Here is a 138,516-nt window from a genome sequence, read left to right as displayed (position 1 = left end):
TCCATCCATCCATCCATCCATCCACTTACAACACACTCAGTATCTCGTATGCACATATTTTTTGAGTGTTGTCTCTCCCATTAGAATGTGAGCTTCTTGAGGGCAGGGACTGTATTTGTCCCTTTTTTGTATCTTTAGTGTTTTGCACAGTGTCTAGTGCACTGTAGAAGATGAATAAATTCATTGATTGTTGATTCAATACTAAAATATTTTCAAAATATATCTGTAATCTCATTGACAGTGGTATGTCAGGGGATGTCAGGGATGTTGTTTATGAACAATCTATGCCTGCCTGTTCTGTCCCAGTCTTGTCTATGGTGTCCCATAAATTCGACCAATCCAATGTGTTGGAGTCTTCCTCACTTTCTCTTGACATTACAAGTATTCCATTGGGCATGTGAGCTGTCTGATGATGTCGCGTGTTCAGCTCACCTCTTTTCTGCTTCAACAGCTCTCTAACAACCTCCTTTATTCAGCTTGTTGTTCATAATTTCTTATTCACAACATTTTACAGCCTGTTCAAACTTACCATTTGTCTCTCCATTGCATAAAATTCAAATTCCTTTTCCTGGTTTGCAAAGCTCTATATAACCTTTCTGCCTTTATCTCATATGACTCCTCTCCACTCATTCTTTGCTCCACACAAACGGCATCATTTTTCATCCCCCGTACACATCTTGTATTTTCATACCTCTGTCTTTAGAAGCAAATAGATGGTGGTATATCGGATAGACCTTGGACATGAAGTCAGGAAGATTCAAATTCAAGCCTCAGATGCTTACTAGAATCATGACCTCAGGAACTCACTAAATCCTCATAAGCTCCAGGTTTTTCATGTGTAAGATGGGATAATAATAGCATAGGAGGATCCAATGAGATAAAATATGTTCGGCACTTTTCGAAACCTAAGGGGTTAAATACATGCTAGTTATTTGTTCAAGATGTTAATAAAATGATTGAATGATTGTATCTAGGGGTACAAAAATTAAAGTAAGGATGGCCCTGGCATCAAAGGACATGCCTGAATTTGTTCTCTCCTCCATCCCAGCCCCAAGTCTAATCAATGCTATGTCATATTGTTTTAATGAAAGCAGCTAAAATATATATAGTGTTTTAAGGTTTATAAAGCACTTTGCATGTATTAGAGCATTTGATCCTCACAACAACCCTGTGAGGTAGGCACTATTATCATTACCCCCATTTTACAGCTGGGGAAACTGAGGCTGAGACAGGTTAAGTGATTTTTCCAAGGTCATACATCTAGTAAATATGTGAGGCAGAATTCCAACTCAGGTCTTCCTGACTCCAAGTCCAATGCTCTATCCATTGCACCACCTGGCTCGTATCTCCACCCACCACATCTCTTTCCCTCCCCACCACCAGAGTTCAGACAATGCTATCCACTTCTTGCTAATACTATTACAACAGTATCAGCTGGGTCCCTAGCTACTTATCTTTTCTGTTTCCAATATGTCTCAAAGCACAGGGAAAAATCAATCTATCTATGTCACTGTCCTGCTACAGAACACCCAATGTCTCTGGGTTGCTTCAAGGAAAAAGAAATACAACTTTCTTAGTCTGGATTCTGCTTCTCACTCCAGGCTTAATGAACATTGCTTCCCTTTGTGCACCCTGTTGTCCAACCACACTGAGCTTGCTGGTCCCTGAACTGAGCACTTTGTCCTGGTCCCAATGGGGACTCATGGACTGATTGTATGTCCCGCTGTGTCCAGTCTTGACTTGGCACAGATATTTAGGGTCCTTCAATACCTAGTTCAGGTTCTGCATCTTCAAAAGTTGTTTTCATCATGTTTGACGCCCATCAATTAGCAGTGTTTTCTCCCTCCTGAAATGACCTAGCATTTACATATACGTTTGATCTTGAAATATCTTCTCCAGCCTTCGCAGACAATCTCTGAGGTATTGGGTTGTATTGAGTGTTACACTTTAGGAAAGACCTTGAAGAGCAACACGGCTAGGACGGTGAAGGATCTGGAGCCCCAACTATGTGAGTATTGTTTGAAAGATGTGAGGAAAAGACTTCCTAACTATGAGTGACATCCAACACTGTCTAAAGAGAATGTTCTTTTGTCCCCCTGGCTAATATGGTAATATCACAGATCATCAGTGTAGAGCTTGAAGGGATATGAGAGCTCACTGAGGCCAATTTCACTGATTTTACACCTGGTATCTTACTTGATCCCCATAACAAGCCTAGGAGCATGCGTCATTATTATTCGCATTTCACAGATGAAGAAACTGAGGCTGAGAAATGTTAAATGATTTGCTCAGGGTCACACAGCTAGTAAGTTTGTGAGGCAGGATTTGAACACTGGTCCTCAGACTCTCCAGCTCTCTATCTGCTTCTCCACACTGCCTCTCTCTCTCTCTCTCTCTCTCTCTCTCTCTCTCTCTCTCTCTCTCTCTCTCTCTCCCTCTCTCTCTGTCTCTCTCTCTCTCTCCCCCCTCTCTCTCCGGGATTCTGCCTGCTGACAATGAAGCACACAGAGGGCTAAGACGGCAGGTCCCTGTTGGGGCTCAACCCAAGGGTGCTGGCTTATTACTCTAAAGAACAGAAATCTATCCCTAATGCCATTAAAGGTCACGACTTCTAGTTTCTTATTCTAGGATGTCAAAATGGGCCATGTCAGCCCCCTTTCTCCCTGCCCCAACTACCACCAATGTGGAAGCAATGACTTGTCTGTTACCTGCCCTAAATGTTGTATTCAGGGTCTACCGCAAACAAAAAAGCCTGATGTATAATTCTCTTAGTCGTGATATCCAGTTGATTTTTCCTCTGTCCTAAGTAAGGAACATACTCACCTCCAGTTTGGACAGGTATCCTATATGGGCTTTACAGCTGATTTAATCAGCTCTGTAAAGGAAACACACAGACACAGACACAAACAATGCTGGATTACAAATGGAGGAAAATGAAGCAAAAGAGAGTTCACCGGTGCAAACCCAGGTTAAGTATTCTCTAGGATTTCAAATGTCATTGGCACTACCCTATGGAATGAAGCTACAGTGGTAATAAGGGGGAGGTCAATGGCTGGAGTCAAAATCAGCAGAGCTTTGCCTGTGCCATGGGGGGAGAGAACAGAAGAGGTATTAGCATCACTGATTGCTTCATAGGCAAAGTGGAAACATGAACAAAACTAGTGACTATCGAATAGGACACACCAGGATTGCTGAGATCAGAAACACTCTGCCAGAAATTATGAATGAGGTAGGAAGAAACCAAATCTGATAAGGGTGACTGCTCTTGTCATATAGGAATTTTTGTCAGACACTTCCAATGTAGGACCAATCGTGCTAAGTTCCAGTAAATAAATATATGTAGGAGAGAGAGACAGAGACAGAGAGAAACAGAAAGAGACTGAGAGAAACAGAAGGAGAAAGAGACAAGAGAGAGAGAGAGAGAGAGAGAGAGAGAGAGAGAGAGAGAGAGAGAGAGGGAGGGAGAGAGAAAGAGAGAGAGAGAGAGAGAGAGAGAGAGAGAGAGAGAGAGAGAGAGAGAGAGAGATTTAATGAATACACAGAATACACACAGTCTTAGGGAATTTGTAGTTCAGAACAAACATAAAAATCTTCCAGAAATGATATCTTTAGCAAATATTATCTTTAACAATTACCATAAAAATGTTCAACAATTGTTTTTTTAAAAGGATCAAAGTTAGAAGAGTCTTTGGAGAACATTCAGGCCAATCCCTTCATTTTTAAAGATAAGGAAACTGAGACCAAGGTAAGAAAGTGGCTTGCCCATGGCCACAGAGAGGTCATAAATGGCCAAGTGAAGACTTGAAGTCTGGTCTCAGCTCTGAAGTCATTACTTCTGCCCTCTATAACACTCTGAAATATGTCAGTGGATGCCTCTCCTGGGCCTCAGTGGTCCTAACTTGATACAAAGTCCCTTGGATTTCCCACATTCTAGCAGAGAGAGGGATAAAGGACAAAATAAAACAGCTGGTCACTTTTCTTCCCTCCCAAAAAGCCACTATATTCCCAGAGAGGGTAAGGAGCTACAATATTCCTTACTGCTCCATCCTCTGGAATAGAAGAAAAACATGAGAGAGAGAGAGAGAGAGAGAGAGAGAGAGAGAGAGAGAGAGAGAGAGTGGGATCTGACCACATGTCCCTCCAGAGGAGAAAAGAAAGGACAGGTGAATGGGGACAAGCCTCTGCTGTACCAATTACCTGTAAGGCAAGGAACCAAGACAATAGAAGACAGTAGAGAACTGGGTCTGAAACCCAGCTATTACTTCCTTTCTAGTCAGATACATGTGTGTCTGTTCATATTCCTTCTTGCTAGGTTCCAGAGCTGTTTATATCTGTCCGTTTGAGGATTAGAGGAGGAGCTTCTATCTTTGAAGGGCTTCTAGAAATGAAACTCAGAGGAGGTTGCCTTCATTCCCTCAGAAAGAAGGAAGTTTTTAACTAAGGCATTCATCAGAAAAGTCTCCTCTTCCAGGCAGTCATTGGAACCTAGTTATTGTTCTAGCTGGAGCCCAGGTGGGAAAAGATGGCATCATGCCCACCCATTCCAAGTAGCCAGGCAGTAACTGAGTGGGGGCAGGTATAACCGCTGCCAGAGATGGCTGAGCAGGCAAGGAACCAAATAGTCTACTCCCCTCGGGTGGGGTCTTCATATAGAGGCTAGCTAACCACTTGTCAGACAAGCCCTAGGGGGAATTCTTTGTTCCCCAGATACAGGTTGGTGCAGTTGACCTTGGAGGCCCCTTCCAGCTCTGAGATTCAGAGTCTAGAAAAGGGCACCTGTTGTCCTCATCCCGTGCTTTTGTCCTGCTTACTTCCTCCCTTTCTTTCAGAGCCATAGGGAAGGAACCTCTGATTCAAGTTCAATGTCACTTAGATCCTGATCAAAATAATTTCTCTTTCCCCAGCTGTCTGTCTAGTGCCAGGATGCTGTTCTGGAGTTAGCTGTCACAAGCCCATGCCGGGGCACATATGCCCTCCTGGCAAAGACATGACACATTCCCCTGCCATTATTAGACTACTAATGAATGGTAGAGCAAGAGAGGGGAAGAAAAAGGGGTCATCAAGTGGCAGCAGCATTTTTTAAAATACCCTGTGACATGGGCGGCAGAAGGAAAGACGTGGGGAGATGCAGCTGTGCTAGCCCCAAGGGGGGGCTAAAATGCAATCATTCTGCACAGATTTTCCTCCCTCCCTCCCCTTTTTTTTTCTCTCTCTCTCTGACACCGTGATTATTACCAGTGCTGGTAGCGATGACGTCTGGGAGTGTGATGGTTACCATGACATGTTTAATAGTGAGAGCAGATGTTTGGCATATTAACACCATGAATTCTAAATATGCAAGATGCAAGTTGTTGGGGAATGTAATTGATTTGCACAATGTGATGGGAAGCTGTCCCATGCACACTCCGAAAGGGAGTGCACAGAGATGACGAGGGGGCTTGCCAAAGCACCCTCAGATAGATGGTGGGGAGTTTTCCCGTTTGTCTGTGGGGTCTGGGTGGTGAATGAACTGCCAACTTGGAGCTGAGGGAGGTAAGACTTTTAGTGCTCTATGTGTGACCATGAGAGCCTAAGTTTTAGCCTCAAAGTCAAAGCCAGAAAGGGAAAGTGAGGCAGTGGAATGAATGTGAGCCCGGAGGCAGGAGCCTTCCGCTTGAACCTCAGTCCGGCTCTTTGCTAGCTGTGTGATGCTAGTCCTCACTTCCTCTCTCTGACGCTCTATAAAATGGGAAGGAAAAGAGCCTACGTATGTCAAGGGATGGATGTAAATCAGTATACAGATGTCAAGTTTTGTTTCTTTTCAAAGATTCTCACTAGTAAGTCAGAAGGAAGGAGGTGGAGGAGGAGAGAATGATAGAGGAGGGGATGGGAAAGGAAAGGAAGAGGAGAAATGGAAGGAGTAGAAAGGAAGGAATAGGAGGAGGAAGAGGGGGAGGAAAGTGATGAAGGAGACACCTGGATTCGAGTTCCAGCTTCGACCCATTCTATGGGGCTCGGTGACCAGGCACATCACTTCCCTTTCGAGCCCCACGTTCTCATATGTAAAATAGGGAGGATACTAGTGGCAGCAAAACACACTTCGAAGGTTTATTTTATAAGGTTAGTTAACTGGATTTCTTTTTTCCTTTCTACACTGCCTGCGCCTCCCATCTTGGGCTAGTTTTCAATAATAACTTACAATTCTAGACCATTTAAAGGTTCACAAAAAACTTTCCTCCAGAAAACTGGGAGTGGGTGGTGGATAAAGGGAACAAGCAGTTATTAAGTACCTACTATGTGCTAGGCACTTTTACAAATCTTTTCTCAAGGAGAGAGTGTGACTACGATTGTCTCCATTTTACAGATGAGATAATGAGGGCTCTAAGAGGCCGAACGGAAAGTCTGAAGCTAAACAGGCAGCAGGGCCAGATTTTGAAGCTATGCCTCCTTTTCCTCCCTTCCTCAGGCAAAGCACTATGCTTCTTGCGAGACCTGCCTGGGGAAGCAGTGGAGGAGCAAGGCCTATCTTTGGACTTTCCAAACCTACCAGGGAATGTCACACCAGCCCAGAGGTTCTCCCTACAGGAGGAGGTCCAATCCGTCTCCACCTGGCTTCATCTTTTTATACCCACATCAATCTGTAATGTAGAACTTTCTTCCCCAAACATCTGTGTCTTTCCTCCAAAAATAAGGGCCTGCTGCCTGTGGCTCAGGACTAGGCTGGAGGGTCGGGTCCCCATCAGGGCCTCTGGAGCCTGCATTGTGCATTTCTGGCAGGAATTAGGCAAAGAAAGCAACAACTTTGTCTCTGTCTCTGTCTATCTCTGTCTTTCTCTCTGTATATATATGTGTGTATATATGTATGTATATGACATTATGTATATATGTACACACACACACATATATGTTTGGGGTTTTTTGTTCTATTTTGTTTTGCTTTGTTTTTGCCGTCTGCTCTACAAGACAAATGAGTTTACCTTGAGAAGAGACACATTACAAAGAGACTGGCTGATGGGGACGATTTGTTATAATGCTACAATTTGGTCGCTTTGCTAGGGAAAGAAGCACACTCCTCAGTTCCTATAGAGTGCTGATGGCTTCTCCTAATGGGTCTTGCAGAAGATTTAGCCATTCAAATGCTAACGATCTAGAAGGATGGTTCATTTTGGCAAAAATAAAAAAAATAAAAATCATGAGTCAGCCACAGAGGAAATGCGTCACTGATGGTATTAGAACACTGCAGCAATTTCATCAGGCTGGGGAAGCTAAATTTTAAGGATGAAGGATGGTATACAAAAAAGCATTATGGATTAAAGGTGCCTGCAGGATAGGGAGCCTGGTCTGTTGTTTTCAGCACTGAGCAGCAGAGGGCGCTGTTGCCCTATCATAAGCATGGCACCATAAAGCTGGAAAGGAGAAACCATGGTTTGGAGAATGATGGTTTCATGGGTTACTGCTGCCATGGAAAGCCTCCTACACACAAAAGTCACGCCAAGTCAACCTCTTTTGGCCCTTGCCATGTGCTAAGGGGGCAAAGGAGAATCAGCAATAAAATATTAGGGGGATAAAATAGAAAGAAACCCATACTTGGAAAGGGAAGCCTGGGTTCTAGCCTCACTCAATCTCTTGCCAGCTGTGTGACCCCAAGCAATATCTTTACCCTCCCTGAGCCTCCACTTCCCCCCATGTAAAATATAATGCCTTTCAGATGGTACAGTGCATGAGAACCCTGGGTTCTGAGCCAGGGAGCTCTTGTTGTATCATTTAGCCATGTCCTACTCTCTCTGATCCCATTTGGTGGTTTCTTGGCAAAGATACTAGGATGGTTTGGTATTTCCTCCTCCAGATCATTTCATGATGAGGAAACCGAGGCAAACAGAATGAAGTGACTCACCCAGAGTCACCCAATTAGGAAGTATCTGAAGCTGGATTTAAACTCCGATTCTCCTGGCTCCAGGACCAGTCACCTAGCTACTACAGCCAGAGAGACTTGGACCTAAGTCCTAGCTCTTCTACTAAATACTTGTGTGATCTCAAATAAAATATGGGGGTAGAGCTCTGTTCCCGGAGCCAAAGGTCCTGGATTCAAATCGTGCCTCTGATCTTTCTTAGCTGAATGGCAAAATCTCCCTAGATCTGTTTCCTTCCCTGTAAAATGAGAGGCAAGAGATTCAGTGAAGTCTCTCCAACATCAGATCTAGAAAACAAAACCCATGTTCTGGGGCCCCTCCCAGCTCTGATATTCTCTGTTTTAACAGGCCTTCCAGCTCTGGAGTTAGAGGCCCTGGGTTCTTAACTCCCCTGTGACACATACTAACTGCGTGACCTTGAGAAGGCCACTTCAATTCTCTTGGCTAAGTGTCCCTTGGGGTCCCTGTGTATATGAACTATGATCCTAGGAACTTTCCTGGATTCTTTTCTCATCCATAAAAAAGGCACAGGGGTGGGGTTGGACTAGGTTTCCTCTGAGGTCCCTTCTAGCATTAAAACGAGACATAATAATAACTTGTAGCTATACTGATTCGTTGGTCCAAACTGAGAGTTCCAGTTCAGCATGTCCACTACAGACTGGACCCCCATCAATGGCCTGGGCCTTTGTCACACAGGCCCCAGCATGGTGTTTACTGAATATCTGTGAATGGATTGATTAGCTTCACCCCAGGACCAGCCCTCTCTGCACCTCAACGCCAAGCTTTCTGTGATTTATTCCAGTTTTCCTTATGGCTGCTCTGACCCCAAAAAATACATTTCTTGCACTCCTTCAGGATGCTATAGGGATGCTATGGGTGGTATCAAGATGCTTGAGACTTTGCCCCTGCCCTTTAGGAACTAAGCAAGAATACCCCAGCTGTGTTTCTGACCTTCTGGATTTCAAAATCATGCTACTGTCTCATCCTGGATCTTCCCGCAGAGCCTAGGTACTCCTCCTACCCCTGCAGACTGCTCATCAAGGAATGTCTGCCTGCAAGGTCCCTCCCACTCCCCACTGGTGAGTCCTTCCAGGAGGCTCTATTGTGTGAAGGGGCCCAGGCCAGCCTGCCATCATTCCTTTCCTAGTCATCACTTTTACTCTTTGAAATCATGCCCCTTACCTCAGGCTTCTCCCCTTCTGTCTTCCTTGCTATGCCCCCTTTCAGGCCCTTTTGTGTATCCTCTTCCTCCATTAGAATGTCAGTTTCTTGAAGATGGGGAATACCTTTCTTTTTTTGCTTATATTTGTATCCTCACAGTTCCTGGTACATAGTAAGTGCTTAATAAATGCTTGTTCCCTTTTTTCCTTTCTCCCTTCCTAGTAGAGAGACCACTGGGTTTAAAGTCAGAAGGCTAACTCTCCACTTTCCATCTGCAGCTCTGTTTGGTTTGGACCCTAAGGAACATGATGCTCCAGTCAGGATAAAGTTGTCACCCAAAAGCTCATCATGGAAAGAGCACTGGGCCTGGTATTAGGAAGATCTGAGGTCAAATCTGACCTCAGACACTAGCTGTGTAACTCTGGGAAAGTCACCTAATCTCTGGCTGCCTCAGTTTACTCAACTGCAAAATGGGGATAATAACAGGATCTACCTCTTGCAGGAAATAGCTGAGGTATCTATTGAGGCCTTAGCACAGCATCTGGCACACAGTAGGTGCTATATAAATGCTCATTCTCTCCCCTTCTCTCTTCCCTTTTCCTTTATAACCTGCAGGCTTCCTTGGTGCTGGAAGTTACCATTTAGGCCTGCGATTCTCCAGTTGAAAGAAAAATGTCACAAACCACTCTCAGCCTTGGTTTCCTTATTCGTGAAATGAATTTAATGACTCCATTACCTACCTTAGGGATGTTTGTGGTGGACTAGCAGCTCTGGCGTGAGGGCGTGCTGAGCCATTTTCAAGGCTGCTTATCTACATTTACTGTCCACCTGTTACCCACCTCTCAGCTGTGGCTCAAAGAAGCTGTTTCCTGTGCAGTGGCCACACGCTGGTAAACCATCTCAGTAGAACAGGCTAAACCACGTTGAGGGTAACTGACAGGTGTCAGACCCATCGATGAGTTAGAGGTTGTCTATCCCAAGTGTGTGAAGACTTCCCCTAGCAGAATGGGTGGATGAGAACAATTCGCTCCAAAGGCCATGAAGGTGGCTGAAGCAAGAACTATGGAGTGCTTAGAGCTGAGTCAGACATTGAAGATGCCAAGGTCATCCACTGCATCCTGAGCCATCACCAGGCATCTCGACTTCTGTCTTGACCCTGGACTTCAACGTCTCTGAAAGAGTGAGGCTCACAACTCTGTGACACTCAGCCTCACTTCAATCCGATTCATGCGTGAGTCCAGACGTCACCAGTGATGTCTCTTTGAAAATAAAAGACACAACAAATGTATGACTGTGAGCTAAGATGACGGTGATGATCTACGGAATCTCGTGTCCAACCACACCCACTTTTCCTCAGTGGGCAGCTTTTTCGTTCTGCTGACAGAGGACCCTGGTGAAAGCAGGGGGACGCCAAATGGTTTCCAGGCCAGATTTCTGACTCTGTTCTAACCATCTTACAAATGGACATTGAAGGTATTTTCCAACAAACCATTCATTCAGTCAGTGAGTATTTAGTGATGGTTTACTATATGCCAGGCACCGTGATGACAACAACAACCATACTTCTACTAATTAGCACTTATATACTTCTTTAAAGTTTGTAAAAATACTTCCCAATGATTATCCCCTTTGATCCTTGCCACAAATCTCTGTAAGGTACAGATGATATTTTTATCCCCATTTTACAGATGAGGAAACAGAGACAAACAGAGGGTAAAGGGACACAGCTGAGGATGAATCTGAATTCAGGTCTTCCTGACTCTGAGTCCCAAGCTCTATTTATTATGATACCTAGGTGCTGGGAATACAAAGAAAGGCAAAAACCAAGGTTCCTGATCTCAAGGAACTCACAATCTAGTGAGAGAAGACAACGTACAAAGAACTATTTACATAGAAGATCTCTACAGGGTAAATGGGCAAATCTCAGAGGAGAAGGACTAGGGAGGTCCCTTGGGGGACCAAGATCAGCTTCCCATAGAAGCCAGTAACTTCTCTTTCCTTTCTTTTTTCTGGAGGAAGGGAAGAGATGAGTTTGGGGGTCAGGAGAGAGGGCCTGCTGCATGGCCTGGAGGGGACAAAGTATGACCATAAGGAAAACGAATCCTGCCATGTGAACAGCTGCTGTGGCGGGAGTGGGCGCAGGATGATGCCATGGACCAGAACAGCTGTAGGGGAGCTGGGCTGTTGAAGGGACATGTAAATAATTTATACATTTGAGCCATTTGCAAAAGCCCCCTTCTTTTCCTCCTGACTCCCTGGGTCCCAGTGACGTGGATATTTGCAGTGCATTAGTTAATTTTATGGCCTTGTTGTGAATCTTGCAATATTTCATCTTCCTAATGCAAAATATTCACTCTGACTGGTTCCAACTTTACAAATAATTTCTGCTAGAAGACAGAATTTTTCCATCTGCTTGGCCCATTCTCCATCTGTTCCCCAGAGCTCAGGGCGGGGCTGAAGCTACATCACCAGGCTCCATTGATTAGGTCTGATTTAATGAAAAAAGTTCTTTCCTTCTCCCTGTTGATTATACAGAGTTCAGTTGTTCATTCATTCAACAAACACTTATCTAGGGCTTCCTCTGAGCAGGGCACTGTGTTAGGTCCCATACAATATGTATATAAGAAACACAAGGGAAAGGGCATACAAACTAGTAATTACAGAAAAGTGTAAAAGATAGTACTACAGCTTGAATGTATTAAAAGAAGGCAAAACTAATATTAACAACATAGTATGGCTATGTTCTGATAAAGACAAAGCCCAGAGGCACTAGAAATCAAGCAAGGAACTGACCAGCAACCAGACATTGGTGAAGGACTGTGCTGGGCACTGTGCTGAACACGGAAAATACAAACAAGACAAAACAGTTACTGCCCTCAAGGAACTTACATTCTAATTTGGGGGGGTGGGAACATCATGTAAATAATTAAGTATATGCAAAATTTACACAAAGCAAATGGAAAAAGGACCATGAATAGATTTCAGAGAGAATTTGGATAGGAAAATGATAGGCCTTAATTTTCATTAATCTTTGGTTTCCTTTGCAATCCTGTGTTTTATTTCATGCTTTGAAAACATTATTCTGATAGAAAAGGATCTATAGGTTCACCAGATTGCCAAAAGGTTCCATGGGGAAAAAAAACAGGTTAAGACTCCTACTCCCCATCCTCTTCCTCCACCTAGTATCATCTAGGGGGAGGATATTGCACTTGAAGGAAGTCTTGAACCCAGGGAAAGTAGGAGGTGGAGGTGAGGGGTCAAAATATTCCAGGCATGGATGGGACAGCAAATGCAAAAACACAGAGACTGAGATGGACTGTCCTTTTGAGGACCAGTAAGTAGGTCCATGTAGCTAGATTGTACGGTGAGAGAAATGGAGTAAAATACAAGAGTAGTGGAAGGTAAATTGGAATCGAAAATGAGACAAGGAGATCAACCAGTGGCTATCACAATTGCCCAGGCCAGAGGTGACGAACAGGAGAAAGTCAATACTTTTTTTTTATATTCCCAGAAACTATCCTTTTAAAAAAATGGAGACTAACCTTGCATTTATTCCCTTGGTCATATCTCATCATTGATTCAAATTGAGCTTGTCCTACAGATTTGTGCCTCAGATTATTCCCAGGTGTGACTGAGGGCTAATCACTCTCCCAGTCTCAGTTTCCTCTTCTATAAAATGGGAACAATCATATTTGCACTTCCTACCTTAGCTCAGGAAATCGAAAAACTGGAAGAGACCTTAGAGATCATCAGGCTAATTCTCTCATTTTACAGATGAGCCAATCGAGAACTTGAGAACAGAAGCTACTTTCCTAAGGTCACATAGGAAAAAAAAAGAACAGAATGAAGATTTGGACCCAGCTCTGTTCCTGTAGGCAGCTAGATGGGATAGTGGAGAGATGGATAACTGGGCTTGGAGTCAGGAAGACTTGAGTTCAAATCTAGCCTCAAACAGTCACTAGCTGTGTGACCCTGGGAAGGTCACCTAACATCCTGAAGCCTCAGTTTCCTCATCTATATAATAAGGATAGTAATAGTGTTTACCACATAGGATTGTTGTGAGAATCAACTGAGATAACACAATTATGCAAACCTTAAAGTGATACATTTTCAGTCATTGTTCAGGTGTTTTTCAGTCATGTTCAGCTCTTTCTGACCTTATTTGCAGTTTTCTTGCCAAAGATACTGGAGCGGTTTGCCTTTTCCTTCTCTACCTCACTTTCAGATGAGGAAACTGAAGCAAACAGGGTTAGGTGACTTGCCCTGGATCATACAGCTAGTAAGTGTTGGAGACCAAATTTAAACTCAGGTCTTCCTGACTCCAAGCTCAGTGCTCAATCTGCTATGCCACCTAGCTGCCTTGTAAGTGATACATAAATGCCAGCTATTATCATTATTATCATTAATTCAATGATCTTTCTGTTGCTTCACAAAATTATGATTTGGATATAGCTTTGAACATTACAAAACAGGACAAACTTACATTATTGTTATCACAAGCCATCTTGAGATTCTTTGGGCTTTGAACAAGTGAGTCAGTCCTGAGGTAGGCCTGAAAGGGTGAATCAGTTGTTGGGTTTGAGAGAAAAAAAGGAAGACTTAAGTCTAGATGAGAGCTGTGCTGTTCTTCCCACATGTGGAACGGGTGGCTGCTTTTGTCTTGGACTCCAAACCCTCAAGAATCCTTGTCCCCAAAGCTGTGCTTGACCAACCTTTCACATTCCCAATGGTTGGTCCTTCTTGAGGTTATCATCAACATACTCATCTCACCATGGCATTTACTACCAGTAAAATATTTTGCCATTAGAGAATTATATATTTACAGTTGGAAAAGACCTTAGATGTAATTTAGTCCATCGCCTCATTTTATTGACAGGAAACTGGAAATGGGATGTGTTCTGTTTGGTTCTGGAGGGTAGAACAAGGATCAGTGGGAAGAAGTTTCAAAGAGACTGATTTTGACTTGATGTTGGGAAGGCCCTTCCTCACAGTGAGAGCTGTCCAAAGTGGAAGGTGCTGCCTTAGCAGGGAGGGACCTCCTTTCCCAGCTTTGAAGTTTTCAGATGGAGGCTGGAGGAGCCCTCATTGTACATGTTTCAGAGGGGATCCTTTTGTGTGTGAGTTGGACTAAATGGCTACTGGCATCCCTTCAAGCCCTCAGATTCAATGATTCTGTGAAAATGGAGCCCAAAGAAGTTATCATTTGTCCAAGGTCACCTAGGCTGTAAATGAAAGATAGGAATTTGAAACCAGGACTTTTGACCCTAACCCAGAACTCCTTCTAGTAGACCAAACTGACTTCATGATAAAATGTTGTCATTAATAATGAAAACAATGAGTCCCAAAACACTTTCCTCGTAAGAATCTTGTGATATTAATAGTATAAAACATTATCTCCATTTTCTACTTGAGAACTGAGGTTTAGCTAGATTCATTTGCCCAAGGTTTCTTGTAATGGGGATGGCAACCCAATAAAAGGGGAAGTGAGGAAGGGGAAGAAATAAGCATTTGTATATAGTAATGCCTACTATGAGATGGAGAAGGAAATGGCCAAGCACTCCAGTATCTTGGCCAAGTAAACCCCAATGAACAACAATAATGCCTATTGTGTGTCAGGTACTGGGCTAAGCACTTTAGAAATATCATCTCATTTGGTTATTAAGCATCTACTAGATGCCAGGCACTATGCTAAGTGCTGGGGATACAAGTACCAAGAAGGCAACTATCCCTTTCTCTAGAACCTTACATTCTAAGAGCAACAACAAAAACATAGTATATACAGTATTAATATAAAGTTAATAAATACAAATCTGGGTACCAAAGAGTGAAGGGAGTTTGGGAGAGAGGCCACGAGAAATGTGGAGGATCAGGAAAGGTTTAATGTCAAAGATGCTTCAAAAAGAAGAGAGAGTCTAAGAGGCAGAGGTGAGGATGGAGTGCGTTTTAGAAAACATCTGAGATGGCCAGTGCAATGGACAGACACTGCAGAGAGACTGTTTGCTTTGTGTGAGGAACATAGAGAAGACCAGTTTGGCTGGATTTCAGGGAGAAGCAAGGAAAGAAGGAAGGAAGGAAAGAAGGAAGGAAGGAAGGAAGGAAGGAAGGAAGGAAGGAAGGAAGGAAGGGAAGAAGGGAGAAAGGGAGAAAAGAAGGCAGGCAAGAAGGCAAAATTTATTTATTTAGCACCCACTATATACCAGGAACTGTGCTAAATACTTATATTTAAAATATTATATATATATATATGTATATATATACATATATATATGTAAATACACATATGTGGATGTGTATACACATGTATGCAATTTTATTTGATCCTTGCAACAACCCTGGGAAGCAGATGCTATTATTATCCCAATTTTACAGATGGGGAAATTGAGACAGCAGCAGTTAAGAGATTTGCCAAGGGTCACACAGCTAGGAAGTGTTTAAAATTGCATTTGAACCCAAATTTTCTTGACTACAGGCTCAACACTCTTTACTATGCCAAAGGAGGGGAAAAATAAATTGGGGCCTGGCTGAGGAGGACTAATAGAGCTAAATAAACAGGGAAGTTCATCTTTGAGACAACAGAGAATCCCTGGAGTTGGCTGAAGAGGTTGACATGATTAGATCTGTGTTTAAAGGAAAATGGCTTCTGAGTGTCTTTTGTAGCATTACCACCATATCATGCCTGCTAACTATGGGCATCCCCCAAGGCTCTGCCCTGGGCTCACTTCTAAGCTACCTTTATTTTTTCTCTTTCGGCTGTTCCAGCAGCTCCCATGGGTTAGACCACCTTTCCATGAAGCTAACTCCCAGATCTGTGGATCTAGCCTTAGTCCCTCTCCTGAGCTCCAGTAAAACACCATTAACTACCTATTAGACATTTCCAACTGAATAGAATGGAGACCCATCAAACTTCAGATGTCCCAAACAGAACTAATTAACTCCTTTTCACCACCAAAAAAACAGACCCCAAACGCCTTATGCAACTTTCCTGTGTTTGTTGATGGCCCCATCACCTCTCCACACACCCAGGCTCTCAGCCCCCTAGACATCAACCCATTCTTCTCTCTTCCTAGCCCCTTTATCCCCACAGGTGCAAAGTTTTATCCTCATTTTCCAAGTCTGTCCTCTCCTCTCCACTCACACAGCCTCCCTACCCCTCATCGGGTATCTTCTGGACCATTTCAATGGCCTCCTGTTTAATTTCCTTGCCTCAAATATCTCTCCACTGCAGGACATCCTTTGGCGTTGGTTCCAAGTGATTTTCCTTAGTTTTGGATCTAACCAATAAACTTTAGGGGCTCCCTATTGCCTCCATGATCAATGCAAACTCCCTTGTTGGGCATTGAATGCCCTCCACAAGCTGCTTTTTCAGCTTATTACATACAACTTTCCTTCACAACACCATTGACCAACCTACCAGGTTTTCTTAATATTATGCGTATGTGGCACGCCATCTCCCCAACTTCATGCCGGGAATGTTCATCTTCCTCATGTCCACCTTTCAGAGTCCGTAAGATACAGGTCTGGGCCCACCTTCTACATGAAGCCTTTCCTGATGTCTCCATCAATTTGTGTCTCCCCCCTGAAAAATTACCCTTGTTTATTTTGAAATTGCAGGTAGGTAGGTGGTTCAGGGGATAGAGTGCCAGGCACAAAGTCAGAAAGACTCTTCTTCCTGAGTTTAAATCTGACCTCAGAGACTTACTAGCTGTGTCACCCTAAGCAAGTCACTTAACCCTGTTTGCCTCAGTGTCCTCATACAACGAGCTAGAGAAGGAAATGGCAAACCACTCCAGTATCTTTGCCAAGAAACAGCCAAATGGTACCAACAACAGCAACAAATTTCAAACACACACAGATAAATAAAAGTTGTTTCCCCCAGAGAGAGCATAAGCTCCTTGAGGGCAAGGACTGTTCATTTTTGGTCTCTGCAACCTTAGCAATAGGTACGGCACCTAGTACATAGCAGGGGCTTAATAAATGCTTTATGACTGAATAAATGAAGTGGGACCAATCAAGGCCTTGAGTAGAGGGACTACAAAGGATGCCAAACTATTAGTTCGAAGTTTTACTCAGCTACTAATTCTGTTCTGATCTTGTACCCTAATTTGTTCCAGTTCTACATTTATTAACCACCTACTGTATACTTCTAATAATTAGGCTCTTGCTATGGCATAACACAATGGACATCAGACTTGGACTCCAGAGATCCTTTTATTTCCAAGTAGTTAAAAAGCTGAATTAAAAAGTAGAATTAAATTATTTTTTTTCCTAATTAAAAAGTAGAAAGATTAGATTTGTTGAGGTTAGCCCCAGAGGGCAGAACTAGCCATATCGGGCGAAAGTGGCAGAGAGAAAGATCTTAGCTTGTTGTCAAGGGAAAAAAAAACACAAAACTTATTCATAATTAGAGTTACCCACAAATAGAATGGGTCAATTTGAGATAGAGTGGTTTCTCTTTCATTTAAGTTCTTAGGGCAAAGGCACGATGACAATAGGTTGGACTAGATGGTGTGAGGTTCTTTGTAATCTAAGTCCAGTTTCTGGTTCTGATCTTTTCTGGCTGGGTTACCTAGGGGCAGCTGGGTGGTGCAGTAGCTCAAGTGCTGGCCTTGGAGTCAGAAAGAGCTGAGTTCAAATCCAGCCTCACTTACTAGCTGTGTGACTCTGAGCAAGTCACAACCTCCCTAAACCTCAGTTTCTTTATCTGCAAAATGGACATCATAATGGCACCTACTTCCCAGGGTTGTTGTGAGGGTCAAATGAGATAATAATTGAAAGCTCTTAGCACAGTGCCTGGCACATAGTAAGTGCTAGATCAATATTTATTATTGTGGTAGTTGTTGCTACCTTTAACAACTTCTTGGCCCCCTTGGAGGCTCTATTGTTATCCCCATTTTATATAAGGGGATCAGAAATTGAAGCTCAGAAAAAGTAAGTGACTTGCTCGGGGTGACACAGCTAGGAATTGTGAGGCAGGACTGGAACTCCGCTCTTCATCCATGATGTAACCTATCTGATCTAGTGAATAAAGCCCAGGATTCTGTGGCAGAGAATCTAGGTTGGAATATTGGCTACTCACGACTTGAATGACCTCAGACAGGGCATGTGCCTCAGTTTCCTCACCTGCAAAATGACAGATTGGACTAAATTCTCTCCAAAGTCCTGGAGTTCTGGTGTTATGCCCTTGTAGGTAGCATACCAGGCAGCATTGATTTGCCTGCCATGGTGAGCTCAGTATCCCAGCAAATTCTTAGAGAGGGCAGGAGGTGATGGGGTGGAGGGTTGCCCACTGCTGTCCTCCAGATAAGTCCCAAGAGCCCTTTTTAGTCAGAGCTCAGTCTGTCTGTGAATGCATTCAGAATCCATTTCCAGCCTCACCATCTGCTAGGGACTGTGTTACCATCTGACCATTCACCTTGCCCCTCAAACCCAGGAGCTGCTGTGGGGTCTACCCATTGCCCAGCCGGATATATGGAGTCAGGGAAGACCTTTGACTTGGGGTAATGAGTAAGGAGCTAGGAGGAGGGGGTGGGGGAGACACAAACACCTTCCACTAAATGGAAGGGATTTGCCTTATAGTGTGAGTGAAACAAAACCCAGAAGAGGAACCGGGAGAGTGAGCAGTTGGTCCAACTGAAGCCATATTGTGCCCCAGGCATCCCGATCACTCCTCCAATAATATTGATGCTTTGTGTTTGGAAACTCTTCCTCCAAGGCTTTCTGCTCCCTGATGAGCTCCAGCTAACTGCTGCCATGCATCCCAATGCTTCTTTCCCACATTCGAACTTCCCCAGCCAAGTGCAGGAGCCGCTGAGCAGCTCCTGGGTGCTAACGAACCATCCACCATCCTTAGACCCCTCTGCCTGCATTGCTGCTACAGGAATGGGGAACCACAGCTGAAAGATGTCTGGAAGAAGAAAGGGAGAGGTGATGGTCTGTTTGTCCAGTATCCCCGGTCTTTATTCAATGACAGCTCTATTCAGTTTTTGATCCCAAGTACAACATCGGCCTCCAGGATGCTTCTCCTTTCAAGGTTCTTGGAAAATTCCTTTCTTGAGACAGTGAGCATGGGGTAAATCTGTCCACTGGCTAGGGTTACCTCTGCTCCTTAACCAGGTACTAAGTTAATTAATCACCAGGCATTAATTAGGCACATACCATGTTTTAGATACTATGCTAGACACTGGGGATACAAGACAAATAATTAAACAATCCCTGTTCACAAGGAATTAACATTCAATGTTCCTGGGAATGCTGAAGTCCCAAGTAGGAGCAAGCAGGGTCATGGAACACTCCTTGTCCTAACCTCCATAAAGAGCCGGGAAGGGCCAGTAGGGTTGATGGGGAGAAATTTCCCCAAGGGAAAAACTAAGCAGGGAATAATCTGCTATAATCCAGACATGGAATTCCAGGGAAGTTGAAGGTACTGGTAAGAAGAGAAAAGGAAAAGCAGAGAGGCAAACACCAAGAATAATTGGAGTAAATTGACCCCTGGCTTTTGAAGACAAACTAGCTTAGTGGGAAGAGCATGGCACCTGGGTCTAAACACTATTGACAGCTTACACTGTGAGTCATATAATGCTAACAGCTCATTTCTAGAATGCTTTAATAAAAGTGTCTGACATGAGAACATCATTGATCCTCGCAAAAAAAAAAAACCTGCCAGGTATACCCTACAGTGACTATCATGCCCATTTTACAGATGGGTAAATGGAGGCTCAGAGAATTTAGGTGACTTGCTCATGGTCACATTGCATTGTCTGTTTCCCCATGTTACTGATGAGGGGATCAAGGCTAGGAGAAACTTAATGACTTACCCATGGCTGCATAGCTGGTGTTATATTGATCAATTAATCAACAAACATTTTTAGGTAACTCAGTATGTGTTAGGTACTGAGCTAGGAGTCAGGCTATAAATTTTAAAAAAATGAAATGGTCCCAACCCTCAAAGTTTCCATACTGCTGGGCTGATAGGACATATTCATAGATAAGCAGACACAGGATATGTGCAAAATAGTACAAATAGAAAGTGATCTGGAGGGGTGGAGAGAACAACTGGGGAATGAGGGAGGGCTTCCTGTAGTAGATGGAGCCAGAGTTAAACCCTGACAAGAGCCAAGGAGGTGAGGAGGATGAGCCTTCCAGGCATTAGGTCCAGGCTAGACAAAGGCAGGAGATGAAGTGGTGTGTACCAGGAAAAGCAAAGAAGACAGTAATTAATTTAAACTCTCTTCTTAGACTGATTTCCTGAGTCTCCATCCAGGTCTAAATGTATATCCTGGGGTGCTACATCCTAGATTCAAATCTCACCTTAAGACACTTAGTAGGGTTCCAACCCCAGACAAGTCACTTAATCTCTCAATATCTCTAAGTCAATGAGCAGGTGACAATCTGCATCAGTGGAGAGATTTTCCTACCTGGGAGTTCCCTATTCCTTTTAAACCGCTCCCTCCTTCCCATGAGGGGAAAAAAAGAAAAGATAACAATGTTTTTGTGTAATGCTAGATTTGGGTGATGTGTTGGTCAGTTTATTGAAGTGCAACACCGCCCTGTGCCATTTTGAAATCTTCATTATAAAGGAGAGCTATCTGGGATGGGGGAGCAGGAGAAAAGTTCTGGGAAGTGTGAGTGATGTGAGAAAAAACAGGATTTGATTAATAATTTTAAGATGAAGACAACAATCATAATAGACTTTTTTTTCCTGGTTTTATGGCCACAATTTGAGCCTGGGTGGAGGGAGTCCTAGGAACCAACCCACATTTTCAAAGTTCCTAGAGCTTTCCAAAGCACTGTCCTCACACTCCTATGAGGTACACGGCATAAATATTCTTATCTCCATTTAGCAGATAATGAAACTTGAGGCCCAGAGAGGTTAAGTGTCTCAGAGGGACACACAGTTAGCAAGCATCTGAGCTTGCATTCAAACTCTTGTTCAAAGTTTCATAGACAGAGCTGGAAAGATCTCAAAAACCACCTATTCCAACTCCTTCTACAGATAATGTCACTGGGTCCAGAGAGAGAAAGCAATTTGACCAAGGTCATACAGGCAATGAGTGGGATTTGAATCCAGATCCTCTTACCCCAAATCCTGAGTTTTTTCCATTATGACACATTGACTCTTAGTGGTCCTTTCCCACAGCTATTTCCTAAAGGATGCCTGGCTTGTATTGTCCTAAAATTGTAATAACATCACTTCTACCACCCACCATTTATAGAATGTTTCCAGGTCACGAAATACTTCTACATTCACAACTCCTTTGATCTGAGAACAACACTGAGAGCTAGGCAGGGTTAGTGTTCTTGTGTCCTGTTTTTACAGATTAGGAAACTGAGCCTTGGAGTGGGTAAGAGACTTTCCCATGGTCACACAGTTGGTAAATAAATGGGCTGGGACTCCAATGGAGCCATCCAGATGCCAAGACTATGGCTATTTCTGGATGACCACAAGACAACACACCAAGCTGTCAGCTGTCATGAGCCATCCATTCAGAAGTTGATTGTGGTCTCTTCTACATCAAAAGAATGGTACCTTCTGTAAATGGGGCTCCAGGATAATTCATTCCACTCTGAAGAGTCTTTGAAGGCAAGCAGTCCTGAGATGAGAGAAATGAATTTATAAATGGCTCTTGAATGAAATCACACCACACACTAGGGATGATGATTTAGCAAGTGTTTATTCAAGTTTCATAGCAACTATAAAGCAGCATGAGATACTGGACATGCCCAGCGAGAGTCAGAAAGGAAACCTCAACACTGACAAAGAAAAAGGGGAGGATTTTTAGAGAAAGGCCCTTAATTAATTACTAGCTTGAGACTCTTATCACATTGACACCACAGATGTCACTGATTGTTGGATACCTTCCACAATATGGCCAAAGATTTGGATAAAGGCAGACCATGTCTTCTGAGTATTGAAGTAGAATTTCCAATTTTTTTTCCTAAAAGTTAAACTAATATTAGGATGTTCACTACACTGTATTCAGAATAGAACCAATTAATATTTAAAGATATTCTGGGCAACTCATAAAATTCATCAGAAACATAACTGCAGCTGGAAGACCCTCAGAGGCTAGCTAGTCCAAACATTTTAAAAGGTTAGAGCATTGAAACCCAGGGAGATTAAGTGACTTGTCCAAGGTCATCCAGTAAGCATCAAATTTGAAGCCAGCTGTCTGAATTCAGACTCATCTAGCCCAGTTAATTATAGTGTCTCATACAAGAATGTATTTAAAAGTGTTTGCTGAATGAATGAGCAAGTGAATGAATGATAGAATGAACGGCAAGATGGAAGGGGAAGTGGGAAGATGGCCAACATCTGCATATCACCTCCTTACTTTATAGTAACACAGAGTAAGATTTCATTGTTTACAGGAACTTTTTGGCCTTAAATGTCTTGCTCCTGGAAGCTTTGCCCAATGGAATTGGCAACTTAGGAGTTGGTGAGGACACATCACTAACTTGTTTTTTTCTTCTAGCTGGGTGGTGTGGTAAAAAGGAAGATGACTTCCATTCTTGCAAGCTCAGAAAATCATATCTCCTTGGGCATCCTCATCTGTAAAATGAGGGGGTTCTATTGGATGGTCTTCAAGGCCCCTTCCAGGTCTAAAGTCTATGATCATTCAAATCCCTTTAAGCACACTCAGAATTCGAGGTGCCTGAGGCAGTGGATAGCAAGCACTAACTCAATTTGGGGTTGTGGGAGATGGTGCAGTGTGGGCCGAATGTGCTTCATATGTTGGCATGAGATTAGAACTGTCCATCCTTGGGTGAACTCCTTCCATCTCTCTTGCTTCAGCTACTCTAAGGTGGCAAATAATAGGTAAGCCTCCCCTTATTGGGAGGGATTCTACATCCCATTTGCTTTAATAGTCATAAAATATTGCTCTTGTATTATCTTGTATTATCTCATTAAAACTTTGCCACAACTCAGTGAGGAGGTATAGGGTACTGTTATTCCCATTTTACAGAGAAGGAAACAAAGGTTTGGGGATGGCCAGGGCCACCAACTAGGAAATGTCTGTGGCAGGATTAGAAGGTGGCTCTATGTACACTCAACCACCCTAATTCTCCAGTAAAAGTAGACCTATTCCATCTAAGGAACACTTATCTTTCCACAAGCTTGATGGAGCTAGAATCTTGGGCTGGGGACTTGGGTTGGACTAGATGGCTTCTCAAGAACTGCCTGGCTCAGAGATTATAATTTTCTGATGGAAGTGATGCCTCTCCTATAGGCTGAGCTCTCTAATGCAACTCTCCTGTCTCTGTCTCTGTATCTCTCTGTCTCTCTCTCCCCCTCCCTCCCTCCTTTTCTCTCTCTCTGGAGATACTATGATTCCTGTAATACATTTCTGTCCATGCTATTGAGAAATGAATGTTGCAGGTAATCAGATGTGTTGTATGAATGGGACCTCATCTAAGCCCTAGACATTCCTCAAGTGGGCAAAGTGCCCTTCTAACCCTCCCTAAATCACAGAGTTTGAGAACTTAAGTGAATCTTAGAACATAGAGTGTGAGATTTCCTTCATCCCCACCCTCACCCTCATCTTGATCACGATAGGCAGAGCTCTAGGGCTTTCAAGCTTACCAAGCACTTTCTAGCCATTATCCCATTGGTGTCTCCCAACAACCCTGGGAGGTAGATTACTACAGATGTTATACCGGTCATTTTACAAATGAAGAAATTGATCCTTAAGGAGGTTTAATAACTTGCCCATAGTCCCACAGCTAGAAAGGCCAATGGCAGAATAGATCACAGAAAAAAAGAGAACATGGGACTTTAGAGCAGAAATGTACCCTAGAATGCCAAATGTTAGAATACAGGTCAGTGCATGTTAGAGCTGGAGGGAAACTTAGGATGAATCAATCAGCCAACAAAAGCACCTATTGTGTGCCAGGTACTTTGCACAGTTCTGTAAAATTGCATCCAATCTCTTACAGAATCACAAGCTGTTAGAACTGGAAGGAATCTTAGAATGTTAGGACATAGAATACACAATCTTAGAACACAGCATGTTAGAGCAGCAAGGATCTCTTAACTTTGAACATTAGGACACCGAACGCTGAATGTTAGAGGGGAAAGAGACCTTTCCAACACAAAGTGTTACAGATGGGCTGTTCCTGAGAATATGGACTTTCAGAACACAGAACACAGAATGTTAGAGCTGGAAGGGATCTTAAAACATAGAAATGTTAGAACTAGAAGGGACCTTAGAACAAAAGATGTCAGAGATGGGAGGAACCTTAGAACAGAGAATATTAGAGCCTTAGAACAGGGAATGTTAGATCCTAGAATATCAAAACTTAGAATTTACTTGAATAATAGCTGAAAGGCATCTTAAGAGATTATCTAGTCTACATCCCCTCCCCCACCCCACCCACCTCCACTACTCCCACCACCTTTTATAGAAAAGGAAATTGAGACCCAGAGGTTAAAGGTCACACAGTGAGAAAATGGCTGGACTGGTTGATGACAGTCCTCATTAGATTCTCACCGGAACCAAATAAAGCTTCCCCGCCTTCAAGTCATTCGGTAAAAGGGGGTCGGTGTGAGACACGGAGGCCATAAGAGGCACGCCCAGGATGCCTACGCCGGCCACACCTCCCTGGGAACGCATCATCTCTCCCTTCCTCAGACTGAGAAAACCGTGTCCCTGGGTACAAGAGGGGAGACACAGCAAACACCGGTTAGCATGATCTAGGCACGTCTCACAGCTCCTTCAGGTACCGCAGCGCCGGCTCCAACAGAAGGTTCTCTCCCCGTCGGAACCTCCGGGCCGCCTGATCAATTTTCAGAGGGCTGAGGGCGAGGTTATAAATGAGATTGTAGTTATGCATGAGGCGCTTGGCTCGTTCCTTCTCCAGTACACCTGTATTTGGGGGGCAGGGAGGGAGGGAAGAGAGAAGGGGAGAGGGAGGGAGAGAGAGGGGGGAGAGAAAAGAGGGGGAGGGAGAGGGAGAGAGAGAGACAGGAAAAATGAGGGAGAGGGAAGACAGACACAGAGGCAGAGACAGAGAAGTAGGGAAGGGGGAGGGCAGAGAGACAGAGTCAGAGACAGAAACAGAAAAAGAGAAAGGGAGAGAGGAAGAGACAAAGACACAGAGACAGAGACAGATGGAGAAATACACAAAGGGAGAGAATGAAAGAGATACAGAAAACAGGACAAAGAGAAGACAAAAAAAGAAAGAGAAGGAGAGTCAAAGACAGAGACAGAAGAGGAGAGAAACATAAACAGAAAATAAAGATAGAGGGAAAGAGAAAGAAACACAGAATGAGACAGAGATGGAGAAATAGAGAAAGAAAGAAAAGATGTTTATTTTCAAGGCTAAACTCTTCATAATGTCTACACATAATAAGGGTTTAATAAAAGTTTGTTGAATTGAATGGGTATCCAGAAGAGGATTCCCAAAGAGGCTTCTGAAGAGCCTGTGGCCCTGACAAAAGGCAGCACTGAGATATGGGCACTTTGCCTCATGAGGGCTCTCCTACAAGGTCCTCTACGATGATGCCATTGGCCGAGTGCAGCCAACAGCTGAATTCTAGGCCAAGTTCAAGGCAACGCTTTGTGTAGTCATGAAAACTTTCTGAGGACAGTTCTAGAGAAGGGTGGGGTGTGTACGGAAAGGCTGGCTGGTTCCAACTCTCCTTGCCAAAAGTCACAGACTCATAGAATGCTAGAGCAGAATGAGACTCTTGAGATCTCTCAGTCCAAAGCTTTTCTTTCTACTTATGAGAAAACTGAGGCCCATTTCCTCAATGTCACGTATAAGTGATTGAATCCTTGTCTTGCAGCACCCTGGGCACCATGTTCAACTAGTCCTACATTGCTAAGCTTCTTTTATTCCTCTTTTCTTTGACCTCCCATAACACTCCACTCCATATCGTATTTTGCATTCTGTGTTGGCATCTTATCTCCCCTCCTTGATGGTAAGCTCCCTGAGGATCCACCTACTCGATGGATAAATGGTAGATTGGACATTTGTTAAATTGAAGGCTGGACTCACTGCTTCCTAAAGGCCCTTCTGGTCATGAGATGCTGGGATTATGGGCAAATGAGGTCTAGCTCTTATTACTCTTTCTCCCTTCTCCATCACCCCGTAGACCACTCAGGACATAAGAAAGTGCTTAACATAGATTCCATAAATAAATCCATTTGTATTTTGTCTTTTCCTCCTCACGTGTGCCTAAAAGATTACATTTGTATTCCCTAGTCTCTGCTCCCATCAAACTCTAGAATGATATAAACATGTTTAATTAACACTTTAAGGTTTGCAAAGTACTTAACACATATCTTATTTGAGCCTCCCACCAACCCTTTAAGACAGGTGTTGTTATTATCTTTATAGATGAGGAAACAGGACCCAAGACTTTCTCAATGTAGTAAATGGCAAGATTTGAACCCAGGTTATGGGATCATAGATTTTGGGGTGGAAGGAAGCTCTAGAGGTCTCCTAGAAACTGAGGCTGTGAGAGCAACTTGCCCAGGGTAATGCAGTAAGTATCTGAGGCAGAATTCAAACTTCTGTCTTTCTGATAGTCAAGCCAGAGCTCTAGCCAGTGCACCATCCAGCTGTAAGTGTTTTGCCATTATCCCCAGACCTGGCCCTGCTACAGGCTCATCCCATCTCTTAGTCTCGGGGTTCCTCTAATGCTCTATGTTTGATTTTCCAAGATTCTATCTTTCTGTTTGAACTTTCAGTGTTCCAAGGGCCTCGCCAGTTCTGATGTTCTACATTCTAAAGTCTCTTTCTATATTCTAGGATTCTATAATCTGATTTCCTTCCAGGTTTCTGTTCTATCACTTTGCTTAGCTGTAACATTCTATGTTCCACAGGTTCTGACACCTCTGACATTCTCTGCTCCAACATTCTATATACTAATTTTGCTTCTTGCTCTGTTCTAAGGCATCTCCCCATTCTGACATTCCATGTTCTAAGCCCCCTCCCCAGCTCTGACATTCCATGTTCTAAAGTCTTTTCTACTAACATTCTATGCTCCAAGGTCCCTTCCAACTCTGACAATTTTTCTTCCCAGGTCTCTTCAAGGTCTGACATTCTATATCCATAGGACCTTTCCAATACTCGAATTCTTTGTTCTGGGGTTCCTTCCAGTGCCGATATTCTACATTCTAATGTTCCATCTCTTAACGTCCCTTCAGCTTCAACATTTTACCTTCTAATGCACACACCACCTTGGACATTTTATGTCTGTTGATTCCTTCCAGCTCTGACAGTCTGTGCTCCAATAGTCTATATTCTGAGTTCTCTTACAGCTGCAGCATTCTGTGTTCTATGATTTAAAGAGCTTCCAAACTTTATTGCTAGGAAATTCATCCTGATGTCAACTAAAAAATGCCATCAGCTGAAGTGTGTGCCCACTCCAATCTATCATGTCATGAGTGGACTCCCCGAACAGCTGCTCACCATAATCTTTCAATCTCTCATCATGTGGTAAAGTCCATCTTCTTCTGCTCCTGTCCTTCCCCCACTCTCTCAATGAAAACACACACAAACACCAGCAAGAAGCTTGGAGAACTTGCCATGTATCCTTCAGAGAGCCAGATATGGCAACAAACCCACCACCCCCTCAAAGGAAAGAACAATCTGTTTACCCAACATCATTTACTTTCCTCAGTTTATCGAGGTAATCATTTACATCAGTCCAAAGGGCCCTACTGTGCACTGTGTGTGTTCATGCCTGGGACTGCTGTACACAGGAGGTGCCAAATAAACATTTATGCAGTAAGCAGCCTTCATCTCAGCTCAAGCATGTCCTGAACATTTTTCTTGAACCTCACAAAGCATAGTTGTTTGCAAGAGGGAGAAATACAAGATTCTGCTGTAGTGGCAGGAGCCTTGGAGGTATAGATAGGAGGCTCAGGTCCAAATCATCACCGCCACATTCACCAGCTGCATGACCTTTGGCATATGACTCATTTATAAAAATGAGGTCATTGGACCCAGTGAGCGCTAGGATCTCTTCTAGCTTCAACAGCATTAAGTGCTAAGATCCTTGCAAGCTCTAACATTCTAGGTTTTAAGGACCCTTCAAACTCAAATACCATGAAGGCTTCTCCAACTCAGTACTCTAAGAATACCTATGGTCTAGGGTGCCTTCCAGCACCAACATGTTATGCCCTAAGGTCTTTCCCAGCTCTAATACTCCATGCTCTAAGGTTCCTTCTACCTCTGAAATTCTCTGTTCTAAGGTCCCTTCCAGCTCTGATATTCTAAACATAAATTCTTATTCTAACATTGTATGTTTAATGCTCCTTCTAGCTCTAGGTTCTAAGATTTTTACGTTCCAAGGTCCTTGTCTGCTCCACTTTAAGTCCCAATGTCTTTCCATAGCTCTAATACTCTATGCTCTAAGATTCTTCCTGGTTCTGACATTATATATGTCTTCGGGCCCCTTACACCTGTGATATTTTATGTCCCAAGGTCCCTTCCAGCTTTAATACTTTGTGTTCTAATGACCCTTCTAGATCAACCATTCTAAGGCCCTTCTGAGCTTTGATGATATCAGTTCTAGGGTTCTTTCCATCCCTAGAACTCTAATCCCTGCTTCCATGTTCTGTGTTCTAAGGTCTGCAGTCACTCTGTGCTTCTGTAACATAGGTCCTCCTTCTGCTATGAGACCATGGTTGCTTCCTACGAGTTTGTGGCCAATGAGTCAGCCAACGTGCTGACCTCGGTCAAGCCTCATTTTTCATTAAAAGTTGCCTCAGATGTTTCCATCTCTTGCTGACCTATTCTTTGGCTATAGTGACTCTCCACATTTCATGGAAACGGGAAAAAACAGACATAAATAATGAAGAGGTCATGGGGAAAGCATTTCCAATCTGCCCTTTTAATTTATTTACATCCATCATCTACGAAGGTCAATAAAACTCCACAGAGAACTTATTTCTTTAGAAACTCCACAAGAATGAGGCCCAAGACTGGGGAAAAATAGATCGCAGAGGATGTGGCCATCATCAATAATTGAATTTAGAGGGTATTTTTTTGTTAATATGTCTCTCTATATACACGTGTATTATTAGATTAAATATAGATATATTTCTTGCATACATTTATATATTGAAATAAATGTACATATAATTTCTATATACATAGATGCATTTATATATGTACATATAAATCTATACATGTGTGTACACATGCGTACAATATGTGTGCATACAGATTATATAGATTTATGTGTATACATACACAAATATATGTATTCATACATTTAATATGTATGTATGTATATATGTGGGAGTCACAAAGGTAGATAGGGACAAAATTAGGATTAGAAAGCATCCCAGGGTGATCCATAAAGTTATGTTGAGATGCTGGGTAAAATGCCTTGCTGAAATCCTGATATACCATATCCATAGCATTTCCCTGATCTAAATCACCTCAGAAACCTATCAAAATGGACAGCGAAACTTGGAAATGAATGTGAGCCTATCCTATTTTTATGTATGGCCAGAGTCTTTAAAAATGTTTATTTGGGGCAGGAATTAAAGGGAGACACATTCTCGAAGCCTCAACCATCTCCCCACCCACACTCTCCTCCAGCCCTAGCAATCTGGCTTCTGACCTCACCACTTAACTGAAACCGCTCTCTCAAAGGTCAGCCATGGCAGTGGAATGGCTGAATCCAATGGCCCCTTCTCAGGCCTCATCCTCCTCGACCTTTCTGGAGCATTCAATGCTTCTGCTGCACTCATGTTCTGTACACTAGCTCTGCCCTTGGCTTCTCTCTGTGTTCTCCTTGGCTTCTCTCCGTTTTCTCCTCTGACCACTTTAGGCCACTCCGTCTTGGTCTCCTGAACTGGTTCATTTGTTCATTCTCTTCATCTTCCACTTCACCTCTCCCCAAGCATGTGCACTGGTGAGTCAGTGAGGTAAAGTACAGAGTGCTAGCCTCTGAGTCATGAAGACTTAGGTCTAAATCTTGACTCAAATATTTATCAGTTGGGTGACCTTGGTAGGTCACAGACCCTCTCAAAGTCTCAGTTTGCTCATGAATTGGGAAGAATTTTTCCCAATGACAATGCCAACTTCATCCTACATGTGAGGTCCAACATATAAAAAGCATTTTATGCATAAATGTGCACCATTACTGTTATTCTCAAACACTCCCTTAGCCCCCATAACAGTCTCTTCTGTGGGAGGCAATATGGCACAGCAGAAAAATACAGGATGTGGAGGCTGAGCACCCAGGCTCATATCCCCTTTCTGTCTCTTGCTGTCTGTGTGACCTTGGACAAGCCATTTTATTTGTGTGGTGCTCAGTTTCTTCATCTGTTAAATGAAGGTATTGGACTCGATGGCCTCAGAGGTCTCTTTCTAGATTTAAATCTAGGATCCTGCACTGACCTGGGTTGGAATCCTGGAAAAGATGGTCTCTCAAGTTGCTTCTAGCTCTTTGACTCTCAATATCTTGTCTACTCTGATGAATTCCATTATCACCTCCAGGCAGATGATTCCTAGGGTCATTATATTTTCTAGTCTCTTCCCTGAGCTTTAGTTCACATCTGGAACTGCCCTTTGGGAATTTCCCCTGAGATGTCCCACCAGGGCCTCCAACCTGGTATGTCCAAAACTCCACTCAATATCTCCCTCGACTCAACCTACCCATCCTTCTTATCAGGGTGATGTAGTTAATAGAGCATTGGATTTGGAGACAGGAAGATCAGGGTTTAAATCCTACACCAGATATTTACAACAACCATGACACTGTCCCAGGCAGCATCCAAAATGTCCAGAACCCTATGTAGAGTGCAAACTGCTTGAGGGCAGGAATCACTTTGTTTATTTATCCCCATAGCTTAACACAGTACAGTGCCTTTCACAATGCTGATGCTTAATAATTATGTCTTATATTCTTCACAAATTCCTTCACCTCAGAGGCAGCTAGGTGGTGCAGTAGATAGAGTATCAGCCCTGGTATCAGGAGGACCTGAGTTCAAATCTGGATTCAGACACTTGACACTAGCTGTGCAACCTGGAGCAAGTCACTTAACCCCAATTGCCTTGCCAAAAAAGAAAAAAAAAACTTTACCTCTCTGGCCTCTGTTATCTTATGTGTAAAACAAGTGGTTTTGCTCTCTACCACCTCTAAGGTCCTTTCTAGCTCTACTATTCTATGTTCTAAAGTCTAGATCCCTTCAACCATGAATATAGAATTATTTCTATGCTCTGAATTCTAAAATTTTATATTCTACAGTCCCCTCCAGCTCTAATATTTTATATTCTAATGCCCCAGCTACCTCTAACATTCTATGTCAGAAGGTCTTTTCCAGCTCTAACATTCTATGTTCTACGTGCTAACATTCTATATTCGAAGGTCCCTTTTATCTCTAACATTATATGTCCTATGTCCTAAGGGTACCTCTAGTTCAAAAAATGTATGTTCTAACATTCTATGTGCTAAGGTCCCTTCCAGCTTGAATATTCCATGTTCTATGTTCTAACATTCTATTGTAAGATCCCTTCCAGCTCTAGCATTCTATGGTCTAACATTTTGTTCCTAAGGTTGCTTCCAGCTTGAGCCTTCCATGCTCTACGTTCTAACACTGTATTGTAAAGTATATCCGAGACCTAACACTCTCCAAGACTGTTCTGGAGCCTCTGAAAGGCTGTACCATTGTAGTTTCCAAGGGTCCCCTCCAGTTTTGATATCCATTCCATATTCTAATGGTCCCTTCCAGCTGTAAGTTTCTGTTTTCTACCATGTGGCTGGTTGTATGAAATATGGCCTTCAATGCTGGAGCTTCAACTAGAGCTTGGGAATCTTGTAATGACTCCACTTCAGTATAGTTTGCTACTGTAGTGGCATTTATTTTAATGGAATTTTATTTACAGGAATCCTCCCTTGCATTTGAATAAAAAGATTTGTTTGTTTTTTTAAACCCTCCTACATTTGAATAAACGGAAGCATCCTGGTGGCATTTGGGTCCAGTGCTAGACTTGGAGTCAGAAAGACCTGAGTTGAGTGCAAATCCTGCCTTCTTAGCTGTGTGACCCTGTGCAAGTCACTTAATCTCACTCAGTTTCCTCATCTCTAAAATGGGTAGAAAAATAGTACCTCCCTCCCAGGGCTATTGTGAGGATCAATGGGAATAACATGTGCAAAGCTCTGCAAACATAAAAGTCCTATATAAATGATAAATAATAAATATTATAAACAAATTATAAATAATAAAGTAATAATGAATTGTATAGTGAACAAATAATAAGCAAATAGCATGATGAATAATAATAAGTCTTTCTCCCATCCCTGAGCCTGCCAGATATCAAGTGGACCAATTGGCCAGCAAGAGAGGGGCTTGTTTCCAGCATGGTCTTTCACCTGTGTTGTTCACATCACACAAGTAGAGGGCATTTTCTAGCTTTCGGAACCGGTCCATCCATGTCTCCCGCTGGGCCTCCTCGTTCCTGAGTTGGCTCAGATATGGCTGGGAGGCTGGTCGGATCTTCCTCCCAGCCTCGCCTTCTTTGGAGGCCCTTGTCTCAGGAGCAGGGTTTGCAGGGGGCGGCTCCCCATCTTCTGTGTGTTTCTACCAACAAAAACCAAACAGTTTTATGACAATAAGATAGCAACCCAGACAATCCCAAGGTTCCTTGGCAGAAGAATGGGCCACCCAGCCAGCAGGAACTGGGAAAAGTTTATGTTTCTCAAAGCCAGGGAGGCCACGTTTCAAATCCTCAGCTCTGCACAGTGCTGTCTGCCAACTCCTGCTGGATATGAATGGCTCTGGGGAAGGATTTTGAAATTAAATTCAAAAGAGAAGGGCACTATTCTGTCTTTAGCTCAGTCTCAGTGGGGTTTTTCTTGGGGAGTCACAAAAAGTGGTTCTTGAAATGGGGAAGTCTGCAGTCTGGTCTCCGGACATCAATTTATCGAGACCAACCTGGTGTTAGACTAATGTGGTCCAAAAAGGGAGAGAACCAGAGGAGTGCTTAGAGCAAGTCCTAATCAGTAAACAGTGGACGGTTGGCCTTGGGCCCCAGGTGCCCACTTTGAGTGGCACCCTTACAGCTCCCTCCTGGTGTATGCTTCCTCCCAACTTCCAGATCCCTCCCCCTACCTCAACCCTCAGGTAACTTCAGGCACAGCCCACACTGTGTCTCCTGGCCTGCCCTTGGCAGTAGAAGCCTTGTCCTGGACATCCTCTTCCAAGGACATGTTTCCCAGTCATACCCTTGTGCATGGCCGCTACAAGCATCCAGTCGTAGGATCAGAGATTTGAAGCTGGAAATGACTTGATAGCCTCCTAGTCTAACTCTCTTATTTACATATATGGAAACTGAGGTCCAGAAATAGGAAGTCACTTGCCTAAAATCCCTTCTTCTATAGGAAGCCTTCCCCAACTGCTTTTAATTCAAGTACCTCCCCTTTCTTATTTGCTATTTATCCTGGACATAGCTTCTTTCTACATATCGTTTGCTTGTTGTCTCCCCCATTGGATTGTACACTTCCTGAGTTCAGGGAATGTCTTTTGCCTCCTTGTGTATCTTTGACATTTAGCACAGTTCTTGGCTAGTCCAATCTGTCATTTTGCAGGTGAGGAAACTGAGGCACATGCCCTGTCTGAGGTCATTCAAGTCGTGAGTAGCCAATATTCCAACCTAGATTCTCTGCCACAGAATCCTGGGCTTTATTCACTAGATCAGATAGGTTACATCATGTATAGATTGACATAAGTAGAGACAGAGCTAGGGTTCAAATTTAGGTCCTTTGTTCTCTCCGCTGTAATCGTCCTCAAGCCCTTCAGGGGCTGCCCCCTAGTTGTCCCATTGATGGAATCCTAATAAAGCTGCCCCAGCCCCAATATTCTAACTTCCTTATAGGCCCCACTGAACAACAGGCCTACTGTCCCTACTTAGCCACTCACCCCCCCACCCCCACACACACTCAATATCCTAACTTCCTCATATATGCCTCACTGCTCACTAGAACAACAACTTTGTCCATGAACTCATATTTCTCACAGAACAGCAGGAGTGTCCATGTGATGGGAGCCCAGCCAGTGCCTCTAGCTAGCCACTGCCCCCAGACCCATTTCTCATATTTCCCACAGAAACAGGTGTGTCCATGCACTCAACCTCAACCACATCCATCTAGTCTCAGACAGGACCACAATAATCAGTCAATCGGAAAACGGCACTACCAGGATGCCCAAGCAGCATGTGGACCCCAAAACAATAGAAGGGACTTTCCCTGAGTAGGCACCTGTGTAGTAATAGCAAAAATCTGCCTAGAGTGATGTAGAGAAGCTTATTATGATGTAGAGAAGCTTATTATAATAGCATTATCATACATACAAACTCCCCCCAACTGGGTTTTTCTGTATGCATTGTGGGTAATCGCATATGCAGTTCCACTGTGGCTGGGACCTCTCCCCTATTACCTAATTCTTTAACAAGCCCCTCCTGCCTTTTTAATATTCATAATTTCTGTCATATAATTGCATCTTTACCCTATAAAAATCCATCTTGCTTTCTCTGAAGTTGCTGATTCCTCTTGGAACTTAGCCTGCTTCATGAGAGGCGTCAATCTCAATAAATGCCCATACTTGGATTAGAAGTGGTCTAACTGAATTCTTTAAGATGGTTCCACCACAACACATCATGAAACCAAAACAGCTTTTTATGTCCCTGGGTGGGCAGAGACCAACTCCCAATGATGTCCATCACCCATTTCTCCTCTGTTTTGACTTTAGAATATGAACTCCTTGAGAGGATGGTCAGTGTCTTGGTTTTTCTTTGTGTGTTCAGAACATGCTTATTGACTGAATGACATATTCCTAAATTGGAAAGATAGTTCTGCAGAGAATTCAGCCCTTGAAATGAGCTGCTGAGCATAGGAACCAAGTCTTCCATCAGAGCCCATATAGTATTGAGGACTAGCCTGCTCAACCAGACCTTCTTAACCTTTGGGCCTGCCTTTTAAAAAAAATGAGAATTATTTCACTATAACTTTGTAATGCTATGTATTTTATTTAATGTACTTAAAAGTATTATTCCAAGATAGAAGGATACCTGGTTTAACCAGAGGGGTCTGAGATACACAAAAAAGGTCAAGAATTCTTGCTTTAAGGAGAGACATCACTATATAATGGAGAAAGTCAGATTTGGAATAAGTGGTTCTGGGTTAAAATCTGCACTGTACTACTTACTACCTTTGTGACACTGGCAAAGTCATTTCCCTTCTCTCTGCTTCAGTTTTCTCTACTATAAAAATGAGGGGCCCTCGGATAGATGGAATACAAGATCCCTTCCAGTTCTAAATCCCATGACTATATTAAGGCATGTCCTTTGAGACGAACTGAAGGAACTTGGAAGGGCTAGCCCGGAGAAGCGAATACTGCAGGGAACGTGGTAATTGTCTTCAAATATTTGAAAAGCTGATCCATGGAAGGAGGCTTGGACTTGTTCTTCCTGGCCCCGGGGGCAGAAGCACTGGAGGATGTTACAGAGAGGCAGATTTTGGCTGGAAAAAAGGGGCGGGGGGAACTTCCCAACTTTATAATGTGATGAGCTCCTTGTTAAGGAGGATGTGCGATACTCAACTGCAAACCAATATTTCACAAAAGGCTAAGTGGGAAAAAAGTTAAAAATTAATGTTGCCAGTGGCAAAAATGGAGGTGTGAACTGTCAGTTGTGAATGCTTATCTTGTATGATGGCGTTCCTTTGCTGAGGCTGACAGGCTCCAGCCGACATTTGGGGAAGCCCCAGGGCACTGCTAGGGCCCCACATGCCCGTCAGGGGCCACTCCTCTGCTCAGGACTGTCTACTCTGGCAAGCAGGCAGGCAACATGCATTTAAGGGCTTACTAAATGCTAAGCACTGAGGGTACAAGAAGAAAAGGAAAACAGTCTGTCCTCCAGGAGCTTCCAATTCCTCACCTGGAAAACGGAGGCCTTTGCTTCGAACCACAGAAAGTATCTCTAGGAAATCTGGCAACAAGCATTTCAAAAGTTGTGGTTCAGTGGTTTTCTATCATATCCAATTCTTCATGACCCCGTTTGGGCTTTTCTCAGTGAAGGTACTAGAGGGGTTTGCCATTTCCTTTTCCAGCTCATTTTATAGATGTGGAACATGAAGTGACTTGCCCAGGGTCACACAGCTAGTGAATGTCTGAGGTCAGATCTGAACTCAGCAAGTCTTCCTGACCAAACCTGACACTCTGTATGCTGTGCTATCCCCCTGCCCTATAAGTACCTACCATCTATTCCAAGCATTCTGCTAGGTGTTAAGGATAGAAGGAAGGGGATAAACAGTCCCTGTCCTCACAGAGCTCAAATTCTAATAGGGAAGATAACAGGTAAATAACTCATTCTTTACAAACATCTACATCTAGATATACACACACTCAAATGCATACACATATAAATATTCACTTATACTTACACATATATGTAAGATACATGTGTATGGATATGTGTTTATATGCATATACACATGTATATATGCATTGTGTCAATATTTGTATATATGTATGTGCATATATATAAAATATATTTATATATGGGTGCATATAAACACATACATATATAGATATATTGTACATATCACCATGTGTGTATATATATACGTGCATATATATTGTGTATCTATATTTATATTTACATGGAAGGTAACCTCAGAGAAGAGGCCTCTGGTGGAAGCTTAATCTAGATCAAATCCCACCTTCTGCCAGAGGTCATCCTTAGAGGTCATTTGGTGCAAACCCTATCTGAGAAGGAATTTTCAGGATCCTCGAGAAGTGGCTTTTGAGTTTCTGATTGAAAATCTCTAATGGGGGAGCATTTGACTTGGTCGGTTGGCTGGTGTGTGTATTGGGTATGTTATGGTGGGAATCCATGTCTGGTATATGTTGGCCTGTGTGGCTGCTGGGGTCCTGTGGGCAACCTCTAAGCACCCCAGGCTGCCCCATTTCTTTCTAGCAAAGCTCTGATGATAGGAAGGCTTTTTCTTTACCTTAACACTTGGTAAAAAAAAAAAAAAAACAGTCCCTGCCCTCAAGGAGTTCCTATTCTAATGGAGGAGACAATGTGTATATAAATTGCTACATCAGAGTATATGGAAGGTGGCCTTACAGAGGAGGGGATTTATAATAATCCATAATTTCCCTGTCCCCCTTAATTCTAGTGCCTTCCTTCTGCTGATTTTCTCCAGTTTATTGTCTCCCCTTTTAGATGTGAGGTCAGGGACTGACTTTTGCTTTTCTCTGCTAACCCTAACCACCCCCAGAACTTAGCCCAGTGTTTGGTACATAGTAGGGGCTTAACAAATTCTAGTTGACAAACCAATAAATTGATTTTATATAGCTTTCTATGGTTTATAAAGCACTTTATATTCATTATTTCATCTGATCCTCACAGTAACCCAATGACATAGGGAAAATTATAATCTCCATTTTGTAGATGTGAAAACTGAGGCCTTGAGAGGTTCAGAGAGTTGTTCAGCATCATGGTGTATCCCTCATTAGACTGTAAGTTCCTTGAGGGCAGGACTGTCTGGTTCAACACTATGGGGAAACTGAGGCCCAGAGAAGTTCCCTTACTTGCTTAAGGTCCCACAGGTAGTATAAAGTAATTGTTACCTCTAAAGGGAAGAATGAGGGACAATGGGCAGAAATTGCAATGAATCAAAATTAGACTTGATTTCAGGGAAAACAAACAACCCCCTCCTCCAAACTTTGAAAAGTTGGAGATATTCATAAGTGAGATGAGTTTTGTTGGGAGGCAATGGCTCTGAGCCTCAATCTGATCATCTCTAACATGAGGGCATAGGGTTAGTTTTACAGCAAAGTCAGGGAAAACTCCTAACACTTGTATCTAGGTACAATAGGTTCTAGCAGAATGTGGTGGGAACAGGACTCCGTTTCCTCATCTGCAGATAGAGGAGATTAGGACTTCAGAAAATGTTTTTAAGGGGAAACTGGAATTTCTCATGAGGAATGTGATCAAGGGAATTCATGTTCAAGTAGAGGTTGGACTAGATGGAATCTGCCAACTCTAAAATTCTGTGATTCTGTAAATTCTGTAAAAGTTCTGTAAAGTTCCTTTGAAGCTTGATATCCTAGGACAGTGGAACAAATGTAGTCAGAAGACCTGTGTGACCTGGGATCTCTGGGCCTCAGTTTCCTTTCAAGTAGGCATTGTTTCATTGTTTTTTGTCCATATGGCCAGTACCCAGCACATTGCCTGGCACTGAGACACATACTTCTTGATGGTTGATCTGTAAAATGATGGGGCTGATGTAACCCGAAGGGCCATTAACCCACGCTTTAACCCACGAATGATAAAGAGCCAAGGATCTGCATGCTCAGCTGAAGTTTTCTTGTTAGACAGAGGGGAAGCCACCTGCCCCCACCCCCTGCCTCACCTCTTTCTCTAAAAAAGGGAGATGAGGGTCTGCCCACAATCCTCTGTTGTCAGAGACTGGAGAGAAGAGAGGCAAGCATTTTTCACAAACAGACAACACTCCCTCGCAAAAGCATTTGCTGTTGTTTCTAGGGGGTAGGGAAGAGAGAGAGGAGGAGGGAGTGAGGAAGAAAGAGAGAGAGCGAGAGAGAGCGAGTGGGGGAGAGAGAGAGAGAGAGAGAGAGAGAGAGACAGAGAGAGAGAGAGAGACAGAGAGACAGAGAGACAGAGAGAGAGACAGAGAGAATCCTGCCAAAATGGGTACTATTTTCTAAAATATTTTAATGTGTGAAGTGTGTGAAGAGGCCTCCCTTCACTTTAAGATGAATGATGTTCTAATCTGGGTGTATTAACCATGCCAGCCACACTCAGTCTGTTCTTTGCCTCTGTTTGCATTCCTCTCCCCAGGACAAAGTAGCTCCAGATATTAGAGGGGCTTTTAACTGCTGGCCCAAAACTTTGGTCCTTTATCAAAGGGCCCATTACATTCTTAAGGGTGACGTGTGGGTGAAAAAGGTCTCCTTGCTCCTTAAGAAGATGGACTTCCGATGTTAAAAGAGACCTCATAACCACTCTTTATTTTGACAGGAGTCTGTGTATTATTCATGCACTTCCACAGAAAGCAGACAAACTCCAAAGCTGGAGAATAGGTCCAGGTCCCTTGCGCAGGGGGGAGTTGTAGGGGGATATGATGAGGGGGGCTAGAACAGTTTGAGATTCCTCAGGGCAATGAAGCAAGCCAGTGACAAGCCTTTACCTACAAGTTACACCCAGAGGAATTTAGACCCAGAAGCTCTGTCCCTTGTCTCCTATCATGGCCTTGAAAACTCCTGGTGCAAGAGGATCTTGGTGGCAGAAAAGGAGAGCTTTGGGTGGTCCCAAAATGCACCAGGCAACATGGTTTCATATAAAGAACAGCCATTTTGTAGTATGACGTTCCAGGCTCAAAACCTGACTTTCTTACTTCAGCTGCGTGGCCTTGGACTCTTTAGTTAAACTCTTCAGGCTTCAGCATCCTCATTTATAATGTATATTCCTTTCTAAGTTTTAAGTATTACTTCTGTTTAATATTGGAAGAGAAAAAGAACAGAACCAGGAGATGAAAGATCTGGATTCTATTTGATTTGAACAAATCTCTTGTAGTAGTAATGATGGTGGTGGTACTAGTGATGATGATAATGTAGTAGGAGTAGGAGTAGTAGTAACTGCCTTTTTCCTCTTTTTGTAATCCTAGCACTTAGCACAGTGCCTGGCAGGTAATAGGCACTTAATGTTTATTGGTTAATGCTAGTGGTTGTAGTGGTAGTTGTGGTGGTGAAGGTGGTGGTAATCATAACGGTGATGATGGTGATGATGATGATGATGATGATGATGATATAATTTATAAAGTGCTTTGAGGTCTGCAAAATGCTTTGGACATAGATTACCTCATTTGACCCACACAACAACCCTGTGAGGTAGATGTTTCTTGGTTTGGATTTTAGAGCCCTTCCCAACCTACCTTTCCAGCCTCGTCACACCTATTTCCTTTTGTGCCCTCTACAATCCGGTCAGAATGATCTTTTCCTCACACATGATGATCAATTTCCCACCTCCATGCCTTTCTACCAGCGGTCCTCTATACCTTGAAGTCACACCCTCCTCACCTTCACCATTTTGAATTCCTCTGCTTCCTTCCAAGCTTAGCTCAAGGGCCTCCTTCTACAGGGGGCCTCATCTCTCCAGTGGTTAATACCCTCCCTCAGATTCAGTTTCCTCTCTTGTAAAGTGGGGATAATAATTCTAAGCCTCTCTATTCCCATAGGAATAGTAAACAATTTCAATTCAACTTAAAAAATTATTAAGCACTTTCTAGGTTCAAGCCACTATGCTAGGCCCTGAGGACCAGATAAAAAACAAAAACAGTCCCTGCCCTCATTGTGCTTCCATCTTATTGGGGGATGGTATGAAGATCAAATGAAATAATGGATGTAAAAGTATCTAGGCAATGTAAACTGGCATTACTGTTATGATTATTTCTGAATGACTGGCTCACAAACCCCTGGCCCTGGTCCTGACCCCCATAGACACTTACGAGATTCTCAGTTGGGCTTTGAGCCTCCTCTGAACCTTTAGTGGCTGCAACAGTAGATGAAACTTCTTCCTTTGTCCCTAATAATAAAATTTGAAAAAAAAAACAATAACTCACATTTCAGGAGCACTTAAAGATGCAAACATGTTTCCCGGACTTGTGATTTCACTGGTATAGGGACCTCCTATGGAAGGAACCACAGAGGGTTAGGGAGCTGCTGAAGGCACTGAATGGTTAGGCCAGTAGCTCAGAGTCAAACAGTCAATATGTATTAGAGATGGAATGTGAAGCTCAAAGAACACCAGGATGATTTAATTTACCTGTTTGGGGTCACAAGGCAATATGTATCCTTATTATACGGAAAAGAGCCTTGAGTTGGGGTGACAGACCTGGATCTGCCACTGACTTATGATGAGGTCTGAGGCAAACCATGATAATGACCTTCCTGAGCCTCCATTGTCTCTTCTGTAAAATGGTCATGGAGGTAAGGGTTGGGGGATAGATGAGTACAGAGTTGTTGCTGTTGGAAGCCTCTTCACAAGAGATAAAAGTGATAAAGGAGTTTGAAATGACCCTGATGACAGTATTGCAGGTCCCAAACAGGAAGGGAGCTCAGAGGCCATCTAGCCCACCCACTGCACTTTACAGAGGAGGGTGCGGAGGCACACAGCTAATGAGTATCAGAGAGGTGACATTTGGACCCAGGTCCTCTGACTTCAGAGCCCATACTTTTTTCTACTGCATGATAAGAAGTTCAGCGGAGAGGGAGATAAGAAGGATCTGGAAAAATTAGGAATGACTTCCCTGGACAAGGTAAGATGTAGCCGGTTCCTGAAAGCCCCCTACCCACTCTACCATGTTCTCTATCTGTTGTTATACTGAACAAACAAAAACCGTGGACCGAACACTTCCCATGTGGCAGGTTCTGAGCTGAATATTGGTGATAGAGATGGAGAAGGAGCTCCCAGTCACCCCAGGGACTGTGACACATAGACACATAATGATAACATAAGAGATAAAACCTAAGGTTTTCAGAGTTGAGTTTTGATTTTGTTTTAGAAGTTTCTCTAGAAAATACTTACATAAAGTTCATAGATTCAGAGCTGGAAGGGATCTTACAGACTATAATTCCCTTTACTCCCCCTCACTCCCCCACCCTTCACTTTACAAATGAAGAAACTGAGGCCTGAGAGGTAAAGCGAGTTGCCCAAAGTTAGGTAATAACAGAGGTGGGATTCAAAGCCAGTCCCCTAGCCACTGTCCCCATCCAACAATTAAACAATTATTAAATGCCTACTATGTGCTAACCACTACACTAAGCACTGAGAATGCAAAGAAAGGCAAAAACAGTTCCTCCCTTCAAGGAGCTTAGAATCTAATGTAAGTTGACTACTGGAAATAATTTAAGAACACAATTTACTCCCCAGAAGACTGGTGTTTAAGGTACAGGTCTATCCTCCACCTGTGTTACCTGTCACAGGTCAATACCCCAGGCATCCTGCCCCCCATGCACCTTCGCTCAGCAGGCATATTCTTATTCATGCTATCCTAATGGCCTTCGATTTGTTATTTGTCTGTCAGGAAGGTCATCCTGTAATTTATGCCAGCAAGACAGATTGCAGGCTACATTTTCAATGGAAGAGAAATGAATAATCATCATGAATGAAGGATGTTTATAGTTCAGCACACAGCTGGTTTGTCTCCAACCAGATGGTGAGAGGTTCAAGTCCAGACTTGGAATCCCAAACATGCCTGGATGTTAGACCTTGGTCATGGCCAACTCCTACTTTCCCAACTGTGTGAATATCAAACTCTCCCTCCCCCACCCCCCTTAGCCTTGCTATGGATCACTGTGTAAAGCTGGTTTGATGGCACCTTGGTTCAAAACTCTCATACCACCTCTTGTTACTGCTTGTGTGGTCAGGAGAAAAATTGTAACCCCAAACAGCTGCTCCCAATAAGCCATTATGCAAATAGATACATCAGTTCTTTTTTTCTCCTTTTTTGGATTGCTGAGGGGATCAAGTATGAGACCATCATTTAGAACTCTCAGGTCAGGTATCATATGTAAAGAAATGCTGAAAAGTTACCACACTTTTCAGAAAGCATGGAAGACCCAGTTATGGAGGGAAATACCTTGCAGTAATAAAGGTGTCATATCTAAAACATATAAGGAGCTGCTTCAAATGGCCAAGAATAGGAATCATTCCCCAATAGACAAATGATCTGAGGTCAAAGGATATGAACAGGCAGTTCTCAAAGGAAGAAATTGAAGCTATCAATAACCGTATGAAAAATGCTTGAAAGAACTAGTAATTAAAGGAATATAAATTTAAAACAATTCTGAGGTTCTACCTCACACTCATCTGATTGGTAAAGATGACAAAAAAGGAAAGAAAGATGAAAAATGTTGGAGAGGCTGCTGAAAAACAGATATATTAATGTAGTGGAGCTGGGCACCAGCCCAGCCATTATGGAAAGCAATTTGTAACTATGCCCCCAAAGTCAAAAAACTAGGCATACCCTTTGACCCAATGATACCACTACAAGGCAGATATCCCAAAGAAATCAAAGAAAGAGGCCAAATACCTATATATACAAAACAAGCTAGCATTTATATTAGGTCTTTAAGGCTTGCAAAATACTTGCATTTATATAGCACCTACAATGTTCCAGGCATGGAACTAAGTGCCTTTATAATTATCTGATCATCATGAAAGGAAAGGGCTCTTATTATACTCATTTTACAGCTGAGGAAACTGAGGCAGAAAGATGTTAAGTGACTTGCCTAGGGTCACACAGTCAGGAAGTGTCTGAAATAGGATTTGAACTCAGGTCTTCCTGACTCCAGGTCCGGTGCCCTACCTCCTGTGGACCATAGAGCAGCAGGATGGTTCCTTGTACTAGGATTATTTCTATCTGAAACCCACTGGATTCCTGATGAGGATAACAACAACCAAAAATAACAATCTTCTGCATGAAGCCTTCCCTGATTCCTCCCCCATGTTGCTAGTGCCTTCCCTCCCATACTACATTGTATTTAACTACTTTACAGACATATATATATATATATATATATATATATATATATATATATATACACATATATACATATATATATATATATACTTACATGCATACATGTGCGTACATGTATGATTGATTGACTTTATATTGATGCCACATAGTTTTAGTATATCCTCTTCTCCCTCATTATAATATATGGTCCTTGTTTCAGTTTTTGAATTTGTATCTTCAGTGACAAGCACCAAGTGGGTGCTTAACAAACACCTACTGAATGAGTGAATCATAACAGTAACTGGAGTTTGATAGAACTTTAATGTTCACTTAGAGAAATGATTATTAATAACCATTAATTAGGGGAGATCCAGAGTTTTCCCCTTTTAAAGTCCTGATTTTAAAAGGTAAAAAGTTTAGTCTCTTGAAGGGCATTACTGATCATAATATTGAATTAACTTCTTCTCTATCTGAGCCAACCCAATGCTAGGAGGAATCTCTAGGCTCAGGTGAATCCCATTCAATCAGGCTTGGGTGGAGATAGATCCTTTTATCTAGATAGCTCAAGGCTGGAGCCATCTGAGTATGGAAATCTGTCCAGGGGTGACCCAATGTCACTCTCAGCCATTCATTTTAAAGTAGCTCACCTTTCATTGTGCTAGCAATCAGAATCGGTCACCATTCCTCTTCCAAAGAAATATAGAAATTCTGGGCCACCACCATGATTGTCTTTGGTCTCAGAGAGAAGGCCAAATGGCCATCTTTTTTTTTTAAATAATGTGCTGGTCTTATTAATAAAATTATTAAATTACTCAGAAACTACTTCTCTCCAATCCTTTTAATTCCCACATCACAAATAAACTTTGCATACAGTGTCTCATTTGAAGAAATCCCTTATTCTCACCTCCACCCCCAAGGCCAACTTTTCTCTTCCCTACATTAAATGCCCACTTCCTTCAGTTGATTCTCCTAGGACACGGTCTCCCATCTTCTTGCTGTGCTGATTACCCTAATTCCTGGACACACTGCAATATGCAGGAAGCCAGACCCAAGGCTTTTTTCTTTCTTTCTTTCTTTCTTTCTTTCTTTCTTTCTTTCTTTCTTTCTTTCTTTCTTTCTTTCTTTTTTCCTTTTCTTTTTTTTCTTTTTTTCTTTATTTTATCTCTTACCCCATCCTAAATACATAGGTTATCCCAAAGGTGACTGGGCCAATGCCATAGGGTTCCAGGGGGGTGGCCAACCCAACCCAGATGTCAGAAATAGTCTTGAAAAACAAGTAGACTCATGCAGAATTTATCAGCTTAAAAAGGAGGATTAGTCACACACACACACACACACACACATGCACGCACGCACATACGCACGCATGCATACGCCCGCCGTGCGCACACACGAGATTTGGAGAGATCAGAGTTGAATCACCAGCAGCTAGGGGGCACCACAGTACAAAGAGTGCTGGACCTGGAGTCGTGAAGAAATGAGTTCAAATCTAGCCTCAGACACTTAATAGTTATAACAGATAATATATGCAAAGTACATTACAAACCTAAAAGTTCTGTATGATTAGTAATTATCATCATTGTCATTAACAAATGTGACACTGAGTGAATCATGGGACCTAAAGGAACAATAATAGATGTGGTACAGAGGAGACAGCAATGGGTTTGGAGTCAGGGCAGGGAGGCTGAGGTTCAAGTCTTGCCTTAGATACCTATGAGTTGCAAGGCAGCCCACTACTCTGAACCTCTGTCTCCTCCTGTGTAAAGTGGGGATAACAATACGTGTGTACTTTGTCACAGGATGGTTCAACAAAGGAAATGAGCTAAAGCCTGTAAAGCCCTGTTCCACTTTAGAGTACACCCGACAACAATACCCACAACGAAATGACAACCACCACAATGACTATTATCACAACTGTTACTCATTATATTATCATTTCTAAGGAAGCAGCAGAGGCAGGATTCCAAATCAAGGTCAGCTGACTGAATTCAGTCTTCCTTCCACTAGATGTCAGTGGCTCCCTCTGTAAAATGAGGGGGTGGGCTAACTCAGGGGTTCTTACCCTGGGGAGGGGGGTCATCTCTATTAAGGAGATATTTCACTATTATTTTCTTTGTAATTCTCTGTGCTTTATTCTAGGCATTTGAAAGCATTATTCTGAGGAGTCTCTAGACTTCACCAGACTGCCAGAGGGAACCAGGACATAAACAGGGCTTAGAATCCCTGGCCTAAATGCTTTTAAAAGCCCCTTCTAACCTATGCTGGCTAAGATTTGGACCCTCCACATGGCCTGTATTGAACATCACAGGCTTTTGGGGAGCACCCCAAATGACAAAGTCCACATCTATGACTGTAACTGCTTGAAACACAGGAAGTAAGGGGGGGTGGGGTTCTGAAGATGCAGACCCAGCTCCCATGAAGACCCTTTCTTTGTCTCCTCCTGCACTTGGGGCTGCTGGTTGGCACCCTTTCAATTCACGGTGAGAAGCAGCCTGGCTCAACTGACTTTCTTATACGCTGTGATGAAGTGATCACTGCGGCAGTGTGCAATCATCAGACAGGAGACTTTCTGGGAAATGAGCTCTGGATCATTTCTGGGCAGAGCCAAATTGTCTCACGTTGCCTGATTAGCTCCCCAAAGTATAATGCATGGAATATTGAGAGCCTCAGAGACTGGTCCTAAGAGTCGATCAGTCAGTCAACAAGCATTTAGTAAGTACTTACAACATGCCACATACTCTGCTAAATGTTGGGAATATCAAAAAAGGTTTAAAAACTACTATTTTCACTCTCAAGGAGATCACATTCTAAATGGGGAGACAAAATATAACAACTTAGGAACCTACAATATGTAAAAAGAGCAGATAGAAGGAAACCTCAGAGGGAAGACACTAGCAACAAGCGGTGGTAGGGAAGACCAGGAAAGGTCTCCTGTAAAAGGTGGTCTTTGAGCTGGGTCTTGAAGGAAGCTAGGAGGTAGAGACAAGGATGGAGGCCATTCTGGGCATGGAGGCAGTCCATGAAAAGACATAGCATTGTGAGTTATTTGAGAAAAAAAACAAGGAAGCCAGAGTCATTAGATTATAGAGTACATGGGGTCAGTAAGGTAGAAGAAGGCTGAAAAGGTAACAAGGGGCCAGGTTCTGAAGGGCTAAACAGAAGAGTTTTATATATGATCCTAGAGGTAAAAGGAGGCCTCTGGGGCTCCTTGAGCAGGGAGGTCAGATCTGCTAGGGAAGACCACTTTGGCAGCTGAGTGGATGATGGACTGGAACTAGGGGAGACTTGGGACTGAAACCAACCTGCAGGCTATTATTGCAATAGTCCAGGTGTGAGGTGATGGTCACATCTGACTCTTCCTGATCCCATCGGAATTTTCTTGGCAAAGGTACTGGAGGTATTTGCCTTTTCGTTGTCCAGCTTATCTTACAGATAGGGAAACTGAGGCAAACAGGGTTAAGTGACTTGCCCAGAGTCACACAGTTAGTAAGCACCTGAGGCCAGATATGATCTCAGGAAGATGAGTCTTCCTGACTCCAGGCCTGGCATTCTGTGGATTATGTGGTGACGAACTTAGAAGAATATAATATGATACCATGCAGCAGTGGCTCTAGAATGCATCATATCGTGGAAAGAGTAATGGATTTGGAGTAAGAGGACATGGGCTCAAATCCCACCTTTTGTTCCTTTTTACTTGGGTGATCTTGGGCAAGTCACTTAACTTTCTGGGGCCTCGGTTTCTTTTTTCTGTAAAATGTATGGGGGAGTGTGAAGACAGATGGCCTCTGAGATAACTCTAGATCTAGAATCTGATCTAGATGCAAGTGCTGCATCCTCTTCCCTTCCCTCTCTCCCTCCACCCTTTCTCTCTCTTTCTCTGTGACTTCATCAGTTCTCATAGATTTAATTGGCTTCTCTCTGTAGCTGAATCACAGACCAATACATCCAGCCTGTCTCAACCTTGAGCATTAGTTCCACATCACAAACAGCTCATTGGACATTTCAGACTGTGTGCCCCAGAGAAATCTTAGGCTATGTCCTTCTAAAGAAGAATTCATTGTCTCTCCTCCTTCCCCTCCCATCTCCCCAGGAGACAATGCCTGCACATAGTAGGTGATTAATAAATGCTTTTGACTTGACACATTGTAGGCGCTTAATAAATCCATGTTGTGAGAATGATTGATTGCCATCTCCTTACTTACCTTGGATTTCAGCTAGCATGCATCATTTTATCCAATCTGAGCAGCATACGTCTTTCATTTTGGATCTTCCTTTCCCCCAAAATAGCTAATGTTGCTGTTAACATTTCCTGCTAGGCTCAGCTCATTCTGTTTTTCAGAGTTCCTGACGTTATTCCTCCAGAACTATGTCACACTTGTGCATTTATCCCCAGATACTTGTCCTTGCTTCTGTTTCTGCAGGGGTCTTTTAAAAACCAAAGCTGGTTGGTAAATTCCCTGAGCATGCATCTCTTTAGACTACTCTTCCTTTTTCTCTTCAATGGAATTATTTCTCTGAGTCTTCAGAATTCCATTTCTAAGTGCTTTCCATGGTTCATGAGCTGATCTTCCTGAAGAATTTTTGTCTATAGAATGATGCCTATTCCCTCCCTTAACCCTTTGAAATCCACTCCTTTTAAATTGTGGATATATGGCATGGCATGGTCAGCTTTTCTTTCCTCTGTCATAAATTTCAGGATCCCAGAGCTATAGATTTCAATCTGGATGCCATTTTAGTGGTCATTCATCCAACTCCTCATTTTACAGAGGAGAGTATTTAGACCCAGGGAGAAGGAAAGGACTTACCCAAGGTCACAGTAGTAGAACTGGAAGAAATAGGAATGGAACCCAGGCCCTCCTCTTCAAAATTTCCCAAATTTCCCATCATTTCTCCTTTAACAGCCAAGTCCTCCTGGCTGGTCAGAATCAGATCCAGATTATCATAGGCTTTCCTATCACTTCATTTACCTTTTGAGGCATGATTAAACTAGGAGCTTTGGAGGGGCTGGCTTATCGTGTCTTCCAGGTATGATCTGGGCAATAAAACCAGGGCACTGACCTGCAGGTTTGGGTGAAGGAGAAGACTTGTCTGAGGAAGCTTTGACCAAGAACTCCATCAATTTTTGCCATCTGTGTGAGAACAAAAAGAGTGATTGTAAAATTGAAAGGAAGGTTCTGTATGTCCTGAAATCATGACCAATAAAAACTACCAGAGGGAAGGATTTATAACTAGGGAAAACAATCCAAATCTAAGAAATTTCTAGACAAAAAAATCATTCATTTATTCATTAAAATACTTATAAAGCACTATTTTGTGGTATTTCTGGGACATTCTAAGGTCTCTTTAAACTCCGTGATTATTTACAAAGGACAATTCTCCTTATCTACAAATCTCCTTATCTAGCAACTCTAAGTGGAAAAGGGTTAGTCTGATAAGACTCCTCAAAGCCCTGTTAGTTCTTTGTGATCATTGCTTCTGTGTCTTAATGTTCCCAAACAAACCTTTTAATCACTATCCAGGTTTTGTCCTATACCCTTCCACCTAATACATTCCCACCTTTGCCAACTTGAAAACCAAAACACTTTCTGTTTCCTTTAAAGACTTGCTAATCTAAGCACCTAATGTTTCGTCTGTCTTCAAAAATCATCCCACTTGCTCTTGGCATTAGAATAACAGGCATTTTCTACCCATCACATTCAGAATAAGAGGCCAGATGTGCCTGCAAAATCCTACTTGTGGCTGCCAGGCAACTGCACTCATTGCTCTGAAATGTTAAAGATGTCAGCACATCAGTTTCATTCTCCAAACTCTTCCTCTCTGCCTCTAACTCTCTTGCCTCATTTCAGTATACTGACTTTTAAGTTGTAGCATTTATCTATAACCTTTATTTACTACAAAGAAATTATTAAATTATACCATTGCTTCTTCATTCCCTTCTTCCCTAAACTCGTATTTACCGTAAAAACATCCTTCCTCCCTCCCAAACACTAGGGTTCCATTGGTGTGTGACATGGGTCACTACCTCTCTTTACCTTAGTAGACAGTTTCTTGGGTTTCTGTGGCCCTGAAGACCATCTAGTACAACACCCTCATATTGAAGACAAGGAAACAGAACCCTAAAGAAGTGAAGTCATACACTGAATTGCAGAGCTGAGTTTCAATCTCAGGTCTTATGACTCTAAGTTCAGCTTTTCTTCCCCTGTACTTCATTCATAACATGGTGATCATCTTCCTGGATATTAGGCCCCCTGAGATAAGCTAGATTGGTCTTCTGATAACAGCCACTCAGCCTTATATAGATCTGTATTTAAAGTATTTCCAGCTTGGAAAGAAATAGGAGAAATGTCCTCAATAGGCATTATCTTTTAACAAGAGAGGGTCCTCTCAACCAAGAGACTGGCCAAAAAACATGTGGGGGGGGGGGAGATAAATATGGAAACAGTCAATGTTGGAGGTGCTAAGGAAAAACAGGCATAGGCATACTGATATGCTATTGGTGGATCTATGAACTGGTCCAAGCATTCTGAAAACCAGTCTGAAATTAGGCAAAGAATGTAACTCAGACGTCTATACTGTTTGACCCAGAGATGTCAGTGTTAGGCATATACTCCCAAGCAGGTGAAAGACAAAAAGACATGCCATAAAGACACTAAAATATTCATAGTAGCACTTATTTTTTGGTGGTAAAGAAATGGAAATAAAGAAAGTGACTATTGTTTGAGAAATGGATAAATCATGGGGTCTGGAGTCAGAAAGACTCATCATCTTGAGTTCGAATCTGGCCTCAGACACTTATTAGCTGTGTGATCCAGGCCAAATCACTTCTGTCCATTTGCCTCAGTTTCCTCATCTATAGAATAAGCTGGAGAAGGAAATGGCAAACTACTTGAGTATCTCTGCCAAGAAAATCCCCAGTGGGCTTATGAAGACTCAGGCATGTGTGAAACAACTCAACTACAATAAAGCATCATGGTCCATTAATATAGCGAAATATTATTATGCTACAAGAAAATAGGAATAATAATAGGTAACATTTACATAGCACTTAAAGGTTTGCAAGGTGCTTTAAAATGTTATCTTGTTCTACCCAACAAATATGGGACATAAGTATTATTAACAATTATCAATAAATTATTAATAATAATACCACCTAATATGATGAATATAAAGAAGGATGGGAAGACTAATGTGAGCTGATACAAAGCAAAATAAGTAAAACCAGGAAGAAAAATATATGCCTAATGATTGAAACAATATAAGTGGAAAGAAAAAATAAATACTGCCAAATTAAAAAAAAAAAACTAAGCCAAGTATAATTATAATGATCTAGCTTGGTCACAAGGAAGAGAAGAGAAAATACATATTCTTCCTCTTTTTGCAGAGATGGGAACTATGATGTGATGGTGCAAATGTTGTAAGTCTTAGGTGATATGTTGCTCAGTTTTGCTGAACTACTGTGTCTTTTCTCTCTTTTTATTTTTGTCACAAGGGAGAAGGATATATTTGAAAATTAAGGTGATGGATCAACAAAAGATAATAAAAATGATTACTGACTCTTTTATTTTATCATTTATATTATTTATCTATTACTTTCAAGAACAGCTCAGGATCACATTTTCATAATGAGGCACCAAAGTATGATTTTAGTGGAAATTTCACAACAGACAAATAGAAATCTAATTTTGCCTCCAATCCACCCAACCGGAGCTCATCTTACAGAAGGACAGTTCTGAGGGGGAGATCTGATGAGTCCAACCACTCTGCCTCTTGTGAAATCTCCCACTGTGGCAGCCACTCACTCAATTCTCTCCTCATTTGTGAGTAAGGGAATAACAAAAGAGCTCGTTGTTAAAAATCCTGCAGTAACGGGGACAGAGAATACAGCTTCCTTCGCCAGCTCTCCCAGGGCAACAGTTTCAGAGGGGGTGGGTAGGACCTTCTCTTTGGTGAGATGGGGGCTAATCCCGCATCACCCTAATCCTTCCTGATGTCTTATTGATTTTAAGGATATTTAATCAGGAAGTGGCTCCAAGCTGGAATCCTGCTAATTACCCGGCAGCCGCTTTCCAAACAGGCGCTCGATTGGACAGAGGATTAATGGAAAATATGCCCTAAAATAGGGATTCATGCATCTCACTCCTGACATGTGTGTCTATATTGTATTTTTAATCTCTTAAAGACATAAGTCTGAATATAAAGCCCTTGACAAAATGGGTTTATGTCAATAGATGAGGCTTTAGCTAGTGGCTGGATATGGGTGGAAGAGATTTATCTCATGGGGGAGTAATTCCCTCCTGCAGGTCACTGTCATGATGTCCTTGGCTATCCTAGAGGGTAAGGACAGAGAAATCTAGAGTTCCACCCCCACCCCAGCTCTTTAGATTAAAAAAAAAGAGGGGAGAAGGAAACAGCCACGGAAATGTTACAGTGGAAGCCTATCTCCCTTATTACTTTCTGATTTTCTCCCTTTCATCAGAGGACTAACTCTCCCTTCCACACTCTCTTCCATCAAAGGCTTATTTTGAATGACCAACCCACCCTATTTTTCAGGGGTGGGGGAAGAGGTATCCTAACCTATTCCATCACCTAGCTCTCTCTCCCTCCACCTGCAAAATTGATGTAGACACATCAAAAGAAGGGAGGGGAGGCAGATGAAAGAGAGGAGCCCAAACCACCTCAATTTCAAAGGGATATTAGATTCAGGTGTGAGCCTAATGTCTGCCTGATTCTCAGGACTGCTCTGCCCTCCTAAGGAACAGAGGAAGGGTGAAAACAACTCATATAAAACAGATCTCACTCTTGGCAACTTTAAAGTGAGGATAGGGTAAATAATAAGGAAAGACATGGTGGTCTCAGCCCCTTGTTCTCTGTTAGGTCGTGGTCCTTAGAGGTGGTTTGTAAATTCTCTTTTTCACCTTCTACAAACTTCCTCACTCTCATCTCTTTGTTTCTAAGGTCATGGAATCACCCCAGATACCCAGGGACAAAACTAGATTCTTTTGATTTAAGCCACACTTGGGCTTAATGTTAATCAGATGCAATTTAATAGGGATGAATGTAAAGTCACATACTTGGGTTAAAAAAAATCAGCACCACAAATACAAGAAGAGAGAAGCATGGCTCAGTTGCAGAGTCTGATTTTCTTTCTTTTTTTAAATAAAGAGGGAATGAATGAATGAGCACTTACTATGTGCCAAGCACAGTGCTTCACAGTAATGCAAATATAAAGCCACACAATCATTGCAAAGAGCTCACGGTCCAGTAGGGGCAGACAAGCACAAAGAGGATCTGGACATCCCAGTGGACACCAAGCTCAATGAGAATAAACAGTGTGATAGGGCATGTGGCATTATTAAGCACATACTATGTATCAAGCAGTGTGATCAATACTGCATATACAAAGAAATGTTGAGAACTAGGGAGACGGTAGCACCACTCTCCTTTCTCTTAGTCATGCCACACCTGGCCTACTGTGTGCTCCTAAGGGGAGGGATTATTTCCTTTTAGTGTTTGTTTCTCTAGACTACATTTTAGGAAGGATATTGATAATATGTAGACAGAGGAAGATGCCCTTTATCATGAAGGGTCTCAAGTTTATGCCACCTCAGGATCAGTTGTAAGAGAGGGGGTACTCAGCCTAGAAAGAATTGTGTCCAAGGATCTAAAGATCTCTGGTATGAAAGAGAGATTGCCTAACTTGGCTTGGCCCAGAAAGCTGAATAAGAAACTATGGAGTATGGGTGCAAAAGGGAAAACTTACAGCATGAATAGAGAGTGGGGCCTGGAGTTAGAAAAACCTGAGTTCATATCTGGCCTCAGATGCTACCTGTGTGGCCCTGGGCAAGTCACTTAACCTCTGTCTGTCTCAGTTTCCTCGTCAGTAAAAATGGGATAATAACAGCACCTACCTCCCAGGGTGATCCAATGAGATGGTAATTGTAATGTGTTTCACAAACCCTAAAGCTCCATGTCAATGTTACTTATAAGCGTTTCCTGTTAGGTGAGGTCTTTCCTTGTTCTTCAGCACTACCACCTCAGTTTTTAATAGCCTCCGCACTCAGTATTACTATGAATTTTATATTTTATTTGTCACACATTGCTTCTCCTCCATAGAATGTAAACTCCTCGAGGGCAGAGGAATTTCAATTTTCTTTGTTTCTGTATCCCTAGGAGCTGCCATAGTGCCTCAACTATAGAATGCACTCAGTAAACGCTTATTCAATGAATTAATACATGGGCTGTAGCTACAGTGTGTTTGGATTGAAAATCAACTTACTTGATTTCATCCTGTATGTTCAAATCCTGGTGGCTACACAAAGCCCCCATCAGTGATGGGGACAGAGTGAGTCCATGTTGCTCACAAATAGCCTTGATCTGAAAATCAAAAAGTACTTTAAGTTTGGACAGGAGGAACACAATATCTTCTATTCTCCCAAGCCCTCCACCACTAGCCCAAACCTTCCAAGGTGAGGAGATGTTCCAGGGCAGACATCCACCCTAAGCAACACTTCCTGCACCTTCTCCCCCAACCATCAGGGCACCATTTGCCATGGAGGTCCCTTGAAGGAATGGATAATAAGAGCTCAAAGTCTTTCATTAAGGTGTTTGCATTTATATAGTCACCATCACGTCACCACACTAACTGAGGTGAGTGGAAAATCATAACCTTGAGGTCCTTGGACATAGAGAAAGAGAACTATGGAAATATACTTGAGTAAATTTCAAAGATTTTGTAACACATGGTGGCCCTATAGAGATAAACCCAACCTACTGTGCTAATTAATTCACTCATATATTCATTCATTCAGTAACCACTTATTGGATGCCTACTCTATGCAAGGCATTTTGCTAGATGCTGGTTCTTCAAAGAGAAATATGAAATAGTCCTTGCTCTAAAAAACTTCCAATGTAATAGAGGAGATATAAAATACACATGAATTGTTAAATGATAGTTGTATGGAGGTGGAAAAGAGAGGAGCCCTGTATCTTCCATTTGTGGCAAGAGTGACTCCATATTTAAACTGGCTTCCTTTTCCATCAAAACTGAGCAGCCACATTCATACCACTTCATCTCCATATTTGTTTTTGCTCTTCTCTGAGGCCTGTGTGATGCTAGCCCTGGAGCAAAACAAAGTTACCTCACTGGTCCCTTTGATAGGATTAGTGAGCTTCTGACTTTCCCCAGCATCAACTCAGACTGCTCCCCATCTCTCTCTCTCTCTCTCTCTCTCTCTCTCTCTCTCTCTCTCTCTCTCTCTCTCTCTCTCTCTCAGAAGTTGCAGGATTTTCCTTGACTCTTTACTGAGAGAAGAAAGGTATCAATCAACTGATTTCTCCATGCCTCAGCTCATAATAGAAATAAAGCTTGTCTGTCTTATTTGTCTCTCAAATTATACACCATGCTCATTTTTTCATGGCAAGGAAGATCATAGTAGGTACAGAGGAGGGGTCTGGGCAAAATGGCAGAAGACATCTAAGGAAGAGATTCATTTTTGGATCCTCATACAAAACCATATATAAGGCACAGAGGGCATACTGTATATGTTGGGAGGTGGTATTTCCCTTAAAATAAAATTGTACAATATTTAAGAGGCAGCATGTTTTAGTGGGATTAATTCTGGACCTAGAATCCAGGTCCTGGGACAAGTTTACATCATAGCTTTGACACAATTTTTATGACCAGAGGCACTTAACTTATTAGAGCTTCAGTTGTTTCTCTGTCTATAAAATGGGTATTTTAATATCTGTTTCACTGGGTGATTGTGAGAAAAAGGCTCCATAAGCATTAATGCTTTATGTACTTGTAAGATTTTTTTTTGAGAGGGTGAAATAGTGATTCCAACTGGAGATTTCTTTAGTGTAGGGAATTCCCTGTATGGAAACTTATCTGTAACTTAGATTATTAAAGAGTTGCTTAGGGAGAGTGAGTAGCTTGTCTGTGGTTACACAGCCAGGATGTGCCAGAGATGGGATTTGGAGCTGGGTCTTCCTGCCTTGAAGTCTGGCCCTCTGTCCACTATGGGACACTATAGTTCTTTAATGCTTATTATTTTATTCTAAAGTATTAAAGCAATGGGTTGATTCACTGGTGGAAGGAGTATTAACATCAATGATATTGAAAATCCCAAATTGTTTACATGTATTTAAGTGATGAGGACTCTGAGTCACCTAGAAAAAGTAAAATTATGTTCAGTTTTTTTTTTTTTTTGAATGGCCTTGAGAATAAAATATGGATGCCCACATTTGGCTTTTAAAGCCCTTCCCAATCTATTTGCTAAGATAGAAGGGATGTGGGAAAGATTTTAGTCAAGAAGAGCTAAAATAACACTGTGGCACTTGCAGAGATAAACTTTAGATATCTGAAATTTAAATCTGTTAGATATGTAACTTCCTGATGGTGTCTGATGGTGCTGATGAGGATGAGGAGGATGAGGAAGAGGAGGAGGATGATAACCAAATCCCTTGCTTCCCTCCAGCACTTCAGAATCTACATATAAATGAGCTCTAGCTCACTCTTTGATTTCTCCTGATAACTCCTCAATGTCCAAACCTCTGTGAGTCTATTGAGGGGACCAAAAGTTGGGACTGCACAGAATGCATCTGTCTATTCAGCTTAAGCATCCGAGAATAAGGAAAGTCCTGGGTACTCAGAACAATGTCTCAGGACACAGATTTATTATAACTCTTAGGGAACCAAATTCCTATCATTTTCGTCCCCTCAGGTAATAGCCATAGCTTGAATGAATTCCAAGACACTTAAGAGATTCCAGACAGCTCACCAATGGCAGGCCAGCTTCAAAGAAAGCCTGGCTGGTTACCCCATAGTACCAGAACCCAGAGCTGGGACTTCTATCCTCCACACAGAAGCCAAATTGACAGGCCAAAAGCACTGGTTTGTCCATGTCACTCCCCTGCCCAAGAACTTTCAAGGGTTTCCTGTTACTGTTAGGATAAACTACAAACTCCTAGCACATAGTAGACACTTAATAAATATTTAATTGATTGATTCACTCCAACCTGTCTTTCGAGGCTGGTTTCATGTTACTCTTCATCATGGAGATCAGAATTCATTTAAATTGAACAAAATTGAATTTAATCTTGTTTAAAAGGGCAAACTGCTAGACCAACCTGAAGAAGGCATTGGCAGGTGAAAGACATCAGGCAGCTCAGTGGTACAGTGGATAAAGCATTGGAGTTGGCATCAGGAAGCCTTGGGTTCAAATCCACCTTCAGACACTTACTATATGGACTAACAGCATCATTTAACCTCTGTTACCTTCAATTTCCTCATCTCTGTAATATGGATAATCATCACACCTACCTCTAGGGGTTGTTGTGAGGATCAAATGATGTAACATATGAAAAGTGCTATGCAAATGTTGTTGTTGTTGTTGTTGGATACCCCGTCGAGACTTCATAGCACCTTACTACCACTTATCAATTTGGCTGCTGCCTATTCTATTTATCTGTCTATCTATTTATCTATCTATCTATCTATCTTTCTACCTATTATCTATCTATTATCTCTATCAGTCTATCTATCTATATTTCTATCTATATTTCTATCTATCTATCTATCTATCTATCTATCTATCTATCTATCTATCTATCTATCTATCTATCATCTATTTATTTGTGGGAGTGGGTGGTTCTCTCAGACCCTGCAGGGAGCTGAAGAGGGAGTGAACCTGGATCTTTCATGAGCTTTTTCCATTTCAAAGTCTATTCATGGGTGCCACAGATGGGTACTAGAAACTTTGCCAAATTGCGGGATTCAGTTTGTGAACAAGACTAATTAATTATTCCTAGCCCCATGCAGACCCTTATATGCAAGTGAGGAAGCTCAGGATTTCTTTGATATCTCCTTCACAATCCCAGGTCATTCACCACTGCCTGTAAGCCACATGGGTCGTTGTGGCAAGTGCCCACAAACAATTTCCCTGGGCTCTGGACATAATTTCTGCAACTGGAGACATGCCCAGGGACAGCCTGGGGAAAAACTGTGATGTTTGTTGTTATTATTCTCCATCTATACCCTTCTCTGGGGATACCCAGCTTCCTTCTCTGACCTTAATCAGAAACTGGGTACACCTTTGGACATCCATCTCCAGCTGGAAAGGCAGCCCAGCTTTGCATACAGAATCCCTCCTCCACCTTCACTTCCCATACACATACACATATGATACACTAGCAAATAACCTTTAACCAGTGGTTGGGAATCACCTTTGTTTCTCCTGGCAATCAACACACATTTCGTAGCTAGTATTTATATAGACTTGAAGTTTGCAAAGCATTTTACATGTAATATCCAATGTCATCCTTACAACATACTTTCACTACTGTTGTCTCTGTTTTACTGATAGGAAACTCAGGCAGGCAGACATTGTGACTTACCCAGGATCACACACCTACTAAATGTATGAAGTGATATTTGAACTCTGATCTTTGTGATGCCAAGCCCAGCATTCTATCTGCAGGTCCCCTAGCTGCTATATGCCAGGCATTTTGCCATGCTCAGAAAATGCAAACAAGGCCAATGGTTATCAGAGAGTTTTACATGTGTGCTCCCATTGGATCCTCGCCAGAGCCCATTAAAGAAGGTGTTATAATCACCCCCATTTTTACCAATGAGGAAACTCAGGCTCAGAGGGGCTAAGTCACTAATCCAGGGGCTTACAACTAGTAAGTGTATAAGGGAGAGGTTGAACCCGGGACTTCCTGACTCCATGTCTGGCCCTTTTTTACTAAGCAGCCTGGTGAATAGTTCCTGCTGTGAAGGAAAACACATTTTAATGGAGGAGATGATGTGTGAATACCTGAGTACATAGAAAGTACATAGAAAAAGTCACCTGAAAGGGGAAAGATTCTACTCATGGCTACAGAGGATCATAGACCTACACCTAGAAGAGACCTCAGAGGGTCTAGTCTACCATTGTCATCAATCAATCAACACACATTTATTAAGCACGTTGCTCAAACGCAAAACATAGATTTGCCAAAAAGACTGTTTTATGGAGAACTCACACAAGGCAAGTGTTCACATGGTGGTCAGAAGAAGTAATACAAGGACACCCCCAAGGTCTCTCTCTTAAGAACTTTGGAATTGATTGTGTGACATGAGAGACATTGGCACAGGAATACTCAGCATGGTGTGCCCAAATCAGAGAAGGGGTTGGGCTCTATGAGCAAAGCAGAATTGAAATAGCTCAAAGGAAATGCAGGAAGCACAATTTAGAGAATCCACTCCAAATGTTCACATGGACTATTTGTGCCCAACCTGTAGTAGAGCTCTGATCTGCTCTGATCAGCCACAGTCGGACACATTGAAAGTTGACTCTAGCATAGTGATGTAATTTTGGCCCTCTACAAGAATGAAGGACAACAACCACTAAGCATTTACCATGTACATTCACTATGCCAAGCACGAAGACAAAAATGAAGCTGTTCCTGCCCTCATGGAGCTTACATTCTAATGGAAGAGAAAACATGCAAATGAATAGGAATATTTGAGATATATACAGAGTGGATACAAGGTAACTTCAGCAGAGAAGGCACTAACAGCAGAGAGAAATTTAGGTCTAGAGGTATTAAGGAATTCACTCAAAGTCACAAAGGTAATAATTGAACATGAACCCATGTCATCTAACTCCAGACCAAGCATTCTTTCCACTGCCCCACTCTGCTTCCCATGAACACTGACCTGACCTCCTGGATGTTAGATCCTGCCTACCTAGACCCTCCTTACCTTAGTGGTCTTGCCTGGACTTGGTTGAATGATTTATGAACCTACTTGCTTGGCACAGTCTATTTTCTTTCCTCTGAAACTCAACCTCCACCTTCATGGTAGGGTCTGAACCACTCTCCATGATGACCAGAATGACCATGTGCCTGGCATAGTGGAGTCATCACTTAATAAAGGATTGTGGACTTGACATTCAAGCTCAGTCCCTTCAGTCAGAATCAAAGAACCATAGAATCTCTGAGTTAGAAGGGACACCAGTGTCCACTAAGTGCAATCTTTGGCTGACTGAGAATCAACTCTATAACATACTCCACAAGTGGCCATCCAGCTTCTGATTAACAGATCCTAGAGAAGGGGATCCCTTTGCCCTTGGGGCCAGCCAGCCTGCCCAGCCTACCTTGGGACAGCTCAAATGTTAGGTGGTTCTTCCCAATCTCCAAATTAAATCTTCCTACTTGTAACTCCAACCCACAGTTCCTAGCTCTGCTCTTTGGGGCCAAAGAGAATACCTGATAGCCCATCAGATATTTGAACGCAGATCTGAGGATTCCTCCCCCTCAAGTCTTTTCTCCTACAAGCTAAAAAAATACACATTTCTCCATCAATTGCTCCCCCTGTGAAATGAGATCCTTCCAGCTGACCTTACCATTGTGGTCATCTTTTTCTTCTAGACCATTCCTTTCACACTGGAACTGGATTTTTCCATATCCCCCTCCACTTTCCCTCTTGGCTTTCATTACAAATAATCCCAGGAGTTTTGTCAGCATGGATAGAACACTGAACGGGCAGTTGAGAAGACCCACCTCAAACCCTTACTAGCTGTGGGACCCTTAGTAAGTTACTGAAACACTCTGATTCTCTGTGTCCTCATCTGTAAAATGGGGATAATTAAAGACCTATCGAACATGGTCTTTATGACAAGAGATGAAAAAATGTGTGCAAAGTGATTGGCAGACTCTGAAGTGCTCTATGAAAATGAGTTATTGTCATCAACATCATAATTGTTGGTATTATTCTTGTTGCCATTATCTCTGCGGTATGTATAATGGAATGGGCATTGGCCTTGGATTCAGAATGCCTGGGTTGAAAGCCATACTCTTCCATCTGCTTACTGTGTGGCTTTAGAAGACTCATTAAAATTTCTTGAATCTCACTTTCCTCATTTGTAGCACAAAGGGGTCAAATTAGTTGATCCTAACAATTCTATGAAGTTACGTTCTAACATTCTGTGTTCTAAGGTTCCAGTTGGCTCTTATATTCCATGTTCTGAGTTCTCCAGTTCTTATGTTATGAGGTTCCTCACAGTTCTAAGGTCCAGAGCTAAAATCCTTTATTCTAAGATCTTCTACAATGATTATATTCAATATTCTAAAGTCTCTTTCTTTCTGCTTTGAAATTATGTTCTAAGTTCCTTTGAACCTTGATGTTCTTTCTGTATCCCATGTTCTAACATTCTATATCCTGAGATACCTTTTAGTTCTGTCTATGTTCTATGGTTCCTTCCAGCTCTAACATTTTATACTTTACATTCGAAGGTCCATCTCAGCTCTGACAGCCTCACTCTATTCCAGCTCAGATATTCTGTTTTCTGTGGTTCTTTCTAGCTCTAACATTCTATCCTTTACGTTCTAAGGTCCATCTCAGCTCTGACAGCCACGTTCTCTTCCAGCTCAGACATATTCTTTCCTGTGGTTCCTCCCAGCTTTAACATCCCATGTTCTGTGATCCCCTTTAGCTCTAAAACCTGTGCTTTTGTTTCATTTTTTAACATCTAGTCTGAGTGAATGCAATGGGATGGTCGCACATGATTCTAATGGTGGCTAGTTAAGAGTTTTGGACACTGGGGTTTGGCCGCTTGACAGAAGGCTTTGTTTTCTACTGTGAAATTGTTGTTTTGATAACATTAAACTTTCCACTGTTACATAGATCACAGACTCCTACCTGAGGCATTTCTGATCCAATTCGAAGAGCTTAATGATCCTTTCTATTTTGCCTCTCCCCAAATTCTGAGTTAATAATAATCCCTAATGACAGCTAACACTTTCATAGTGCTTCCTATGTTCCAGGCACTGTGCTAAGCACTTTACAATTATTACATCAACAATCCTGGGAGGTAGGTGCTATTATTATCCCCATTTAATAGATTGGGAAATTGAGGCAAATAGCATTTAAATGTCTTGTCCAGGGTCACACAACTAGGAAACATCTGAGACTGGATTCAAACTCAGGTCTTCCTGACTCCAGGCCCAGCATTCTGTCCACTATACTACCTAACTGCCTTCAGACAACAAAGAATTTTATTTGTAGCATACAATCCCCAAAAGTGACCCAAAAGAGTAAATTACTGCCTGGATCGATCTCTCTACCACCTGTCTGTTCATAAAGACATACTGAAGTAAATCTATAAACCTAAATGTGACATGGTTTACCTTGGAGGGTGGCAGGTGGCCAGAGAAGGGTTGGTCTTCTTTATGAAAACTCAAGTGAAGGTTTTCAATGTTGAGTTTGTCCTTGGATAGCTTCAGGGCACTCCTGAGAAGCCCAGTTAGGTTATCACTGGCTTCAGAAGATGAGCTGTGGAATTGAGAGACAATAGAAGGGGCATGAGTAAAATGCAGAGAGATGTGATGGAGTTCTGAACATGGCATCAGGACGCCTGGGTTTGGGTCCCATCTCTGTCACTCAATGGGAAGCCACTGGCCTCTCTGAGCCCATTTCCTCCCCTGTGAAATGAGGATAGTACTGTGTATGTGACTTTTGTCGAAGGATCCTGCCTTGTGAACCAACACTAAGCCACCCGATGTGGTATAGTAATATCTGAAATTTGTCAAGTGCTGGAAGATTAAGGATTTTTGAATGGAAGTGGCCTTGGATTCAGGAAAACCTAGGCTCATTCGTCAGGTAAGGGGATGATGGGGGCTAAACCAGGATAGTGGCTACATGACTAGAGAGAAGGGACTGGATGGGAGAAATGTTGTGGAGATAAGATTAACAAAATCTGGAAGCTGATTGGATATTAGGCTGAGAAGGAAAAGTCAAAACAGGAGATCCAAGGTGATGAACTTGGGTATCCTCAACAGAAACAGGAATGTTAGGAGGAAGTGCATGAGCTCAGTTTCCAGTTTGGGACTTGCTGAGTTTGAGAGGTTTATAAGATGTCCAGCACGCAGTTGATGTACGAATGGTGTGTTCTAGAGATATGATAGAGTGGGACATAGAGATTTAGTGGTAATATGCATAGGCATTATGCCTGAACCAAGGGGAGTAAATGAAATTACCAAGCAAGAGAAGGTAGAGATACATAGATAGATAGATAGATAGATAGATAGATAGATAGATAGATAGATAGATAATAGATAGATAGATAGTGGATGGATGGGTAGATGGATGATAGGAATAGATAGATAGATAGATGGATAGATGAATGGATGGATAGATGAGTAGATGGATAGATAGATAGATAGATAGATAGATAGATGGATGGATAGATAGATAAAAGAGGACATGAGGCACAGCCCTAGGGAGCATTCACTGTAAGGGGGACAGGAAGCTGACAAAGTTATTAGACAGGCAACATAAACAACAACAATGATAATAATATCTAGCATTTACAGAATACTTCATAGTTGTCATTTGGTTCTTATGACAACACCTCCCATCATTCTCCCCATTTTACAGATGAGATAACTGAGGCTAAGTGACTTGTCCAAAGTCATGGAGTTAATAACTTATTATTACTTTTCCTTTCCTCCTTTTAGCTTCTTTCATTCTGTCAAACATACTACTATTCTTTTAGTCTCCCCGGTTTTCCATCAAGATGTTATCTTCACCTCTTTATGCTCACCCTCCCCACCACCTCATCTGATCCACTGCCAATTCTTATCAATTCTAGACATCTCTCAAATCTGTCCTTTTCTTTCACTTTCTACTCCTAACATAACCAGTGTCAGAGGCATAGAATCTCCCTGAGTCTAAGTCTGATGCTGCAGCCCACCTATGAAGTAGGTCTATGCCTACTTCTCTATGAATGCTCAGCAACTCTGAGAGCACCACCACCACCATCAAGGGAATGAAAGGCAGATGCATGAAGGAATTCCACTTCCTATAGCCTGTGGGATTTTCTGAGAAGGCTCAGGTCCAGATGCTTCCTACATCTGGTCTAACTTAGATGGGGGGGAGCTACTGCCACCCCAGCTATCACTGGCAATGCTTCGAGCTTCAAGAACATCTGGGTCTTTTTGACTGGAGGCTCCCCACAACTGAACACCCAGAGAAAGCTGTCTTCTGGAATTAATACATTAATGAAAAAAGCCTTGGATGAGCTGTAAGCTGGGTCCCTGGACCATTCCTCCTGTTTGTTTGTTTATTTGCTTGCTTTTGACAGCAGGTTTTTACAAGCAGCAGCTTTTCTGAAAACTCCAGGACCCTTTTCCCAGGTGCCTCTTCTCCAAAAGATACAAACCCACCCTGGGAAGAAATTGACTCTTGGTGGAGTGGTGGAAAGGACACTAGTCATATGAAGTGGGATTTGTGAAATGTTCCCTCTTGCCCTTAACCAGCTTGGTAAGTTTAGGAATAGAAATGACAATCACAACAAAAAAAAAAATAGCAACAGACCATCTACAATGGGGCTATGTTCTTTGTAAAATGAAGGTATCAGAGAGATGGCCTTTAAGGACCCTCCCAGCTGTGACAGTCTTGGTCCTGAGCTCTCTCCCTAACATTCTCTCTTCTAATATTCTAAGATCTAGGGTCTCTCTCTATTCTAATACTTGGTTCTAAGGTTCCTTCCTGGCATTCAGTATTGGCTGTTCTAACACTCTAAGATTTAATGTTCTCATTTCTCAGCTTCTGTGATTCTTTGGCACAATGCCCTCAAGGATTTTGCAATCTAATTTACAATCTGAATGGCCTCCTCTTGAAGCAGCACTTGGGGTCTTGACCTTAATTGACTGAGAGACTTCAGGTGAGATGCTTGATCACATAGTCAAGGGAGCAAAGCTTTCATCATGGAATTTTACTGTAAGGGCAATAACATTCTCAAATATCTAATTCAGGGTTGGGGAACCTGTGGCCTTGAGGCCATATGTGGCCTTCTAGGTTTTTGGGTGTGGCCTTTTGACCAAGTCCAAGTTTTATGGAACAAATCTTTAATTAAGGAGATTTGTTCTGTGAAGTTCAGATTCAGTCAAAGGGCTGCACCCAAGGACCTAGAGGGCCACGTGTGGCCTCGAGGCAGTAGGTTCCCCATCCCTGATCTAATTGATATAAGAAAAATAGTTGTGAGGTATAGATGATCTCATGGGGCAGCTAGGTGGTACAATGAATAGAGTGCTGGGCCTGAAGTCAGGAAGAACTGAGTTCAAATACAACCTCAGACTCTTACTAGTGGGCAAGTCACTTCACCCTGTTTGCCTCAGTGTCCTCATTTGTAAAAAGAGCTAGAGAAGGAAATGGCAAACCACTCCAGTATCTGTCAAGAAAACCACAAATGGGGTCATGAACGGTCAGCAATAACTAAACAACAAGAAAAATCTAAAAGTAATCCTTATGACCCTACCGTTAGTCACAGAACAATGTTAACAAAGGATAAGAAGGATAAGAAACAATATGGCAGCACGATAAATAGAGGATTGAACTTAGAGTCAAGAACAAATGGGTTCAAATGTCGTCTCAGATGCTCAGTGGCTTTTATGACCCTGAGCAAGCCACAGGAATGTTCTATGGCTCATTTTCTTCATTTGTTAAAATGAGGGGATTGGACTCAATGCACTCTGGGGTCCCTTCCATCTTGAAATGCCTCCGATTTTCAGTACTAGGCAGGTTCTAGGTAGTACTATTCTAATTACAAAAGCTAGTATTTTTATTGACAAGATAGTTTGAAGCCAGTGTCCTCTATTTAGATGGAGCATAAAGAAACCTTATGGAAAATACAGTTTTCTCCAGTACCAGGCTACAAAGCTTCAGTTTTTAATGAATGAACTTTTAAAAAAAAAACACTTATTAAGCATTCAGTATGTGTTGGGTACTGTGCTAAGTTGGTATCTCTTTCAAATCCCCAGGTTGCTTAAAGGAAAAATAACCAAACCCAACACTAAGCAATCACTGCCTTGTCTGGTCTAGTTTCCCTGAATCCTAGTTTCCCATCTGAAATCCTGCTCCAGTGACACAGGTGGGCTCCTCTTCACGTTCTCTGTGGTCTCAGCTCCAAGGAGAACAATGAACTCAAGTGCCTCAGCTATTTCCTTTCCAGAAATTTACTTTTCTGTTTTCCATATGTCAAATTCATAAACAAGTGACAGAGAGAGAGAGAGAGAGAGAGAGAGAGAGAGAGAGAGAGAGACAAAGAGACAGAGACAGAGAGACAGAGAGAGGGGGAAAGGAGAGAGACAGGAGGGAGGGAGAGAGAAAAGAGAAGTGAAAAGAAGAGGAGGGGAGAGGAGGGCAGAGGAGAGGAAAGGAGAGGAGCGGTGAGGAGAGGAGAAGAGAGGAGGGGAGGGGAGGGGAAGGGAGGGCTGTAGGGAGAAGGAGAGAGACAGAGAAACAGATACAGAGAGACAGAACTGATGTAAAATTCTTCCTACGGGGAAAAATACAGAAAAACAAAACATAAAGGTTAGCAAGAAAAAAAGAAACCCACCACATTGTGACAAGGCTGGGTTACGATCAAAGAGATTCTTTCGGGGGAGAAGAGGTAAGGCTAGATGACCTCTGTGGATCTTTCAAAATCATGAGATCGTGATTCTACATACTCATCTTTACTGACTTCGGTCTCACTGGAAGTGTTTAAGCAGTGACTGGATGACCAATCATTAGGGGGAGTCTAGAGGGAGTTTCTACATTGGGTGAGAGATGGAACATCTAGTTCCATAAGGTTCCATTTAACTCAAATTCTTTGAATACCTATATGAGCATCTGCATGGAAGAAGAAAAAGGGATCACCTTGGGCCAAGATGGTTGAATTCCTCTTTTTTTGCCAGCACACTGTCAGCCGGGGTCTCCCTCTTTTGACTTTCACTTGACGCAGCTAACTTTAAAAACCACAGCAGCTTCTTATAATTGATCTGAAAATGAACATAGATGTTGGTTACACGTGAAATAAAGATTTGCAAAATGCCTCTAGAGAATTCATCCATCCTTCCATCTATCCATCAATCTATTGATACCCACAAGGGACTAGGCCCCGTGCTGGATGCTGGAGATATGTAGCCTAAATTAAAACAATCTTTGTTCTTAAGAAGCTTGTGTTCTAAAGGGGGAGACAAAATGTAGCTCATGAACATATACTAAATAAGGGATAGGTCCTAGGCCAGTGTAAGAAATCTCCCTAATAATGCAGATCAGAGCTGTCTCAGTCATTTATAGTCTCAAAGAAATGCTTCAGGCCCAAAAGGCTAAGGGATTCACCCATGATCCCCACCTCTTTGAGAACAGGGACTGTTTTGAGAGTTCTGTTCCCAGGAGTTCCCACACTGATGGTCCCAGGTCCAGATCCAAAACAAGCCCAAATCCCCAAAATCCTGATGACCTTGGCAGTGTGGCTTAATGGAGAGGGCTCTGCACCTGAAATCAGAAGATCGTATTCAAATCCCAACCCAGGCATTTGTTATATGTGGGATCCTGGGCAAGTCATTGCTTCAGTATTTGGTGCTTTAGCTTCCACATCTATAAAATGAAGGGGTTGGATTGTGGAGGGCCTCTACTGTGCTTCTCAGCTCGAAATCTATGATCCTATGACAAAAGCCATTTTCCAAGGAGACTTTGACCCTCTCGTGCCTTTCAATTATCATCGTAATTAGCATTATAGAAAATATAACTAACAAACTTTTAGGCTATCAAAGCTCATTCCTCCCAATTCCTATAAGGAAGGAGACGCATTTATCTTAGCCTCATTTAAGGAGCTGTAGGAGGTGAAGTTGATTTTCTGAATTTCAAACCTTCTTTTAAAAGCCAACTCAAAGATCACCTTCTACAGAAAGCCTTCCTGATGACCTTTCCTTCTCAGACTTTCCAGAGAAGTCTATTTCACATTTAGCATGTAAGAGCACATGTTATAGCTTTCTTGGCTTCCTAGTGGACTGTCAGTTCTTGGAGGGCAGGGAGACCTTGGTCTTCAGTGCCTAGGATTCAGTAGCCATGTCCTTCTCCAGCTTATTTTACGAGTGAGGAAACTCAAGCAAACAGGGTTAAGTGACTTGCCCAGGGTCACACAGCTAGTAAGTGTCTGAGGTCAGATTTCAACTCAGGTCTTCCTGACTCCAGGCAGGGCACTCTGTGCACTATGGCCTCACCTATCTGCCTAGGTATCTAATCAACATTGTGTCTTATTGTTTTAAGTAAATAGTAACATAATTAATAAGTTATCACAGGTGGTGTGTTACAGTAGATTCAGAGGATCTGGGCTCAAATGCAACCTCTGATGATTACTACCTATGTAATCTTGTGTAATTATTTAATGTCTCAGGCCTCATTTTCCTCTTTTCCTTCCAGTCCTAGACTAATAATCCTATGGTTTGATAAGTCATTGGCCCATAGTCACACAACTCGGAAGGGATCATGGGGTGGCAGTGGAGTACAATAGGAGAGAAGGCTTTGGAGTCAGAGAAAATGGATTCAAATCCTAGCTCAGTTATTTACTACCTTTGGGGCCAAGGGGTCCTTAAACCTGAGGCTTATTTAAAAATATATATTTTGATGAGTATACTTCAACATAATTCATTTCCTTTGTAATTGTGGGTGTGTGTGTGTGTGTGTGTACACAGATAGAAAAACTTAACTATAGATATCTACCGTACGTCCCCATGTATAAGATGCGCCCTTTTTCGAAAAATTTGGGGTATAAAAACCGGGTGCATCTTATACAGTAGTTGTAGATTTTTTTTACTTGCATTTCCTGTTTTTTTTTTTGCTTGTTTTTGTGCTCACTGTTATAGATTTTTTTTAAAATGTCCTTATGTAACATATTTAGTTTTCAGCATTGATTTTCACAAGAGTTTGAATTATAAATTTTCTCCCCATTTCTACCCTCCCCCCTCCATTCCAAGATGACGTATGTTCTGGTTGCCCTGTTCCCCATTCAGCCCTCCCTTCTGTCACCCCACTCCCCTCCCATCCTCTTTTCCCTTCTTTTCTTGTAGGGCAAGATAAATTTCTATGCCCCATTGCCTATGTATCTTATTATCTACTTGCATTCAAAAACATATTTTTGTTTTTGAACATCTGTTTTTAAAACTTTGAGTTCCAAATTCGCTCCCCTCTTTCCTTCCCACCCACACTCCCTAAGAAGTCAAGCAATTCAACATAGGCCACATGTGTATCATTATATATAACCCTTCTACAATACTCATGTTCTGAAAGACTAACTATATTTTGCTCCTTCCTAACCCATCCCACTTTATTGAATTTTCTACCTTGACCCTGTCCCCTTTCCAAAGTGTTTGTTTTTGATTACCTCCACCCCCATCTGCCCTCCCCTCCATCATCCCCCCCTTTTTTATCTTCTTCCCTCTTCTTTCCTGTGGGGTAAGATACCCAATTGAGTATGTATGGTATTACCTCCTCAGGCCAAATTGGGTGAGAGCAAGATTCACTCATCCTCCCCTCACCTGCCCTCTCCCCTCCTCCCACAGAACTGCTTCTTCTTGCCACCTTTATGCGAGATAATCCACCCCATTCTATCTCTCCCTATCTCCCTCTCTCAACATATTCCCCTCTCATCCCTTAATTTAATTTTATTTCTTTTAGATATCTTCCCTTCATCTTCAACTCACCCTGTGTCTGCTCTCTCTCTCTCTCTCTCTCTCTCTCTCTCTCTCTCTCTCTCTCTCTCTATGTATATGTGTATATATACATATATATATATATATATATATATATATCTACGCATACTTATATACATACATGCACATTCATTTATATATAGATATATATAAATATATACATAAACATATATATGCATATTCCTTTCAACTACTGTGATATTGAGGTCTCATGGATCATTCACATCATCTTTCTATGTGGGAATGTAAACAAAACAGTTCAACTTTAGTAAGTCCATTATGATTTCTCTTTCTTGTTTACCTTTTCATGCTTCTCTTGATTCTTGTGTTTGAAAGTCAAATTTTCTATTCAGCTCTGGTCTTTTCACTGAGAAAGCTTGAAAGTCCTCTATTTTATTGAAAATCCATATTTTGCCTTGGTGCATGATACTCAGTTTTTCTGGGTAGGTGATTCTAGGTTTTAATCCTAGCTCCATTGACCTCCAGAATATCGTATTCCAAGCCCTTCGATCTCTTAATGTAGAAGCTGCCAGATCTTGGGGTATTCTGATTGTGTTTCCACAATACTCAAATTTTTTTCTTTCTGGCTGCTTGCAGTATTTTCTCCTTGATCTGGGAGCTCTGGAATTTGGCGACAATATTCCTAGGAGATTTATTTTTGGGATCTATTTGAGGAGGCGATCAGTGGATTCTTTCAATTTCTATTTTGCCCTGTGGCTCTAGAATATCAGGGCAGTTCTCCTTGATAATTTCTTGAAAGATGATATCTAGGCTCTTTTTTTGATCATGGCTTTTAGGTAGTCCAATAATTTTTTAAATTATCTCTCCTGGATCTATTTTCCAGGTCAGTGGTTTTTCCAAGGAGATATTTGACATTGTCTTCCATTTTTTCATTCCTCTGGTTCTGTTTTATAATATCTTGATTTCTCATAAAGTCATTAGCTTCCACTTGCTCCAATCTAATTTTTAAGGTAGTATTTTCTTCAGTGGTCTTTTGGACCTCCTTTTCCATTTGGCTAATTCTGCCTTTCAAGGCATTCTTCTCCTCATTGGCTTTTTGGAGCTCTTTTGCCATTTGAGTTAGTCTATTTTTTAAGGTGTTGTTTTCTTCAGTGTATTTTTCAGCATTTTTTTGGGTCTCCTTTAGCTAGTCATTGACTTATTTTTCATGGTTTTCTCGCATCCTTCTCATTTCTCTTCCCAATTTTTCCTATATTTCTCTAACTTGCTTTTCCAAATCCTTTTTGAGCTCTTCCATGGCCTGGAACCAGTTCATGTTTTTCTTGGAGGCTTTTGGTGTAGGCTCTTGCACTTTGTTGACTTCTTTAGGCTGTATGTTTTGGTCTTCTTTGTCACCAAAGAAAGAATCCAAAGTCTGAGACCGAATCTGGGTGTGTTTTCACTGCCTGGCCATATTCCCAACCAACTAACTTGACCCTTGAGTTTTTCAGCGGGGTATGACTGCTTGTCGACTAAAGAGTTCTATGTTCCATGTTTGGGGGGGATGTGCTAGCTGTGCCACACCAGCACTCCTCCTTCCCCAAGAACTCCCAACCCGGACTGGGCTTAGATCTTCAGCAGGCTGTGCACTCCTGCTCTGATCTGCCACTTAATTCCTCCCACCAGGTGGGACTGGGGCCAGAAGCAACAGCAGCTGTAGCTGCCCCGGGGGGGGGGGGTGGCCGAACAACGAACTCCTTCCACTCCCGCAGCTTTTCCCACTAACCTTCTCCACTGTCTTTGGTGTTTGTGGGTTGAGAAGTCTGGTAACTGCTGTAGCTCACTGATTCAGGGCACTAGGGCCCGCTCCGCCTGGCTCCTGGTCTGGTTGTTCTGTGCTGCTCAAGCTGGGCTCTGTTCTGCTCCACCCCCAGCTCCCAGCTCCCAGCTCCGTGTAGGATAGACCTCACCCAGAGACCATCCAGGCTGTCCTGGGCTGGAGCCCTGCTTCCCTCTGCTGTTTTGTGGGTTCTGCCGTTCTAGAATTGCTTCAGAGCCATTTTTTATAGGTTTTTGGAGGGACTCGGCAGGGAGCTCATGCGAGTCCCTGCTTTCCAGCCAACATTTTTGATCCCTGTTATAGATTTTTTTACTTGCATTTCCCACTTTTTTGCACTTGTTGTCTTTGTGCTCATTGTTTCGCATTTGTTACCAGTGTATTAGGTTATGTTTTGCAATGTTCTGCCAAGAAATGGCTCACAAAAGATTTTCGTACAGTGCTGAATTCAAGTTAAAAGTGACCCAGTTTGCAAAAGTGAATGGAAATCATGCTGCTGAACGAAAGAGTGGTCCTCCTACAACTGAGAAAACAATCCGAGACTGGCTACAGGAAGAAGAAACCCTACTGAGAACACCACGGCAGAAGAAGGCCATGAGAGGCAAGTCGGCACAATGGCCTGATTTAGAGAGAGAATTGAAGATATGGATTGAAGAGCAAAGGGCAATTGGAATTCCTGTGTCCACAAGGATGTTTCAGCATAAGGCAAGAAGAATTGCTGATGAAAAAGAAGTTACTGATTTCAGTTGACACAATTGGTGCTTCAGGTTCATGAAATAGAATGGACTAAGTATGTGTACATGCACCAGACTTGCCCAAAAGATGCCTGAAAGCTATGAGTAGATGAATAAAACTTGAGTTTAATAACTTAATGTAATATATTTTTTTTCAAATTTCAGGCCCCAAAATTAAGGTGTGGCTTATACATGGGGAAATATGGTATATAAATATCAGTCTATAGTTACACATCTATATAGGGATAGGCAGATAGATAGCTAGGTAGATAGATAGATAGATGATAGATAGACAGACAGATAGATAGACAGACAGGTGGATATGGTAGTTAAAACCATGATTCCGATAAGGCTTTCTTCCATCGGCTTCACCAAGCTGTCAAAGGGAATCCTTTAATCTGACTGGCCTTAGCTTCCTCATCTGTAAAATGAGGGGGGTTGGGCAAGATGTTCTCTGTGATGCCTTCTATTTCTAAAGCTATAAATTGTGAACCTGTTGTGGTGGGCAGAATTTGAATGCAAGTCTCCTGATTCCACACTGAACCTCCACTAGATAAGCAGGGACGATCAGACAGTTAATCAGGCATCTAGAATTTGTTAAGCACCTGCTATGTGCCACCAAAAAAAAAAAAAGAAACTTAAGATCTTGGTAACTGGCTTCTTCACTTCCTGGCAAACAGAGGGAGAAGAAATAGCAGTGTCAGATTTTATATTCTTGGGCTCAAAGATCACTACAGATGGTGACTGCAGCCATGAAATTAAAAGACATTTGTTCCTTGAAAGGAAAGCTACGGCCAGTGTGGACAGCACACTAAGAAGCAGAGGCATCACCTTGCCTACAAAGGACCATATAGTCAAAGCTATCTATGTTTGTTTGTTTTTTTCTGGTGGAGAGTTGGACTATAAGGAAAGCTGAGCACTGGGGAATCAATACTTTCGAATTGTGATGTTGGAGAAGGCTGTTGAGGGTCCCTTGGGCAGAGAGGAGATCAAATCAGTCGATGCTTAAAGAAATTAATTCAGGCTATTTACTGGAATGGTCGAATACTGAAACTGAGATATTTTGGCCAAAAAATGTCAAGATGTAACCCACTGGAAAAATCCACTGATGTTGGGAAAGATCGAAGTCAAAAGGAGAAGGGGCCAACAGAAGATGAGACGGGTAAACACCGTCATGGAAGCAATGAACATGAGCTTGGACAGACTTAGAGGGACACTGGAGAAGAGAAGGGCCTGGCATGCTATGGTCCATGGGGTCACAAACAGTCAGACACAACTGAGCAACTGAACAACAACAAAGTTATGAGCCAGTTACTCTGCTAAACTGAGGTTACAAAGAAAGGCGAAAACATGCTTCCTGCCCTCAAGAACTATATTATCTAATAGAGGCGTCACCATGCCAACAAGTCTATACAAACAAGGTATGTACAGGATAAACTGGGGATCATCTCAGAGGCAAAGCTCTGGCATCAAGGACTGGGAAAGGCTTCTTCAGGCCAGCTCACTGAGCCATGCCTACTCAAAAAAGAGAAAGGTTAATTTTCTCTCCCCATCCCCACTATGAGATTAAGCTAGTCATACCAGTTCTGAGTATCTGGTCTGAGTGAACCTCTGGAAAAGTAACTTGACAGTGGGCAACTGAAGAGGGACCTCATGCTTTACTAGCAATCGGCTCAGCTGGGATTGAAGAAGAAGTCCAGAAGAGATGGGATCCAAGACCTTCAGTTCCTTCTCTAGCTTGTCCAGCAAATCGGAACTTGGAGGATGCACCTTGAATTCTCTTCCTACCATGTCCAGAAGAGACTCATCTTCACTTGATCTCAGACCAAGGCTCTAAGAAACAAAATGAAAAACAAAACATCAAACACATAAATTTTAAAATACTCAATCCCTGAAAGCATTTTTTTTTTTGTATTCTGTATGATTGGGTCTTTTCTTTACTGACAGTGGGTGGGATACTGTAAGTGGGCATAAGAAGCCTCATGCTCTATAGCTAATTCCAGGTAGGTCTATAGCTCACTGATACCCACCCAACTAGCCATCTGGCTCCACCTGTATTTCCAGTCTTCTTATATCTTCCTCCCCATACTCTTGGATCCAGTGACTCCTGGCTATTCCTCTTACAAGACCCTCCATCTCTTAGCTCAGTATGTTCTCTCTGGCTGCCCTTGCCCCCTCCCCCATGCCTGGACTGCTCACACTCCTCCACTCCCACTAAAGACATCCCTAGCTGCCTTCAAGTCCCAGCTTAAATCCACCTCCTATGAGAAGTCTTCCCCAACCTGCCTTCCCTCCCCATGCTAATTTTCTATTTATCCTGAATATAACTTGCTTTGTATGTATTCGTCTGCATCTTGTGCCCCACATTAGAGTGTGAGCTCCGTGAATACAGAGGCTGTCTTTTGCCTCTTTTTGTATCCCCAGAACTTATCACAGGGTCTGGTACATGGTAGGGGCTTAGTAAATGTTCACTGGTTGACTGGAGAGCCAAATCAGCTATAGAGTGATCAGAGGCCACCCGAGTGGGTAGCAATATTTATCTGTATCTTTGGCCCATTACTTGAAAGTCAGGATAGTTTAAGGATTCCTAAGACCAATCAGTCAATTAGCATGCCCTTCTTATGTGATGGGCATGATGTGCAAGGATAAAGGCCCTGCCCTCTCAGGGCGCTTACATTACATTGAACAAAATAACATAGACAGTGAGCTCTTGGAGGGCATGGACTGTCTTGCCCCTTTTTTTGTTTTTTGTCTCCCCAATGCTTAGCCTTAGAATTACTTCACAAATGTTTTTGGGGGTTGGATGGTGTGATATACATATGTAAGGATGTCCTAAACATATCAAAAATAAATATGAGATAATTTCTTGGGGGCCATGGGGAAGGGCCACTGGTAGCTGGAGGGATCAGGAAAAACCTTGTTTGCAGAGGGCAGCACTTGAGCCGTGCTTGAAAGGAAGCTAGGGATTCTAAGGTGAGGTGGGGTAAGGCACCAGGAATGAGGCGCAGCTTGTGCAAAGGTGTAGAGATAGGCTCCTATGTCTGAAGAAGAGGAAGCAGAGTGGTTTGGTTAGCCCAGCATGAAGGAGACCGATGTCTAATAAGCATGACAGGGTACATGGGGACCTCATTATTTAGGACCCAAAGTGCCAAACAGGAGTTTACATTTGATCCTGGGGAGAATAGGAAGCTACTGCAGTTTATTTTAGGAGGGAATGATATTAGCCCTGAGCTCCAAGAAACTCACTCTGGAAGCTAGCTGGTAGGTGAACCACTGGACCTGGGGAAATGGAGTCAGGCCATAGATATTTCATGAGGAAACTGCTTCCTTCTCCACCTACTGACTTACTAGTCATATTTCCAAGCTTATTTCAAATACCACCTACTCTGTAAGACCTTCTTTCATCCCATCTATTAGTAATGTCCTTCCCCCTCAGATCACAGAAAATATTTCTAACCCTAAAATTCATGCCATCTCAAATCTATGTATAATATAATGTGCTTTATAGCTTTTCATATTTATGCTTCATCCCCTATTAGACAGAAATATTGAAGAGGGCAGGGGTTGTATCTTATCAAAACTTTTGATCTCTCCCAGCACCTAATTCAATGCTCTGCATGTTTAACAAGCACATGTTTATTGAGTGAATGAATGAATAATTCTGCTCCAGGCAAATGGGCTGGTTCTAGGTCAAGCTTGGGTTCTGGATAAGCCCTTCTGTCATAAGCCTGAGAGTTCTAACCTGCACTGAGAGAATGCTAAAGGGAATCAGAATTGACCTAGGAATTTTCCAATGTGCTTCTACTCACTCTCATCTGGCTGAAATCCTGAAAAAAGAGGAAGAGAGATGCTACTTGTGTCCTACACAGCTCTTCTCTTGTATTATTTTATCTTGTATTCCCAATAAGACTTTGAAAATTATTCTCATTTTAAAGAATTACATGATGTTGAGCTGGAGGAGACCTTAGAGACTATCTCTGGGAAGGAATTGTGGGGGGAGAGAACTGGATCTGCAGTTGGAGGACTTGGGTTCAAATCATGCCTTTGCTATATACTTTCTAACATAGGCAGGTGGCTTGCATTCTTTGTGCCTTGGTTTACTCCTCTGTAAAATGAGGGGGTTGGACTAGATGACCACAAAAATCCTTTCAGATTTATATCTTTGATCTATGAACTGGTCACAGCATCACACATTCCTATAATTTCAACTTGAAAGGGACCTTGGTGAACACCTAGTATATTGTGGATCCCTGGACTTGGAGTCTTGAAGATGGGTTCAAATCCTGCTTCAGAAACTTACTGGCCTGTGGAACCCTGGGGAAACCACAACCTCTCTGTGCCTGAGTTTCCTCAGATTTGGGGACTCAACAGCCTCTACCATCTCTTCCAGAGATAAATGTGTTATTCTATGATCTTAGGTCATACCTGAACAGGTATGTATAGCAATCCCATCAATCTATTCATTTTATGGGTGAAAAAAAAAAACTAAAGCTAAGAAAAGGAATTGACTTGGGCAAGGTCACACAGGCAGATCAGAGAATTGGACCCTAATCCTCTGATCCCAAGTCCAATATTGTATCATATCTACCATGCTCCCTATACTTGGCAGGGGTGGGGGGCAGGGAGGGGAAGCACCAGAATTGGTCCTCCTAAGGTCTGTTATCTACTCTCACCCCTAGTTAAGGAGCTGGGCTTGCCAAAGTTCAGACTCATGAGAAAAACTGAGAGTCTTATCAAAAGCATTGGCCTGGGGCAACCCATTCAATCAGTGAGCTGATGGTTCACGCTACCTGTTCATCATCATGAAAGGCAATATAGTCCAGGGCTGAATGATAACAACCAAGATTTCCACAGCACTGAAATGTTTGCAAAACTTTTCTTTTCCCAGACATTTATCTCATTCGTTATTAAACTGTTACTGTCCCCATTTTACAGATAAAGAAACTGAAGCTCAGAGAAGAAAGATGACTTGTCCATGGTCACACAATTAGAGTGTAAAAGTCATGGTTTGAACCCAGATTTTATTGATTTCCAGCTCCAAAACTTGCTCTATTACGCCATGGTGCCTCAGAGCCTACACAACCTTTTGGAGTCAGAGGACCCAGTTTAAATGCCAGCTCTCCCACTTACTACAGATGTGACCTTTGGGAAATCACTTCTCTCTGGGTCTTAGTTTCTCCATTTGTAAAATGAAAGGAATGAATCAAATTATCCAGGCTTACAAAACATAGAAACAGTTGATGTTTCTGAGGGGCTGTCAGAAGTGAGACAGAAAATACACTGTTAATGGAATTGTGAATTCGTTCAACAAGTCAGGACATCAGTTTGGAATTTGGGGGCGGGGAGAAAGACTTATTAGTCCCTTCCCTTTGAACTATATATATACCCAAGAAATAAAGGTTTCATATGTACAACAGCTTCATATAAGCATTTTTATGGTAATAAAACCAAACTGGAAACAAACTAGTTGGGGAATAGCTGAACAACTTGTGGCATATGCATGTTATGGAATATTATTGTGTTGTAAGAAACAACTAATTGGAGGAATGCAGAGAAACTTGGGAAGGTGCATGGAGGCTGAAATCACAGGTCCAGACAAAATAAGATTTGAATGAATTGGTATAGAGTAAAGTACATGGGACCAAGAGAGTACTATACAAAATGAATACAACGGTAAAACCGAAAAGATCACTAAAATAAAAGGGAATGTGATATATTCACCATAGAGTCTTGGCTCCCAAAAAGAAGATGAAAAAATGGCCCCTATATCCTTTCCTTGGAGAGGTAGGGGCTAAGGGGCAGAATCCAGCTGGAGCTGTGGTAGTTGGTTTCGCACAACTACTTTGTTTTTTTATAAAACAAGGCTACTTTGGGAAAGTGGGTCATGTCAATAAACAATTATTAAGCACTTACTGCATGCCAGGCAATGTGCCAAGTACTGGAGATACAAAGAAGGGCAAAAAATAGCATATGTCCTTAATCTCAAAGTCCAATGGAGAAGACAACATGGAAAGCATTATGTGTATACCAGATACATCAAGGGGGAGGGAATAGCATTGAGAGAAAATGGGAAAAGCCTTTAACAGAAGGTAGGAGATGAGCTGAGACTAGAAGAAGCCAGGAGGGGGATACAAGGATAGGGATTATTTCAGGGATGGGGGACAACTGGTGAAAATGGATGGAATCAGGAGATGAAGCATCTCTTGTGAGAAAAAGCAAGAAGGTCATGGGTGGCAGGGGGCAGGATCAATCTATAAAGGCCTGATATAAAAGCAAAAAGCATTTAAAAACCCTTTAATAGCAAAATAAACCAAGGAATGTGGAGCTGCTGACTCTTCAGCTCTAAATTCTACATCCTTATGATGTCCACCTGGATTCGCTATCTTTGCTCTCCTGCTCCATACCAATAAAATAATCCCGCTCCAATGTAGATACCTCGAGCCCACCTGGGCCATTTCTAGACATGTGTTCCAAGGTCCAGTCTATTGGGCTGGGTTTGGGGAGGCCATGAAGGTAGGACAGCGACTGGTCTCCTGAGGGCACGGAGCTACACTGAGCATTTGCCCATTTTAGGATCTGACAGAGAAAAGACAAGAGCAGAAGAAAAGAGGTGAATTCGCTTCTTTTAAACACATATTCCTGGCTGAAAACTTACAGGCTGTGGCATCGAGATTCGTATCAGATGTATTTCTTACCTTGGAGTCATTCAGTCAGAGGACCATGTGACTTAAGAGCATCTGACACAAACATGGGAGATCCAAAATCTTATAGGTCATAAGAATCAAAGATTTGAAACTGGAAAGGCTCTTTGGGGTCATCAAGTCCAAGCTCTCAATGAATTGTAAGCTTCTTTGGAGCCAAGATTATTTGATCTTGGGCTTGAGTTCCCTGTCCAAGGTCCTACTCAATTTCAACATCCTATGGTCCAAGGTCCCTCCCAGCTGTGACATCCTCTGCTGTGAGGTTCCACCTAGCTTTAACATTCTATGAATCAGTTTGCAAAACTCTAATGATGCTTTCACATCTAATGACAAATCTTCAGAGCGCCTTTCCAAATCACAGAAAGCATCACAGGTATCCTTCAAGGAGATCAGCCATCATCTATAGTCTTTATGTGAAGGATTTCAGGGGCTGAGCCCCAGCACCCTCATCCCAGCACACGCAATGCTGATTTAGAAAGCATAATGGAGCTGGGTTTGGAATGATTTTCTGTGATTTCTTCACATCTTTAACTCTAGCAGGGTGCCTTCTCCTGCTTCCCAATGGTGGTAATGAGGGCCCTACACCCAGAACCTTCACCTCCTGTCCTAGACAACTGTGCCTGCCATCTGGTGGACCATCACCAGGGTTGCCTGCAGACAAAGCTAATTAGTGAGTTCCCCCTGCATCACACTGAGGCTGGCTTTGTCTGGGGGCCCATTGTCAGCCCTGCCAAGACTTGTGCAAGGACCCCCGGAGCTCAAAAGCATGCCAGGCTCTGTGAGAGGAGGCAGGGAGCCTCTGTCTCAACCCACAGGACTAGATGACAAGGGGACATTGCAGAGAGAACTCTGGCCCTCAGAGTCATGGGGCCTAGGTTCTAGAGCTGCTCTGACACTTTCCAAAGTGCGACAGTGGGTAAGTCACTTCCCTGAGCCTCTACGCTTGTTCAGAAGAGCCTTAGGAACAACAGGAGGGAGAAGACTTGATGGGTCTCAGTCCTATCCTGTTCCACTATAATATTGATTATCTTTATTTCCTGAACTCTGTCCTCCTACTATGCATTTTCCCACCTTTGTCTAGAATGTTACACAATTGCCCTCTCCTCCCAATCTTAAATAGGAGTCAGAGGACCAGGGTTCAGATCCTGACTCCACTACTTACTTCTGTGTGACCTTGAGCAAGTCATTCCTCTCTTGGCCTCAGTTTCTCTTTATGTAAAATGAGGGAGTTGGACTCTGCCTGATATAAGTCTATGGTTCTATGATCCTCTGCCCTTGTAGTTATAGGACCATATGATTATGGGTCAAAAATAAAACTAGAAGGGACCCCTGAGGCCAGTTAGTTCAATCATCTCATTTTACAGATGACAAAACTAAGTTCAGGGGACAATGAGATACTTGTCCGAAGTCTTGAAAGTCAGTAAGTCAAAAAACACTTGTTAATCACATACTCTGTGCCAGGCACTGGGTTAAGTACTGGGGGTACAAAATGGCAAAAGATAGTCCCTGCCTTGGAGTACACAAGCAAACAGATTTGTACAAATAAGCTACATATGGAATAAAAAAAAAACAGATAATTAACAGAGACAAGGACTGGGGGAATAGAAAAAAGTTTCCTGTGGAAGGGAGATTGTAGCTGGGACTCAAGGAAGCCAGGGAAGGCAGGCGACAGAGATAAGGAATGAGAACATTCCAGGCTTAGGGACAACTGGAGAAAATGCCAGGTAACAAGAGGCAGGAGAACCTAGTTTAAATGGTGGTTTCATTGCTTTCTTATTATCTGTGACCTACAACAGTAGCTTTGGAGTCAAAATATTTGGGTTCCAAACCTAGGCATTCACCTATCACACACATCCGTACACCCCCGCCCCCACACCCCTGTCTTTGATTCTGGACCTGATATCTCACGGGTATAGGGAAGTCCTAATGAGAAAACCCCTCCTACTTGAGCTTATTGGCCACTATTTTGCAATTTATGATCTGACAGAGTTGCCTAGGACAATGGGGGATTTGCCCTGAGCCATAGTCTGTAAGTTTTTGAATCAGGACTTGAACCTCAATCTGTTTGATTCTGATGCCCACTCTTTATCTACTATATTATTTTGTCTTTTCTATTTTCATGACCTTGGAACTAGGTAACAGATCGGGTGCAAGACCGTCTTCTGCTTCCCTTTGTATTCCCAGGGCATAGTGTAGTGCCAGGTCACATAACTGGCACTTATAAATATTAAGTGCTTTCTTTATTGATTTTCTCTGCAATGATCCTGATTCCATGTTCCTCCTTAAAAGGAGAAAATGGAGGAGGAAGAAACCAATTGAGGACCTTCAGAAGGTTGACCAGTCTGTCACTCTGTCAATGTAGACTCACTCTTAGAGTGTAAAATCCTTGAGGGCTAGACTATTTCACTTTTTTTCCATCCCCAGCATCTAGTATGTGCCTGATACATAGTAGGCACTTTATGAAGGCTTGTTGATTGACTTATTGATTGAGCCGTCATCAGATGTCTCCTCCAATCACATTGGATACTGTCAAGAGCCTTCACCTGGAAGTCAGAACCCTGGGGTTCTAGCCCTCGGTCTGCCAGTCCTCATCAAGTCACATCTGTTCTCCAGCACCTCGTTTTCTCATTTGTAAAATAATAATAGGATGAACGAGAATAAGAATTTATTATAAGAATGATAACATTTCTATAATGCTAAAAGGCTTGCAAAGCACTTTACAAATCTCATCTCATTTGATCCTCACAACAACCCTAAATGGTAGGTGCTATTTTTATTCCCATTTTATAGATGGGGAAACTGAGGCAGAGAGAGGTTGAGTTACTTGCTCAAGGTCACACAGCAAGGAAGTGTCTAAGGCTGAATTTGAACTCAGAGATCTTCCTGACTCCAGGCCCAGAGCGCTATCCACTGTGCTAGAATGAGTGCCAAAGCCTCTAGCTCTAAGATTCTATTTTCTAGTGAAGAGAGTGAATGCTAGATGTTAGCAGTTTGGACACACATTGGTAAATCCGCATTGCTGTGGAAACTGACCTGCTCCAAGGTGCGTGTTACTGGCTGTTTCATCCAGAAGCATTAGTAGTGAGACCGTGAGACTTGGTCACGCCACTTACAGGTGTTACCTCAACCAAGACAGGAAATATCTCTACATCTCAGGTTCCTCATCAGTAAAATGGGCAGGTTGCACTAGGTTCCTTCAAAGATCTCTGGGTTACCAAACTCCAGTCAGCAGGGACCTCACCCAGCCCAGCCCATAACAGAAGAATACCCATTACTTCCCTGGGCCTCAGTTTCCTAATTTGTAAAATGAGGGGGTTGGACTCAATGACCTCTAAGACCCCTCCATCTATAAAGCTATCATCTTTGGGAGCACATTTTGTGTTCGAAGACCACCAAGGAAGGGGAGCCCACTGGCTGCCAAGGTGGCGCATTCCACTTTGGGGAACCTCTAAGAGTTAGGAAGCTGTTTTGTTTTACTTTTTCCTGACATCAAACCTAAATCTACCTCCTTCTTAAGCATGTCTTCTGGGTCCAAATACAGACAAGTCTAATCTCTCATCCATGAGGCAACCTTCCCTATACTTTACCAGAGCTTTCCATCCCCCTGGCCTCACCCAAGACTGCATCACTTGGTATTTCTCCCAGGTGGTATCTACACAGGTACTAACCAAGCTCATCCTGCTCAGGTCCAAGATCAAGCATGATCCAGCATGGTTGAAGTGCTGGGGCCTTACTCTGAGTTATTTGCTCAGTTGTTTTCTGATGCTAAGATAGGCTATTAAAGATAAAGCCCACGTGCAGCCATTTGGTCCCAAACATGGAGGCCAGAGGAAGTCACGTTTTCTTTTTTTTTTTTTTTTTGCACATTTTTGGAAATTTAATAATCCTGTCTTTAAGACAGCCCTGAGACAGGGAATTAGAGAGTTCAAAGCTAGAAGGGAACCCCAAAGTCAGCCAGTTTCACCCCACCAATTTGGAGATAAAAAAATCCATGACACTGAGAGATTGTGACTTGCCGATTAGAATATATGCTCCTCAAGTGCAGGAATCTTTTTTTTACCTTTCTTTGTATCACCAGCACTTAGGAGAGTACCTGCCACATAGTAAGCACTTAATACATGTTCGTTGTCTGACTAGGACTGCCCATATAACTCAGAAACACACTTTTAATTTTGTATTTTAATTCTCACTAGAGTTTTAATATCTCTGAGCTATTGGCAATGAAGTATTGGGAAAAGAACACAGGGTCTAGAGGTAAAAGATGTGAGCTCCAGTCCTACCTCTGACAGCGGAAGGCAATGAGATGTTAGTGTTAAATCTGGCATGAGGGCACCTGGCTTCAAAGACTAGGAGCTTGGAGTATAGGAAAGGCTGTCATATGGAAGAAAGATTGGACTCTTCCACCAATTGCTACCTATGCCCCTTTGGGCAAGTCAATTAACCTCTCCAGTTAACCAGTTGTATTGGAAAGAGCCCTGGTGATGAAGTGAGTGGACCTGAGTTCTAATCAAAACTTCTCACACTTACCATCTCTAAAATTTTTCCCCCCTGGGCCTCAGTTTCCACTTCTATAAAATGAGAGGTTGGACTAGTAGGCCTCTGAGGTCCCTTCCTGCTCTCTAGATATGAGCCTGGGCTCTTTTTGTTATAATCTCTGGGAGGTGGTTTGGGGCTCTAGGCTTTGGTTTCTTTATTTTAAAAAATGAGGAGGTATGTTACCAGCTTTAAATTTACAAGGTTGTTTTCTCATTCTAATTATATGATCCTTTGATCTGATGAAGTCACTTGACCTCCTTATGCCTACAAAATGAGGAGTTAGGGTTAGGTTTTCTTAAGTCTTTCCCAGCTTTAAATCTTGTGATCCCACAATTGCATCTGGACACATCTATTTCCAAAGCCATCTCACTATTTTCCTCTCCTTTCCTCTATCAGAGGCCCGAGAACAAGTCAAAAGGAAATCATTACATAAGATTACAGACACACGGCATCTCTAAGGACTAACTTTGAAAGACTTGACTCCTCTCATCAATGCAAGGTTCAAAAGAATAATGATGGAAAAAGCTATGCACATCCAGAGAAAGAATTATGGAATTTGAATGCAGATGGAGGCAAAAAACTATTTGCTCTCTCTTTTTTTCTTTTTCCTTCTTTTTTGGTTTCATTTCTCTGTTCTCATGATTCATTCCACTGGTTATAATTCTTCTTTCCAACTGGTCTATTATGTAAATAAGTTCAGTGGGAAAGTAAATATAGAACCTCCATTGGATTACATACTGTCTCGGAGGGAGGGGGGAGGAGAGGGAGGGAAAGAAATTTTGGAACCCCAAAACCTGTGGAACTGAATGTTGTAAACTAAAAATAAAAATAATATTTTTTTTTCGAAAGGCAATCATTGTTTTAATTACTCACCCCACTACCTGCTCCTACGAGGATAGATTTGTCTTCTTCCTTTTCACCTTTGTTCCTCTCTCTGCAACCAGGGTTGAACTTGACTTTAGGATCAGTAGGACTGTTGAGAGCTGGTGGATTTTCTCCAAACTGCCTTCCATGATGGGGTACCAATGGCCCCAGCTCAGGCTGAGCTTTGGCTGCTGTGGTCTCCTTCACCTGACTGAGAGAGAAGATGGCAAGGAGCTTGAGCAATCAAACAAAAAGGTTAAGTATATACTGCTCTGAAAACCACAGTGAAAGTATCATCATCTATAAGAAGTATGAAAAGACATGGAAGACCTTCAGAAATAAACAGTTGTTGTTCACTCTGTGGATCCTTGACCTTGGAGGTTGGTCATGAAAGAAAGAAAGAAAGAAAGAAAGAAAGAAAGAAAGAAAGAAAGAAAGAAAAGAAGGAAGGAAGGAAGAATGGAAGGAAGGAAGGAAGGAAGGAAGGAAGGAAGGAAGGAAGGAAGGAAGGAAAGAAGGGGAGGAAAGAAATAAAGAAGGAAGAAAGAAAGAAAGAAAAAGAAAGGAAAGAAAGAAGGAAAGAAAAGAAAAGAAAAAAGATAAAAAAAGAAAGAAAGAAAGAAGGAAAGAAAGAAAGGAAAGAAGGAAGGAAGGAAGGAAGGAAAGAAGGGGAGGAGAGAAATAAAGAAGGAAGAAAGAAAGAAAAAGAAACAAGAAGAAAAGAAAGAAAAGGAGAGAAAGAATGAAAGAGAGAAAAGGAAAAGAGAAGGAAAGAAAGAAAAAGGGAGAAGGAATGAAGGGAAAGAAGGAAGAAAAAGAAAGAAAGAAACCTATTTCTTGTCATTTCCAATAAGGCGTCGGTCAACATAGATTTCTAAAGAGGAATCATATTTCTTTATTAAAAGCCTAGAAGTCATTTGCAATCTTTGTAACAGGAGAAGCGAGAACCTTAAACCAGATTACTGGTACTAGGTATTTTCCCTAGCTCTCCTACCTAGTTATTTTCCAAGCTGGGTGTTTCCCTGAGACTCCCTCCCCTCAGGCTAAAATGAGAGGGAGATAATATCCCCTGAGCCCAAAGGTGTCTAGCCCTTCATTAGGAAGACCAAGGTAAGTAAAAAGTTTAGATCTCTTCTTCCTTGTAAGGGAAGCCACTCGCTGATAAGAATTCCCATTTCCGTAACCCTTTGTAGATTCCAATGCATTCACCTAGAAATAACCCAATGAGGTAAGCGGAGCAAATGTTGTCATTCTTGCTTTACAGATGAAGAAACATTTCACTGCTCTAATGACTTACTCAGGGTCACTTAGCAAGAGAGAGAATGGAACCCAGATCTTTTGACTTGAAGTTTAATAATCTTTCCACTGCCCTACACCTAATAAACAGAATTGGTACCAGGCTGCACTCACGTAACTCACTAAAGCATAGAACACTTGCCTTGTAAACCTTGAGGTCCTATGTAAATATGAGCTATTAGAATGAAAATAATTCTTGTTATGATTAAGTGTAGTATATCATGGTTTCACGTCAGATTCAGAAATCCCATCAGTAAACCAATACCAGACCACTCCCCTTTGCGGGAAAAAAGGCACATTCTGGGAAAGTTGGCTGTAAAGTGAATTGTTCTAAATTGAATGTAACTGCTCCCCATTAAAAGGCCAAAGATATATTCTCATAATAACACCTTGGTCCCAAGATATTTCTTAAGGCGCATTTAAAAATACAAGCTAACCTTTTAAAAATAACAAAAGAACCATTTTCAGATTTAAAACCTTATAAAATAAGTCACACTGTGTAACTGTTGCAGTGAAATCGAGAATCCCAAGACCAGCAAAGGGATACCTTTAAGTCAGTTAGTCAATCAACCAGCATGTATTAAGTTCATTTGGGGCTAGATTCATGAGAGGTCTGTTTTGTTTTTGCCAGGCTGATTTTCCTTCTATATCGACCGGGGCATGGCACTCCTCTGCTCAGCAATCTCCACTAGCTCCCACTTCCTTACTAAATAAACTCTAAACTAGTATTCAAAGCTCTTCACAAGCAGTACCATCCTATCAGAGGCATAGCAGATGGAATAATGGACTTGAACCCAGGAAGACCAGCTAGGTGTCATAGGGAATAGAATCCTAGTCAGGAAAACTTGAATTCCAATCCAATCTCACATACTAGCTGACTCTGAGCAAGTCACTTCCGCTCTATCTGCCTCAGTTTCCTAATCTGTAAAATAGGGCTAATAATGGCACCCATCTCCCAGGATTATTGTGGGAATAAATATGAGATAATATTTGTAAAATGCTTTGTACACCTTAAAGTGTCATGCAAATGCCAGTTATTATTATTAGAATCCTGATGTTCGATCCCAAACAGATCCTTTAACCTGTCTCAGCCTCAATTTCCTCATCTGAAACATGGGGATAATCATTATGCTTCCTTCTCTGGGCTAAATTAGTGATCAAAAGAGATTCCTGTATGGACAAAGCTTTGAGAACCATAAACTGCCTTATGTAACTGTTATTGTTAATATGAACATGAATTAATTAATGTTTAAATTAGACACTATTTTGTGACCCTGGGCAAGTCACTTAACCCTATTTATCTCAGTTTCCTCCTCTGTAACATTACCTGGAGAAGGAAATAAAAAAACCTTACAGTATCTTTGCCAGGAAAGCCCCCAATGGGTTCATGAAGAGTTAAGCATGACTAAAAAGCAGCTGAAAATTATTAATACGACCCTTCCAGGCTTATCACACACATGCCTGATGCATTTTGGCCTTTGCTTGCCAACTTTAAAGTGTGTTCATTTTAATGCATCAGATACTGTGCATGTGGGCTGGCTTGCCCATCTCTGTCTCCCCATTGTTCCCTGACCACTTCTGCCTTTGTTCCCAATGTTCTCTGTTCCTGAATACTGTGCTCATGACCTTGGAAATTCAACTCAGTGCTCCCTGCCCTGGAAGCTGCCCACCCACATAACCCAAGTCCTTACATTCATTTTGTGTGCAGCATGATCTCATGGACAGGTAGCCATCCTTGGATCCAGGAAGACCTGGGCTCTAGGCCTACCTCTGATACATATGGGCTGTGTGCTCCTGGAAAATTCACTAAAACCCGTATTTCCCCAGGTAATACTAGCTAACATTTATATAGTTTTTTAAAAGTTTGTACAGTGCTTTACATATGCATAAATTATTGTATATTATTATGCATAGGTTATCTCATTTGATCCTCATGACAACCCTGCAAAGGAGGTAGTGTTACCATTATCCCCATTTTGCAGATGAGGAAACTGAAACTGAGAGAGGTTAGATGACTTGCCCAGGGTCATACAGTTAGTCTATGTGACAGGATCTCAACTCAGAACTTCCTGACTTTATAATTTTCTTTTTGTGTTCCATTATATATATGGAAATACCCATTTTCTTTTGTTTAAGTTTAAAATATTACACAAAGAAGTAAATAAATAAGTAATGCACATCCTTAAAGGTCATCCTCTTTTTAAAGTTGTATTGCCTCACTATTGATTAGAGAAGTGCAACTAAAAACAACTCTGAGGCACCACCTCACATCTATCAGATTGGCTAATATGATAAAAGAAGGCAAATGCTGGATGTTAGAGGGGATGTGAGAAAACTGGGACACTAATGCACTGTTGGTGGAGTTGTGAACTGATCCAACCATTCTGGAGAGCAATTTGGAACTATGCCCAAAGGGCTATATAAAACTGCATATCCTTTGACCCAGCAATACCACTTCTAGGTCTGTATCCCAAAGACACCCCCCAAAAATGGGGGGGGAGGGAAGGACCTGTTTGTACAAAAATATTTGCAGAAGCTCCTTTTGTGGGGAATGGCTAAATAAGCTGTGGTATATGATTGTAATGGAATATGATTGTGCTATAAAAAATGATAAGCCAGATGATTTCAGAAAAACCTGGAAAGGCTTGCATAGTGATGTGAACAGAACCAAGAGAACATTGTACACAGTAACAGCAGGACTGTTTGATGAAGAATTGTGAATGACTTAGCTCTTCTCAGCAACACAATGATCTTAGACAATCCCAGAGGACTAATGAGGAAGCATACTATCCACCTCCAGAGAAAGAACTGATATTGAGTGAATACAGACTAAAGCAGGCTATTTTTCAGATAAATAAATCAATAAAGTTCCATTGCCCCTGTACATAGTACTTAAATGAATCTCTTAAAATCATAGAATGAAACAGGATAGCTCCAGGCAATACCACACTCAAACTATCTTCAAGTATTCCAGCCCCTTTGCCTAGCACTCAAAGTTTAAATGGTGCCTCCTCTGGGAAGCGTTCCCTGACTCCTCAAAGCTGGGAGAGTCCTCTCCCTCCTCAAATCCCTTGCTTTATTTTCCTTCATTCTCCAGACATATTCAGGATACTCTTCAGGTTCCAATGTGCCTTCTAGTTATTTGTGCCAGAAATGTCCTCCCTCCTCACCTCTCCATCTTGGCATCTTCAGCTTCCTTCAAGGAACAGCTCAAATGTCATTTCCTAAATGACCTCTTTCCTGGTCCCTCCAGCTGAAATGCTCCCCCACCCCCACAAAATTATCTTGGTTTTATTTTATATTTACCTGTTTGTATACAAACACAGAAAGTAAGGTCTCTGAGGCAGGAACTGTTTCATTTTCCTTTTTCCCCCAGCAAGAACTATAGTGTCTGGCACAGAGTAAGAACTGAAGAAATTTTGTTTCTTTGTTATGTAAGGGTCTCTTCTCTGCTACTAGACAGAAAGCTCTTGGAGAGAAGTCATGTTTGTCTTAGCTTTACTGTGCCTCTAGTGCCTTCTACCCAGCAGGTCAGAGATAACAGATTAAGAATTAGAAAAAGAAAACCTTAGAGGCTTTTATATTGGGCCCCTCATTTTCCAAATATAAGGAAATTTAAGGCAATAGAGGTTAAGTGACTTACAAAATATCAAAGACAAGATTTAAATCCATACTGATCCCTTGACTCTGAATCCTGTATAACTTCTGTTCCTGATATATCTAAATATCCCTTTGTAAAAGCTAAATTGGTTGTTAATTGGAGAGAGGGCCTAGTTTTTCTCTGAGTGGGAGGAGGAGTTAGGATGGAGGTACTCAGATCTATAGAATGGCTTTATGACTTTGCCTTCTTTTTATAGTGAAGGCCCCATGAACATTGTAGTTTAGATGAAGAGGAGATAGGCATCGGACCTTTGGTCCCATGTAACCAGAATGGCCTTTGTTTTCTTTGAATGACTCAGCTTACCTCATTGAGCCTCTGGACACTGTGGCTTGCTCTTCAGGGCAGGAAGCCCAAAGAGCATGCCAGGAAGCAGAAAACTTCCTGCGTGATGAGTCATGGGGCTGGCTGAGGGGAGGTGTTAACGTCTACCCTAGGGGGAGGAGCCAAGTCAAGAACCAATCGGCCCTGGTCATTCAGGTGGCGCTTGATGATGTCAAAAACTCTATAAGAGAGGAGAGGACAGCTTGAAGCTCTCTCTTTCCTTTTCCAGTTGGTGTGGGAGCAACGAGGAGCGTGACTCTGGGCCAGCCCTTGCTCTCGGGCCGAGCCCAGATGTTGGTAACTATGAATTGTATTGGGTCTGTCTGTTGATATTTGTAATTTGTTTGTATTTTGGTTTTGAGGTTCAGGATGCTGGTTTGTTTTCCCCTCAACTAAATGAATGTTTTGAACCTCAGGGTGCTGGCTTTTTTCCCCTGAAGTACATGAATCTGTATTTGGTATATCTCTTGATGCTTGTCTGTATGCTCTCTGAACTAACTGAATGCTAACTGAATGCTGGCCTTTTCCCCTGAACTAAATGAATGTTGTCTGTATGCTAACTGAATGCTGGATTAAAGTAAGCTGGTCAACCCCTTCACCGTGCTTTCCTTGTTTAAGCAGATAAAAAGAACCTGTGCTTTCCCGGCGTCCTGGCAGCCTCCTGGGTCCCGGCAGCCCCCTGGGTGCCGGCTGTGGGGGAGGGATCTTACTCGCCCACTGAAGCTGCTAGTTGGGTTGTTAAAACATCCCATCACCTTCCCTCACTGTTGGAAGAATTTTCAATAAGAGTCTCAGAGCAGAATCTGAGGCATAAATGCCCATCTGCCAGATGAGAGCTGTTCAGTGATTGAACACACACACACACACACACACACACACACACACACACACACACACGCACACACACACACACGCACATACACACACACCAGAATGAGTCCTTTATATTTTCAGATGAAAATCTGTTTCAAAACAACAATGATCTTTAAAAAACAAGGTGGGGGAGGTGGGTCATGGGGGCTGGTACCGCACAAAAGCCTCCCCAGCTCAGAAGCTGCATGTCTGCCTTTAAAACAAGCAGTTTGAGAACACCCCGCAGTGCTGTTCACAAGCTCACAGTTCTTATTGCTGCTGCCTTCATGCTCATGTCTAACTTGACGATAAGTAGTGATTACAGTTTCAAAAGATGAAAAAAGAAACACTGAGACCTGTTGGAAACAGAAACCTAGCCAACTTTTACCTAGTAACGGACCTCCAGCTTGGTCTTATGCCATCCAATGGTAAGAGCAGTGAAGAAGGAGGATGCAGATGCCAAGTGATTCAAAAAAGAGATCTGCCCAACTGTTCACCAGCCCATTATGGGCCTGACCCAAATCTTCCAGCAAATTGGCCTCTTTAGCACTGTGTGCCTGCAGTGTGGGTTGGATCCATCCAAAGGACTGAGGCACGCCCGACAGAACATAAAGCTTGGAAAGGTCTAGGTGGGGGCAGCAAAAAGGTCACCAGATGCCACCTTAAAGGTCTGCCAACTTTGGCAGACATTTATGTCACCAATTTCCAATTGCCCCCACTAATGCACGCAGTGCCTTCTGGAATAAGAATGATATTCTTGCCAAAGCCTGAAATTGGGACCTAATTTCAGCAAATAGAAGGGTGAAAAGGCATGGGTGGAAGTTGTGAAAGGGAAAATTAAAGCTTTTTGTCATGAAAAAGTCTTTAAAAACTAGGACTTATTAAAGAGGAATGGGTGGCTTTAAGAGATAGTGGGTTCTCCCTCAGGTGAGGTCTTTAAATAAAGGCTGGATGACCATTTCTCAAGGGTGTCCTGGGGGAGATTCGGTTTTGGGGTGTGGATTGGACTGGTTCTGGGATTGTGTTGTTTTTGCTTTCTTTAGGATGGGATAAAAGATAATCCAAATACTTACATTTTCTTTAAAAGAAGAAACATGTGCATACATGCATGCAAATACATATACACATACAAATATGCATACAGGTGTATGTATGTATATATGTGTGTATAGTAACTTCTATCTGTATTTATGTATGTCTTTCTTTGTATAGTCAGCACTTTGGACAGGGCCTGACACATTGTAGGTGCTTTATAAGGGCTATTTGACTGGACTTGATCAAAGCACCTCAGTGTCCTTCATCTGAATAGCAGTGATCACTGGACAGGTATGGAGAAGAAAACTGGGGAGCATTTATACTAATCCCAGGACAGTACCATGACATTACCTGATGAAGGCTTATTCTGTGGCTGATGTTTATCTATTCAACTGATCAGACCCACTACCTCCTAAGGCAACTCACTTTATACTTTGGGATAGCTCTATGCACAACAAGGTTGTCCTTAACCTCATAAACAACTTCCAACTAATGCTCCTGGTTCTGACCTCTGGGCCCAAGAAGAACACTGGTATGTAGATGCTACAGTGGACAGACAGCTAGACATGGAGTCAGGAAGGCCTGGCATTGGTTGAAGAGCCAATTATACTCTTCAGAGCTTAGATGAAAACAGGAAGCTAATTTGAAATCAGGAATTCCAGTGGCATGCAGGCCTATAAAGAACATTTTTAGCTGTGTCCTAAGAGGGAATCACTTGGGGGAGAAGACAGAAGAATCCCTGTACCTTCTTTCCTCCTTGAACAGACGACAACCTTATGAACCTTATAAGGATGGAAGGTTTTGGCCATTTCAATGCTCATCCTTGTAGTATCCTCAGAACAGTAGTAGCTGTTGGAAGCATCTGCAATTTGGGAGCTGAGAGTAAACCAGACATAATAAAAAGGAAGTCTTAAAACTCTACAGGGAGCACCCCTAAAAAATCAAGACCAGAAGAAGTTCACGAGGATCCCCTAAAGGGAAAAAATGACTTTCAGCAACTAAGAGATATGTTACCACTTTGTCATATGGGTTACATAAGTATGAGCCCAGTTTCTCTCAGATTAAATGTGTACTTGAGGGAAAATATGCCCCTTGTTTGGGGGGATACTTTGTAAGAATTTTTATTACTATACCTTATTAAATACATGATCCTAGAAGCTAATTAAGTGTGTCTGGCTGACTAGTTGATATAATCTGATAATGAGAAAAGTAAATCAATGGGGGCTCATCAATTATAATGTAAAAAAAAAAACAATCACCACTAACCTCTCCAGGTTATACCTAGAACCTTAAGGGCATAAGCAGACAGTCATTCTCTAGGGAGCCAACTGTTAGCTCAATATGAGTTGGGAGAGTAGCCCTAGAGCCCATGCTACAGATGACAATCCAAAAATTTCAAAGGCCAGGAACTGAGGAGAGCAAATTAACTTGATTGGTACATACATCTGCTGAGAGTTCTTAAACAATATATGTGTCTACTCAATTTCTTGGTTTTCTTATCTACAAAAAGGGGGTGACCTTCAGGGAAACTTGTTTGAAAATTAAAATATGAGTGCATTTTTCCCATTGTATCTCTTTAAAAATAAATTTTAAAAATATATCTAAAAGCAAATTCAACTAACATTTACTAGGCACCTACTATGTGCAGAGCAAGGAAATTTACAGGAGCTTTTTTTTTTTGGAGTCAGTATCATATGTTAAACAACCCTGGGTTTATACTAGGTATGCGACCTTGGACAAGGCACATAAAGTCTCCTGATCAGTATTCCCTTATAACAAGAGGAGGCTGTAATAGATGATATCTGATGTCCTCTGGAGCTCTAACTCTGTGATTCTATTAGCCTATGATGTGAATTCAATTCTCAGCCTCATGGAGTTCCTGCCTACACTTGACATAGTCTAAAAGGATGAGATAGAAACCCAACCTGGAGAGTTTTGAGTGTAGAGACCATGAAGACTATAAACCTGCCCTCTGAGGTTCAGTTATCTTCTCTCGGCAGATGACTCACAGATCCATGTATCCACCACTAGTCTCTCTCCTGAGTTCCAGTCCTATATCAACAATACCTTACTGGGCCATTCCATCTATCTATAACTATAGGTATATCAAGCTCAACATGTCCCAAATATATGGAAATAATAAAGAAATGCAGTTTAGTTGTTGAATACTCCAAGTAAGAATGTAGAGAAAATATGGAACAGATCTTTAGAGGACAGCCTGTATTGGTGATCACCATGGGCTCCTAGCACTTATTCAACCAAGTGCCCTTGAAGAGTTTTGGCATTTATCTCCATGATTAAATTAGGTAATTAAGGTGAGGCTCCAGGTGGGGAGGTCTGATTATCTTTCCCAAGTAGGCCCAAAACCCCTAGCTATTACGTGCTAGATCAATGTGGATGTGAAGCCCTCAAGGTCCTAGGGGAAGGTGCTAACTCCAGAGCCAATAGTAAGAGCTTAAGTTCTGGTGGCTCAGATGACATTTGATGATGGCTAAAGAGTGCATAAAAAGAGAAGACAGAGCTATTTGCTCAGGGCTCTCACTCTTGGAGATGTGTTGATGTGGAGACTCTAGGCAGTCTTAGTTAAGAGCCCTCCAGCTTGTAAACTGGGATGTTCAGACTTTGTTAAACTCTGGTAACTATGCATTGAGATTTGAATCAGACAAGGTCTGTCTGTTGATGTTTGTAATTTGTTTGTATTTGCTCTGAAATTGAGGGTGCTGGCTGTTCCCCCTGAACTAAGTGAATGATATTTGTATGTTGGATTAAAGTAAGATTGTTAACCCATTAACGTTGCTTTCCTTAGTAAAGCAGATCAAAAGAACCTGGGCTTGCATCATTCTGTGAGCTGGTTGTTGTTGGTTTTATACCCCCCACAGCAGCTGCTAGCTGGATTGCTGCAACACAGCCATAATTAAGAAATCACAAGGGGGATGGTTTCAGAAAAAAAAAATGTGGCAAGAACAACATGAACTGATGCAAAAGGAAGTGAGCAGAACCAGGAGATCATTGTACACAATAACAGCAATATTATAAAGATGATAGACCATGAATGACTTAGCTATTCTGATCAAGGCAATGATCTGAGACAATTCCAAAGGACTCATGATGAAAAATTCCATCTACCTCCAAAGAAATAACTGACTAATTCATAGTGAAAATTGAAGCAGAATTTTCTCACTTTCTTTGTTTTTCTTCCTTTGTTTTGGTGTGATATGGCTAACATGGAAACATGTTTTGCATGATTATTGCTTATCATATTGTTTGCCTTCTCAATGGGTGGGGGAGGGATAAGAGGGAGAAAGAGAATTTGGAACTCAAAAATATTTTTTTAAAAGAATGTTAAAAATAACTTTTTAATCACTAATGAAGAAGGAGAAGGAGGAGAAGGAGAAGAAGGAGAAGAAGGAGAAGGAGAAGGAGAATTATTGTTTCATTCTTTGTACATACATCTTTAGTTCCTGGAGTGATAGAGGATATCCACTGTAAAGCACAAGTTTAAGGGGGTTTCCTGTGGATGGCAAAGCCCTCCAGATGCTCATTTTTATCAATGACATTTTTGCTGGTTATATCAAGTCCAGGACATTTAATGAAGTCTGCTCAATGGAACAAAAGGCAGCATAGCATAATGGAAAGAGAAATGTCCTTGAAACCAGGAAGACCAGAGTTCAAGTACTATGTCTGAAAGATACTCACTATGTGACCCTGGGCAAGTCACTTAACCTCTCGGTGCTCTAGGCATCTCTCTAAGCCTGTAAGCAGAGAAGGTGTGAATTTGCATTGGTAGAGGGAGTTTCCTTATCTGAGAGCTCACATAGCAGTGAAATAACAAATCCAGTCCCTATTCCCTGGGAGAACAGGAATGTAGGCATATATCTCAAGGTCAAAATTAGGGGCAGAAGAATGTTTACAAAGGCATAAAAGAAAAAAAATAGTGCAAGTCTGATGAAAGTGTGCCCCCACCCACAATAGTCAATAAACTCTAGTGATCAAATATAAAATTCTTTCTTTAGCATTCAAAGGCCTTCACCACCTGCCCCCTTACCACCTTTCCAGTTCCTTAGTGCTGACCTGCTGTATCATGGAAAGAGTGCTTCTGTGAAGTTTGGGGAATTATCAAAATGAAAAACACCAAGAATCCCTCCCCCCATTCTCTCCCCCTCCCCTCCGCCTTCCACTCTCCCCCTTCCAAGCTATTGAGGAGACACAGTTTCACGTCACTGGTTGGATTTTCCACGAATGGCATTCTCGGGTTCTACCTAGAGGCCTAAATGACTTAACAGTTTAAAATTTTAATTGCTTTAATAGATTAAAGGAAATGCAAAGACAATAGATAGATGATAGATAGAGGGACAGAGGTACCCTCATATAGATAGATAGATACAGATGTAGATATGATTATGTAGTGTATAGAGATAGTGTATTTACAGATTTGAGTGTATTACATCTATATGTATCTATATGAGTCTATCTATCTGTCCATCTATCCATCTGTCTATCTGTCTATCCATCTGTCTTCTAGGACTTCTTTCTGATCTACTCCAAAGCATTTAATGACTCATTATTAAGTTCAGCCCAGGCCTAACAGAAGCATATTTCAAACTGCCAACTTACGTCTTTGGCTTTTCCACCAGGAATCGGTAATGTTTACTCCCGATAATTTTCACCACAGTCTCAGGCATTGGAGCCCTCCGATAGGGAGTGTCCCAAGAAGAAGACATGACTTTCTGGAATGTTCCCACCAGACACCTACAGCCCTGTCCTTGGAAATCTGCAGTTTGGAGCTTCAGAGCTTTCCAAGGGCTACCACAGGGCTGTTTTCCCTCCACTGCAAAGAAGGAAGCTAGGATTAGTTGCTTAATTCCAAGAGAGGATCTGTCCATTTTTTGCCTAGGGCCATCCAAAGACTGTTGAAATGGAAGGAGCAGAATTTGGAGTCAGAGAAGCTGGGTTCAAATACCAGCTGGGCTCCCTACTACTTGTGTATATAGCCTTGGGCAATTCACTTCCCTCTGGGTCTTTGTTTCCACCTATGGAAAATGAGAGGCCAAGGCTAGGGATGCTATCTGAGGTCCTTCCCAGCTCTCAATCCATGATGCTAATGCATTTGATTTATTTTTAAAAAATATTAACTACTATGTGCAAGATAGAGAAGCAACATGATGTCTCAGATAAAGAGACAAACTACAACTCAGAAGGATTTAGGGTCAAATCTTGCCTCTGATAACTACTAGCAGTGTGACCATGGGAGAGTAAGATGACCATTCTAGGGCTCTCTTTCTTTATGTATAAAAGGAAGGGACAAGACCAGCAGATCTTTATAGCCTCTTTAGAGATGTTAGAGGCATTGACATGTTTGAGAGTTCTTTGTAACTCAGGAAAAAGGATCACGTAGGGGTGGGGGAGTGGGCAGGAGAAGAATCATAAATCTACCCGACCTGTTCCTAAATAAACATTACAGCAAAGTTAGTACCAACTAAGGGAGACCTAGAACAGGCGGGACAGCTATTACCAACATTAAATCATAGAGTCATAGGATTTGAAGTTGTAAGGGAATATAGAGGTCATCTATGCCAACGTTTTGCCAAGGAAGATACTGAGGGTCAAAGAATTCAATGTCTTGCCCAAAGTCACAGAGATAGTAAGCAGCAGAGCTCTGGTTTGGATCCAGATGCATTGACTCCAAATTCCATATTCTTAACATTTTAAACGGGTTCCTTCTACTTTCCAAGCCATCCAGCATTTACTGAGTACTCCTTGTGGTGGGGTATAGTGGAAAGAACCCCCCATTAGGAGTCAGAAGGCAGGAGTTCAAATCCTGCCTCTCCCACTTACTACCTGGGTCACTTTGCCAAGCCCCAAACTCTATGGGTCTCAGTTTCCTCTTCTATAAAAAGAGGGAGGCTTGGAATATATGACCTCCTTTTCCAGATTTAAAACTGATTTAAGGTCAGCAATACTAGGCTCAGGACTCTCTTTTAAAGTGTTTTGTTTGTTTAAGGTACAGAAAGGATAGAATCATGTACCCCGCCCCCCCCTTGACAGCTAATCTCCCTCTTGCCTAGCACCTGATTCCAAATCAATCAATCAATCAATCAATAAACATTCTTTAAATCCCTGCTGTGTGCACTGTGCTAAGCACTGGGGATATAAAAAGAGATGAGACAGTCCCTGCACTCTAGGAGCACACTGTCTCATGAGGGAGACAACAAGCAAACAAATATATACAAACAAACTATATACAGGATAAATAGGAAATAATTAACAGAGGGAAGGCACTGGAGTTAAGAGGGGTTGGGGAAGGCTTCTTGTGGAAGGTGGGATTTTAGCAGGGACTTAAAGAAAGCCAGGGAGGTCAGCAGTCAGAGTGAGGGAGGGAGAGCATTCTAAGAACGGAGTTGGGGGAGGGGGGTTGGGGGAGGGAGGGAGACAGAGAAAATCCGGGAGCCCAGAGATGGAGTATCTTTTTTTTTTTCTCTCGGAGCAAGCATGAAGAACCCAGAAGGCCTGGGTTCTAGAGTAGAATGCCTTTAAACCCGAGAGTGACTTTAGAACTTTGCTGGGAGCTGTGGGGGAGAAATGAAGAAAGCCACTGTCTGTGTCTCCAGGAGCTGACCCTCTCCAGGTGGTCCCCAAAGCTTTTCTTGGTCCAGACCTCTGATTTCCTCGTGAAAATCCCTACCATTGGAGCTGTTAGGAGACAATGCACGACGTTTTCAAGGTCACAGACCCAACGTGGGCCAGAGGGGACATAGGAACCCAGGTCCCCCTGGCTCTGGCTGGCTCTCTTTGCTCTAACCTGCGACTTCACTGAAATTACCCAATCTCAGCTCCTCCTCCGCACCAAGGGGTACCATAGATCTCCAGACGCTTACCTATGCAGGTCTTGGCGCCCAGGATGCTCAGAGAGGAGAGGCTTCCACCTGGGTCCCCTAGAGAGGTTGCAGCCAGGTAGGAAGGTGGGGTCACAGGGACTAGAGCCCTGGAGGCAAACGTAGGAGGAGAGGTGTGGACCAATCAGGTGCAGAGATTCAGAAGCAGCGGCAGAAACGGCCCCCGGTCCCGCCCCACTTCCAGGTTGCTAAGGACGCGGTAGCTCGTTGCTGGGCTAGGCTGATGCGGCCCTTACTACACCACCCTTCCCCCACTCTCTCCACCTATTGCAGGAATGCAGAAAGGTTAGCCCTGAGCTTACAGCAGCAGTGGGACGCCGCATTTGGGGGTGGGGAATCTTAGGATCAAAGACGTAGAGTAAGTGGGACATTAGAAACTAGCTAGTCCGACTTCCTTTTGTAGGTCTGGAACTGAGACCTAGAGAGAGGTTAAGCCACTTGTCTAAAGCCACACAGCTTGTGACCAAGGTGGGATTTGAAGGGAGGAGGGGAGAGGTGGACGGGAGAGGAATAGCCATTCCCATTGGCACTGGGTGGACCATTTCCAAAGTTGTCACAGATAGATGCTGGGGCAGGGAAGTTCTCCAAAGTATCCTGAAATCCTTCAAACAAGCCATGAGACCCTTAAGTTTCTGCATCCTCACCTCCAATCAGCCTTGGACCACCTCAGCTGCAACCCAGCGGGTAGTAGAACAACCTATAGTTTGTTAGAGGAAAGTGGTACCTTGGGAAATGGGGTGGGAGAGCTGGGGCAGGAATAAGAGGAGTTGACTGTCCCCTCCCTACCTCTATGACTTTGGGTGAGTAAGTTAGGAACTTCCCTCCTGATTTCTCTTACATTTGAATCTAGATTAGCTACCCAGCTCAGGGACTGTATTTGTGCCCTTCCCTCTCCCCCTTGCTTTTGGTTTTCCCTGGTTATTATCAGTTACACCAGAATAAGGCTCCCTTCCCTCATCCCACATCCTTCTAGGTAATGTGTGCCTTCCCTTCACCAGTACAATTTCAGGTGTCTGTGAGCCTGTGTCTGATACCCCTGTGGGTGCCCATGAACATCTGTGTCTGGGTGTATAGCTGTGTATGTGCGTCTGAGTGCTTCAGTCTCTGTGTCTCTCATATACATACATGCATATACACATACATACATGTCTATATTTGTGTGTATGTATATATATACATGTATGCATTCACATATGTCTATATCAATCATCTATCTGTCCATCTAATCTATCATTTGACCATCATCTATCAACATGTATCTATGTGTATTTGTCTATGTATCTATGTATCTGTCTGTCTGTCCATCAATCTGTCTATCTCAGCTTCCTATTTCATCGGCTCCCTGGTGTAAACAGATCCAGGAGCCAGTCATCCTCCACATAGGATAAATGATCTCTGGCTGAGCAAGCTCGAAGGCCTCTGTGGGCCTGTCCCATTCATATTACTTGGTCAGTAATGAATAGTTTTAATATAACCTAGAGATGTAAAAAAAAAAAAGCCATGCTGTTTAACAGCCCAAGAAAGATGTCTTCAGATTTATTCACTTGGAGCTAGAAAATTAGGCATCCAGTGAAAAGAGGGCTGAACTTTGAGGAACAAACCCTGAATTGTGATCCCTGCTGAGGTGCTTACCACTCCCTGTGTGAGGTTGGATATGTCACTTCCCTTTGCTCAGTTTCCAGTCTGTATTCCTGTAAAATAAGATGATCAGTGTCAGACCCTCACATGGATTTGTGCTAAGAATGGACCAGAATGATCATCTAGTCCAATATTCCAGGATATTTTATAGATGAGAGCAAAATAACTTTCTAATAGTAACATAGCAGTACATAGAAGAGGTGAGATTTGAACTTGGGTCTTTTGACACTAAAGTCAGCAAGCATTTCTTATTTTTTATGTGCCAGACACAATGGGAGGTGCTCATGGTGGCAACTGACCAAGGTAAATGTATTACCCCAACTTCAGTCTATGCTCGGAACAGCCTTACTTGTTCAAGGCCCAAAGGTGTAGGTGTGGGAGGAGAGACAGGCACAGAGACAGAAATAGAGAGAGACACAGAAAGACAGAGATAAAATCAGAGAAAGGGAGACAGAGATAAAAAGATAAACAGAAACAGAAAGAGACACAGAGAGAATCAGAGAAATGGAGATAGAGTGACAGAAGAAGAGAAAAAAGAGGGAAGATCAAGAGAGCAGAGACAGAGAAACAGAGAGACAGAGATAGAATGAGCCCACACTTATTAAAATAGAAAGAGCAAAGACCTGCATCAAAAGATCTGGGTTCAAGTCCTGTTTCAATTATTTATTGGATGTAGGTACATAGTGCACTTCACCTTTTTGAGTTATATTTCTCTTCTGGCAGCGTAGTGGACAGAGCACTGCCCATAGATTCAGGAGTTTAGGTCTGGCCTCAAACACTTCCTAGATGTGGGTCCTTGGGCAAGTCACTTAACCTTTGATCGTGTATCTATGTGTATACATCTATGTGTAATCTATCATGTATATGTTAACACACATATAAACACATACAAATGCATATATTGTCTTCCCAGTAGAATATAAACTCCTCAAGGACAGGGATTATTTCATTTTTGTCTATATTCCTTAGTACAGATCCTAGTACATGGCAGGCACTTAAGAAAGATCGTTAATGGATTAGTTGATTGACTGTTGTGTCTACTGGTGGAGTGAGTGGGTACTGATACCACTGAATCATGGAACCCAGTAGAATGTGAATAGCCTTTTTCTCAACCTTGTTGTTGTTGTTGTTGTCGAGTCATTCAGTTGTGTCCTAGTGTACATGACCCTGTGGACTCTTATGGATCAAAGGACATAACAGGCCCTTCTATCGCCCACATCTCTCAAAGTCTGTCCAAGTTCATATTCATTGTTTCCATGCTGCTCTCTCTCTAGCTCATCCTCCATTATCCCTTTTTCCTTTGGCCTTCAATCTTTCTCAAAATAAGGGTCTTTTTTCAAAGAGACCCTCTTCTCATTATGTAGCCAAAGTATTTAAGCTTCAGCTTCAGTATTTGATCTTCCAGCAAATATCCTGAATTATTTTTTTAAAGTACTGAATCATTTGATCTCCTTGCTGTCCAAGGGACTCTCAAAAATTTTCTCCAGCACCACAATTCAAGAACATTGATTCTGTGTTGCTCAACTTTCTTTATAATCCACCTCTCACAGTCATGCATTGCTACTGGAAAAACCATAGCTTTGACTACATAGACCTTTGTCAGCAAGGTGATGTTTCTGATTTTTAGTATATTGTCTAGATTTGCCATAGTTTTCCTCCTAAGGATCAAGCATCTTTTAATTTATTGACTGTGGTTACTGTCTGTAATGATCTTTCGGCCCAAGAATATAAAATCTGTTACCATATCTTCTCCTTCTATTTGCCAGGAAGTGATGGGACCAGGTGCCAAGATCTTAGATTTTTTTGTGATTTTAAGCTTCAAGCCACCTTTTACACTCTCCTCTTTCAGCCTCATCAAGAGGTTTCTTAATTCCTCTTCACTCTCTGCTGTCAGAGAGTTATCATCTACATATCTGAGATTGTTGGTATTTCTCCCAGCAACCTTATTCTGGCTTTGATTCTTCTAGCCTGGCATTTCACATCATGCATATAAGTTAAATAAATAAGGTGATAACACACAGCCTTGTTGTACTCTTTTTCCAATCATAAATGAATCAGTCGCCCCACGTTTGGTTTTACTTGTTTGCTTCTTGGCCCATATACTGGTTCCTCAGGAGACAAGTAATATGATCTAGTACTCCCATGTCTTTGAAGACTTCCTACATTTTCTTGCAATCAACATAGTCAAAGGCTTTAATGTAGTCAAAGAAACAGGAGTAGATGTTTTGCTTTGTTTTGTTTTGTTTTTTTTTCAGGAAATTCCTTGCTTTCTTCATAATCCAGCAAATGTTGGCAATTTGGTCTCTAGTTTCTCTGCTCTTCTGTTAATTCTCAGTTCACGTATTGCTGAAGCCAGGCTTGCAGAATCTCATGCACAACCTTGCTGGTGTGTGAAATGAGCACACTTGTTCAGTAATTTGATCATTTCTTGACATTGCCCTTCTTTAGGATTGGGACATAAACTGATCTTCTCCAATCCAGTGGCCACTGTTGAGTTTTCCAAATTTGCTGGCCTATTGAGTGAAGCATTTTAACAGCATCATCTTTTAGGATTTTAAATAGCTCAGCTGGAATCCCAACTGGGCCCAATCTAGTACAAGTCAGCATTATCTATGTCAATCCCTGTACTAGGAGTTGGGATACATAGAGAAATTGAAAAATAGTCTATTCTCATCCACACCAAGTTTATGATTGCTGCCAGTTCAGGTTGTCAATGTCTTTCACAAAATGTACTATCCCCTCTTCCCAGAATGCTTCCTTTCCTGACCACAGCCTCCTGGGATTCCTGTCTTCTTCCTTTGATACACCAATGGTACTTTCTTTAAAAGTCCTTCCTTGGTTTGCCTCCCAGTAATCTGACACCTTCCTCTCCTGTGACCCTCCAACTCCCAATCAGGTTGCAATTTTTGGTGTCTGTTCTGTATTTACTTTTTTATGAACATATTTCATCTCTCCACCAGAAGGAAGCTCACTAAAGACAAGTATTGAAGACAGCTGTGTTTTCTTGGTTTTGTCTTGGTATCTCCCATGTCTGGAACAGTACCTGGTACAGAGTAGACAAACAATGATAGCTTAATGATTGATTTATTGAAGGATCACAGATACAGATCTGGAAGTAACTTCAGACAGAGGTCATTTAGCCCTATCCCTTTTTTGTATTTTTAATTATTTGTAAACATTTTTATTAATTTTATTTTCATTCCAGACTTAAATACTCTCCCCAAATAAAAATAAAAGGATATCTCCACATTCAAAGTAGAGCAAAAAAAGAAGATTGCATGACAAACTGTGAATCTTACACAGATTCCTTCCCCCCCCAAAAAATTTAACAAATTTAACATAATATTCAAATCTTTCCTACTTATCTTAGTTTCCTTCTGAGCCTTTTCATACTTTCACATGTGCATTTAAAAAAAATTCTTCAGTGACCTTCTTTTCTTTCTTTTGGCAAAACTATCAGTATTTCCCCTTCCCCTTTATCCTCTCCCCCATGAAAACACACTGTTTTAGTTCTTTGCCATAACAAAATAAGGTCCATAAATATCAAAATGCAGAAGGGTCTTTTTCCTCTTTCTTGGTTAGCTTTTGGTATAGGACTTGTACAAAATGTGACTGCATTTTAAAATTTGCTAAAATGTGGTCACTTATCTAAAGCCATTATCTTATAGGTAGTAAGGTCATAAGGCAGGAAGTGATCCCAGACTGTGTTTTTCCACTCCACCATGCTCTGTCTTCTGGCTTTAACATTCTTGAGCTCATTGGATGTAGGGATAGAAGAAATAGAGATCATTGAATCCAGGGGTTCCTAAGCTGGGGTCCATGCACTAGACTGACAATGGGGTCCATAACATCAAAAGGTTATGAACCCCCAATTTAGTCCAGTCAGCTCATATTAGAAACTCAGGCCCAATGAGGGTACTCATATTATCAGACATCGCACTGCCAGGAAGTATTACAGTTGGTATTTGAACCCAGGTCTTCTGACCTCTGACCTAGGGCTCTTCCTACTTGGGGCTTGGGGATTGTTTGCTTCCAAAATAAAAGAAAAGGAAGTCCACTGCCATAAAAGAGCAAAGAAATACCCCTTCTCCTCATTGTGGTTTCACATTGGTCATGAAACTTGAGAAAAGGAGGCTATCGACTTCTGCATTGAGGTTTCATCCATCATGTCAACTTTGAATCCTTGTAATAATAGGAAGCTATAAAGAACCTCTGAGATATATTTGTAAATGAGGTATTTAATATGGAAGATCTTTCCAAATCAAATGGGAATCAGTCCAGATGTTATGCTGAGCCACCTGGAACAGAACACAAGACCGTACACTTGTTAGAGGTAACACCGCCAACAGATAGGGCAGGGAGGTGTTTTTGAATTTTTCAAATCGATAAAGCCAGAGTCCTTCTTCTACAAGAGCAGCCATTCAAAAGATCTTGACTAAATGTTGTCCACCTCTCTAACCTTCACCTCTAAAATGAGGTGCTCGACTGGGATCATAGATCAGAGCTGAAAGGGATCCAAGAAGCCATCTTGTTCACTACCTCATTCATTTCACAGATGAAGAAACTGAACGTGAAGGAAGTTAAATGAGTTACCCAAAGTCCAACATGACTGGAACTAGGGGAGCTGGGATTTGTACCCATGTCCTCTGCCTCCATTATACTATGCTGACTCCAAAGATTATCCCTAATTTTCCCATGAATTTTAAAATTCTATCTTCTAAGATTCCTCCTATTTTAACAGCCTATAGTCTGTCCAAACAGATGATTTTCTAGGGTCATTTTCTGCTCTTACATTCTAAATTTGTGGCCAAAAAAGCTGGGTTCAAATCTCAGCTTGGATACTTAGGTAAGTCACTATATTTCTGTTCACTTTATTTCCCCAATATGTAAAATGAGGGGGTTGGACTAAATTATCCATATGTTGTTGTTCTGCTGTGTCTAACTCTTCATGACCCCCATTTGGGGTTTTCTTGCAAAGACATTGGATTGGTATGCTGTTTCCTTCTCCAGCTCATTTTATAGGTGAGAAAACTGAGGCAAGCAGGGTCAAGTGGCTTGCTTAGAGCCACATAGCTAGTAAGTGTCTGAGGCCAGACGCGAACTCAGGAAGATGAGTCTTCCTGATTCCAGGCCCAGCACTCTAACCCCTGTGCCACTGAGCTGCCCCTATTCTCCATATCCTCTATTCCAGCTCTAATACTCTATAATAATCTCAACTTAAATTTATTTAAGTAGTGCCTGGCAAATAGTATACACTCAAATGACGCTTGTTGTCTGACTACTTGTTTCCACAATCCAGCTAGCAGCTGTTGTGGGGGTGTAAGACCAACCCAAGCCCAACAACAAGAATGCTACCAGCCTGCTGCAAAAGCACAGGTTCTTTTGATCTGCTTAACTAAGGAAAGCTATGTTAAGGGGTTGTCAAGCTTATTTTAATTCAGCATACAAATACCATTCACTTAGTTCATGGAAAAAATCCAGCACTCTGAACTTCAGAACAAATTACAAACAAATTACAAACATCAACAGACAGATCTTGTCTGATTCAAATCCCAATACATAGCTACCAGAGTTTAACAAAGTCCCAACATCCAGGTTTACAAGCTGGAGAGCTTCTTAGCTACAGCTGCCCAGAAGTCTCCAAATGCCACCAAGAGCGAGAGCCCTAAACAAATTACAAACATTGACAGACAGACCAAATACAGATTCATAGTTACCGACATCTAGATTCAGCCTGGGAGCTCATAACCTGGGCTGTTCCAGAGTCACTCACACCACCACTGCTGTGGGTGAGAGCTCCAAAAAAGAGAAAGCCAACCCTTGGTTTTATGTCTTTTTCAGGGTCAGGGGTGAGTCACACATGCGACTCACCCACGTGACCTAGAATCGTCACAAAGAGGCAACTTAAAACCATGCGGTCTAAGAGCCTCAGATGTCCCAAACCTATCACTCAAACTCATCTGTAAACTAGGCCCTCCCTTGAGTTAGCCCCATCTTGGGCCCCACCTTAGTTACCAATCCACACCCACATAGGTTTTACACTTAATAGGGATTTGGGCCTGGGGCTTAGCACCTAATAAGGCTCAATGAAATACATTAAATTACTCAAAGGAAACCAAAGCCAACTAAGTGCCAAGAGCCCATTTTGCTTACCAACACACTACTAGAGTAATTAGTGTCCCATTTTATAGATCAGCAAACAGAGTCATACAACCAGAAATGTCAGAGCCCAGTCTTAAACCAGTATCGTCTCATTCCAAGTCTGATGTTGTCTGCCATATTGCTTTCTAAATGCCAATAATCGATCTTATAATACTTGCCTGTTCTGACATTCTTCACGTTCTAATGTTCCATGATCTAAGGCTTCCCCCAATTCTGACATCTTGTGTTCTAAGGTCCATCAACTGACATTCTCTGTTCTCTGACATTCTTTATTCATCCTCCCCTATTTCTAATGAATTGTGAATCTTTGATAATAATATTTATTCATTCATTCTACAATCATTTATTGGTTAGTTATTATGCTTGTTTTAAAATGAGCACCATATTCAGCAAAAGGAGAAAGATGCATAATATGTTCTTTGCTCTCAGGGAATATCATTGTAGTTGAGCAGAAGAGCCTTGGATATGCATATGTCAAGGTAATCTAAATTTGAATATGGTTATTTTATAGAAGGAGAACTAAGTGCTATTAAAAGAGAGACAGAAGTGATTGAGATTCATCAAAAAAGATGAGGGGAAGTTTTGTGGGAGGACCAACACTGAAGTTGGCCATATCTCATTGATTACCCCAAAACTTGCCTAGATATGATTTGGAGACTGTTTATGTTCAGGTACTAGTTAGAATTAGTAGCTACTGAGCTTCCTCCCAGCTCCCAGAGTTTCAGATTCTATGATTTCCTGTGTCCTTTGTGAAGCTCTTTCTTCCATGTGTGCTCTCAAAAAAAAATTAAAATTTGTTTTGCTCTCCATTCCAAATTCTTTCCCCCCACATACATAAGAAGCTAGGTGGCACAATGGATTGAACACTGGGTAATCAGGAAGACTTGAATTCAAGTCAGGCTTCAGACACTTATAAGCAACTTTATCTCTGTCTGCCTCAGTTTTCCTATATGTAAAGGGGGGCCAATAATAGAACCTACCTCTCAGAACTGTCGTGAGGATCGAATGAGGTATAGTCACTTTGCAAACCTTGAAGTGCCATCTAAATGTTAATACTCTCTGATTCAAGCACAGTCTCCACCAAATGGATTTTTGGCCTTCCAGAAAGACATCATCTAGAAAAGGTACTATTAGTATCCTTTGACTTGTCAACTCTGTTCAAAATGCTTATAGCATGTATATTCATGACTATGATATGTAGATAAGGGTTTTTTGCCCCGATAGCTTAGAGATGGAGCTTTTCCAATCTGTTGTGTGTGCCACCTCTAAATGAGAGGAGTGGTGTTTACAGTTGCCTTATCCATAGCACATAATGAAAGAAACCTACCTACTTATTTTTGTAATCAGCCTCCTATTCTCCCCAGAGAAGAGCAAATTGGTGCTCACTCCCGAGAGATGGCGGCTCTGTCGATGCAGCTGACGCTCCTGCCTCACAGCTGCAATCTAACAATGAAAATCACAGCCCAGGAGGGAGACCTCCCTTGGCATGTTCATTGCTTAAAAGAGGGGAGATTTTGTTCTCTCAAGCAACATCTCCCTCCTCAGATTGTTCCTAGCATGTGCCTGGCCCTGCTTTCTTGGGTACATTTCTCTTACTCCCTCTTGGAGTCAACTTGTTTGTGCACGTCTTATTCTCTCTATTAGCTCTAAGATCCTAGAGAATAGACTCTGATCCATATCTGCCTTTGTATGCTTAGCACTGAACACAGTGTCATGAAAACAGTAGGTGCTCAAAAGTGTTTGTTAGATTAAACAGAATCTGAGAAACCTATGGAATAAACCATGCCTGTATATTTATATTCTAGACATCTTGTATGTATGCATGTGCAAACGTATAGATTTATCTACCTGCCTACCATCTATATCTATCATCTATATATTTATACAGCTATGCGTCTATCTACCTACCCTCCCTCTCTACCATTTCTTTCCATGCATGCTTCTATAAATCATGTATAACTAGCATTGATATGTATGTATCTACCTGTATTAGGAGGGCAGAGTTTATAATCTCAAAGAGGATCATAAACATGTCTGAAACGTTCGGAACCGCCGGATATAAGAAACTCTCAAAGTAGAAGGCAAAAGAATCAAAACATATATTTAGGCTCCACAGTAACCAACCCATGAACCAGCAACCCCATTTTGATATATTGATCAAAGGCTTCCAGGCCCAATAAGTACGCCTTGAAAGAGTAACCAGGAGGCTACAGAGAAGCATGATTGCGTAAAGCAAAATCATGCTTCCCCCCTCTATGGTAATAAGATTACCCACTGGCCTGAAGTCTTTGTTCAGCTTCCTCCCGTAGGTCAGCTCTGCTACTGGCAGCTCCTGCTTCAGCTGTGGCTGTGGCTGTGACTGCAACTGTAGCTGTAACTGTAACTGTAACTGTAACTGTAGCCGTAACTGCCTCTGTAACTGTAGCTGTAACTGTAGCTGTAACTGCCTCTGGTTCCAACGGGAGCTGCTTTTTAACCATCCAGCTTCTGCGGGGGTGCAAGGCACGCCGGGGAAAGCACAGGCCCCCCCCAATCTGCCCAAGCAAGGCGAAGGGGTCGACCAGAAAAGCACAGGCCCCCTCCATCAGCTTAAGCAAGGGAAGCAAGGCGAAGGGGTCGACCAGAAAAGCACAGGCCCCCTCCATCAGCTTAAGCAAGGGAAGCAAGGCGAAGGGGCCGACAAGCTTACTCCAGTCCAAGATACAAACAGCATTCAGTTCAGGGGAAAAAGCCAAACTAGTCAAGGGCACTTGTTGACTAAGTGCTAAGGAGCCCATTTTTTTTTGCCAATACACTCCACCCCTTGTTATAGGATACATAATCTAATCAGCCATGTATCCTAGAACATACATTGTGATCCAATTACAAAGGAAACTAAAACATATCATTCATTATAAAGCAAAACATATCATTTGGTGACATTCCTAAATATTGGTTTACGATTCAAATGTGATCCACCCCTAGATCCCAGCAAGATAATCTCTTCAATCAATCATCCCCAAAATAATTATTAATAATTCAAATGTCCACCCCTAAATCCTTGTATCCATTACATAGGATCAATAATATCATAACAATAAAACAACACAGCAAGGATAACACAAAATAAGTAAACAGAACACTATCATCATTTCCACCCCCCTTGAACGATTGGGGCTCAAAATCTTGGGGTGAGGGGTGAAGGTCTCATTTTCCATAGCTTCTTCATGCTGAAATTGGATGTAGAGATGGCCCTGCCCCCCAAAAAGTCCCATTCCAGAAGTCATTTCTTTAACAAGCTGGCAGGAATTCCAAGAATGCTACATGCTTAGGCAGTCACCGGAAAGTGCAGGGTGCTTAAGCCTGAAGGAAACAAAACTAGCAACAAGGTTAGCCAAAACAAAGGACAAAAAGAATAGACAAGTATGGACTATAATTCTTCAAATAAAATCATCTCAAGTTTGGTTGAGATTTCAGTTATGCAAAGATCCAACATCAGAGCCAAACTCAGGTGGGAAATGTTTCTTTTCAAAAGGAACATAATGAGGAAGCCAAGAGGATCCCACCCTAGATAGAGACTAAGATTGTCCTCCCATCCTTTCCCCAAATGTACAAGTTTTCATCCGTTAATCACACAAAGTTACCTTTCCTCTGAGTGGCTTATGGCATTTACCAGCATCAGCCATACCTGTGGAGTCTATGAATCTATTATTATAACCTATTCACGGTAAAATATATGGTTCAGGGGTACGATTTGGTAATTATTTTCCCCTGAATAGACAACTGTTACAGTGTTGTCCTTCCCATGGGCTATAACTTCTGCAGCCTTTGGAATATCATCTGGCTTCCGTTTTACCCATACCTTAGCTCCTGACTTTATTCTATCAATGGAGCAAGACCCTTTTGCCCCTCTAGTAGTTATTTTGGGAGGAGGGTCAGTTTTCACAAAGGGTATTTTTTCACAGGGGATAATAATGACTTGAACCATCCTATCATTTCTACAAAATTGTACAGGTTTTTTACCCATATTCTGGAGTGTCACAACAATTTCTTTTTGATAATTAGAATCTATCACTCCAGCCAATACATGTATTCCTTGAGCCGCTAATCCTGGTTTAGGTAATATCCGTCCAAGATGATTCTTGGGGATTCTCATACATACTCCAGTAGGGGTTTTTCTTATCTCTTTCCTATTTAACCTAAAATTCTCTATACAATGTAAGTCATATCCTGCTGAACCAGGTGTTCCTGGACTTGGTAGTGGGACATCTTCCCTCACAGTCCAAAATTCAATGTTTTGGATCTCACATGTTTGCTGTTCTCTGATCTGCAGATTTGGGGTCATCATTCTGGCTAGAGGTGTACTCCCCCCTAAGGGCCTATTATTCAAATTACGTAAGGCAATAGACAAATTATCCTTCCAATGTCGATATGCATTATTTGAGCTTAATTTTCTCAGCTGTTCTTTCAACAATCCATTCATTCTTTCAATTAGCCCAGATGCTTGTGGGTAATATGGAATATGATATATCCATTCTATATTATTCAACACACAATATCTTTTCACTTCTTTGCCCTTGAAATGTGACCCATTGTCACTTTGAATCTGCATTGGGGTTCCATAATATAAACTTACAATATCTAAAGTTTTACAGGTGTTTTTCTGAGTTGCGTCTTTATAAGGACAAGCCACTAGTACACCTGAATAGGTGTCAACACACGTACATACATATTTACATCCTTTATCCTGGGGTAGTGGGCCAATATAATCTATCTGCCAAATTTGGGCTGGAACTTTTCCCCTTGCTATTTCTCCAGTAACTATCCTAGGAAGCGTTCGTTCTTTTTCTAATTGGCATATACAACACTCCTCTGTTATTTGTTTTAACAACGCATGAGAAATACTGATACCTCGATCCTGTGCCCATCGATGGGTGGCCTGGACCCCTAAATGGCCAGCAGTCTGGTGGACCCATCTTGCTAAGGCTGGGTCATCAGTTGGAGTCGGAGTAGGGACAATACATTCAGTAGCAATCTTTGCTAGTCGATCCGCATGTGCATTGTACTCACGTTCTGGTGTGGTCAGGGTTGCATGAGCATCAACATGAAAAACTGACAGATCTGTAACCAAAGACATGTCCCATATATTTTCCCATAACTCTTTACCCCAAACTTGTTTGCCATGAATCTCCCAATTCTGATTCCTCCATATAGGCATCCACGTAGCTAATCCATTAGCTACCGCCCACGAGTCAGTAAATATATGACACTGTCCTCCTTTCTCTGCTCTGATGGCCTGATGCACTGCCATCAGTTCAGCATATTGGCTACTTCCACCTATCCCAGAACTTTCCAGAGTTCTCCTTGTACAGGGGTTATAGGCTACTGCTTTCCAATGTCTCTTCTGTCCTAAATATTTTGCTGTCCCATCAGTAAACCAAGCATGTTTCTTCTGTTCTTCATTTAGTCCGTCATATCCATTATTCCATTTCACTAAGGATGGTACCATCTGTTGCCTAGATTCAAGGGGCTTTTCATTGCTCTCAGTATCAATGTTCGCCACAGATTCATGTAGAGCAGAAACTCCATTTTTGCCTGCTCTGGACCTATTCTGAATATACCACTTCCATTTGATTATGCTTGCCTCTTGTGCATGTCCAATTCTGTGAGAAGCTGGGGTACTCATTACCCAAGTCATAATTGGAATTCCAGGCCTTAATACCACTTCATGACCCAGAGTTAGTTGCTCAGTTTCTACTAAAGCCCAATATGCAGCTAACAGCTGCTTCTCAAAAGGTGTATATTGCACTCCAGATGAGGGCAGTTTCCTTGACCAAAAGCCTAAAGGTACACTTCGGCTTTGTTGTTTTTGCCACAGACTCCAATTTGCATAGTCATCTTGTACAGTCACTTGTAACTCCACTGGCCCATTTTGCATAGGCCATAAGTCTAGAGCTAATTGAATAGCAGCCTTTGCTTCCTCAAAAGCTCTACTTTGTTCAAGTCCCCAGTCAAATTCATATTTCTTTCTGGTGACTTTATACAAGGGTTTTAAAATCTGTCCCAAATGTGGGATGTGGTGTCTCCAATAACCAAACAGCCCTATGAACTTTTGGGCCTCTTTCTTATTGGTAGGGGTGGGAAAATCCTGGATTTTTTGTCGAGCTTGTGGGAGAATTTCTCGCAGTCCTCTATTCCACTGTATCCCCAAGAATTTTACAGTTTGAGCTGGCCCTTGAACCTTTGCGGGGTTGATTTCCCATCCTTTGCTTTTCATATGGTCAATTAATAATGCTAAACTCTCCTCCACCTCCTTTATATTCTTTCCCTGTATCATGATGTCATCTATGTAATGTGTAAGCTGTACACCAGGTAGCTTTAATTCATCCAAATGTTCAGCTACAATCCTGTGGCAAATAGTTGGGCTATGAATATATCCTTGTGGCAGGCGTGTAAATGTATACTGTCGGCCTTGCCAAGTAAAAGCAAACTGATTCCATTGCTTGGGGTCTATTGGGATTGTAAAGAAGGCATTGGCCAAATCAATAACTGCATACCAAGTCCCTTCACGTTTTTGTATTCTCTCTATTAAAGTAACCGTGTCTGGGACAGCAGCATACAAGGGAGGAGTCACTTTGTTCAGCTGTCTATAATCTACTGTCATCCTCCATGTTCCATCTGACTTTCGGACTGGCCAGACAGGGTTGTTCCATTGAGTAGTTGTAGGGACTAACACTCCTGCCTCAACACATTCTCTTATAGTGTTGGCAATTTCATCTTGCCCACCTGGCACACGATATTGCCTCAAAGTAATTATTTTAGAAGGTTCGGGCAAAGTGATTGGATCCATCTTGATTTTCCCCACTAAGACTGCATTAATGCCCATTTTCCTCACAGCAAATTGGTATTTCCCTTCGGGTAAATTTAAGGTCATACCCTTCAATATGTCTATTCCAATGATGTATTCGGGAATAGGCACAATAACCACACTATATTCTTTCTTGGGCAACTGTCCAATTTTCATCATTAATTTAACTTGCCTGGCTGATATTTCAGTCCCTCCTAGTCCTGTAATGGTAATAGGAGTTCCATGGCTGAACTTGTCTGGATTTCCATAAATAAGGGTGGCCTCGGCCCCAGTATCTATTAATGCCTCAGTTACCGTACTTGACCCATTTTTCCAATATATGGTCAAGTTAATGTGAGGTCTGCAATCCAGCCTGTGTATTTCCTTAATTTGGACTGGGGCTCGGCCTGTTCCCTAGTATTCCCTTTCATGTGATTCACTTGGGTTTGAAGGTTCAACATCTGTAGTATTTGCAGGAGCAGTTCTTATTTCCCTATCTCTCCTGTTATCAAGGCCTTTATCTCTGTACATTCTATATAATTCATTGGTTGGAATTCCATCTATCATTTCAAAACCTACCCCTGCTCTCAATAAAGCAGTAAACATTTCTTTCCTTGTTACTCTCCTTTGGCGCCAAGTTTGCTGGTTATTCACCCTTCTCTCTCGAGGAGATCTATCCCTTCCCCAGTCACCTAAGTCATGTAACTGTAAAATCTTATTTATCACTGTTGTAAGACGGCTCCCTACTTCTCCAAGTAATAAATTCAAAATTAGTTGTTTATAAGCAGGGGGAGCTGTCCTAATTATTAAATTCCTATGAGGCAGTCCCATTGGATCATTGTAATATTTGTCTGCAGTTCCTATCATAATGGCAGTCTTCATTACCTCCTCCTTTAGTCTCATGATACAATCTCTAAGTGAATACCAGGGTCTGTGCTCAGTGGGCCACATAGAATCAGTAGCATATCTCTTATTGCATCCCACAGCGGCTAATGCCAACAGAGTAGTCCTGCTATCACCATCTCCTTGCTGATGATGTTCCCTAAAAGCTTGTTGAACTAGAGGATCATGGCTGATACCTATGAATCTCATGCAGTCTGTCCTATCTACTGATATTCCACTGGCCCCTTGATCACTGAGTCTTACCATCCAAGATATCAATGGTTCTCCTATTCTTTGGCTGAATCTACTCAAAATATCTGTGACCTCTTGCGGTGAGAAATCTTCCTGAATTTCCCTTGTAACTGAATCTTCACCTCGGGTTTCTGTCTTCCTCCTTTGTATGGGTCGAGCCCTTGTCTGATCATTTAACCATCTCCTATTCTCTGTGTGAGGCACATCCTGAACCCCAGTAGTGTTTTGTGCCTCAGCCCCTAACATTGTCTCATTCTCTCCCCACTCACTTCCTCTGCCACCATGGCTAGGACGAAGCAGGCAGTCAGGCTCTTTCTGGGCTGGGTTGAAATGCACTCTGGGCTTTTTTGGTCTCCTGTTGCTCTTAGCCACATTAATAGAAAAGTTCTCATTTGAGTCAGTTTGGTCTCCTGCTATCTGAGATTCCCCTTCTTCCTGTGGGGTAGGAGTGCCCCCATGTCTTTCACTTAATCTCAATCTTTCGTATACTAGCCGGTAGGCTGATAACACCATCCAGCTTTGCCTAGATAGTGATGCCCCTGACTGAATCCCAACTTCTCGTAAACACTTTTCCAAATCCCTAGGATCTCCTCTCCGTAGCCTTGGTTCCCAGTTTTCACAGGGTCCAGCTTTTTTAGCCAATTCTTTTGCTAGGGAGGAATAAAATGGATCCTCCCATCCTGGGATATTCATCTCTTCCTCTGGAATTGTTCTGCTTCTAAATAGAGATCTTATACCTAGCGATCCCATCCTCGTCGCCAAATGTATTATGTATTATGAGGGCAGAGTTTATAATCTCAAAGAGGATCATAAACATGTCTGAAACGTTCGGAACCGCCGGATATAAGAAACTCTCAAAGTAGAAGGCAAAAGAATCAAAACATATATTTAGGCTCCACAGTAACCAACCCATGAACCAGCAACCCCATTTTGATATATTGATCAAAGGCTTCCAGGCCCAATAAGTACGCCTTGAAAGAGTAACCAGGAGGCTACAGAGAAGCATGATTGCGTAAAGCAAAATCATGCTTCCCCCTCTATGGTAATAAGATTACCCACTGGCCTGAAGTCTTTGTTCAGCTTCCTCCCGTAGGTCAGCTCTGCTACTGGCAGCTCCTGCTTCAGCTGTGGCTGTGGCTGTGACTGCAACTGTAGCTGTAACTGTAACTGTAACTGTAACTGTAGCCGTAACTGCCTCTGTAACTGTAGCTGTAACTGTAGCTGTAACTGCCTCTGGTTCCAACGGGAGCTGCTTTTTAACCATCCAGCTTCTGCGGGGGTGCAAGGCACGCCGGGGAAAGCACAGGCCCCCCCCAATCTGCCCAAGCAAGGCGAAGGGGTCGACCAGAAAAGCACAGGCCCCCTCTATCAGCTTAAGCAAGGGAAGCAAGGCGAAGGGGTCGACCAGAAAAGCACAGGCCCCCTCCATCAGCTTAAGCAAGGGAAGCAAGGCGAAGGGGCCGACAAGCTTACTCCAGTCCAAGATACAAACAGCATTCAGTTCAGGGGAAAAAGCCAAACTAGTCAAGGGCACTTGTTGACTAAGTGCTAAGGAGCCCATTTTTGGTTGCCAATACACTACCAACCATATATATATTTGTCTATCTACTGTATCATCATCTTTGTCTCTGCATGCCATCAATATCTCTCTCTCTCATCTACCTACTTACCTACCCCCTCCCCCAAGAAGGCTACAATTAGGCATGGATAGATAGATAGATAGATAGATACAGATATAAATATAGATATGTGTATCTATCTATATACACATGCATACATATGCATATACACACCAACATATATATATACACACACACACATATACAACTACATACATATACTTAGTTATCTATAGCCATACTCATATATAGACTTGTACATTCATATGCATCTATGTAAGACTGTACTATACTTGTCCTCTGTTTCTCCGAAGGTGGATAACATCTTCCTTCATAGGTTCAAGTCTTTCCAGATTTTTTAAATCCACTAACTCATCATTTCTTACACCACAGCAATATTCCAACATACACTGTCTAGTTACTGTAAATAGTCTAGAAAAATATTGATTAATATGGCTAACATGTAATGTAGTTTCCTTATTTTTCTGTTTTGATTAAATCTATTTTAGCTTTAGAAAGTGTTTTCTTACCCAGGAAGTTTTCTGGAACTTAAGTTCCAGGTCCAGTCCTTTTCCCCAAATATAAATGTGACACCCTGTTTTAATAATTATCCCTGGAACTCTGAGGAGGAGATAAAGACTTCTTCTGGAATATGTTTGTTAGAGTGGGAGTTTGGGAAAGGAGACTTGGCATTCACACACCAGTATTACACAAAGATCTGGGTTCCTATTGAGTGGAGGTATAGCCTAGGAGGTAGAACACTGGCCTCAGAATCGGGAAGATCTGCCTACAAAGGAGTTGAGGGAGGGATAACATGCTAGGGGGAGAGATCAAGAAAGCCTTCATGAAGAAAGTGGTGCTTGAACTGAGTTTTCAAGAGAGGAATTCCACGAATGAGACAGAGATACAGAGAGAATGCGTTCCATACATGAGGGAGAGCAGGACAGAGGCAAGAGATGAAATATAGAGGGCCATCTGGAAGCACAGAGAGAAGGTCAGTTTGGCAGGATCAGGAGGGAAATTGTCATAATGTATATAATGAGGCTGGAAATATAGGTTGGGGTCTCCATAAAAGTGGTATACTCACCATGCAGAATGAAATATGCATTTGTGGATACGGCCAATGAGAGGGGTTTTGTTTTTTGCTAAGCATGTTTGCTATGAGGGGTTTCCTGTTGCTTTAAAATTGTTTAATGGAAGAAGTGGGAGGGTGAGAATATAAATCTTTATTTCTCACAAAAATAATTGAATTTTGGGGAAAAAAGAAAAGAAAGAAAAGAAACATGTGTTGGGTCAGGTTGTAAAGCTAAATGGGAGTTTCTATTTGATAAGATCAAATAGAGCCTCAAAGAGGAGGCAACAGAGAATCCCTGGGATTTTCTGGAGAGCCATGGGCCAAATCTGTGCTTTAGAAGAATCATTTTGGTAGTTTTATAGAGGCTAAGCTGGAATGGGGAGACAGGAGGCAGGGAGGCTGGTGAGGAAGTCATTTTGAGAAGACACAAGGAGGCTGGATGCTAGACATACTATGGAGAGAAAGAGAGGAAAATGTTTTCAACTGATTGGACATCTGGGCTGAGGGAGAGTGGGGAGTAGAGGATGACACCAAAGTTATAAACCTGGGAGGGAGGAAGGATTAATGAGTTACAGAATCCAGGTAGGAGAATACAATGTGCTTAGTTCTCAAAAAATCCTTGGTAGAGCCAACTGCTTGGATGCAGATTCACTCTCTAAAGGCAAGGTTTTGAAACCCTAGAAGAGCTTAATTAACAAGGGTACTTTAGGTGTCTTTTCACTAAACATTTATAGTTAATATCTCTTGGTTTGGAGCTCTTTCTAAACCACAGGAAATAGCTCTTCCATGTTTGTGGAAGAATTGTTGTCGATGTGGATGTATCTTCATTAATTAGAAGGGATAGTATGATATCTGAACACCCAGCTATTGCACTCCCTGTTATATGTCCTGATGCGCTAGTACTCTCACTAGCTGTCCTTTGTCTCTTGTTTCTACCAGGAAATAATGATATGAGATAATCTTTTCTAACAACTGGTTCAGGGACTGGCACTGGTCATGGGAAACTTTAGCTGTTCTAATAAACTTTTATAAGCAAAAGTCAATCAAGTATTTATTAATTACCAGGCACTGTACTGCTGAGTGCTAGGGATAGAAATACCAACAAAAAGAAAGACAACTCCTGGCCTCCAGGAGCCTACATTCTAAGGAGGATAGACAACACATAAGGTGGGGGCTGAAATTAGGGTAAGATATGGGATCCACAGGATATCCATGAGAGGATAGGGTGCTGAAGTCCAGAAAGTCAGAAGCAGAGACAAGAGAGGAATGAAGGTTGACCAGCCTGCTCCCCAACCTCAAATGAAGGCCCCAAGACAAACTCACTTGGGTTAGGGAAAAGGTCTTTATGGTGGGAGGATGTTAGAGGGAGTGGAAGCACCAGGTGTAGCCAAAGCATGGTAGAAGTTAGAAAGCCAGAACATGCCAGGCATGGTGCTAGTTTCTAGGGATACAAAGGCAGAAATGAAGCAGTCCCTGTCCTCAAGGAGCTTACCCTCTTTTAAGGGAGATAATATGTGTGCATATAAATCTTTACCTTACTTCTTAAAGCCTATAAATTTAATCCATCAATGTCCTCTCCTGATCTTTTTCAGTGAAAAAAGCAATTAATTAATTTGGAGTCAGGAAGACCCATGTTCAAATCCCAACTCTGCCACTTACTACATTAGGCTAGTCACTTCATTGTCCTAGGCCTTAGTTTCCTAATATGTAAAACATTAGGATTGGTTTGGAAGAATAGGTATAAAATCCAATAAGATCCCTTCTAGTTCCAGATCTTTTCAACCCGATGATCTTATCGTCTACCCTCTTCCTCCTCAAATTGTTGCTCTTCCTCCTCTATCCCTCATCCTGTTCATCTCCCTTTTCCTCTTCTTCCTCAGTCTCCTCTTCTTCCTTCTTTTCCTGTCTTCTTCCTCTTCTAACTCTTACTCATTCTCTTCCACCCCATTGCTCTCAAGCCTCAAGCTATCTTCTTCCCCTGGTTCCAACTCTCCTTCTCCCACCTGCAAGCAGGGGTGGGGTAGTGTGCGGGTAGTGCACACTTCAATAAATCAATCCCTTAAGCAAGATATAATAATAAATAATAATAATAATAAGCTGAGAGTGTTAGGGACATGGTTGCTATAATACCACTAATAAATAACAAAATTAAATACCACCTTAAAGTTCTCAAAGTGCTTTACAAATATTGTCTCATTTGATCCCCACAAGAACCCTACTAAGTAGCTATCATAATCCCTATTTTCCAAATGGAATAACCAAGAGAAGGTAAGCAACTTTCCCAGGGTCACACAACTAGCAAGTGTCTGAGGGAGGATGGGAACTCAGGCCTTCCTGACTTTAAGGCCAGCACTCTTATTTATTATACTACCTAGGTGCCATGTGGCACAAGACTCCACAAGCTGTGGTGCACAGGTCCAGGTTACAGCCTGGGCAGGCTCCAGTTCTGCTTCTGTGGGCAGCCAGGTGGTACAGTGGATAGAGGTTGGGCTTGTAGTCAGGAAGACTTGTTTTCAAATCTAGCCTCAGACATTACTAGCTATGTGATGCTGGGCAAGTTACTTAACTTCTATCTGCCTCAGTTTCCTCAACTGTAAAATAGCAATAATCATACCTCCTACCTCTCAGGGTTGTCGTGAGGATCAAATGAAATATTTGTAAAGTGTATAGCATATTATGCTTATTATTAAATACTTAATATTAACAAATACTTAAAAATTATTATTTCTTTCTTCTCTTTTCCATCCCTCCCTCCTTTCCTTCCTTACCTTCCTTCTTTTCTTCCTTCCTTACCTTCCTTCTTTCCTTCTTCCTTCCTTCCTTCCTTCCTTCCTTCCTTCCTTCCTTCCTTCCTTCCTTCCTTCTTTCCTTCCTTCCTTCCATCTTTCCTTCTTTCCTCCTTTCTTTCCTTCTTTTCTCTTGATGGTGGTGAGAATGAGAAAATGTATCTCAGAGACCAGGTCTTCTTCCTCTTTCATTTGTTATTGGACCTTATTCCCTCCATCTCATTCCCATTTTGTTCTCATTTAAGACCATTGGGATGTTTAGCCTTTTATTGATCACTCTATTCCTGCCAATAGCCTGCAGATATCCCTCCTTTCCTTTCTTTTCAGTTCACTGGAGACAGAGGCTGGCTTTTTCAGAGAGGATTTTACTACTAATTAAGGGAATACTGTTCAGGGCCAGAGTGTACTCTGCCCTGGTCAATCTACATGTTGAGTGGTACTGCATTCAGTTCTGGAGCACGACATTTTAGAGATGGTATTGACAAGATAGAGAGTACCCAGGGAAGTATATCCATAGTGGTGAAAGGCTTGGTTATTGTACCACAAAAGGATAGTTTGGGGCATGTAGCACAGTGACTTTTCTTCAAGTATTGGAAAGGTTTTGTCATATGGAGGACTGAATAATTTTCTTCTAATTGGCCCCAAGGGTAAAAATGGGTGAAAAGATTAAGAAGCAAATTGAAACCTGATCAATTGTTCAACAAGTATTTACTAAGGGCCTAAGCACCATGCTAAGTATTGGACATACAAATACAATAAATGAAATAACCTCTGCTCTCAGGGAGCTTGTGTTCTAATGGGATAGGCATTCTTTACCTAGATTTGGACAGAAAAGACAGAAGAAGAAAAGGGAAGACCTTAGAATTGGTGCCATCCATCCATCACTGACATATTTGTGACCAGTGAGTCTGTCTCCTGAATTCTTGCTGCCAAACATCTAATTTTGTTCCATATCACACGAAAGTAGTAAAATTGACGTTTTCACACTCAGAACAACAATTCCTGCAGAATTATAGCAAGCTTTATAGACCAAGGCGACTGCAGTTGTAAAATATTATGGAGCATCAATTGTCATATCCGTTGATCAAATCTTTACAAGGTTGAAATAGGCCCATAAATATCCCATTCTCTAGGCTTTGTTCACGCTCTGTGACTCTGCTTAGGTCTGTGAAAACCCATCTGATAGTTTACATAGTAAAGCAAGATGACATCTCCCAATTGTTTTTAAGTGAACAAAAGAAAATGTATCAGCTGAGACCAGAAGCTCTCCCCAAACAATGAAGATCATGGTTGATGCTGAGATCATTTCCTTTTTAGAAAGCAGCCCAAGATGAAATTAATGGGCAGTTAAATTGACCTGTTGCTCGCTTTCCTAAGTGGTTTACAATTCCTGTATCATTCACCTAAGAGTCTCATTTCCTAGGGATGGCCCACACTTTCTCATGTAGTTATTGGCTGATGGTAAAATAAAGCTTCTAATGAATAAATGTCTAGAGACACAGGGCTCTAGGGGACAGTAAGAGGTCACCTTGACCATTCATTCATTTATCAGCAAGCATTTATTAAGCCCCCATTGTGTACCATGCACAGTGCTTGGCTTTGGGTATATAAAGGCAGACACAGAGACTGAAGAATTATAAAAAATGTCAGGTGTGGGATGAGAGTGGGGCATCAGAACTTAGAATATTTGAGAAACAAGGAACCTTAGACCAGAGAATGGCAAAGCTGAAAGCTACTTTATAACAGAGGATGGCAAAGCCAGAAGGTGTCTTAAAACACAAAATTTTGGAGCTGGCAGACACCTTAGACTAGGGAATTTCAGATCTACAAGGGATTTCAAAAGAGATAATACTAGAGCTACAAGGAATTTTATATCATAAAATCTTAAATGGAAAGTGATTTTAGAACATAAAGTGAAAGAAACTTCCCTAGACCATAAAATGTTAGAACAGGAAAGGATCTTAAAACATAGAATGCTAGAACAGGAAGATACCTTAGGACAGAATTTTAGAGCTGGGAAAGAGGCTTAGAATATAAAATATTAGCGCCTTCAAGATCAGCTAGTACAGATCCTCCATTTTACAAACCAGGAAACTGAAGGCCAGAAACAGTAAGGGACTTTGCCAGGGGTCATGAAGCTAACATGTAGCATCTGGGATTTGGACCCAAGAGTTTTGAACTTCCGACTCTAATACCCTTTCTAGCACACCACAGTTCTCTTCTTGTTTGTCTGAATCAAATTTTGCTATGCTGCAGTGGTCTAGGAGTTCAATTTATTAGAACATGGTGTTAGTGAGGTCAAAGGTGAAGGTTCAGTTCTGAGGATCATAACTTTTAGATCTGGAAGAAGCCTTAGAGGTCATCTAGTTCTCATACCTTATGAAACAGATGAGGAAAATGAAGTCTCCAAAGTTCAGATGACTTATCTTATATATGTTGTTGTCCTTCATTCTTGAAGAGGACCAAAATGACATCACTATGTTAGAGTCTAGTTATAGTGTGTCTGACTGTGGCTGACCAGACCAATATGAGCTCAGAATGCTATACCACAGATTGGGCACAAATAGTCCTTATGATTATTGGGGGTAAAATTTCGGTGTCTTATATAACACAGTAGTGCAGAACTGAGATTTGAACCTATTTCATCTGACTCCAGTTTCAGAACTTGCTCCAGTCAACTGGAAGGACCCTTATTCTCATCCACTTTCACACATTTTGTCTTCTACTTGCACATGCGTCCCTCCTGACCAGCATTACAGGATCAGAGACTTAGAGCTGAAAAAATAACTCGGAAATCATCTAAGTATTAGATTCTTAACCTTTTTGGCTAATGAACCCCTCTGATAGTCTGATGAAGCCTATGGTTGTCTTCTCACAATATTGTTTTTAAAATTAATAATTGAAGGAAATAGTGAATTTCAATTAGAAATTAGTAAAAATAATGATCTATTTTTTACATCCAACATTATTGGTTCCCTGGAATCTCTTCACAGACCCCTAGCTAAGAACCCCTGATCTGATCCCTCAGTTTACAGATGAGGAAACTAAAGCCAACAGAGGTAAAATGCATTGTCCAGGGTCATACAGCAAGTTAGCAACAGAGCCAGGATTGGAACCCATATCTCTTTAGATCAATTTTAGCCTATGAATGCCTTCTTAAAATAATGTTGGCATTAGTTTTATTTTTTTAAATCATAATTGAAGGAAATTCTAAGTTGCAATTAGAGGTTAGTAAAAATAAATATGTTGCTTTTTTCCTGCAAATATGTAAAATCTATCCAGAGACCCATTGGGGGCCCATAGATCCCAGGGTGAGAACCCGTGATCTAATCTAATCTCTTTGCTTTATAGTTGAATGCACTGAAGTCCAAAGAGGGAAAGTAATATATCCAAGGTTATCTAGTCAGTTAAATGCGGAGCCAAGGGGTGTTCAAAGAAGACTAACACCTCTGATATGATGTTCATTCACTTTTGGTGTCTACCTGGCACTCAGCTCTCACTTGTGGCTCCAAGAAGCTGTAGCCACACCCAGGTAAACCATCTTGGCAGAGAAGCTAAACTGGGTTGAGGGTAACCAAAGAACCTCAAACCCATCAATGAGTTAGTGGGGTATCTACCACAAGCATGTGAAGACTTCCTCTGGTAGAATGGGCAGATGAGGACAACATGTTCCAAAGTCCATGAAGGTCACTGATACAGGCACTGTGGAGCACTTAGAGCACTTGGTTGGACATTGAAGACACCAAGGTCACCCACTGCATTGAGGGGCATCACCAGTCATTCTGACTTTTGTCTTGCCAGTAAACGTGGTTGACTCTGGAAGAAAGATTGAGGCTGACATGACTTTGTGCAACTCTGCCTCACTTAATTGTAATTCATGAAAGAGTCAAGACATCACCATGTCATGTCATTGGTCTTCAAAAAGGCAGGAAAGAGAACAATAACAGCAGGGTGTAGATTTGCACCCAAGGACCAGCTAGCAGATGTTGCTACAGAGTATGTTGTCATCATGTGCCCTTTTCCTAGCAGGGGAACACATGGATGACTCTGCACAAGCCAAGTTTCCCTTTAACAGGAAAACATCCCGAAAGCATCTGATCTGCTGACAGGGGCCAATGGTATCTCCCTCATCTTCAGACAGCATTACTACCACAGAGGTGACGTCTTCAAGATGTTACATTTCCTGTCAAAGAAAAAGTCCCAAACATGATGCAAAAGGAATTCTTGTGGATTTCACTGGGTGCAGCCCCTGGGAGGTTGGGATGCTTCAGATCCTTGAGAATTGGGACTGTTTCCTTCTTCCCCTTTGTGTCTCCAGTCTAGAATCTTTCCTGTAACAAATGCTTTTTATTTGCACAAGCTTGTAACTGGAGTTCAGGAATCTTCATCCCAGGCAAAGGAAGGTCAAGAATGGAGTGTAGAAGGGGGAAAAGAAAAGAGGATGATTCAGATTCTGTGTCTACCAGTAGGGGGAGAAATTAAGCAATGATTTGGTTCATCTAATCTGTAGTATGAGCCAGGAAAACCAGACTAAAATTTAGGATTTCCTTTTTAACTCATTAGCAACATCACAGATTTAGAACTGAAAGGGACTACAGAAGTTATGAGGTACTACCCTATCATTTTACAAATAGAGAAACTAAGGCACAGAAAGATTAAAGTGACTTGCCCAAAGTCACATAGATAGAAGCCATAGAGTCAGAATTTGCACCCAAGGCCTATGATTCAAATCCAGCCCTCTTCCTACTTCACTGCCCTGACTCAGCTTAGTTTGATTGAATATTCTGGACAGCTTAGATGGACTCCATGTTCCTTCTCCAGAGAGTGTCATCAAGGATGGTGGAAATAGCATTGAATTTGTTTGGAAGTCTGTTCTATGCAGGATATCTATCTTCTTGGAAAGCTGTGTGTAAACTGGCTTCTTGTGAACAGTCAGAGAGTCATAGACCACTCTTCTCACTGTAGAGGTGAGGCACCAAACTAGATAGCAGTGACTTGCCCAGTGTTCCTTGGCAGGTTATCAGTAGGACCGAGGCAAGAGCCCAGGCCTTGAAAATTCCAGTTCCATGTTCTTTCCTCTACTAGGGATCCTAAACTTAAAAGTCTGGGCCTTTTTTGTTCTCATGTTGATAACTATATATTAATATAATTGGTTTCATTTGTAGAATTCTATATTTCATTTTACGGGATCAGAGGCTTCACCAGAAATCCAAAGGCATCCATAACACACAAAGAGAGAAAGGTCAGGAGCTCCTGTTCTACACCTTGAAATGTCTAAAGCTCTCCTATAGCCAAAGGCCCAGTGTCACCAACCCTTTCCCATATTTGCATGCATACAGACTTTGTCAATTAGGTGTGCTTAGACTGAAGTGAATTTGAAACATGGCAATAGGTAAAAATCAATATCCATCAAGTCATACAGCAGCTTAAAAAGCAATGGAATCTTAAAGAGCCACATCTGCCAGCATCCTCAAGTCTCAACTCAGCTCTGTCCCATTAACCAGTTTCCTTCCCTGCCACCATGCCAGCAATGTCCCTGTCCAGCTCTGTCTTGTCAATAGCAGCCTGCGTTGATTGCTCTTGTCCATAACAATGTGAATAGGAAGGGTCTTGGACCTGTGGTCCCTTGATCCCAGGGAAGGCAAAAAAATGAGAAAACACAAATTAGGCCAGAGGCCCAGAGTTTGTGCTAAGGGGCTGTAAGGCCCCAAGAGGCAGGACCAGTAAGGAGAGCTGGAAACTACAAAGAAGTAAATGTAGATTGGATATCAAGGAACACTCCTCAACAATGAGAGCTGACCATAAATAGAATAAGGTATTTGGGTATGGATGAGTTCCACCTCCCTGAAAGTTTTCAAACAAAGCCTGGATGTCCAGTGATCAGGAACGTTGTAGATGGGATTCTTGTTTATGTATGGGTTGGAGTAGATGCATGTTGAAATCATTGGCAACTGAAATTCTGTAAATATGGTTCTGAGGCCTAGACAAGATATAATCAACACACTCCAGTGGTTCTTCATTACTTGCTAGATCAAGTATAAAATCCTCTGTTTGGTTTTCAAGGCCCTTTATAACATGGCCCCCTCCCTTGGATCTTTCCAATCCTCTTATATTTTCCTCCCCTCCACAAACATAATCCAATCACACTGGCCCCCTGGCTATTCCTCACCCATGGAATTCCATCTCCTGACTCCATGTATTTTCATGGGCTGTGCTTTGTGTCTGGGATGATCTCCCTCCTCATTGTCACCTCTGGCTTCCTTCAAGACTGAGATCAAATCTCACCTTTTGCAGGAAGCCTTTTCTGGTGTCCACTGCCATTGAAACCGTTCAAATGGCTTCCCCTCTGCAATGACCTTGCATTTACACTGTCTGTATCTTGCATGTAAATAGCTATCTGTATGTTACCTTCCATGTAAGAATATGAGCCCCTTGAGGGTAGAGTCCATGGTTTCACCTTTTTCACATTCCCAGCATCTAGTACAGTGTCTGGCACATTGGAAGAGCTTGATTTGCATTTAATTTGCATTGTAAGAACATTTACTTGTGGGTGACTGACCAAAGAGGCCCCAGATATGATGGCATTAGGCCAAGTCAAATTCCCTCAGTGGACCATGGTTGGGCTTCTGGTAACCAAATTTCAAAAGTCCTGCAAGCTTAAATCTACATCACTCCGCCTTTGTGAGCTGTTCCCTGTTATCCATAGTGCTCTGGCTTTGCCCTCCCTGATGCAGATGGTCTTTACCTTGGCTAATTCATGATGCAAAAATAATACCTATGTGATAGCTGGTTATTAGCATACTAATGAAGACAAGAAGGATGCAAGTCCTCCCTTCCCCCACTCCCAACAAATGCTATTTCCCCTAGATTCAGATTGGTGACAATTCTGTAAGATTGATTGAATTAACTGGAGGTGGTTTACCTTAGAGAACAGGAGACTCTAGGGGACACTGTCATTATCTTCAATTATTTGAAGTTCTGCCACCCTGAAGAAGGATTAGATTTGCTTTGCTTGGAATCAGGGTGAAAAATGAGTGGAAGGTCAAAAGAATCAAATTGAGCTTTGATATCAGGAAAAATGCCTTAAGAATCAATCAACCAAAAAGTATTTATTAAGCACCTTTTGTGTGCTAGGCACCATCCTTGGCACTAGGGATGCAGGTATAGTAATCAGAGCTGTCCCAGAATGGGATAGGCTGCCTTGGGAGGAAATGGGTACCCCCTCGATGACAGCCTTCAAGAAGAGACAAGACAATGATCTGTCTGATTCATTGTAGAGGGATTCAGGTGTGAGCTGCACTAGATGGTTTCTCAGGCTCCTCCCAACTCTGAATTTGGGTGGTTCTATAATAATTTCCATGCATTGGATCATGGGAAAAGAAGGAAGATGTCCGTTTTCTCATAATGAGAAGAATGAAGACAGTTTCTTAAGGGCCAGATGTTCCATTAACCCAATTATACTGAACTTCTTAGTCACAGGGAAGTTGATTATCACCCCTGTGAAAAACCCAAAAGCAACCATTACTGTGCTATCATGTGGAGTTCTCTGCCACGAAAGGGAAGGAGCCCATCACCCTTTATCTCACTGTGGAAACAGGGTTTAAGAAGATACACATTCCGCAATGCACTTATTCCCTCTGAAAGTCTATTTCCCAGCATCCCTGAGTTAACAATGCTCTGCCTAAGCTTTCTTGTGAAAGGGATTTGTTGGTTTCAATTCAAGAGAAAAGGAAAAAAAAAAGAATTCTAGGAAGAGATTCCTTAAAAAGGAAAAAAAAAGCCTGCATTCATTTAAAAATACATGAGTTGTTCAAAAGTGGGAATGCTTTCAAAACAATAAATGATGCAAATGATTTTCATGTTTTGTTTTAATTTATTGGACTGGACTGGACTAGTGATATTATTGATGTACAGAATTCCTGGTATGGGGAAACTCACTCAACAAATGAAGATCAGCTCCTACTCTCTAAATATGGTCCTAGAAAGTTGTCCAGGGATCTGAGATGATGGTGGTGGTGGTGGTGGTGGTGGTGGTAGTGACAAGTTTAATGGTCTACAACAAGAATACTAGCTAGAATTTATATAGTGCTTTAAAGATTGCAAATTGATTTACAAATGTTATCTCATTTGATCCTCACAACAATCCTAGGAGTAAGGCTCCCATGTCCCCATTTTCAGATGAGGAAACTAAAGCAGATAGCTGTTAAGTAACTTGACCAGAGTCATACAGCTAGTAAGTATCAAAGGCAAGATTTGAACTCAGGTCTTCTGACACCAGGTCCAGTGCTCTAACAACTGTGATTTAAAGCTGCTACAAGGCTCCTTCTAGCTCTCTGTAAATCCAGACTTCTATGATTCATGAACCCTTGGGTCCAGCCAAACTGGACCAGGAGATATCCCTTGTAAATGCCCTCCACTTTCTCCCTTCAAGGTTTGTGCTCATTGTTTGCTATGGCTGGAATTTCTTTTCAGTACTCTACTCTCACTCTTGCTTCCTGGGTCATTGTCTTACAACCCATATTTTTAAAGATCTAAGTCAAATGACATCAACTAAGGGAATTCTTCTGTAACCACTTGCATTTGGTGATTACCTGCCTGCCTCCCTTCACCCCCCCCCCTTCAGACTTTATCTGTCTCTTTGGTTTCACTCATATAATACACATATACACAGACAAATTCATCCATATGTATGTATATATACACACATATGCACATGCATATGCAAATCTATTTCTAGATATAGACATATCTATACATAAGTCATAGGTAGAGGTAAATTATATTTATATATGGATGTATATGTGTACTTTACTTATTCCTGTGATTTTTAAAAGTGTGGAGAAATTCCAATGAGGAAAATCACCCAACCAGCAGAGATCAACTATTTTTTCTATAATTTACAGTCTTAGAGAGATGCCTGAGGAACCTGCCAGTCTAAGTGATTTGCCCAAGGTCACACAATGAGTATGTGGCAGAGTCAGAACTTGAATTCAGGTCTTCCTGATTTCACATCTGTTTCTTCATGCTGCCTGCACTTAGCAAGGATTTAGTAAAACTGTAGGATTGTAACTCCCTGCCCCTCCCCCCCCAACACTTACCTCCATCTGCTGAGACAGATGTTTTTGTTTTTTATTTTTTCCTCTTGAGTCCATTCCCTTTACATGGATCTTGCAAAGCAAGGTAACCTCTGTGTGATGGAGGCTTTTTGCTGTTAAGTTTGATTTATTTAGATAAAGAGTTCATTCTCCATTGTTTTGCTGAATATTAATACAAATTCTGTCTGAGTATATTAAAGGGGGAGAGAGAGGCAGGGAAAGACAGAACAGACACAGATAGAGAAGTGGAAACAGGCACATACATACAGAGAAACAGAAACAGAACAGGTAGGAGGAGAAGAAGAAAGGAAGAAAAAGAAAGACAGAAAGAAAGAAAGAAAGGAAAGAAGGAAGGAAGAAAGAAAGAAAGAAAGAAAGAAAGAAAGAAAGAAAGAAAGAAAGAAAGAAGGAAAGAAAGGAAGGAAGGAAGAAAGAAAGGAAGAAAGGAAGAAAGAAAGGAAGGTGGACCTGCAGAGACCCCACCTGAGGTCCAGCACACACCCTAGCACTCTTGAGAGTCAGGCTGCCTCCTATCCATCCTGATATATTCTGCTCCATTGCTTTCCCCAGTCCCACTCTCAAACTGGTAATCACATCAATGATATCACTGCTTTTGTAAATGGAAGTCAAATTGATCTCTCTGTGATTCCATTCACCATAGTTGTGCCTTTGTGGACCTTAATTCCCTTCCTTATATGTCTTCTCTCCCCATTAGAAAGTAAACTCCTTATGGGCAGGGGGCTTCTCTCTTTGGATTTGTTACAAGAATTTTGTTTTGTCTTTTCTTTCTTTTCTTCTTTCCTCAAGGAGGCAGGAAGGAGGAATAAAAATTAAATGCTTAATAATTGACAAAAAACAAAATGAAAAATATTAGCTCCAGTGTATCTTTGGCTTTTTCTCCAGTATCCTTCCCTCTTTTTGTAGGATCACACTAACTCCTATTTTGATCATACATGTTAGAAATGATATCTTTTTAATGACTTCTTTTGTGTAAGCCTCCACTACCAATAGGCTGCAAACTCTTATGTGCCTTTCTACTGACTTTTATGTTATTCTTAATTTTGCTTCTTGAGAGTCTAACATTGAGGAGCCATTGTTGAGCCCACAAGGTACTGAGGATACTGAAAGGTATGAAGTCAGTTCCTTGTTCAGACCCAGGTTCAGTCCAGGAGATCCTGACCTACAACGAGGTGAGGAGGTGGGACAGGAGGGCATAGGCAGTTAGGCTCTTCTTCAGCTTCTTAAATCCCCATCCTAACACCTGGAGAAGAGTTTTACTCATAGCTGAGATTTTGACCTCCAGGGTTTCCTCCCAAAATGAAGGAGTAAAATGTACTCAGTTTATAATGTGAATCAAGCATGAGAAAGGTCATTTATTTCTACACACAAAAGAAATGCCAAATATAAAAGAATCACTAGTCACATTAATAAAATGATTCACCCAGGATTTAGTGTTTTAACTTATGTCTAATGCCACAATCTACTGGGATTTTAATACTTAAACCTCTTCAGTACATTAAGAGGTATATGGGGCTGTTAATTAGGCATTTTATATTTTTTATTATCACTGTCCAAACAACTCCTGGGTAATTGTCATCTGCTGCTGCTGCTGCTCATCCTTTGTTCTCAAAGCTAATATGGTGGGGTTTGGATTAGCCATCCTTTCCAAGAACAAGGGACTAGGTGCTAAGAGTTCTTCTTGCGGTCATTCATCTTAATCCATTGGGACTTCTTGAACTTACAAGGTTGCCTTCAAGGCTGGACATCTTGTTCAAGATAGATATCCCTTCTCTTAAGGAAACAACAAACCCAAATGAGGCAGCTCAAATACAGGCTTAGGCTTACCTCAGAGAGACATGTATCTTAAATGCCATGTTCTCATGGTTGCATGGAGGCTAGGGTGAGGGTTAGGGAAAGATGCCTCTGCTACCACCTTCCTCTCAAGAAACAGCTCCAAACAGTTCTTACACAATGAACAGGTGGAAAGGAAGAGGTGGCCACTTGTAGGGAGGCAGACAAAAAACATTTATTAAGTGCCCAGTATGTGCCAGACACTGTGCTAAACTCTAGGGATACTAAAAGGGGCAAAAGATAGTTCCTGCCCTCAGGAAGCTCACAGTCTAATGGGGAGACAGCAAGCAAACAAGTATATACAAATAAGCTACATAGAGGATAAATAGGAAAGAACAGGTGGTTGTTTGTCCTCCGTTATCCAAGAAGACTGTGACATCAGGAAGGAGATGTCATGACTTGCAAGTGAATTGGATTTAAGTGAAGGAGAGCTAATAATTTAGAAAGGGAAGACACCAGAATTACAAAGGGTTGGGAAAGACCTCCTGGAGAAGTTGGGACTTCAAATCAGGGAATCCAGTAAAGGGAGATGAGGAGAGAGCCCTCCTGGCTTGGGGGACAGCCAAGAGGTGGAGTGTCTTGTTTGTGGACCAGCTGGCAAATAAGGTTTTACTTGGTGTGGATGCTCAGAGGCTCATCAAACAAAGTTTTCTCTGTTGTTGCACCTCCCAAGGAATCTCAGTGATCTTAGTCTATGTTTGAGAAATGTATTTAAGTATGAATTTTGTTCTATGAAATTCAATGCTTTTTAAATAGTCAATTCACAATAAATATAAGAGGATTTTATATTTCTGCTTTCTGGTCAATATGAAGATTTAATCTATTATAAAAAACCTTGCCCATAACCCTGCCTGTTTCATTTTCATATTTTTATAAAGGTTGCTTTTAATACATGTGTAGATTTTTCTCAAGGGCAGCTTGGTGGTACAGTGGATAGATCATTAGGCCTGGAGCCAGGAAGACCTGAGTTCAAATCTAGACTCAAACTCTTACCAGCTGTATGGCCCTGGGCAAGTCATTTAACCTTGTTTGCTTCACTTCTTCATCTGTAAAATGAGCTGGAGAAATAAATGGCAAACCACTGCAGCATGTTTACCAAGAAAACTGCAACTGGGCTCACAGAGTCAGACATGACTGAAATGAGTGAACAATAAAGTTTTTCCCTTAAAGGTTTTATAAAGATGGGAATGTAGGCACATGGAATGATACTTATTGAAGACCTCTCGGTTGCCCCTTTTTCGCCGTTTATTCCATACATGACTTTTTCACAATCATATGGTGTTTTCTGCTATTTCAGACATCTTAAGACATCCTCAATTTCTTCAAAGTCATTGCCGTCAGCATGTGCTTCCTCTGTAATAGTTTACTTAGCCTCTATGATCTTTCCATGTTCATCTTCTTCAGAACAATAATTCTGCTCCTTAGGGACTGAAATATTATGTTCCAAATCCATCATTATTATTGAAGAAAGTAGTTGGCCATTAAAATGTTGACACATGAGTTCCATTTTCTCTCTATTTCTTATCTTTCCAACCTCAACCTTGGTAGCACTTGAGATGATCTGGTTTAATTGGTTTCCTTGCCAAGATTGGTTTTAAGTTATTTTCCCTATCATGTCCTCCTATTTTAGGAAATGCAACTGACCATAATCTACTACCATCCTTCTCAGTGGAGTACTACAAATGAGTTTCTATTCCAAACTGCTATTGACCTTGGCTCCCATGTCTTACCTTTCAGGAAGAAGCCTAGATGTTTGCTGGCTGAAGTAGTTTCCTATACTCTCTTGGCTCCCTTTTGGAGAGGTTTGACTAATAATAATACAGCCTGAATAATAATAGTGATGATAATTCTGCATTAAAATCTGATTCTAATGCCATCATTACATATGATGGTGACCCCATAGGCCATAAAGCTTGTCTATGTCAACAGAGCACAGGCTCTGACAGTCCCGCTGATCTGGATAGGCTTTGAACACGTGTAGGGCCAATGATATACTCTGTGTTTGCTGTCCAAGGACCAGCCTTGCTAAGTTCAGAGAAACTCCTCCAGGACCAGTTGGCTGTGAATTGATGAATTTGTTTAGACATGACAACACAAAACTGTTGACTAGTATGGAGGGTGCTCCCACATTGAAAAAAAAATTGCTTTTATTCAAAGTCAGTAAATACTTAGTCTTATGTAGCCTTTACATTATGTTTTCTTTCCCATAACCCTGAAACGTAAGCAAAACAAATCACAAGATCACAGGATGATATTGGATATTTTAGATTAGATATATAGAAAGATGGTTCAAATATTAGAGATCATCAAGCCTGATTTGCCTAGTTTGACTTCTTTTCTAAGGTCAATTCCTTCTAGTGTGCACTTATTTGCATACATTTTATGTGCATGTTATCTCTCATTAGAATGTAAGCTTCTTAAGGGGAAAGATGGGTTTGGTGTTTCTGCTTTTCTTCTTTTCCTCAAGGGCTTAGCACAGTGCTTGACATGTAGTAAGAACTTACTAAATGCTTATTTGATTATGGATGAGGAAAACCAAAGCCTAGAAAGGGACTTTGCCTATGTTAGTAAGTGTAAGACCTGGAACTCAAACCCCAGTGTTCTGATTCTCAAGATTAATGCTCTTTCTAAGACATACAGCATCCTACCTCTCTGTTGGAGATTCATTGGTGAGTGGTATGTGTGTGTGTGTGTGTGTGTGTGTGTGTGTGTGTGTGTGTGTGTAGTAGGCATTAAGCAGTGGGTAGAGTACACCTGGGTTGTGCTGGAGCAAACTCTAACTTAGCAAGAGCTACATTTCAGAAATCATCAAATACTACAAAGCAAGGCTCAATTTATTGTTGCATTGATTTTCTAGACTTAAGAAATCAAGGTTAATGTTAATGTTAATGGTGCAAATTAAACTTAAAAGTGTCTGTGTATACATTTTTCCCCCAGAAAGCCCAGTTGTTAAACATTTCCCAGCACACCCCTGTATTGTTTTTCAAATACCACCTGAGCTCAGCAAGATTGGATAGAAAGTTCAGAGAATGAAGTTGTCGCCAAACTAGAGATATAGCAGCAGAAGCAGTAGTAGTAGTAATAGCAGTAACCGGCATTTATAAATCACTTTAAGGTTTTTAAAGCGCTTTACACCTGTTTTCCCATTTACAATTCACAGCACTCCTGGGTACAACCCAGGGCAAAGAAGAGTAAGTCAAATTATTAAGTCAAAAGGACAGTTGTGATCAGTTTCTGTGGTTGGATAACCAGAGACAAGGTCTGGAAGGAAATATCACAAACAAGAAATGAGGTCACCATTCCAGGTCAATAAGAAGGAAGATTCTAAAGCTTGGGAATAAGGAGGATCTTTAATTAAAATTCAGAGAGGTTTGGAGGTGGAGTATAGAGAAGTTTTGTTATTCTTGCTCAGGCATTTCAGTCGTGTCTGACTCTTCACGACCCCATCTGGGGTTTTCCTGGCAAAGATACAGGAGTGGTTTGCCATTTCCTTCTCCTGCTCATTTTACAGACGAAAGAACTGAGGCAAGCAGGGTGAAGTGACTTGCCCAGGATCACACAGCTAGGAAGTATCTTAGGCCGGATTTGAACTCAAGAATATGAGCCTACCTGACTCCAAGCCCCACGTTCTATACACTGTGCCACCAAGCTACCTGGATAGAGAGGTAGGATCATAACAATAACAATAATGTTTGCGTTGCACTCTGAGGTTTAAAAAGTATTTTTATTCATCATCTGACTTGATCCTCCAACAGTCCTGTGAAGCAGGTGCTACACTTAATGCCCATTGTATAGATGAGGCAGCAGAGGTTGAGAGAGCTTAATCACTTGCCCATGGTCTCCCAGCTTGTGGGTCGGCTGAAGCAGGATGTGAAGCGTCTGAAGCCGGACATTGTATCCAGCTTTTGCCTCAGAAGCTCTCACAGTCTGGTATGGTGAGAGTTCACCCTCTTTTGTCTCCCAGATCAGAGAGTCCTGGGATCCTTACATCTTAGCCTTCCAAAGGATGTCAGAGGCCACCTCATCAATCCCTTCTGCAGCAGCATCCTCCACAGGAGTCTGTATCCCATTCAGGTCAATGCCAGTTTCACTGAGGCCTGACAGGCTCAGCATCGCAGAACCACAGAATTTCCCTGAGTTGTAGGAATCTCAGGGACCACCTAACGCAACCTCTTATTTGGCACGAGTTCGGATTCTGGCTTAGACAAGTACTTTAATTTCTTCTCTCTAGTGTTAGGCTTCATGTCTATGATCCTTTCTGGTTCTAAGACCTGTGGCCATGTGAAAAGAACGTGCTGTAGAACAAAGTAGGATCTTTCATTCATATACAACTTGTAAAGTTAGCAAAGTGCTTCAATGTATCACTACATTTGATTCCCCCTCCCCACCTGGTCCCCCATATCATCTGACAATCCCTCCTATTAGATTACTGTTTGTAGTGCAGTGGTACAAAGCATGGAGGGCTGGTCTTGGAATCAGAAATCAGTGCTAATCCTCCCTCTGGCAGTGATTGGGGTGGGGATAGGCATGGTAATAAGGCACCGCCTTACAAGTTATTATGAAGATTGCATGACATAACATCTATGTTTAAAGTGCTATATAAATGCTAGTAAGCTCTTATGCCCTTTTCTTAGATAAGAAAAATGAGGACCAGAAAGGCTGACAAGTATATGAGGGAGGATTTGAACCCAGGTCTTCTTTATTCCAAAGCCAACATTCCATCATCTACCTGAAGACCTTAAGTGAGTGAGAATCCACTGTCTCCAAGACTGTCTGTCCTATATTTAAATAGCTTATTTTCTTGCCTTCTAAAATCCCACCCAAACTGGTGGCCCCAAGTGTCAGTCTAGGAACTCAGTGAGGAAATACCATAGAGAGAGCATCGATTAGCATGGAGAGCCCACCACTTCTAGGGAAGACATTCCTTATGCCCCCGCTGCTTTTCCACCAGAACAAGAAGCTATGAGATACACTTGACCCTAAAGTTTTAAAGGGCCACTGCACAGTTGTGGCCACAGGGCCTCAAGTAGATTCCTTGGAGATAATATGAATGGTGATTTGTGCCCCTGACCATACCCATCCAATTCCTGCATTCGTAATTCAGAACTTTCACCAGATCTCCAGTGTTCCATCTTCCATACAGCAAAATGACTTATCCAGTGGCCTATCACTTTTGGAACTAACTTTATAGTGATATTTTTGGGCATGTGCTAAGGCTCCAACACATTAGCTATTCCCTGAGAAAAGAAAGGGAAGGAACCATGGCTATACAGCATGGGATGAGAGAATGAAATGAAATTCTCCATGACAAAGCATCTCTCACTGCCCCCACCGCCATCCCTGAAAGCAGCTTGCTAGGTTGGGCGGGGAGGGGGGGGGTCAATGGAGCAACATTTAATGTTTCTTTGTAGAGTAAATGACATATTTCTGCAAAGAACAAATCTTGCTTCTATGATCTTGCTCCCATTAATGGGTCAAGGCCAGAGGCAGACAGAGAGGCCTAATTCACTCAGGAGACATTCTGTATAAATACCATATTCCCTTGTGTTCTGTACTTCACTGGATAACCTGAATCTATGCAAACAAAGACGACGGCTGTTCAGAGTTTCAGTGCCCTCCAATGCTGTCCTTTATGTTACTCCAAGTTCCTTCTAGGCCCAGGGTCAAGGAGAGTCACAAACTTTACATAAACACAACATGGCTTTTCTTTCCACTCAGCGATGGAGCAATCTGTAATCGTTAACCTCACAAGTTTGAGCGCCCACCTTAACATTTGTATGAAGCAGATGGCTTCCGTACTCTGCCAACCTGTTGTTGCAAAAGCATTTCCCAAGAATTGTGTTTGAGCCATAGTCATGAGTGTAATTAACCTTTCAGAAGACTTTATAAACAGGAAAACATGCTCTGTTCTTCATGAAAACAGTGATCCTTGGGCCCCACTTTTAATTATAACCACTCATATTTCTATGATGCATTGAAGTTGGAAAAGCTCTAAGGTAAGCAGCAGTAATGTTATTTTCATTTGGTACATGGAAACAAAGTGCTGAGACTCACACTGGGACGTGGCTTGCCTTGGGCCACTGATAACATATCTCAGGATCCAATAGGTGTTCCTGAATGAAGGGGAATGGGTGGGTCACAGCAATTGATAAGAATATGTTGAGAGCCTACTATATACTAGATGCCAGGCAGGAGTGATTGAAGTCACAACTTCCAGCCTTAGATGACACTTTCAGCCCTACATTTTTGTTATTTTTGACATCCAGGTAAGTTTAATCAGTCAATCATCCAGTTGAAACACATTTATAATGTACTTACTCTGGTCCAGACACCATGCTAAGTGCGGAACAATCAGTCCATCAGGCAGTCCATAGCCTATCAACAAACATTTATGAAGCACATACTATGTGCCAGGCACTGTGCTAAGCACTGGAGACACAAAGAAAGACAAAAGACAGTCCCTGCTTTCAAGCTTACAGTCTAATGAAGGAGACAGCGTGCAACTATGTACCAACAATGAGAACTACACACACACAAACACACACATACCCCTATATAGTTTTTATATATGTATGTTATATGTGTGTTGAATTGAAGATAATCAACAAAGGAAAAGTATTAGCAATAAGAGGAATTAGGAAAGGCTTCTGAGAGATGGTGGGATTTCATGTGAGAATTTCAGGAAGCCAAGGAAGCCTGGGGGTAGAGATGAGGAGGGAGAGATTTCCTGACATGGGGAACAGGCAGTGAAAATGCACACTCAGGAGATGGAGTGTCCTGTAAGACTACTGTGTCCTTGTTCTCCTCCTCACCATCTGACCACTCCTCCCCAGTCTTCTTTGCTAGATCTTCATCCAGGTTCCTCCCCTAAACCATGGGTGTCCCCCAAGGTTCTGTCCTGGACCCTCTTCTCTTCACTCTCTTCATTATTTTTTTCTTGGTGACCTCACCAAATCCCATGAATCTAATTATCATTTTTATGCTAATAATTCCCAGTCCTAACTTCTCACCTGATCTCCAATGTCTATCTCCAGCTGTCTATTGGGCATCTCAAACTGGATATCTCATAGATCTCTTAAACTCAAGCTGCCCAAAAGTGCACTCATCATATTTGCACCAATCCCTTTCCTCGTCCTCATTTTCCTATTACTGTCAAGGCTACTACCACCTTTCTAATTACCCAGACTCACAAACTTGGGGTCTTCCTTGGCTCTTGCTCTCTGTCTCCCCCATATCCAATCTTTTGCTAAGTCCTAGCCATTCTGCCCTCATAATTTTTCTCATGAGTTCCCTTCTCTCTGACCCTGGACCACGCTGATGCAAGCCTTCATCATCTCAGCACAGTAGCCTGCTGGTTGGTCTGCTTGCCACATCGGTCCATCCCCCACTGAGCTGTCAAATGGATTTTTCTAAACACATATCATTCAATCAACTCCACTGACTCCTTATTACCTACAGGATTAAATGGAAAATCTTCTGGTGTTCAACTAGCCCCTTCCTATCTGCCCAGGCTTCTTATATCTTAACTCCTTCATCTCTTACATGCCCTGCCTTTTTTTTTTTTTTTGTATCTCCAGTGTCTGGCAAATAGTAGGTGCTTAATAAATGCTTGTTGACTTACTATACTGCATTTGAAAAGAACAGGGATAGGAAAAAGAGTTGATGATTTTTGCCCCAGGGGCTCAGCTTGTTTCTATGTTTTTTCCCATTTTTCTTCATAGGATAATAGAAAACTTTAGGGTTAAAAAACTGAGGAAAACAAAGCCTAGACCTGTTACTGAGCAAATAACCATTACCTGGCTTATGGTTTAGCCTTCAGATATTCAAACCGGGAAGTGCTCTCCAAGCCAAAGCAAGGTTGTTGACAGAAAGACTCACACCGCTAGAACAGGAGGGGGAATCAACAGATCAGAATAAATATTAGCTAGCTAGAAGAATCTACCTCTTTGTTCTAAAAAGCTTGTCAAGGTCAAGAGACCTCAATCTTGGAATCTGTTAGTGGGCATATGAGAGACTTCAGTAGCCAAAACTCTGAAGGCATAAAAATAAATTAACTGGAAATAGAGGGGTTACAAGCCCATGCTCATGGTGTGTGTGTGTGTGTGTGTGTGTGTGTGTGTGTGTGTGTGTGACTGGGTTTTCCTATCCCACCTATGTGAGGGCATTCAGAGGCTCAGTCTCACTGCTGAGTGGCCTGGAAATTTTGATCTGAGTCAGTTTACCACCACCATCCCAAACCTTAGCAGCCTGGTGGACACTGGCTCCCAGGGGCTCACTATTTGGTAACAGACTTAGTGTGAACACACTATCAGCATTCAATGATCCTCCTACCTCAGCCTTCCCAGGAGCTGAAGTGGGTCTTTATTTTTCTTAGTTTTCAAGCAATTTTCTGCCTTTTCTAAAAACATGTTGATACTATGCTTCCCAATAAGACAAATGAAAGCAGAGCCTGGTAAAGTAAAGATCTGACTGATGGTTAACAGGGACTCTCTCTCCCTTCTTTGTGTAACATCACCATCCAAAAGGGAAAGAGTGAGTGGGTTAAATTTCCGACCATTTCCTGCATTTGGATTTTAGTC

The 138,516-nt window shown here is 42.0% G+C and overlaps 1 protein-coding gene across 1 annotated transcript; it reads right to left on the bottom strand.

Annotated features, from left to right (window-relative positions):
- Positions 1-24,752: 24,752 nt before the first annotated feature.
- C4H1orf87 (chromosome 4 C1orf87 homolog) lies at positions 24,753-95,579 on the bottom strand. Its single transcript, XM_036753336.1, has 11 exons — positions 95,473-95,579; positions 83,703-83,904; positions 78,028-78,168; positions 73,174-73,425; positions 66,245-66,366; positions 61,732-61,876; positions 53,837-53,934; positions 48,619-48,689; positions 40,546-40,622; positions 32,389-32,596; positions 24,753-24,913 (listed from the first exon to the last, which is right to left on the bottom strand). Exons 1-11 carry the CDS (start codon positions 95,577-95,579, stop codon positions 24,753-24,755), a joined length of 1,584 nt encoding a protein of 527 aa, XP_036609231.1.
- Between the last annotated feature and the right edge of the window lie 42,937 nt (positions 95,580-138,516).

Source organism: Trichosurus vulpecula, chromosome 4 (assembly GCF_011100635.1).
Source record: "Trichosurus vulpecula isolate mTriVul1 chromosome 4, mTriVul1.pri, whole genome shotgun sequence".
NCBI lineage: Eukaryota > Metazoa > Chordata > Mammalia > Diprotodontia > Phalangeridae > Trichosurus > Trichosurus vulpecula.
Note: the sequence above shows the minus strand (reverse complement) of the source record. Positions and strands in the feature narration are given on the sequence as shown.

Excerpts from the sequence above, each read along its gene's own strand:
- C4H1orf87 (XM_036753336.1), bottom strand. The coding sequence starts at position 95,579 with ATGTCTTCTTCTTGGGACACTCCCTATCGGAGGGCTCCAATGCCTGAG. Across the intron at positions 83,905-95,472 it reads CTGGTGGAAAAGCCAAAGAC|TCAGGTGAAGGAGACCACAG; the intron begins GTAAGTTGGCAG and ends CTTCTCTCTCAG. Across the intron at positions 53,935-61,731 it reads GCCACCTGCCACCCTCCAAG|ATCAAGGCTATTTGTGAGCA; the intron begins GTAAACCATGTC and ends TTTGATTTTCAG.